This window comes from Hemiscyllium ocellatum, chromosome 17 (assembly GCF_020745735.1).
Source record: "Hemiscyllium ocellatum isolate sHemOce1 chromosome 17, sHemOce1.pat.X.cur, whole genome shotgun sequence".
NCBI lineage: Eukaryota > Metazoa > Chordata > Chondrichthyes > Orectolobiformes > Hemiscylliidae > Hemiscyllium > Hemiscyllium ocellatum.
In genome coordinates this window covers 54,049,684-54,193,862 of record NC_083417.1, presented here as the reverse complement: position 1 = coordinate 54,193,862, position 144,179 = coordinate 54,049,684, and the positions used below count along the sequence as shown (strand labels likewise).

Genomic DNA, 144,179 nt, shown 5'->3' with positions numbered 1-144,179 from the left:
TACTCTATCTACATGTGGCTCCACTTGTAAGGAAGTATGATGCTACACTTCAAGGTCTCTTTGTTCAGCAACACTCCCCATGACCTTATCATTAAGTGTATAAGTCCTGCCCTGATTTGCCTTTCCAAAATGCAGCACCTTGCATTTATCTAGATTAAACTTCATCTGCCACTCCTTAATCCATCTGATAACATCCCATTGTAATCTGAGGTAATCCTCTTCGCTTTCCACTGCACCTCCAATCTTTGTGTCATCTGCAAAATTACTAACTATACCTCCTATGTTCACATCCAAATCATTTACATAAATAACAAAAAGCAGTGGACCCAGCACCAATTCTTGTGATACACCGCTGGTCACAGGCCTCCAGTCTGAAAAACAACCCTTCACCACCACCCTCTGTCTTCTACCTTCAAGCTAGTTTTGTATCCAAATGGCTAGTTCTCCCTGGATTCCATACAATCTAACCTTGCTAAGCAGCCTACCACGAGAAACCTTGTTGAATGCCTTACTGAAGTTCATATAGATCACATCTACCACTCTGCCCTCATCTATCTTCTTTGTTAATTCTTCAAAAAACTCAATCAAGTTTGTGAGACATGATTTCCCACGCATAAAGTCATGCTGACTATCCCTAATCAGTCCTTGCTTTTCCAAATACATATACACCCTCTTCCTCAGCATTCCTTCCAACAACTTACCCACCATCAATGTCAGGCTCACCGGTCTATAGTTCCCTGGCTTTTCCTTACCACCTTTTGTAAATAGTGGCACCACATTTGCCAACCTCCAGTCTTTCAGCACCTCACCTGTTATTATCGATGTTACAAATATCCCAGTAAGGAGCCCAGCAATCACTTCCCTAGCTTCCCATAGATTTCTAGGGTACACCTGATCAGGTCCTGGAGATTTATCCACTTTTATGCAGCTTCAGATGCGTGGCACCTCCTCCTCTGTAATAAGGACATTTTTCAAGATGTTGTTATTTATTTCCCCACATTCTTTATTTTCTATATTCTTCTCCACAGTAAACGCCGATGCAAAATACTCATTTAGTATCTCCCCATCTCTTGCATTTCCAAACAGAGGTGGCCTTGCTGATCTTTAAGGGCCCTATTCCCTCCCTACTTCCCCGGTTAGGCCTCTTGCGTTGAAATAAATGCAGTTTAATTTATCAGTCCTACTTCATTCTCTACTTTGTTCCTGCTTGCCCTGTTTGACTTATTCCTTTTCCCATCTGTACTGGTCTCAGACTGATCTGTTTCCTCACTATCTCCATGGGTCTCACCCCCAGCTCCTTCACTAATTTAAATTCTTAATGTATTTGTAGAGTCCCTTGAACCTATTTGCCAATGCTATCTCATGTCTCCTTTTTGCCCTCCTGATTTCCTACTTATGTGTACTCCTACCATTTTTATATTCTTCTAAGGAATCACCCCATTTCTGCTGTCCATTTTTGACACATGCTTCCTTTTTTTTCTTGATCGAAACCTCAATTTCTCTAGTCATGCAGCATTCCCTAACAGGTATACACCGTGTCTAGACTCTCATTATCTAATGTTTGAAGGCTTCCCATTTTCCAGCCGTCCCTTTACTGCAAACGTCCGCCCCAATCAACTTTTGAAAGTTCTTGCTTAATACCACCAAAATTAGCCTTTCTCCAATTTAGAACTTCAACTTTTAGATACTTTCTGTCCTTTTCCATCATTATTTTAAAACGAATAGAATGATGGTCACTGGCTCCAAAGTGCTCCCCCACTGACACCTCAGTCACTTGCCCTGCCTTACTTTCCAAGAGTAGGTCAAGTTTTGCACCTTCTCTAATAGGTACATCCACATACTGAATTAGAAAATTTTCTGTACACACTTAACAAATTCCTCTCTATCAAACTCCTTAACACTATGGCAGTCCCCAGTTTATGTTTGGAAAGTTAAAATTCCCTACCATAACCTCCCTATAACTGAGATCTCCTTACAAATTTGTTTCTCAAATTTCCACTGACAATTGAGAGGTTCCAAAGTACAATGTCAATAAAGTGATCATTCCTTTCTTATTTCTCAGCTCCACCCAAATAACTTCCCTGGACATGATGTCAGGAATATCCTCTCTAAGTAAGCTGTAATGTTATCCCTCATCAAAAACACCATTCCCCCTCCTCTCTTGCTCACCTTTCTACCCTTCCTATAGCAATTATTTCCTGGGACACTAAGCTGCCAGTCCTGTCCAACCCTGAGCCACATCTCTATAATAGCTATTAGAAGTCCCAGTCTCACGTTCCTAACCATGCCTTGAATTCATCTGCCTTACCTGTTAGGCCTCTTGCATTGAAATAAATGTAGTTTCATTTATCCTACCTCATTCTCTACTTTATTCCTGCCTGCCCTGTTTGTTTGATTTACTCCTATTCCCATCTGTACCAGCCTCAGACTGATCTGTTTCCTCACTGTCATCTTGGGTCTCCCCACTGCTCCCTCACTAATTTAAATCCTCCTTAACAGCTCTAACAAGTCTCCCTGTCAGTATATTAGACCCCTTCCAGTGCAGATGCAATCTGTCTTTCTTATTGAGGTCACTACTACTACAGAAGACACTCCAATGATCCAAAAATGTGAACCCTTCTCCCTTGCACCAGCTCCTCAGCCATGCATTCATCTGCTCGATCCTCCTATCCTTACCTTCACTAGCTCATAGCACTGGGAGTATTCCAGATATTACTACCCTCGAGGACTTCCTTTTTAAATTGCTGCCTAACTTCTTATATTCTCTCCTCAGTATCTCATCCTTTTCACTTCCTATGTCTTTACTTCCAATGTATACAATGACCTCCTGCAGGTCTCTCTCCCCTGTGAGAATATTCTGTATCCTCTCCAAGATATCTTTGATCCTGGCTCCAGGGAGGCAACACACCATTCTAATGTCTTGTTGTCAGCCGTAGGATCGTCTGTCTGTGCCTCTATCGCAATCGATCGCTTGCAACCTGGCATTCCCCCTTGTTATAATAGAGCCAATCTCGGTACCAGAAACCTGGCTGTCAGTGATCCATTTCCCTGAGAATCCATCACCTGTTACAGTTTCCAAAACAGCAGATTCCTTTGAGAGGGGGATAGCCACAGGAGACTCCTGCGCCACCTGCCTCCCTCTCCTCCCTTTCATGGATATCAGCCATCTACCTAACTGTATCTGTGGTTTATCTCCCTCCCTGCAACTGCCATCCATCATACCTCCCAACTCCTGTAAACTCCTCATTGCATCTAACTGCTGCACCAATTGATTCATGTGATCCATTCGGATTCCCAACCACACACATTTTCTGCAGAAATAATCTTCAGTAACCTGGAAACTCTAATCCCTATTCTCCCACATTCAACAAGAAGAGCACATCACTCTGCTAAAGGCCATCTTTGCAGTTTAACAATCTACAGATCCAGAAAATAGCATAGTCTTACTGCTCTAAAAACACCACTCCACGTTAGCTTAGTACCTATGCTTTTATATTTTTAAAGTTTAATCAAGAGACAGATCTCAATAATAACATATAATCAAAAAAACCTACTCTACTCACTGTTGTGGATTTACAAAAGAAAACATGTAAGGTTAAACTTTAAAAAGCCACTGGCTTTCCTGCTGGGAGCTCCCACACACAAAGCCAGCTGTGAATTTCACCTGTTTGTTTATTATTTTTTGGACCAATTCCAATGTCCTAAGATACTTGAAAACTGACAGTGAAGGCAGCAGCTGTGTAGATCACTGCTGAGTCAGACAGCAGTGTAGGTTTCTTTCTCTATTTGAATCACTGCCATATGATCTCTACCTTTGTCTCTCTTCCTCCTTTTAAAAGTGTTGCTGTTTTGATCTTTTTCTCTCCCAAAGTTCCATAACAATGCAACAGCTTATTAAACAGTAATTAATGCTTCTAGAAGTTGAGGAAATCAGCTTCAACACTGAAAATACCTCAAAAAAGGAGCAGCTCTTACAGCTACAACCTTTTCCTGTCCTCTATCTTGGATTACACCAGCATCCTTTCTTTCAATTGTGTACCTATCTATCCATGTGCTTGAACTGCTAAGTGTTAATGCATATAAAACATAGAACATAGAAAGTTTCAGTGCAGTACAGGCCCTTCGGCCCTCGATGTTGCACCGACCTGTGAAATTAATCTGATGCCGATCTAACCTACACCTTTCCATTATTATTCACATGTAGGTCCAATGCCCATTTAAATGCCCTTAATGTCGGTGGGTCTACTACTGTTGCAGGCAGGCCATTCCACACCCCTACTACTCCCTGAGTAAAGAAACTACCCCGACATCTGTCCTAAATCTATCACCCCCTCAATTTAAAGCTATGCCCCTTGTGTTTGCCTTCACCATCCGAGGAAAAAGGTTCTCACTCTCAACCCTATCTAACCCACTGATAAGCTTTTATGTCTCAATTAAGTTACCTCTTAACCTTCTTCTCTCCAACAAAAACAGCCTCAGTTCCTTCAGGCTTTCCTCGTAAGACCTTCCCTCCATACCAGGCAACATCCTAGTAAATCTCCTCTGAACCCTTTCCAAACTTCCACACATCCCTCCTATAATGCAATGACCAGAACTGCACGCAATACCCCAGGTGCAGCCTTACCAGTGTCTTGTACAGCTGAAGCATGACCTCGTGGCTCCGAAACTCAATTCCCCCTACCAATAAATGCCAACACACCATATGCGTTCTTAACAACCCTATCAACCTGGGTGACAACTTTCAGGGATTTTTGCACCTTGACACTGAGGTCTCTCTGTTCATCTACACTGCCAAGAATTTTACCATTAGCCCAGTACTCTGCATTCCTGTTACTTCTTCTGAAGTGAACTACCTCACACTTTTCCACATTAAACTCCATTTGCCAATTCTCAGCCCATCTCTGCACCTTATCTATGTCCCTCTGTAACCCACAACATTCTTCAGCACTATCCACAACTCTGTCTACCATAGTGACATTTGCAAATTTACTAACCCATCCTTCCATGCCCACCTCCAGATCATTTATAAAAATGACAAATAGCAGTAGCCCCAAAACAGATCCTTGCAGCACACCACTGGTAAGTGAGCTCCAGGATGAACATTTCCCATTAACCACTACCCTCTGTCTTCTTTCAGCTAACCAATTTCTGACCCAAACCGCTAAATCACCTTCACTCCCGAAACTCTGTATTTTGTGCAATAGCCTATCGCGTGAAACCTTATCAAACACCGTACTGAAGTCCATATACACCACGTCAACCGCTTTACCTACAACCACCTATTTTGTCATCTTCTCAAAGAACTCAATAAGGTTAGTGAGGCACGACCTACCCTTCACAAAACCGTGTTGATTATCCCTAATCAAATCATTCCTTTCCAGATGATTATGAATCCTATCTCTTATAACCTTTTCCAAAATCTAACCCACAACCGAGGTAAAGCTCACTGGCCTATAATTACCAGGTTGTCCCGACTCCTCTTCATAAACAAGGGAACAACATTTGCTAGCCTCCAAATACATATTTTGTTAAGGCTGATATTAAAACATGCATAATATATACATGCGTTAAGATGGTACTACTGAAAAATGATTTTACAAATATACATTCAGAGGAAAATAACAGAGTCATGAAATAAAAGTCCAGAACTGCAACTGCAAATACTTATACATAAAGATAAGGCTGAAGCATTCACAGTAACCTTCAGCCAGAAGTGCCAAATGGATGATCCACCTCGGCCTCCTCCTGTGATCTCTTAGCATCACAGATGCCATTCTTTGGCTAATTCAATTCACTCCATGTTATATCAAGAAACAGTTGGAGGCATGAGATACTGAAAAGGTATTGGCCCTGACAACCTTTGGGCAAATAAAGTGATGGCTTGTGTTCCAGAATTTACTGGTCCGATAGCCAAGCATTGTCAGGTAGATGCCAATGTTACAATAACTGATTACAGTCTACTCTCAATCATTAGTAAAGTGATGGGAGGTGTCATCGACAATGCTATCAAGCAGCCCCTGCTCTGTAATAACCTACCCAGAGATGCCCAGTTTGGGTTCTGCCAGATCCAATCAGTTCCTGATTTCATTACAGCCTTAGTCCAAACATGGACAAAAGAGCTGGATTCCAGAGTGGAAGTCAGAGTGACAGCCCTTGACACCAAGGTTGATTCTACCCAGAGTGGCATCAAGGAGCCCTAGCAAAACTGGAATCAATGAGTATCGGGGACAAACTTTCCACTAGTCGAAGTCAAATCTGGTACATAGGAAAATGGTTTGGATTGTTGGAGGTCAGTCATCTCAGGTCCAAGGTACCAATACATGGGAACACCACCATGTGCGTGTTCCTATCCAAGACACTCACCATCCTGATTTGGAAATATATTGTTGTTCTTTCACTGTTGCTGGAATACCCTGGTATTATGGGCCAATGTGCTGCACATGGACTGTGATAATTCAAGAATGCAGCTCAGCACTACCTTCTCAAGAGCAATAGGGATAGGTAATAAATGCCCACATCCCAAAATAGATGCCCACATTCCAAAATAGCAAAGCTGTAAGATGCAATCAATTTACAAATATAATTGAATGAATTCAAAATATACCCTCTCCAATTTGGAAGGAAATGACCATTGCACTGCAAACTTCCCAAGCTAAACAAGCACATTTGAAAAGTGACTTACTTTCAAAGCACTTTGTGGTAATCATGAAAGGCACTATCATAAGGCAAGGTTTTCCTTCAGGTGGATCACACCAGTTCATGATGTTATTTCCTTGTAACTACAGTCTCATTCACCTGCCTCTCGATCAGTTTCCATCACTTTGCCCTGGCTATAAGCAACACCTACAAGTTTTCTTCTAACTCCTAAATTATCAATTGTATTGCTTTATTTTCATCATGACCAGCCTCAGCACTTGTTTCTTGTGTTCTCATGAACCATTCTTCTTTCCCAAATAATTATTATGACTGTAAAATCATATAAGAACTGTCATGTCATTGCCTTAGAAAACTTTAGGGGCCATATAGAATTAGACAGATCCTATGTTTAATTACCTCACTATTGTTTATTTTAAGTTCCAAAAAGTGCATTAATTGAATTAAAAATGACAGATGAGCACTCTATTTCATCACTGCACCCAACTTGCAGTTTTAAACATTTTTAGTTTAATGATTCTGTGGATCTCTATCACGTAACAACTGAATATAACAACATAAAGTCCCAGGGAGATAATTGTATCACATTGCTTGCCAGTGTTTAACACCAATGCATCTTGACACATTGGAGTGAAAATCCTCCAGTTATGAGCTATAGTTGCTCGCAGCTTAAGACCACTTGGCTCATTGTCCTCTCAGCTACAGATTAATGGTTGGAAATGTGTGGGAAAGGCGTTAAAATGGGGTCAATGTATGCAGAGAAAATCTATACAATAAAAGGCGCAAGGAAAGGCAGAGGAATTAGGGAAGAAATTCCAAAGCATTGGGCTTAGGTAACAGAAGAACAGTCACCAGTCTGGGACGAGGAGAAGGGAGTTCCACAAAGAGTAAAGTCAGAGAAATGGAGAGTCCAGGATTTGTAGGTTTGGATGAGACATGGAAGATTGCCAAGATAGGAGCATGAAGAGATTTAAACACAAGGAGAGTTTTTAAGTTTGAGGCAATGTAGGTCAGCAGAGACAGATGAATGGGGCTTGTTGTGCGATATGATGAGGGTGGCAGAATTTTGAATGAGTTGAGGTATATGGAGAGTGAAATATAGAAGGCTGATTGGGGGAACATTGAAATACTCAAACCTGGAGGTAAATGAAAAGCCATGGACAAGAGTTTCAGTAGCAGATGGACTGAAATAGGGATAGATATTTTGGAAGTGAGAAAGTGCATGATTTCAGGAGTCATGGCAATGTAATAGAAGCAAATTAAAATAACTATCTTGTGTTACACAGTGAGCTTATTTTTCAAACTGGAATCAAAAACTGTTTTCATCAAGGCAAGGCAATTAGTAAGTAAAGTATGGGTCTGTTTGGGTAGAAGAAATCCACCTTCATGTTTACCAGTTAATTGGGGAATTAATATTCCATATCAGTCACTGATATGGCTGACAGCTAAGCAAAAATTGTAAAAGGCAGCTTGCCTGAACAAACAGCAACCAAACCAGGAAGGTAAGCATGGGGGTCCCCTGGACTGTCTGTCTCACTATCATCACACTAACTACGGGTAAGTGACAGCTACAATAAAATGATTTGATCCTTCATGTTAAAATATTAACAAAGAGTTATTTTAATTAAAATACATTGAATAAAAAGACAGTTGAAGTGCTGCTGTCCAATTTGCTTTTCTTTATAACATTTTTTACAAGGCATATATGTTCAACTTCAAATAATTCTTAGCTTTCGCAACTTCAGTTGCATTTCATAGAAATGTAAGAGTGATTTTGATTTGAAGTATTCCCTGACTAAGTTTCTACTGAGTAACACTGCATTTTATAAACTCACAGGAAACTCAATATTGTTGATGCCCTCTTTAAGAATACAAGCACTGACATTCAGTTCTTTTATAAAGGAGAAATAAAAATATTTGCTGCCATTGGCAAAATGTATGTACTTTACAGTTGCTGCTGCTCCATCAGTCTATCCCAGCAAAAATTATGAATCCAGAATTGTTAATGGACAGTATGCTCAACCAGGATCCTGGCCATGGCAGGTTTCCCTGCAGGTAACATCAATTATATCATAACTTATACAGTAAAAGACCATCATTTGCAATGTTTTATTTCAATCTCTGATGTCCATGTACAGTAACATGAAATTATGATTTGCAACTTATCTACTTGATAGTGGCTTTCGAGTGACTTCTAAGAACAGTTGCTCACCTTCAAGTGCTGAAGAAAAGTTCAGCAAGTGGGCCATAAAACAGCATGTGCAGAGGCAGTGGGCTAAAACCCAGTCTCAGGTATATGTGTGGGATGATGAAAAGATGGGCTCATTTACGCTCTATGCATTTTGTTTGTAGTTATTTCCCCAGAATCATTGCTTGGTTGTGAAGTTGCTTTGTGTCTGAAAATGGGTCCGATTTCTCCCCTGTTGTATCTAAGCTCCAGAAAATGTTGGCAATACTCAGCAGGTCAAGCAGCAGCTGTGAAGAGAGAAATCATGTTTATGGTTCAGATGATGAAATGCCGTCAACATGAAACATTAACTTTGTTTCTCACTCCATGGATGTTGCCTGATCTACTGAGCATTTTCACCATTTTTTGGTTTTGTTTCCAGCATCTGCTCAATTCTGTATTTTTGTGCATTTAAATTCCTTTGATTTAATTGTTGCCTCAATAAACCTTTCCTAACAGGATTCTTATGGACAACATTTCTGTGGTGGCTCTCTAGTAAATCAAAACTGGGTTATCACTGCTGCCCACTGCAATTTTAAGTAAGTATTTGACACCAAGCCATTTGTATTTATGTTGCACAACTTGCAGGAGTGGCATGGTGGCTCGATGGTTAGCACTGCTGCCTCACAGCGCAGTGAGGCCTGGGTTCAATTCCAGTCTCGGGTGACTGTGTGGAGTTTGCATGTTTTCCCTGTGTCTGTGTGGGTTTCCTCTGTGTGCTCTGGTTTCATCCTGCAGATTAGTGGACTGACCCATAATGCTAAATTGCTCCATAATGTCCAGGGACGTACAGGCGAAGTGGATTAGCCATGAGAAAGGCAGGGTTACAGGGATAGGATAGGGATGTGGGTCTGGGTTGGATGTTCTTCAGAGGGTCGATGTGGACTTGATGGGCTGAATGGTTTGCTTCCACATTGTAGGGATTCTATGATGAAATGTAACAACATGGCAAATCCAATTCTGGGACTACATTGATCGATGCTTGACGTGCAGCACAGTTCACTTATGTAACCCCAATCTCCATTCAGCAGATTAATTTCTCAAATGGGGACTGGTGGTGGCGTATTGTGCTGGAGATCTACTCACCTCTTGGAACTAAATTTGATTTTGTCCAATGAAGTGCAGATAATGTTACTCCAATTAGATCTCAATGCACAGCCTAAAGCCATCTCTAAATTTACTCTAATTTGGGGTGGTTGTATTAGTACCGGGAAGGCCCATAATGGTGTCAAACATTGCAAATGTCGGTACAATAGGGAAGGCTGACAGGTAGAGAGTTTAAAGCATGTCTTTTGCAATGAGTTTCAATATCATTTCTAGTATATAACGACATCCAGAAAAGGTACAGGCAGTGAACCGCTGCCTGCATATTCTGTGAGGCATGAGTAATCCATAAAGAGCACTGCATTTCATCCAGCTCTGCATTAAGTCTGTGATAATTAGGTATCGTGACTAAGCAGAAGATGGGGGGCCAAACTCCACCATGCACATTGGTGATAGGTGGGAATATTGCATTCTGTCACTTGGACTCCCAATAAATAGAAAGTGGCACCTTGAGTAGGCAGCTCATCACCATGGCTGATATGTTTGACAGATATCAGTGGGCAATATCATTTCACTTCCCAACTTTTAATCTCTAAACTATTCCATTGCTTGGATATTTAAGTGAGAACAAGAGACAACATTTGTAATAACTAAACATTTAACAAAAAAAATTTGTAAGAACTAAAATGTCAAATGTTCATCACATATTAACATAAATTCATTTTTAACAGCCCTGGGTATCATCAAGTTGTACTTGGAGAGTTTGACATGTATTCCTCAGAAGAACAACTTCAAATTAAAAGTGTTTCCCAGGTATGTATCTGTTCATAGATTCCAATTTACAATGCTTTTGTATTGAATAAAGATGATTCTAAATGTAAATTGCCAATAATGACTTATTGTACTATATTTTCTTTGGAACATATTCAGTACCACAGAAAAAAGTACATCCCAAAAGATAGAATAGGGAACTTTGTAGTAATGGAATTGTATTAAATAAGTATAGATTTTGAAATAAATGTTCTTTATCTTTAAACCAAATACATTTCACATACTGTGGAGTTTTAAGAATTCCACTTTATTCCAGCATCAATGTTACTAAGATTTTAAGATTTTCTTTCAGTTTTCTCCACTTTTTCTTACCCAGATATGTTTTGGCTTAAAAGAAGAATCAGTCAATTCTTAATTTCAATCCCCAACTTTATATAGAAACAGTTCTAAAGTACAGTTTCTTAATGTATTTATTTATGTAACTAACCTGTATATTATCTCCATGGGATTCAGTGTTCAGCAAGTCATCAACACAGTGAAGCAATGAAAGGAGTGTGCAGCAAGTCAGAATCACAACAAAGGTAGTGCCTGATGAATCATGTAGGGGTTTAAACTAATTAGTTGAGAGAAGGGTTCAATTAAAGGGAAGCTTAAAAAATTTAGAAGAGACAGGAGCGCAGAGGTACTTGGTAGTGAAGAGGCGAATGATAATCAACGTGTGACAGGAATAGGTAGAAAATATATGTAGAAGAGTGCAGCAGAAATTAGAAGCACAGAGAGTAATAATGGTTGAAAGTTAAAGATTACCGCGTTTATCTGAGTGCACTCAGCATTTGTAATAAGATAGAAGACTTGACAGTTCAAATAAAAATAAATGAATTTGAGTTGATAGCTATTACAGAGATGTAGTTACAGGTGACCAAGACTGGGAACTCAATATTTCAGACTTTCAACATTCCAGCAGAATAGATAAAAAAAATGTGATGGGGTAGCTTTCTTAATAAAGGAAACATCTGCCATGAGGTGAGTAGTGATGTAGATGAAATAGAAAACGTTGTTGAACCAATTTGGGTATAAGTAAGGCATAGCCAGGGAAAGAAGTCATGGATGAGAGTTGTCTACAGGCTCTATAGTCTACACTGCATGGTAATGTATAAATTGGAAAATAATGGAGGCATGTACGAAGGGCACTACAATTGTTATGGGTGACTTTTATCTGCATATTGACTGTGCAAATCAGATGGGCAAGAGTGATGAGGAAGATAAATTTATAGAGTCAACAGCAATTGTTTCTTACAGCACAATTTCACATGAACAGGCTATTCCAGAACTATTAACATGCAAAGAGTTAGAATTAATAAGAGTTAATAATCCCTCATGGTTAGGGATCTTCTAAGGGGTAGTGATCACAACATAGCAGAATTTCAAATTCAATTTGAGGGAGAGCAATTTGGATCTCAAACCAGACTTCTGAACTTAAAGACAATTACAGTAGTAGGAAGAAAAAGTTGTCTAAAGTGGGTTGAGAAGGTTGACTAAGGGGAAAGTCAATGGATGAACAGTGGCAGACATATAAGCAGGTATTATATGATGCTCAGCACAAATTTATTCTGGTCAGAAGAAGGATTTAATGAGAAGGATGAACCACTGGTGGTAGACAAAGGCAGTCAAAGAGAGTATCCCATTCAAAAGCTAAGACATACAAAGTGATGAAAATTAATGGTAGGCCAAAGGATTGGATTTTTTAGTAACCAGCAATAGATGACTAAGAAGCTAATGAAATTATCAAAGGAAATTGGCAAGAAATATAAAAACAAACAGTAAGAGCTTCTACAAGAAGATATAAAGAAATTGAATAGCTAAAGTAAGAGTGGGACCCTTTGGAAGATTAAATGGGGAATTTATAACAGGGAACAGTGAACTGGCATATAATTTGAAACAATATTTTGCAATGGCCTTCATAGTGGTGAACACTATAATATTCTACAGATGACAAATAAGCATGGTGCTAATGAAAGGCAAGATTTGTATCAGTTCTCATCATGAGGAACAAAGTATTTGAGAAACTTATGGACTGAAAAGCAGTCAATCATTAAAACTTTATGGTGTACAGCCAAGGGCTTTGAAGCAAGTGGCTGCAGTCATAGTAAAGACAGTGGTCAAAATATTCCAGACCTAATAGTATTCCAGAAGAGTTCCAGTGAATTGAAAAACTGTTAATGTGACATCTGCATTCAAAATGAAAGGAGACTTAAAGCAGGAAACTATAGGCCAGTTAACTAAATATGTCATTGGGAAAATGCTAGAATCTATTATTAAGGAAGAAATAACAAGGCATTTTGAAAAGCTTAATGCAATCAAACACTGTCAACATGATTTTGTGAAAGAGAAATCACATTTGACAAACTTTCTAGAGTGCTATGAGGATATAGCAAGCAGAGTTGATGAAGGGGAACCAATAGATGCAATGTATTCGGATTTTCAGAACGCATTTGACAAGAGGCCACATATAAAGTAATTGCACAAGATGGGACTCATTGTATCAAACTAATGTATTAACATGGATTGAGGGTTGGTTAATACACAAAAGACAGAATAGGATTGATGGGTCATCGGCAGGTTGGGAAGACATTGGTGGCGTGCCATGAAGATTAGTTCTAGGGCCTCAATCATTTATTGTTTATATTAATGACTTGGTTGAGGGAACAAAATATAATGTATCCAAATTTGAAGATACAAAATTAGTTAAGAGTCATGTTATGATGAGGACCTAAGGAACCTACAAGAGGATATAGATAGGTTGAGTGAGTGAGTGAGGAAAAACTTGGCAGATGGTGCATAATATAGGAAAGAATGAGGCCATGCACTTTAATAGGAAAGATCAAAAGGCAGACCAGTATTTAAATGGAGACAGACTCGAAAAAAGTTCAATGCAGAGGAATCTTGGTGTTCGTGTGTATGGAAAGCAGAATTTTAGCTTACAGATATTGCAAGTAATGCAGATGACAAATGGAAAATTGGCCTTTATTGCTTATGGGTTGGAGTTTAAAAATATGGAAGCCTTGCTACAACAGTTCAGGGTGTTGGTGAGGCCACACCCCCCCATGTACTCAACGGTTTTGTTACCTTCATTTTATAGAAAGGTTATACTGGCTTTGGAGGCTGTTCGAACGAGATTCACGAAGCCGATTCCAATGATGAAGGTGTTGACTTATCAAGAGTGGCCAAACAATTTAGAAATTTATTAGGGTTTAGAATAATGTGGGGTGATCTTATTGAAATATACGAGATTCAGAAGAGTTTTGATAGGATAGATGTTGAGAAGGTGTTTCCGCTTGTGGGGGGAGTCTCAAACTAGAGAATTATTTACAGAATAAGTAGGCACTGATCTAAATATGAGGCACAAGGGAATTAGTGAATATCTGAAATTCTCCAGCCCATACAGTTATGGAGGATATGACTGAAAGTATTTAATTAGGAGGTGGATAGATTTTAGAAATATCAGGGAGTTGAAAGTTATGACGAGCTGGCATAAGAGGGGAGTTGAGATAAGCCATAAATGTATTGAATGTCAGGGAGGTTAGAGGGGCCAAGTGGCTGACTCCTGGTCCTATTTCTTTTGTTGTTATGTCCATCTCTGCAATCTTATACACAAAATATTATTGATGAAAAAGGCTGTTGGACCCAGTTGCAGAACAACACTAGACTCTGTTATGGCTACAATGATTTTTTTTTTTCTAAAGTGATTTCAGAGTGTTCTCTCCCACTCTGTTCCCACTCCTGGTGAGAGAAGGAAATTATCATTAACAACCTTAAAATGAGTTTTTATTGACTTAGCCCTTTTTCTTTACCCACTAACAGTTTATACAGTTCTTTATCTTTAAAGTTTTATCTATTTCTGCAAGGTCAGAAGTCACATGACACCAGGTTACAGTCCACCAGGTTTATCTGAAATCACAAACTTTCAGAGAGCTGCTGCCCCTTTGTCAGGTGAAGTGACTTCTGACTTGTCCACCCAGTCTGATAGCAGCACCTCCACATCATATACTTCTACAAGGCCACCTTTCAATGTTTTCTTTCCAGGCTGCAAAGCTCAAGTTCAATATTTTTTTCTCACCCCAGGATGTCTTTGTTGTTTTTCTCCATCTGTCTCCACCAATTCCTTGTAGTTGCGATAGGATGCAATGCTCAAGGTATGGTTTGACCGAAGCACCAGACCATGTGATCACCACATCTGTCACACTACCGACTTTGTCAATGATAGCTTTATGTTGGTCAGATACATTAGGTCTTGTAGATATGTTACCTTAGAATCACAGAACTATGGTTCAGGAGAAGACCATTCAACACATCATCTCTGCATAGGCTATACATCCCAAATTTCTTTCAACTTCATCCTGAGTTATTTTAACACTATTTATGAAAAATGTAGAATGAATAAGTGGCATTTCATATCATTGTCACAGGTCATAACCCATCCTTACTGGAACCCCTATAACATGAACTATGACTGCACTCTTCTCAGACTCTCTTCCCCAGCCAACATAAATTACTATGCCTCTCCAGTCAGACTTGTTGCTTCTAATGCTGACATTCCAGGAGGCACAATCTGTATTACTACTGGATGGGGAAGGACAGTACCTGGAGGCGGTAAGAATTTTCTAAAATACTTCACCAAAATAATTTTGAACAATCATCTTGTAATTCTTTATAATTAATCTTTGCTTCCCTCATTTGTTTCCTCCAAGCCATCTCTAGCAAGTTAATGCAAACTAATATTCCTATTATTGATTCACAAACCTGTCAACAGTACTGGGGGAATCAAATCACTGACATTATGATTTGTGCTGGTGCTTCTGGAAGCTCCTCTTGCCAGGTAAGTGCTGCCATGAAATTTTAGATTATGTTAAAGGTCTGGGTGGGCTTCAATATAAAATCTACAATACACTGACTCTGTGACTATAATTATATGACTTAAGGTTTTGAATAACACAGACTTAAGTCACTTTGATTATAGCAGTAAATTTAAATCAAATGAACTGCAGAAAATCTGCCAGATGGTCTTTCTTTCCATCATTTTATGCAATAAGACTTATGGGACTTTTTTTTTTGCATTTGTCATTTAGTTGGGTTATGGGACTAATAAGCTCAGTGAATTCCATAGCCAGCTTCTTCCATTGGCATCAATGGTTCTATTTTAAGTCATTTTCATCAGCTGAGATCTGAGTGAGGTTTTTAAGTCAGAATTTATGTGATATCCCACTCCAATAGTGAACTACTTATAAAATAATACACACACAAATTCCTCAAAATAGCCTTCACTTCAAGAGGGGCACTGTAGCATGACTGAAAATTCATGGTGATAGAATAACTCAACCTTGTTTTGTTCCTCTTTCTGACATAATATTTGGAGGTGCCAGCATGGACTGAGGTGTACAAAGTCAAAAATCACACAACACCAGGTTATAGACCTACAGGGTTATTTGGAAGCACTAGCTTTTGGAGCACTGCTCCTGACAACCGCCTGATGAAGGAGCAGCACTCCAAAAGCTAGTGCTTCCAAATAAACTTGTTGGACTATAAATTGGTGTTGTGTGATTTTTAACTTCCTGAAATAAAGTTACTTTGCCATTAACTGGAAGGTTTTTTGATTGCCAATGATTTAATCAATTATTGGTTAGTCTTTCATGGAATTCAATCTGTTGGAAAGAATCTAAACAATGAGGGGGGAAAAAACCCTCTACTGGATACAGCATGTTAGTTTAACCTTTCCATTAGGGATCTGAGACATTACCATAACTTTCAATAGGAATGTATTAATCCTTTTCCTTTTAAATTACATATAGGTTCGTGTCAGAAGGCTTTGTGGGGAAGACTGCTTGAATTTCATTTTATGGAATATTAAGGTTTTCTATTTTTTAAATTTCAGGGTGATTCTGGAGGACCTCTTGTTTGCTATGGAAATACCGGCTGGAACCTAGTTGGCATTGTTTCTTGGGGAACAGCAAACTGCAATATATACAGTCCTGCAGTTTATGCCCGTGTTTCCAAATTACGCTCATTTGTTGATCAATACATTTATTACTAGTGAGTGTGACCAACTTGGGACATACCAAATTAATAAACAATGAGCCTGCATTCAGTCTCCCTTTTCTTTCATTATTTCAGTTTACACTGAGTGACTGTACTAGCATCAATTCCAAACATTGAGCTGCTCTGATTGGAATCAGAACTTAGGAGCCAAAAACAAGTGAACACAAATTTCCTAACTTGCTACACTGAAACCTCAGGCATTAAGTCAATAGTCCAATAGTCGATACCAGAAAGACAGCAAGAATCTGTATTGCTAGATACTGGTTCAATCAGACACTTTTTTTTGATGAAGTGCAAAAATTGAAATTAAGCCCTCTATTTAGGTAGCAGTGTTAGTTGTTCTGTCTCAGAATGTGCAGTATAAATTTCCACTCATTCAAATAGACATCCAGGATTACCAGGATTTCAAGAACTCTGCCTCTAGATTGTTAGGAGCACAGATGGAGACTGACAGAGACCATTTTTTTTGCTGGATCTTTGAAAGAGTAACCAAGATAGTCTCGTTCCTTATTCTTTTCCAAAAACTCTGTATTCTTTTCCTTTTCGTGTATACTGTATATACTCGAATGATAGTCAAATTTTTGACTACTTTTTAATGTTAAATTTATGGGGTTGACTATTACATGGATATTATCTTAGAGTGACTGAAATTCATGCCCGTCAAAATTCATACTGTATCATTAGCAGAAGCCCAACTGATCTCTAAACGAATAAAAAAATCACAAAAAAACGAATAGTGGTAATTCTGAAAACCCGGAGCGGAATATAACTGCCAGCCGACCAGCAGCAGAGCAGAACAACCGACTGATTGGAAAGCTGGAGCGGGATGTGACAGCCGGCACGTAATTCATAAACATTGTTGATCTGTTATCTGTGAAGAACTAGGGTTGACTTTTACATGAGATATATGGAAAAATCTTGGTTATTTGGCCAAAAATAGGGGGTCGACTTTTACATAAGATTAGATTAGATTACTTACAGTGTGGAAACAGGCCCTTCGGCCCAACAAGTCCACACCGACCCGCCGAAGCGCAACCCACCCATACCCCTACATTTACCCCTTACCTAATACTACGGGCAATTTAGCATGGCCAATTCACCTGACCCGCACATCTTTGGATTGTGGGAGGAAACCGGAGCACCCGGAGGAAACCCACGCAGACACGGGGAGAATGTGCAAACTCCACACAGTCAGTTGCCTGAGTTGGGAATTGAACCCGGGTCTCAGGCACTGTGAGACAGCAGTGCTAACCACTGTGCCACCGTGCCGCCCACTAAGATCAACTATTACTCGAGTATATATGGTATATTCAACTTCCTTTGTAAGTTACTCCTGAATCTGCTTCCAACGCATCTCAGATGATAAAAATTTGTGCAGAAAATTCTCATCTTCCATAGTTCTTTTTGCTATTTAGTTAAAATCTGTGTTGTCTGCTTTCTGACCATCCAACCGCTAGAAACAGTCTTTCCCTCTGTACTAAAGCAAGACCTTCTTAATTTTGAACATCTCCATTTACAACAGGGGAAAGCAATGGGAGCCAACTTCAAGGCACCATGAGTGTGTCTGCTACAGTGATAGGGGATTCAATTGTAAGGGAAACAGACTAGTGCTTCTGTGGCCGCAAAAGAGGCTCTAGGATGATATGTTGCCTCCCTGGTGCCAGAGTCAGGAATGTCACAGGGCATTCTGAAGGAGGATATTAGATACAGATCATGGTACATATTAATACTAATGACACAGGTAGGAAAAGGAATAAGGTCCTGCAAGCAGATTTAGGCAGCTAGGAAGTAGATTAAAGAATAGGATCCAAAAGGTAGTAATCTCTGGATTATTTTTGGTGAGTATGGAAATGGGAGGTTAGTCCAGTAGCTGGAGAGATGATGCAGGAGGAAGAACTTTAGATTTCTGGGACAATGGGACTGTTTTGAGGCAATTTGTAGGACCTGTACAATGGACCAGAATACTTATGGGCATGTTTGTCCATGCTGTCGGGGCGAGTTTAAACCAAGTTGGCGGGGTGGGGGGGGGACAGTTGGTAGATGAACAGCCAAAATTACATAAGATAGCAAAGGCATCCAGAAGGCATAGATATTATCTGCCAATTAAGGAACAAGGAGTTTGGCATGTTTGGATGGTATCTATCTTTATGCAAGGAGTCTGGCAAACCAAGGGGATGAGTTGAGGGCACAAATTAAAACACGGCGGTATAATGTATTGCTGTTGTTGAGACATGGTTGAGAGAGTGGCAGGATTGGCACCTCAATATTTAAGGGTACAAGGCAAGAAAGAAAGGAGGTGAAAGAGGACAGGGATGTCACAATATTGATCAGTGAATCAATTACAGCAGTAAAGAGGAATGACATCTTAGAAGACTTTTCAAATGAAGCAATATGGGTAGAACTTAAAAACCTAAAACGAGAAATCATAATACTATTATAGGCCCCCAGCATATGAGAGGAACAGAAGAGCAGATGTGGAGACAAACTTCAGAGAAATGAATAAGTAACAGAGTTTTGAAAGTGGGAGATTTTAACTTGCCCAACATTAATGAGAGTAGTCATAGCATGAAAGATTTAGAGGGAATGAGATTCTTAAAACATATCTGGGAGAGTTTTTCAAGCCAGTGCTTAGAAGATCCTATCAGAGAGAGGAATTCTGAGGTAATGAAGCATGGCATGTGATTAAAGTATCAGCAGGGGACCATTTTGTTGACAGTGATTATAACTCCATTATATTCAAGGTTGTTATGGAATAGAACAAAAATGGGCCTGAAATCAAGGTTCTAAACTGAGGGAAGCTCAGGTATGTTTTAGCCACAGTGGACTGGGATCAAATACTTTCAGGTAAATCTGTGTCAGAGCAGCAGGATCCATTCAAGAAGGAAATACTGAGGGATGACCTTATAGAAATTTATAAAATCATGAGGGGTTTGGATGGGATGAATAGCCAAGGTCTTTCCCCCGGGGTGGGGAGAGTCCAAAACTAGAGGGCGTAGGTTTAAGGTGAGAGAGGAAATTTTTAAAAGGGACCTAAGCAACTTGTTCATGCAAAGGTTCATGAGTGTATGGAATGAGCTGTCAGAGGAAGTGATGGAGGTTAGTATAAATACAACATTTAAAAGGCATCTGGATAGGTACATGAAAAAGAAGGATTTAGGGAGATGTGGACCAAATGCTAGCAAATGTGACTAGATTAATTTAGATTATCTAATCAGCAAGGACAAATTGGACCAAAGGGTCTGTTTCTGTGCTATACAGCTCTATGATTCTATAGGGAGAGTACTGAGCTAGCATGTTCCAATCAAGATAAAGGGCAGAACCAACAAATCTAGCAAACCCTAGACCTCAAGGAATATATAGGATTCAATAAAGAGGAAAAGGGAGGCTTATGACAGATATCAAGAGCTCAAAACAGCAGAAGGTCGAAAAGGAGGACACAATGTGCAAGAGGGAACTTAAAAAGGAAATTAGGGGAGCAAAAAGAGAATGTGAAAGCATAATGACAGGTAAATGAAAGGAAAAATTCAAGTTATTTTATGTGTACATTAAGATAAAAGGATAACTAGTAAAAGAACAGAGCCCAGAAACAAACACAACGATAATTTCTGTCAGAGGATGCAGATAGAGTTCTAAATAAATAGTTGCTTCTGTGTCTAATACTGAGAAGAACAATATGGGTTTGGAATTAGGGAAAAGGACAGTGATAAAATTGAAGAAATCAGCATAGATAGAGAGGATATTCTGAATGGTCTAGCAGGTTTAAAAGTAGATACATATCTTGGGTCCAATGAAATGTATGTCACGCTGTTGAATGAGACAAGGGAGGAAATAGCTAGCAATAACTTTCAATTCCTCTCTGGCCACAGGAGAGGTACCAGCAGTCTGGAGAACAGCCAACGTAATACCACCATTCAAGAAGGAAGCAAGGCATAAACAAGGAAACCAAATGACAGTCAGGCTAAACTCAGTTGTGGGGAAACTATTGCAATTAATTCTGAGGGACCGAATTAATCTGCACTTGGAGCAGCAAGGATTAATCAAGACCAGTCAGCATTGACATGTTAAGAGAAAGACATATGTGATCAATTTGATTGAATTTTTTGAAGAAGTAATCAGATGCATAGATGAGGGCAATATAATTTAACGTAGCCTACTTGGATTTCATCAAGGCTTTTGATAAGGTCCTGTGTGGGAGACTGAGAGGGAAGGTCAGAACCCATAAATGGATAATTGGATCCAGAATTGACTGAGTGGCAAGGTAATGATCGAAGGTTATTTTTGTGACTGGAAGCCTGTATTCAGTACCATTCCACAGGGATCAGTATTGGGCCCTTGCTATTTGTGGTATGTATAAATGTTTTAGACTGAAGGGAGGAGGGTTAATAAGTAAGTTCGCAGATGATACCAAAATTGGTGGGGTGGTAAATACTGAGGAGGATAGCCTCAGATTACAGGAGGATATAGATGGGCTGGTCACTGACAAATGGATAAGTGTGAGATTACGCACTTGAGTAGTATGGGAAATACATGATAAACTAACCAGGGAGTCATGGAGGGAATGGCCTCTCTGGAACACCAGTAGAGGTGGGGAGGGAAATATATGCCTGGGAAGCACCGACAATCAGAGGGACCTTGGTGGTGGGGTCTGTTTGTAGGTGGCAGAAATGGTGGAGGATGATGTGATGTATACAGAGGTTGTCGGATGGAAGGTGAGGACCAGGAGATTCTGTCCTTGTTGCGATTGGAGGGGGGATTTTCAAGGGCAGAGGTGCTGGAAGTGAAGGAGATGCGCTGGAGGGCGTCATCACCACATGGGAGGGGACGCTGCAGTCTTTGAAGAAAGAGGCCATCTGGGATGTTTTATGGTGGAATTGCTCCTCCTGGGAGCAGATGTGGTGGAGGCAAAGGAATTGGGAATAAGGGATACCTTTTTTTAACAGGAGGCAGGATGGGAGGAGGTGCTATCCAGTAGCTGTGGTCGTCAGTGGGTTTGAAGTAGATGTCCGTGTTGAGTTGGTCACTGGAAATGGAGATGGAGAGGCCAGGAAGGGGAGGGAACTGTCTGAGATGGTCCAGGTGAACTTGAGGTCAGAGTGAAATGTGTTAGTGAAGTTGATGAACTGTTCAACCTCCTTGTGGGAGCAAGAGGTGGCGCCATACAGTCATTGATGTAGTGGAGGAAAAGGTGGAGAATAGTGCCAGTATAGCTGCGGAAGATGGACTGTTCCATGTACCCGAAGTAGAGGCAGAAATAGCTGGGGCCCATGCAGGTGCCTATAGCTACCCCTTTGGTCTGGAGGAAATGGGAGGATTTGAAGGAGAAATTGTTGAGGGTGAGGATCAGTTCAGCCAATTGAATGAATATGCCAGTGATGGGTACTAGTTGGGTCAGTGGGAGAGGGAAAAAACGGAGGGCTTGAAGGCCTTTGCCATGGTGAATGGACGTGTACAGTGATTGGATGTCCATGGTGAAGACAAGGCGCTGGGGGCCAGGGAAATGAAAGCCATGGAGGGTGTGGGTAGTGTCCTGGAATGTATGTGGGGAGATCCTGGACCAAGGGGGACAGGATGGTGTCAAGGTATGTGGAGATAGGTTTGACGGGGCATGAGCAGGCTGAGACGATGGGATGACTGGAGCAGTCAGGTTGTGAATTTTGGGTAGGAGGTAGAACCAAGCAGTGTGTGGTTCCAAACTATGAGGTTGGAGGCTGTTGGTGGGAGGTTCCCTGAGGTGATGAGGTTGTAGATCTCCCAGGTCTGGGAGATGATGGTTTGGTGATGGGAGGTGAGGTCATGGTCAAGGCGGCAGTAGGAGGACGTGTCTGCTAGTTGGTGCCTGACTCCAGTGGTATAGAGTTCGGTCCACCAAACTACTAATGCACCTTCTGTGACTGCTGGTTTGATGGTGAGGTTGTGGTTGGAGTGGAGGGAATGGTAGGTTGCACATTGTGAGGGTGAGAAGTTGGAGTAGGTGGGAGGGGTGGACAGGTTGAGGTGGTCAGTGTCACTGCAGCAGTTGGAAATGAAGAGATCAAGGGTGCGTAGCAGACCAGCACGGGTATCCAGGTGGATGGGATGTGTTGAAGGTGAGAGAAGGGATCCTCGGAGGGTGGGTGGGAGTCCTGATGGGAAAAGTAAGCATGGAGGTGAAGGTAGCAGAAGAAAAGTTCAATGTTGCAATGCGTGTTGAATGCATTGATTCGGGAGCATAGTGGGATGAAGGTGAGGCCTTTACTGAGGATCATTCATCCTCAGAGTGGGGGAGGTCTGAGGGGGATGGTAAAACATAGCAGGTCTGGGAGCTAGGACCTGATGTGAGGCTGGAGTTGGGATTGGGGTGGGGACTCTCTCTATAGTGGGTGTGGTTATGGGTTAGTGGATGATGTCACCAATGATAGTGACGCTCATCCTGGGGTTCGGGGTGGGGGGTGGTGCTGGGCCAAAGCAATGCCTTCATTGGCATCCACGGGGGGGGGGGGAAATGTGATGTAACACATGATGTCATCAGCGGTGAGTGACAATGTAACAGTTGCGATGTCCAAGGAAATCAACCCCAGTCTATACAATCGCTTATAATAACTAAAATTGTCCAGCCCAGGCAGCATCCTTGTTAATCTCCTCTGTACCCTCTCCAATGGAATCACATCCCTTGTACCATGTGGATTCCAGACTGCACACAATACTCAGCTGTGACTTAACAAACTTCTTACATAAGTTCAGTATAATCTTTGTGCTCTCAACCTTTATATCTCAGCTAATAAGGGCACGTATCCCACAGGCCATCTTAACCACTTTATCCACTTGTTCTGCTATTTTATGGGATGGTGAATGTGCACACCAAGGTCCCTCTGATTGTCGGTGCTTCCCAGGCATACATATATTTCCCTCCCCACCTCTATTGGTGTTCCAGAGAGGCCATTCCCTCCGTGACTCCCTGGTTAGGTCCATGCCCCCCCACCCCCTCCACCAACTCACCCTCCACTCCCAGCACTTTCCCCTGCCACTGTAAGAAGTGCAAAACCTGTGCCCACACCTCCCCCCTCACCTCCGTCCAAGGACCAAAGGATCTGTCCACATCCAACAGAGATGTATCTGTACTTCCACCCACCTCATGTACTGCGTCCATTGCTCTCTGTATGGTCTCCTCTGCATTGGGGAGACAGGACGCCAACTTGCAGAATGTTTCAGAGAACATCTCTGGAACACATGCACGAAACAACCCCACCACCCTGTGGCCGAACACTTTAACCCCCCCTCTCACTCCACCAAGGACATGCAAGTCCTGGGCCTCCTCCACTGCTAAACTCCAGTCACCCAACACCCAGAGGAAGATCGCCTCACCTTCCGCCTTGGCAGCCTCCAACACACGAGATCAATGTGGATTTCACCAGTTTCCTCATTCCTCCTCCTCCCACCTTATCGCAGATCCAATCTTACAACACAGCAGCACCCTCTTGAACAGTCCTACCTGTCCATCTTCCTTCCCACCTATCTGCTCCATCCTCCTCTCTGACCTATTACTATCAACCCCCCCGTCTTCATCTACCTATCACAATCCCAGCTACCTTCCCCCACCCCCCACCCCCCAACCCGACCCCCTCCCTTTTATCTCTCAGCCTCCTTGGGGCACCCCCTCATTGCTGCTGAAGAGCTTATGCTCCTCGGATGCTTTTCCAGCACCACACTCTTCGACTTTGATCTCCAGCATCGGCAGTCCTCACGTTCTCCTGGTTTTCCTTGGAGCAGATGAAACTGAGAAAGAATATAATTGAAATCTATAAAATGATGAGGGGCATGGACAGGGAATAGAGGAAGAAACGTTTCTTCTTGGTGAAGGGAAAAATGACCAGAGGCTTAGATTTAAGTTAAGCGTTGAGGTTTAGAGGGGATTTGAGGACATTTTCTTCCACCAAAAAAGTGGTGGGAACCCAGAATTCACTGCTTGAAAGAATGTAGGTACAGAAACTCTCACAACATTTAAGAAACATTTAGATGTATACTTGCAATGTCAAGGCATACAAAGCTATACGTCAAGTGCTAGAAAATGGGATTAGAATAGTTAGGTAGCTATAAACCTCTATGATTCTATGACTATGACTAAATCGCCCCTTGACCTTCACTATTCTAAGGAGAACAAACTCAGTCTCCCCACATAATGGAAGTATCTCATCTATCTATGGCTTTGTGATTTTCGTAAGATTTTTATATTTTTTTCTTCACCTGATTTCCACTGTTCTGATTAATGCAATAAGTAGATAATGTGGCAACTGTGGTACTGACATTTGCTTTTGCCAATGGTGAAAGCAAGCCAATGGCTTTCTGTAACTTGTATCTAATGGAGGAAAGAGGTGACGAAAGAACTGATGGCATATTTGACTGCACCAGAGGTATCTGTCTCCACCTTCATTGCATGTAGAGGCAGAAATGCAAGTACTTAATTTTGTCAGAGGATCAGTGTATGCAACAGCTCCTAGTCAAGATGGAAGCTGTGATAGGTCAATGATATAAATGTAGATAATACTAACCTGTGGTCTTTTGTGGACTATAGTTCTTTACATTACAGGGAAAACCTTTGCAGTGTTGACAAGAATTATTGTGTCTTACTTATTGGAGAGATTGCAGATAATGTCAAAATATTTATTGAATAGCACTGATTAATCCTCTTCTCTTTGTATTTTCTAGTGATTAAATCAACTCAAAAGCTTAGAACACTATTTAAAACTCTCAGTTTCTAATCAGCGGGTATCTCAAATCATGCTAACGTTGAAGAAGCCCCATTATTCATGTAATGCTATAAATAGTGCAGAAGGTATTGGATATAGAAGCTATAGAAGTATTAGAGCTATTCACAGGAAAACACAGTATATGTTGCATTCTTGGGCTAAATTTTGCATTCTATGGTGGTGTCAGGCTGAAAGTAAATAATTTGGAAAAAACAGATGATAAACCCTGAGCAGGAGGAGGTCAAAAGCAGATCACTGCAACCAAGGAATAATGCTACAGTCTCAGAATGAAATAAGGGGAATGACTTATATTTTTTAAGAAGTGATTTGCAGCAAGCACAGTTAATAGGCTACAAAATGGTGCAGAACAAATGTTTCATTAATCAGGATGTAGAAATAAGTAACAAGTAATTTGTATTTATTAGGTGCTTTTCCCAAGTTCAGTTTATCACAAACTTTAATCCTTCTATAGCTTTTATATCCAATACCTTCTGATTATAAACTGAGAGTTTTAAATAGTGTTCTAAGCTTCTGAGTTGATTTAATCACTTGCCAGTGACACTGTTAGATTCAAAGTCAAACCATTAGGATTTCACAGGTTATTCTGAAACTCAAAACATCTAAAAGTGTCATTACTCAGTCAGTCAGCAGATGGCAATCAAATTCCACTTTTCCTTTCCCACTTGAACAGCATCTTTTGCAAAAGTCAAGACATCCATGTTCCAAATAACATCATTATTCCTAATCACAGTTAATGTTTTTGAAAATCATTACGTAAAGGGTGATGCGTGTATGGAATGAGCTGCCAGAGGATGTGGTGGAGGCTGGTACAATTACAACATTTAAAAGGCATTTCGATGAGTATATGAATAGGAACAGTTTAGAGGGGTATAGGTCAAGTGCTGGCAAATGGGACTGGATTAACCTAGAATATCTGGTCGGCCTGTACAAGTTGGATCAAAGGATCTGTTTCCTTGCTGTACACCTCTATGACTCTAAAACCACGCATTATTTTAATCACCGTTATCAAGTCTTCTCTTAATGCAGACTACTCCCTGGGGAACTCCAGGTTGTTCAGTCTCACAATGTATTGCAGTCTCTCATTGCTGATAGCATCCCAGTAAATCTCTTTTACACCCTCTCAAAGGCTTTAACATCTTCCTATATTGAGGAACATGAAATTGAACACAGTCTCCTGCTTCACCAGTACTTTAGAAAGTTTTGACATAGTTTCCTTGTTGTTCTTCATTACTCTATTTAAAAAGCATATTAGATATTTGGCTTTATTAACATTTTCTCAACTTAATCTGCAACTTTAGAAGATTTATGCACATAAACTTGTAGATTTCTTGTTCCTTCACCCCATAAATTTGACCATTTAGCTAATACGGTTTCTTTTCATTTTTCTTAGCAAAATGTCTCACCACTCTTCATTATATTAAATGTCTCCTTCCATTTAATCTTCCCATTTCAATAATCTGCCTGTCCTCCTGATATCTGTTACTATCTACTTCACCATTAGCCACATTTCTGAACGTTGTATTTCCTGCAAAATTATGTTCTGTATACATAAGTCGAATTCATTAAGATGTCACAGAATAGGTGGTGATTGTATAATGCTGTCAATGGAACACCACCATATATTTTTCTCCAGTTTGAAAAATAACCATTCACTATGTTCTTACTTTTTGTCCCTTAACTAATTTTGTATCCACAGTGCCACTGTCTCTTTAATCTGATCAACCCCTCCCTTCCCTTCACAACCATTTTAAATTTAATGTGTTTATAAAAGACCCTAGTGCTCACTTTTATGTTAGCTATCTATTCCAATACTCTGTCCTTAATTGCTTTGTCTTTCAAAATCAGTACTTTCTATATTCAGCTTTCTATAGTACTCTGATTATTAGTGACCTATTGGAAGATTCAAGATAGACATCCATTGTTTACAATTTCACCCTTTAGTTTGGTTCAATTTTATCTTGATTGAATACAATACCTTAGAGTCAGCCAGCACTTAAGAAGTTATGAAGCTCAAAGCTGGGCAGTTCTGTAACTGGAACTTGAGGGATCACAAGTTAACCAGTTAACCATGCTATCTGTCTAATCACTTTACCACTGCAGAATGTTGCACATGAGAGGCTGGCCAGAAAACTAATGCCTAATGCAAATGCTTCTATTATCCTCATCTACAGGCAGAAACAGGGTTTTGTGCTACTCATTGCATGAAGGAGTAAGCTTTATATACATTCTTCATTAAATAATATTTCTGTCCATGAACCAGTCATGACATTTTGCACAGTCACTTCCTGAAATTGTCAGCACACAGTAAGTCATTAATGGGAAGATTGCATGGAATCCTATTGGGATCTAACAGCTCCATGTCAACATTTTTAACAAGTTGCATTTATATTGTGCCTTTAAGACAGTAGGATCCATAATTTGCTTACCACAAGCATTATCAAACAAAATTTGACACTAGGCACATAAGGAGATATTAGGGTTGATGAGATCAAAGTGCTAGATTTTAAAGAGCATCTTAAAAGGACGAAGAGGCAGCAAGGTAGATATTTATGTAAGCAATTCCAAAGCAAACAGCCCCATTGGCTTAAGATGGAATCAATTAAAATTGAGGATACGCAAGATTAGAATTAGAGTATGTTATCTCAGAGGATCATTGGACATGAGAAGGTTAGTTCTTGGGAGGATGTTTAAAATAAGTATGAGAACTTTAAAATGGAGGATTTACTTAACCTAGAGTCAATGTAAGCTGACAAGTTCAGGAGTGATATATAAATGAACATGTTGGAGGTTATGAAACAAGCAGAGTTTTGTATGAGCCTATTTATGAAGCGCAGAAAATGACTCATCATACACTAGAATAATCAAGCCTTGAATTAATCAAGGTACGAACAAGTGTTTCATCAGCAGATGAGCCAAGTTCAAGATAAGGTGGTGATAAGGAGGTAGAAATGAGTGGGCTCTGTAATGGTGCAGAGATGTTGTCTGAAACTCAGCAGAATCAAATGATACCAAGGTTACAAACCAGTTCATCTTCAGACAGCTGTTGGAGTGTGGATGGACTCCATGATTCAGCAAGAGAGTCCATGGCAGGGACCAAAGACAATGGTTTCAACATCTTAATATTTAATTGAGAGGAAATTTCTGTTCTACTGCTGGAAGGTAACAATTTAAAGACTGTGGAGGAATTCAGAGGGGTGATTGTAGAGTACAGCTAGGTATCACCAGCATCGAACTGGATCAGATGTTTTGGGATAATAATAGCAATGAAATAGGAGAAACCAAGTACAAAAACTTAAAGAAGCCAAGGTAACACTGCAATTGCAATATCAGGAACATAAGAACATAAAAAATAGGAGTAGGAGTAGGCCATCTGGCCTTTCAAGCTTGCTCCCTCATTCAATAAGATCATGACTGATCTTTTTGTGACCTCAGCCCCACTTGCCCACCTGTTCCTTTACCATTCAAAAACTTATCTTCGCTTTAAGAACATTCAATGAGGAAGCCTCAACTACTTTACTGGGCATGGATTTCCACAGATTCACAACCCTCTGGGTGAAGAAGTTCCTATTTTCTATTTTATCTTTTCTGTTCATAATTTTATATATTTCTATAAGATGCCCCCCTTATTTTACGAAATTCCAATAAAGATAATCCCAGTCTACTCAGTCTCTCCTCATAAGCCAACTTCCTCAACTCTGGATCAACCCAGGGAACCTCCTCTGAACTCCCTCGAATACCATTATATCCTCTCTCAAGAAAGGAGACCAAAGCTTCCCACAGTACTCCAAGTGTGGCCTCACCAGCAACCCCATATAGCTGCATTATAACCTCCCTGCTTTTAATCTCTATCTCTTTAGCAATGAAGGATAAAATTCCACTTGTCGAAATTCCCAACCTTGTGATTCATGCATAAGGACATCCAGGTCCCTCTGCACAGCAGCAAGCTGCAATTTTTTACCATTCAAATACTTGTCCTTTTTATTGTTATTCCTAGCAAAATTGATGCCTTCACATTTATTAACATCGTACTCCATCGACCAGACATTTGCCCACTCACTTAAACTATATCTTTTGGCAAAGTTTCATAGTCCTTTGCATACTTTGCTCTACCATCATCTTATTGACAACCACAAACTTCGACACACCACACATAGCCCCCAACTGCAAATCGTGTACATTGTGAATAATTGCAGTCCTAACACTGATCTGAGGCGTACCACTAGCCACTAATTACCAAACAGAAAAGCATTCATTTATCCCCACTCTTTGCTTCCTGTTAGTTAACTAATCCTCTATCCATGCTATTACATTCCCGTTAATGCCATTCATCTTTATCTTACAGTCTTTTGTGCGGTACCTTGTCAAATGCTTCTTGGAAGTTTAAAATACACCACCGACTAGATCTCCGTTGTGCATGATACTCATAATGCCTTCATAGAATTCCAGTGGTTAATCATGACCTGCTTTCAATGAACCATGCTGTGTCTGCCAAATGGGACAATTTCAATCTAGATGCCTTGCTATTTCTTCTTTGATAATAGATTCAAGCGTTTTCCCCATTACAGAAGTTAAACTAACAGATCTATAATTCCTCATCTTTTGTCTACCTCCTTTTTTTAAAACAGTGGTGTCACATTTGCCAATCTGCTGCCCCAAGTCCAGTGAATTTTGGAAAATTATCACAAATGCATTTGCTATTTCTCCCTCCATCTCATTTAGTACCCTGGGATGCATTCCCTCAGGGCCAGAAGACCTATCTATCTTTAGCCCCATTAGCTTGCCCAACACTACCTCTTTCATGATAATGATTGTTTCCAGGTCCTCATCTACCTTCATCTCCTTGTTAATTAACTGGCATGTTATTAGTGTCCTCCACTATGAAGACCGACACAAAATACCTGTTCAATGCCTCAGCCATTTCCCGATATCCCATAACTAAATGCCCCTTTTCATCCTGTTAAGGACCAATGCTTACCTTAGCCACTTTTTTGTTTTATATATTTATAGAAACTTTTGCTATCTGTCTTTATAATCTGAACCAGTTTACTCTCAATCTATCTTACTTTTCTTTATACCTTTTTTAAGAGAAGTCAGAGCAGAAAACTTTTCACTTGTGAATAAATACCTAAGAATGGAAACAGACAAATTTAGTCCTAACTTGCTCAACAATAGTGAAAAAGTTATTTTCTTGGGGGGACTTGGAATTTATACGAGGAAAAAGTGAGGTCTGCAGATGCTGGAGATCAGAGCTGAAAATGTGTTGCTGGAAAAGCGCAGCAGGTCAGGCAGCATCTAAGGAACGGGAAATTTGCTGTTTCGGGCATAAACCCTTCATCAGGAATGAGGAAAGTGTGTCCAGCAGGCTAAGATAAAAGGTAGGGAGGAGGGACTTGGGGGAGGGGCGATGGAGATGTGATAGGTGGAAGGAGGTCAAGGTGAGGGTGATAGGCCGGAGTGGGGTGGGGGCGGTGAGGTCAGGAAGAAGATTGCAGGTTAGGAGGGCGGTGCTGAGTTTGAGGGAATCGACTGAGACAAGGTGGGGGGGGGGGGAGGGAAATGAAACTGGAGAAATCTGAGTTCATCCCTTGTGGTTGGAGGGTTCCCAGGCGGAAGATGAGGCGCTCTTCCTCCAACCGTCCTGTTGTTATGTTCTGGCGATGAAGGAGTCCAAGAACCTGCATGTCCTTGGTGGAGTGGGAGGGGGAGTTAGTGTTGAGCCACGGGGTGGTTGGATTGGTTGGTCCGGGCGTCCCAGAGGTGTTCCCTGAAGCGTTCCACAGGTAGGTGGCCTGTCTCCCCAATATAGAGGAGGCCAAATTGGGTGCAGTGGATGCAATAGATGATGTGTGTGGAGTGCAGGTGAATTTGTGGCGGATATGGAAGGATCCCTTGGGCCTTGGAGAGAAGTAAGGGAGGAGGTGTGGGCGCAAGTTTTGCATTTCTTGCGGTTGCAGGAGAAGGTGCCGGGAGTGGAGGTTGGGTTGGTGGGGGGTGTGGACCTGACGAGGGAGTCACGGAGAGAGTGGTCTTTTTGGAATGCTGATAGGGGAGGGGAGGAAAATATATCCCTGGTGGTGGAGTCCGTTTGGAGGTGGCGGAAATGACGGCGGATGATACGCTGTATACGGTGGTTGGTGGGGTGGTAGGTGAGAACCAGAGGGGTTCTGTCCTGGTGGCGGTTGGAGGAGCGGGGCTCAAGGGCGGAGGAGCGAGAAGTGGAGGAGATGTGGTGGAGGGCATCGTCGATCACATCTGGGGGGAATCTCCGGTCCTTGAAGAAGGAGGCCATCTGGGCTGTACGGTATTGGAACTGGTCCTCCTGGGAGTAGATGCGGCGGAGACGAAGGAATTGGGAATATGGGACGGTGTTTTTACAGGGGGCAGGGTGGGAGGAGGTGAAGTCTAGGTAGCTGTGGGAGTCAGTCGGTTTATAGTAGATGTCTGTGTTGATTCGGTCGCCCGAGATAGAAATGGAAAGGTCTAGGAAGGGGAGGGAGGAGTCTGAGACGGTCCAGGTAAATTTGAGGTCGGGGTGGAAGGTGTTAGTAAAGTGGATGAACTGTTTAACCTCCTCGTGGGGGCACGAGGCAGCGCCAATACAGTCATCGATGTAGCGAAGGAAAAGGTGGGGGGTGGTGCCAGTGTAGTTGCGGAAGATGGACTGTTCCACATATCCTACGAAGCGACAGGCATAGCTGGGGCCCATGCGGGTGCCCACGGCAACTCCTTTAGTTTGGAGGAAGTGGTAGGATTGGAAAGAGAAGTTGTTCAGGGTGAGGACCAGTTCAGTCAGTCGAAGGAGGGTGTCGGTGGAAGGGTACTGGTTGGTACGGCGGGAAAGGAAGAAGCGGAGGGCTTTGAGTCCTTCGTGATGGGGGATGGAGGTGTACAGGGACTGGATGTCCATCGTGAAGATAAGGCGTTGGGGACCGGGGAAGCAAAAATCATGGAGGAGGTGGAGGGCGTGGGTGGTGTCCCGAACGTAGGTGGGGAGTTCTTGGACTAAGGGAGACAGAACCGCGTCGAGGTATGCGGAGGTGAGTTCGGTGGGGCAGGAGCAGGCTGAGATAATGGGTCGGCCGGGGCAGTCAGGTTTGTGGATTTTGGGCAGGAGGTAGAAACGGGCGGTGCAGGGTTGTGGGACTATGAGGTTGGAGGTGGTGGATGGGAGATCCCCTGAGGTGATGAGGTTATGGATGGTCCGCGACCTTGCCAAACCGGCAGACAAGGGAGGCACGGTAGTAGTTTGGCACACCAACCTTTATACCGCTGAGGCCAAATGCCAGCTCGCGGACACCTCCTCTTACTGCCCCCTTGACCATGACCCCACCTCCCACCACCTGACCATCATCTCCTAGACCATCCTGTAGACAACGAGGACATAAAATGCAGAGCCATTGGCCTTGATATCTCCTCCATAGCTTCCCAGAGAATCCCAGGATAAATGCCATCAGGCCCAGGGGACTTATCTATTTTCACCCTTTCCAGAATTTCCAACACCTCTTCCCTACATACCTCAAAGCCATCCATTCTAATTAATTGTGACTTAATGTTCACATCGGCAACAATGTCCAGTTCCTGAGTGAATAATGACGAAAAGTATTCATTCAGTGTCTCCCCAGTCTCTTCAGCCTCCACACGCAATTTCCCACTACTATCCTTGACTGGACCTATTCCTACCCTAGCCATTCTTTTATTCCTGACATACCTATAGAAAGCCTTTGGGTTTTCCCTAATCCTACCAACCAAGGAATTTTCATGTCCCCTCCTTGCTGCTCTTAGCTCTCTCTTTAGATCCTTCCTGGCTACCTTATAACTCTCAATCGCCCCAATTGAACCTTCACGCCTCATCTTTACATAGGCCGCCCTCTTCCCTTTAACAAGGGATTCCAATTCCTTATTAAATCACAGCTCTCTCACACGACCCTTTCCTCCCTGCCTGACAGGTACATACTTATCAGGGACTCTCAATAGTTGTTCCTTGAACAAGCTCCACAGATCGATTGCACCCTTCCCTTGAAGCCTACTTTTCCAAGCCACGCATCCTAAGTCATGCCTCACCGCATCATAATTTCCCTGCCCCAGCTATAACTCTTGCCCTGCAGTGCACACTTATCCCTCTCCATCACTAGAGTAAAAGTCACTGAATTGTGGTCATTGTCCCCAAAGTGCTCACCTACCTCCAATTCTAACACCTGGCCTGGTTTGTTACCCAGAACCAAATCCAGTATGACCTCACCTCTTGTTGGCCTGTCTACATATTGTGTCAGGAAACCTTCCTGCACACATTGAACAAACACCGACCCATCTAACATACTCGAGCTATAGCTTTCCCAGTCAATATCTGGAAAGTTAAAGTCCTCCATAACAACCAACCTATTACTTTCACTCTTCTCCTGAATCATCCTCACAATCCTTTCTTCTACGTCTGTAGGACTATTAGGAGGCCTGTAGAAAACTCCTAACAGGGTGACCTCACCTTTCCTATTTCTAAGCTCAGCCCAAACTACCTCAGATGGCGAGTCTTTATCCATCGTCCTTTCCACCGCAATGCCACACCTCCCCCTCTTTTACCCCCACCTCTGACCCTACTAAAACATTTAAACCCTGGAACCTGCAACAGTCAATCCTGTCCCTGTTATACCCATGTCTCCGTAATAGCCACAACTTCGAAATCCCAGGTACCAACCCACGCTGCAAGTTCACCTACCTCATTTCGTATACTTCTCGCATTGAAGTATACACACTTCAAGCTACTTTCTTGTTTACTACAAAATTGATGCCATGTTCCTAACCTCCCTACACTCCAGGTCCTGCACCCTAAAGCTACAGTCTAGGTTCCCATCCCCTGCAGAGTTAGTTTAAACTCCCCCCAAAGAGCACTAGCAAACCTCCCCCCAAGGATACTGGTGCCCTGAAAGTAATGTGATTGCAGAGTTTTAATTACAACTGGAGTGAGTATGAGAATATGTTGAAGGAACCTTTCATAAAGTGCAACTCTTGACAGAACAATACCCCTCTTTCTTGCTAGAGGCCTTCCACCTGCCCTCTGACTGCATTAAATTTAAACAAATATAGAAGAAATCTGGTCTACCATGTCCAAAGATAGGAAATAACTGCAAAACGTCATTAATATACACAAACTTGGCTCGCTGAACTTGAAGGTTTGTTTTCAGACATTTCATCACCATACTAAGTAATATCATCAGCGAGAGTCTCTGTGAAACGCTGGTGCTATGTCCCACCTCTCCATTTATAGGTCTTGGTTTCTTAAGGTGGGTGATGTCATCTCTGGTTCTTTTTGTTCCCCAAGGGGAGGTAGATAGGATCTAAAACAATGTGTTTATTGATGGAGTTCTGATTAGAATGCCATGCCTCTAAGAATTCTCATGCATGTCTTTGTTTCACCTGTCCTAGGATATGTGTGTTGCCCCAGTCAAAGTGGTGTCCTTTGTCTGTATGTATAGAAACTAGTGGATAGTAGGTTGTGTCTTTTGGCAGCTAGTCGGTGTTCATATATCCTGGTGGTAAGTTTCTTGCTCTAGGATACTCCCCTCGGACAGACGAAACAAAAACACGCACGAGAATTCTTAGAGGCATGGCATTCTAACCAGATCTCCATCAATAAACACATCGATTTAGATCCTATCTACCTCCCTTTGAAAAAAAGAAAAGGAAATGACATCACCCACCTTAAGAAATCAAGACCTTTAGGTAGAGAGGCAGAACATACCACCAGTGCTTCACCAGAGACCCTCACTGATGATGTTACCTAGTATGGTGACAATACATCTGAAAACAAACCTTCAAGTTCAGCGAACTAACTTATCATCAACCTGAGCTACAAATCTTCTCAAAAATCGCTAACAAACTTTATTCTGCCAAGATTTTAAGACAACTCCAATGAGCAATATCCCAAAGAGGAAAATAAAAGGAATTTATTACACAGTAAATTCCAGGATAAATGTACCAAAGAAAGGATAAAGTGAATGCAAACCTCATTTCAACATAATGCCATGGAGACAATTTTCATTACATACAATTAAACAAACTGAATACAGAAAATAAATAATTTCTATGAAATCGCTGACATTTGAGTTACAGATTAATGCTCAACAAGTGATCTACAAATGATAATTACACTTTTTTTTTGCTTAAACAACACTGTATGGTGAAACAGCAAAAGGCAATAAAACTGAATAGAAATAATTTTTAGAACAGCAAATTCAAAAACATTCTTGTGAAACAGTCAGAGTGTGAATTTGTCAATAGATCTTCCAGGGATGCAAGCCAGATTGGACACAATATTCCATACTACAATTTTATTAACATTTGGTCCCAGTGATAGACAAGGTTGCCTGTATTATTTGTATAATGTGAGAAAAAGATGGACCACTTTAAATTAATACTTTGTATACTGTATTTAATATGTACTAATGTGCTTTGGGGATCAAATTAGGTGCATTTGTGATACTACAAACATAGTAATCAAGATCATGAAGCACAGGCACTTTTCTGCAAATTGACTTGCTTTAGCATAATTGAAAGGCAATGATCATATCTCGTTTTATACTAGTACAGCACGAACTGTACATCCCCAACTTCATTGTGACCTGTCAAAGTTGCTACAACTGTCTACAGTACTTCGTGGGTGGCACAGTGGTTAGCACTGCTGCTGCACAGCACCAGAGACCCAGGTTCAATTCCTACCTCAGGCAACTGACTATGTGGAGTTTGCACATTTTCCCATTGTCTGTGTGGGTTTCCTCCGGGTGCTCCAGTTTCCTCTCACAGTCCAAAGATTGCATGTTAGGTGAATTGCCCATGCTAAATTGCCTGTAGTGTTAGGTGAAGGGGTAAAGGTAGGGGAAGGGGTCTGGGTGAGTGGACTTGTTGGGCCGAAGGGCCTGCTTCCACACTAAGTAATCTAATCTACTTATTTTACCATTATCATCCATGTTAGTCAGACCACAGGTGGAATGCTGTGAACAGTCTTGAACCCCTTATCTTAAGGAAGATACACTAGCACTGGAGGCTGGCCAGAAAATGTTCACTAAACTGATAACAGCTATGACAGGACTATTTTATAAAAAGAGGTTGAGTAAGTTGGGCAATGTACTTGTTGGAATATGGAAGAATGACAGGCAATTTTATTGAAACACTCAAGATTCTTATGTAACTTGACAGGGTGGATGTGGACAGCTTGTTTCCCCTTGTGGAAGGGTCTCGGACCCGAGGCCATAATCTGAGATTAAGGCTTTTATATTTGCGAAGAGAGAGGGAGGAATTTCTTCTCCCAAAAGATTGCAAATCTGTGGAACTCTTTACCAATAAGGACTTGGTCATTAAGCATATTTAAGACTTAGATAGACAGGTTTTTTTTAATTAGCAAGGGTATTGGGGGATATGGATAACTGGCAGAAAAGCAGAGTTGAAGATTATCAGATCAATCATGATTTTATTGAATGGAAGAGCATTGGCTGAATGGCAGACTTCTGCTCCTATGTCTTAAGATTTTATTTTAGGGAATGTCTTGGATCATTATTAAAGTTAAGGAAAACATGTACAGAATCAGTACAATATTGCAGCTTAACATTGGTCCAGATGAATCTGGTGCAAATAAAAATGCGCTATTGCTTCTAGAGGTTGGGAAGACCCGCAGGAATAAATTCTGACCTGATTCATTTATCTGAAAAGGTTTTTGAAATTCAACAAATTCAGAATTGACCAGACCTAGGGAAAAATCTTATCTTCCATTTTACATTCACATTTTATTCTTCAAGTAAGGCACATTGTTACATGGGGTGCATCATGAGGATTTTTAGTAAGGCACACTGGTTGGTGTAAGAAATTTTGATCCATATCTGCAAACTGTCACAATAACCGATTGTATTGTTCCAAATGTGGTTGCGCCTGAAGAATACACTTCAATCTTTATAACAGTAGAAAATGTTGATGTTGAGATCAACTGACAAATCAAGTATACTGCACGATATTAAAGCACTATGGCTCAAGTGTAATGATCCTACAATGGAGTTAACACCAATGTGCTGAACAACTGGCCAGCTTGAAAGATTCCATTGGAGTGTCGGAGGTATTCTAGAGGTTTATAAAATCATGAGGGGCATGGATAAGATAAATAGACAAAGTCTTTTCCCTGGGGTCAGGGAGCCCAGAACTAGAGGGCATAGGTTTACGTTGAGAGGGGAAAGATATAAAAGAGACCTAAGGGGCAACTTTTTCATGCAGAGAGTGGTACGTGCCTGGAATGAGCTGCCAGAGGAAGTGATGGAGGCTAGTACAATTGCAACATTTAAAAGTCATTTGGAGGGGTACAAGAATAGGAACGGTTTGAGGGATATGGGCTGGGTGCTGGCAGGTGGAGCTAGATTGGATTGGGATATCTGGTCGACATGGACAAGTTGGTCCGAAGGGTCTGTTTCCATGCTGTACATCTCTATGATTATGACTATGACTCTATAACAAAAGGGATAAAAGCCTAGCTAACATGGTGTGATCACAATTACTGGATTTATTGGCTGCATTAACCACACAAAAATTATTAACATACAATTATGAAATATAACTTTTTTGATCTGAAATTTATTAAGTTGGCATATGTAGAAGGTTACTGTAAATGCTGGCACACGTTTTTAAATCACATTTCCAGACAAGCAAATGAGTGAACTTATTAACAAGTTCAAAAATTGAGAAAGTTGAATTACTATTAAATTATGCAGAAACAAAAATCTCCAGCAATTAATAATTTTTTTTTTAAAAATCCCATCCATGCAGCATTTGCCTGGACATAAATTTACTTTGGTTAAAAAAGAAAGCTATGAGGATATGAATTAATTAGAGAAATTCCAACACTTTAAAGTCTTGTTCAACATTCATCTCATGAAAACTGAAAGCTTCTTGAATGATCTAGGAAAGATAAGTTATCCAAATGGTCCTATGTGCAATTCAGATAGAAAGACAGACACTGAATCAATAATATTATCTGCAAAAGATTTCACTTATGGAGCAATGGCACTTATCAATAAAGGTTAAAAAATAACAATTGCAAGGCCAGCTTCTCCAGTGGTATTATAAACACAAATATTCCAATGAAATTTATTAAGTGGCAGTCTCTTTGTATTACTGGCTCTTAATTCACAGCACCCGGAACATATATTTACATTGGGTACAATTAATCAGATTTGGATAAAAGCTATTTTTTAAAAACACAACATAAAAGGAACATTTTCATGAAACTTTCACCAATGTTCTTGTGCAGTTGAGCTAGAAAGCCAGAAACCACCCATGATCGTGACTTGTTCCAATAATAATAAAATATTTACATTTTAGGTTTGATTTATATTCACACATACCATGGAAGCAGAGGTTTCATAATTATACAAATCTCTGCTCAGAATTCTCAGCTATAACTTGATCAAATTTAGAAATTAACTGTCTGAGGAGATCACTTAACGGAAGATAACAAACTAAGGCTATGGCTGAAACCACAGTGACTAGTTTTCTTTCATTAATATAATGGTTCAGAATCACGTTTCGCCAATCCATATGGTGATAACACAAGGAAGGAGAAAGTAAATACAAATTGTCGGAAGACCACACTATTTAATGGCACAAATTAGACAACGATTTGAAACTGTGCATATTGAAAATTGCTTCTTGAAAAGCTTGCATTGCATCCAATGAGTTTAGATTTTTGTGATTGCCCACAGACTCATGAATTAATGTTATGGATTTTGAAATACACTGTCAGTGAAATACCAAAAACATTTACCAACATAATACTGATAGTGACATGATGACAATAAGAAATTTTGTGAATTTTAATCTTTGCTCCACTTAGCAAAGCTCAGTATAGGCACAACAATATAATGAAGGTATAATATCAGCTGCTTAACTCAATTATGTAATTGCATGAATCGATTCAGATAGAGGAACGTGATGGCCAGAGACAAATCCATTTATGCATCAATATTAAATGAAGCAGAATGTGTGCTCTAATTACTTGTGTTTAGGCTACACTACGAGAAACATTCTTCCTGATTCAAACTTACAAGTGCCTAAGCACACACCATCAAACTACACATAGTTTTATGATAATCCGCATTGATTATGGTACAGTGTATTGTTAGTATTGTCAGTTATTAGTCATTGAAGACTTGTCAATTCAAATGTTGATTATATAGAATCCTATTTATGGCATTTTTTATAAAGTGTAGAGCCGAAATGAAGATATTTTCTGCTGAGACTTTTTTTAAATGGATTTTTTGTGCATCTTGTCAAACTTCTTTGGTACCAAACAATTCTGTAAGTAGCTAGACTTTTCTGTTAACTAACAAGATTTTGAAGATACTGAAAATCCCAGACATTTAGTGTCTAAAGAAAAACAGGTTTCTAAAGTAAAGAAAAATCATGCAGCTGGTCATGTCAAAAACATCAAAATATGACCACTAATATATGAACTGCTTTTGCATGTCCACACTACTCCATCAAACTTCTTTAGGAAGGAGTATTTTCACTGTTATAATGTTCTTAGTTATCATTATCTTTGGAGAAAATAATTAACAAGATGAAGTACCAAACTTGTTGGAGTTGTTACTTACTGGTTATATTCAAGACTTACATTTCTCTTTACACATCACAGAGCTCGGTTTTCATTTGTCTGATTACAGGTGGGAGTTAAATTAAGGTCCTGATGGCCATGTTTCTTGCGATAATTAGCTTCACATTTTTTGTTTTAATGGGATATGGGTGGCAATGGCAAGGCCAGCATTTATTGCCCATCTCTAGATGTCCTTGAGAAGGTGATAGTATTCTTGAAACACTACAGCTATTTGGTTTAGGTAGACCTAAGGGCTGTTAGGGTGGGAGTCCAGGATTTTGACCCAATTTATAATCCAGTGTCTTCTAATAATAGTAATAAATTCCCTCTCACATTCTCCTCAAAAAAATACTGTGCCAGACATGACAAAACTAAGATTTATAAATGAATTATTTTTAATACATTTAAAAGGATCAACGCCATTTGAACATTTAATATTGACTTGATTATATAAATGGATAAATACCAGACAAAAAGCAAAAAGACACAAACATAAAATGTGAGCAAGTTATTGTCCAACAACGCACAAATACAAAATAGAAAGGGCCCATGTTACAAATATTTTTCTAAGGGACTTGAGCTGTTGAGTCAGCTTCAACTATCAGTATCACATGAAGACGACAGACCACAGGTAAAATGTGAAGGTAAATGAATGGAACTGCAGCTTAACATAGGTTGTTTTGACACGAAAGAGGAATGGCCTTTCTTTTCCTTTCGATATTTTCAATTATATTAATAAACCAAACATTCAAAACAAAGTACACAGTACTTTAACACAAAAAAGGTTTACTGTGGTACTTCACAGATAAATAATCAGACAAGAACTGATGCTAATGTTTCGTCAGGAATTGTTTTTTAAGGGATTCAAATCATAGAAATGTATGGTGCAGAAGGAGGCCATTCAGCCCATTAGGCCTGGTTGGCTCTTTGAAATAACTATCTAATTAGTTCAGACCCATTCTCTTTCCTTATAGCCTAGTTCGCTTATCCTTCTCAAATACATGTCTGTTTCATTTCTGAAAGTTCATGAATGTGATTCCTTACTTTCTCAGTTGGTGCATTCTTGATTTTCACAACACACCGCATGACTACAATTCTCATCTCCCATCCCATAAAGGAAGAGAGGGAGGAGAGGGAAGAAATTCCACAATATAGGGCGGCATGCTGGCTCAGTGGTTAGCACTGCTGCCTCACAGTACCAAGGTCCCAGGTTCGATTCCAGCCTCGAGTGACTGTTTGTGGAGTTTGCACATTCTCCCAGTGTCTGCGTGGGTTTCCTCCCTCGGTCCAAAGATGTGCAGGTTAGGTGAATTGGCAATGCTAAATTACCCATAGTGTTAGATGCATTAATCAGAGGGAAATGGGTCTGGGTGGGTTACTCTTCGGAAGGTTGGTGTGGACTGGTTGGGCCAAAGGACCTGTTTCCCCACTCTAGGGAATCTAATATGTAATGGAGCATTATGCACTAAGTGCCTGCTGGAGGAATCTCAATTTTGGGTGAGACTGTGAGGGACATTTAGAGGGACAAAAGAGATAACATTCGCTGCGAAGAGCAAGATCAAGGAGGACAAATTCGAGAATAATTTTACATAAGGGATATTAGAAAACTGTGGTTTAGCCGAGATATGGTGAAACATGAACAGGATCTAGTCTGGGGATACTAAAATTAGTATAAATCTGCATAACGTGCTATTTTACTGGTCAGAGACAAGTGCCTTATCAACCTATAGCACAATGCAAATTAATATAGAATTAGACACAAATGATCTCTCTTCAAAACAGCCATGCTTTCAGGACAGACACAGGTCCACGCCAACAGTTCCATCCTCCGGTATGTTGGCCCTAATTGCCTTAGGAAGGCAAGGACTAACCTAGTCACAGAATGACAGATTGAACAGCAAGTCACCCATGGTTGATGCTGAGCACATACATTCATATAAAAGAATGAAATCCAGCAACCACTCACCTGTTTATTCACCCACCCAGCCTGGATGTCATGGAGATCTGCAGGTAGCTTTGTTAACATTGAGGTTCTCATTCAGATGCATTTGGTACAACAGCATCATACCACAATGTTTACAATGTTTATTAGAATGCCTTAATTAACTAAACAGGGCAATCTCACCCCTTTCATCACAAGCTCTGCAGTTTTTGGCACACTAAATTAAGGATATGACCACAAACTAAGCACATGGTCACTTACTTGGCCTTGCATATCAAAAGGGTTAACAAAAGGGTTGCCTTTGGTAACTCCGCACTGCAGAGGCAGCGTTGCCTGCACGTTTACAATGTCTAAGATGTTACTATAACTGTTATTTCAGGCAGCTGTTAGCAGAAGATGGCACAGATCAAACTCAGCTGAAAAATACTACACCATTATCTGGTAACTGCAAACAGTGCTATTTACTCTTCTTTATTGAGGGTCAAGCAAGAGGAAATGGAGTGATGGTTTGAAGTGGATGCAAACAAGAGACAATGAGTGAGATGAGGGTTCTGCTTAACAGCAGACATGATAATGCAAGTGCAAACTAGTACGGTCAGGAATTAGAATGGATCAAATTTTGAGAAAGCATAAATAAAGCTATGGTCTGTAGCAGTTTTGATTTTGTTCATTTTTAGGCTATAATGGCTAATTAAAACAATTTAGATCTGTTGCACAAATTATCTTCGCTCGCAACTGAAAGGAAACTCGGCCTTTTCAGTGTGGGTTACAATGGAAGTTGTGCAAATGTAAGAACGGTTAAAAAGTAGAAAACATACACGTTTGAGAAAGGTTGCTTTTGTATGTATTCCTGATGCACCTATATCAAACTTAGGACATTTCAGTGGGAGATTAAGTATATATTATGCACATTTATTGAGTCAGAAATGTTCATTTATGGCCTTGAATTTATGAAAATCAGTAAAGTTATTTTTTGCAAATGGAACCAACTTTATCAAGTTAAGGTATTGAAAACAATGTGTATGGACAAGACAGATCACAATTATCAGCACCAGCTTATAAAACTGAACTTGTGAAATAAAACTAAGACTCAACATTTCATGCCCTTTTAGTCCAATTTCAGATATGCCGATCTGTTTTTACTCCTGTAAATGATCCTTTTATGTACAGTAGTCATTTTATCATACATATTTAGCAAATCTAATTAGAAAAAGTCTCTGGCTCAATATTTTCCACTAATTTTGAATGTTGGTCAATATTTTCTTCTGAGAGTAGCAAATAAACTTGTGGTAAAATTTGAAAATTAATTTTAAATTTTCAGAGCTTTAAATTGGCAAAAAGTGGTTTGTGTAAACTCTCTTGAATCCACAATGGTCAACCTGTTATTGAGAGTTACATGAATACGAAAGTGCAGAGTGGAAGGCAACATAGTATAAGATGCTGAGTTCTTTTCAACCCTCGTACTGCTGTTGATACCGTAAATTAAGCTCTCGTAGTTCTCGCTCTCGTACTCTCCGTGACTTGTTAGATTTTGTTGATCTACTGGATCTTGTGGACTGGGCCGATTTGGTACTTTGGCATCGAGATGAAGCTCTCTTCAAAAGGTTCTGAGAGATAGAACGATGCAAGTTCTTCATGGAGGAGGAGGCTGCCATGCTGACGACCCAAGGGTGCTTCAAGGCTTGGCCCACTGTTAGTCTTTCATTGGGATCCACAGTAAGCAGTCGGTCTATAAAATCCTTGGCTAGATTTGATACACTGGGCCATGGCTATAAGCAACATAAATAAAAAAAAAAATCATTACAACTGCAGAAAAAGTCTGACAAACTAGTAGAACATTTCATCTTGAATACTATAATGGCAAAACATGCTGACACACCAATTATCTACAGCTTTTGAAACTTTTAAGTTTCATTTTATCATTTTGTTGTGCCAAAATATTTTTTAAGCTAATAGCAGTGGGTGCAGTTTGATTCTTTAAGTATTTTACCATATGAAAGTCTAAGAGTACACAATGTTAATGACAGTTCATTTGAGTTCAAGATAATAATGCCTCTACATAATTGGCACTTGGGGCATTAGTTTATTTATGGACAGCTCATCAGCACGGCTAACATCAGAAAGATTCTGGTCCAAACTTTTGCTACTCTGGGATAACTTTCAAAACTCACTATTGAGTTTAGATGAGGGCCAAAGTCATTGCCTGGGCTTTAAATTGTGCAGCTGTCTGGTGGAGCCCCAATTCTTTATAACTTGAACTAAAAGGTCAATTGAAAAGCTTTGTGCCAACTTTTCAATATTAATTCCTTCTCCAAGATGAGAACCTACACATTGTGCAAATATAGTACCAGGACACAGTTCAGGATTTCAAGCAATATAGTGTAGAAAACACCATACTTGACCAACATAGGAAACGGCCTGCCGTTTCTGATATCTATGCGATATACACAGAAACATATGTGTAACACTTTGTTTGACAATGAAATGTTGGATTTTCAATCATTTGAATTAATGAGGCAAAACATACACCATTCACACTTCCTTTTCTCCAGTTCTGCAAACTCAGCACATGCCAATAATTTTGTCAAAGAACACATTTTTGATCCTACCAAGTTAAAATAGTGAGCTAGTTATAAAGTATATTTTCACAATTAATTGATACTGGGGTCAAAATTTAAGATAGGAAGATTGAGATGAGAGAAAATGAAAACAACAAAAAGTATCACATGTGCTCGAGTTTATCTGGTATTACTGCCTCTAAGCATAACCAATAATCATTTAGCTACACAAAATCTTTAATAAGTTTCACAAAACAGACAATGCTGGAAAAGTTCAACAGGACTGGCAGCATGTGCAAAGAGAAATCAAAGTTAATGTTTCAGGTCCGGTGACCCTACCTTTAGTACATTTCACTCAGGTGAAATATGTGAACATTTCCTTTGCAACAAGATGGTTTGACTATAATGAGATGAACAATGTTCATAGTTGCTGCAATAGTTGTTGTTTGGTTGTACAAAATTTGAGCATTCCTGAAAAACAACAGCCATTTTGTCCCAGTTTTTTTTTTGTCTTACACTTACAAAAATACTAATTCAAGGGAAACATATTTACTGCATGAGAGTGCTGATTGATTGGCAAGTGGGCTTTGGTAGAGGTGATGCCATAGAGAATGCAACCATTGATGTTGATTGACAGTTAACTACCAGGTCTTATTCACATTTTAAACCCGGTCAGCTTGACTCTGACGACTCAGGACAAAACCCTCACTAATGAACAGTGAATAGATTTCACTTATTTTATTGAGTTGAAACAAATGTAGAAAACAGTAAATGTTCTGATGATGTTCCCTAGCCAGGGAACGAAACGTTTGCAGCAAAAACTTCCAGCTCAGCGAACAGAACCACAACAGTAAATGTTCTTTCTGTCTGCATTGAACAAAGCCTTGCGTATTGCCAAAAGTTTGGAACAGAACCTTTCCGATGTTAGCCTTAGTGAGGAGTGTCCATAAGTAAACTATTGTCACTTCCAGTACACACAAGTGCATCACACTGAGGTAAAGCTGACTATTATTGTTGGGCATACTTGAGGTTTTAATTTCATAGAATTAAAGGATAGGACAGCAGAGGCCATTCAGCCCATTGCATTGGTTCTTTCTGAGAGCAATCCTGTTAGTCCCACTTAGGGCGTTTCCCATTTATTGCAATTTTTTTCTTCAAGTATTATCTAACTCCCTTTTGATGGCTTGGGTTGAATCTGTAACCAACATCCTATCAAGGATTTTGTTTTGGAATATCAAACTAGATCAACTTACTTTTTGCAATGTAACCTCACAAACAGTGCATTTGTTTGCACCACCATTTTACATAAAATGTCCCAGTATGAAAACATTGTTTTTGGAGGTGATGTATTCAAAATCAGCCACATTGCTTAAATTTTACACAGCATGCTATAGCCCTCACCGCTAGAGACAGTGCAAACAAATTACGGGGAAGATTAAAATGGTCACATAGCTAGAATGCATTCCACATTAGAGCAATTCAGCAAAACCACTGGACTGGTCACTAAGAATAAAGCCAAAAATAATGTCTACTAATATTGAACTGGCAAAGGCTACAACAACGGATGAATGGGCACCACACAACAATCAACAGACAGGAGTGTTGCCTCCCAGTTGGGGAACACTTCAGTGGTCCAGGACATTCAGTCTCGGACCTTCGGGTGACAATCCTCCAAGGTGGACTTTGGGACAGGCAGCAGCGAAAAGTGGCCGAGCAGAGGCTGATAGCTAAATTCGGTACCCATAGGGAGGGCCTCAACCGGGACCTTGGGTTCGTGTCACATTACAGGTGACCACCATTGCACCACACACACACACACACACACACACACACACACACACACACACACATACACTTTCTCACACTCACAACCCCCAACCCAGACAAACACACACAGACAGACAAAGACCCACATGCACACATATTTTGTGGGGTGAATTTGTACTTGCAGGGTTACGTTGTACTTCGCTCAAAAACTGCATGCTTTCATGTAGAACTCTGAGCTCAGAAACTGCATGAATTCATGTAAAAGTCTGTTATCTCACATTTTAGATTAGAATCAATCTAAACATCATGGCATAGACAGAGAACACAGGGGACCAACACCTTCAACATATTGTCTAGTTATCACCATTGTTAACAGCAAACCTGAGAATGCAACTTTTTAAAAAAAGGTTTTGTGATTTACACATGAAAGAAGTGAAACTATCACTGTATTCTAACAGATGAAAGGCTTAACAGACAATCAATCAATTTTTCAATGTATAATTTCAGTTACATCGCACTGTAAATTTTTGCTATAAATTCTGTGTTAGGATTGAGCCCTCCACTATCACCTGATGAAGGAGCGATGCTCTGAAAGCTAGCGTGCTTCCAATGAAACCTGTTGGACTATAACCTGGTGTTGTGTGATTGTTAACTGTGTACACCCCAGTCCAATACCGGCATCTCCAAATATTGAACTCAATATCCTAAACCATCTGTAAAACAATAAACTACAAATAGCTTGTGTCCCTGTGGATTTTCCATTTCTAGATAAATAATTATTGAAAAGGACTAGAGGGCATCAGTTTCAGGTCAGAGTAAAAGGGAACCTAAGAGGGAACCTTTTCTTTTACACAGAGGGTGGTACACATATGGCATGAGCTGCCAGCAGAATTTGTTGAGATGGGTACATTAACAACATTTAAAAGGAATTTGGACAAATACATGAATAGAAAGGGTTTAGAAGGATATGGGCCAAGTGCAGGGAAATAGGGTCAGCGTGGGTGGGCATTTTGGGCCAAAGGGCCTGTCTCTGAGCTGTAGGCCTCCATGACTCTATAATTATCAGTAAAAGATTTCATGAAATCTGTTGCAGTAATTGTGAAGTACATTTCCACATTTAGTATAGTGAGACCCTACTTGAAACAAATTGCTAATAATTAGTGTACATGACACAGATTAAAATTTAGGTCTGACAATGCATTTGGGGAAAAAAAATGTTAGTATGGTAATTGTGCTAGACAACTAAGTCTTTAGTCTCAACTAAACTGTTGCACAGGTTATTTTTCATTCAAATTATCAGCATTTATTAAAGCTACACGGTTAATTTCAGGGGCCGACACGGTGGCTCAGCAGTTAGTACTGCTGCTTCACAGTGCCATGGACCCAGGTTCGATTCCAGCCTTGGGCGACTGTCTGTGTGGAGTTTCTCCCCGTGTCTCGGGTGCTGTGGTTGGTACAAAGAAGTGCAGGTTAGGTGAACTAACCATGTTAAATTGCCCATAGTGTTCAGGGATGTGTAGGTTAGGTGCATTAGTCAGGGGAAGGGAAAGGGTCTGGGTGGGTTACTCTGCGGAGGATAGGTGTGGACTTGTTGAGCCAAATGGCCTGTTTCCACACTGTAGGGATTTGATGATTCTATGATTGTGATAGGATTTGTTGAGAACAGTTAGTTAGTGGTTAGTTAGCTATGCATCACTATGAACGCATAGCTTTAAAGGTTTTAAAGGGTGATGCTAACATCATCCCTTAAAAATTGATTCGCTCGATAATTATGTTCGTAAAAGGCACAATATATCATAATAAGCAAATGAAGTGTTGTAAGCCAGCTATTCTCAAATATTTCCCATTCTGAACCAATTTTGGTGTTTCAAAATTGCCATTATTTCAGACCTAAGGGACTGAAGTGTATGGAAGTCACCAAGTCATTCAGGCCTCAAGAATTAGTTAGGTCACACCCACTACCAAAAAAGGTGTGACAATTTAAAGAGGTCATACAGCTTTTAGCTATTGCCGCCACAGAACTTGCAACCCTAACGTTTCAGCTCACAACTCCTTTAGCAATCCTGTCCGTTGCTAGGCCTGATTACTTCTAAAGTAGTCGTCCAAACTTTGTGCATTTTCATGGTTTGTGCAATATTTAGGAGTCTAGATAATGAATTTGGAAATAACCACACTGTCTTTTGTCAGAATGGGAAAGAGGTTTAAATTTTTGGAAGCATCCAGTGGATTGTTTCCTTACGAAGCGTATCCAGGGAAGCTCTTCTTGAACAACAGAAACAGTCCTTCCTTGATACAAAATCTTTACATCACAGTTAGCAATGCACACAAGACAGCCCCTAGCCATCTCTCCACAGTCACATGCTACTCAAGACACACCTGACCATCTCCAGAATCAATATAATGTAAATCATCCTTTATGGTCAAATCTGTTGCAAATTGCTTTTTTCTGTAACTATAAGAGGAATAGTCAAATTCCAACTGTAATGTTCTTATTGATTTCTGAATAGGAGATGAAAACATAAATTGTAGGAGATGACAATGTAAATTGCTCTGAATGGCAAGGAAATGGCCATGTAAACTTCCTCTATTGAATATAAGTTTGTTATTAATTTTATAGCAACTTGAACTAAGCTTTCTACTTTAGTACTGAGTGAATGTCCAGATAAGTGGGGTATGGATGCTAGGGCAGTTGCTTGCTCCTCCTGCAGAATGTGGCAGGTGGGAGACATGGCACACGTCTCCGCTGGCTACATCTGTGGGAAGTGCACCCAACTCCAGATCCTTGAAAACCGTGTTAGGGAATTGGAGCTGGAACTGGATGAACTACGGATCATTCGGGAGGCTGAGGGGGTAATTGAGAGGAGTTACCGGGAGTTGGTCACTCCTAAGGCTCAGGACAAGGATAAATGGGTTACAGTTATGGGGAGGAAAGGGGACGGACAGACAGTGCAGAGATCCCCTGTGGACATTCCCTTCAGCAGTAAGTATACCGTTTTGGCTACTGCTGCGGGGGGAAGGAATGACCTACCAGAGGAAAGAATAGCAGTCAGTTCTCTGGCACTGAGCTTGAGTCAGGATCGGGATTCCCAGAAGGTATGTTGCCTCTCTGGTGCCAGGGTCTGGGACATCTCTGATAGAGTGTATAAGGTTCTAAAAGGGGAGAGCGAACAGCCAGAAATCGTGTTACATATTGGCACCAATGATATAGCCAGGAAAAGGATTGAGGATATAAAAAGTAACTTCAGGGGGTTAGGATGGAAGCTGCAAAGCAGGACGAACAGTAATGTTCTCTAGTTTACTACCGGTGCCACAAGATAGCAAGGTGAGGAATAGGGAGCAGGTACAGCTTAACACGTGGCTGCGCAGCTGGTGTAGGAAGGAGGGCTTCAGATATGTAGATAATTGGGATGCCTTCTGGGGAAGGTGGGACCTGTGCAAGAAGGACGGGCTGCATCAGAACTGGAAGGGGACCAATGTCCTGGGTGGAAGGTTTGCTCAAGTGGTTCAGAAGGGTTTGAACTAGTATGGCGGGGGGGTGGAACCTGAGCTGTATACCGGAGGTGAGAGTTAATGCAGATGAGGCAATAGCAAGAGTAGACCAGCTAGTGGGAAGGATTTTCCTGGGAAGGAACCAAGGGATCAGTTAAAGTGTATTTGCTTTAACGCAAGGAGTATCAGGAATAAACTTACAGCATGGATCTGTACCTGGTGCTATGATGTTGTGGCCATAACAGAGACATGGGTTTCTCAGGGGCAGGAATGGTTGCTGAATGTTCCGGGATTTAGAGCATTTAAAAAGAATAGGGAGGGAGGAAAAAGAGGAGGTGGTGTAGCACTATTAATCAGAGAGGGTATTCACAGCTACAGAAGCTTCCATTGTCAAGGAAGATCTGCCTACCAAGTCAGTATGGGTGGAAATTAGGAACAGCAAGGGAGCAGTCACCTTGTTAGGGGTTTACTACAGGCCCCCCAATAGCAGCAGGGAGATGGAAGAAAAAATAGGTCGACAGATTTTGGAAAAGTGTGGACGTAGTAGGGTTGTTGTAATGGGTGACTTTAACTTTCCCAATATTGATTGGAACCTCCTTCGAGCAGAAGATTTGAATGGAGCTGTTTTTGTAAGGTGTGTTCAGGAGGGTTTTCTAACTCAGTACGTTGACAGGCCAATGAGGGGAGAGGCCATTCTAGACTTGGTGCTCAGAAACGAGCCAGGCTAGCTATCAGATCTGGTGATAGTGACCACAACTGCCTCACATTCTACATAGCTATGGAGAAGGAGAGGATTAGGCAAAATGGGAGGATATTTAATTGAAGAGGAAATTATGATATGATTAGGCATGAGTTAGGAAGCATGGACTGGGAGCAATTGTTCTATGGTAAAGGCACTATAGACATGTGGATACTGTTTAAGGAACAGTTGTTGCGAGTGATGAATAAATATATCCCTCTGAGACAGGCAAGAAGGGGTAAGATAAAGGAACCTTGGATGACGAGAGTGGTGGAGCTTCTCGTCAAAAGGAAGAAGGTAGCTTACATAAGATGGATAAAGCTAGGGTCAAGCTCAGATTAGATTACTTACAGTGTGGAAACAGGCCCTTCGGCCCAACAAGTCCATACCAACCCACCGAAGCGCAACCCACCCATACCCCTACATTTACCTCTTACCTAACACTATGGGCAATTTATCATGGCCCATTCACCTGACCCGCACATCTTTGGACTGTGCGAGGTAACCGGAGCACCCGGAGGAAACCCATGCAGACACGGGGAGAATGTGCAAACTCCACACAGTCAGTCGCCTGAGGCGGGAAATGAACCCGGGTCTCTGGCGCTGTGAGGCAGCAGTACTAACCACTGTGCCACCGTGCCACCCACAGCTCCTTCCTCAGCTCGAGAGGAAGGAGCTCAAAAATGGTCTGAGGAGAGCCAGGAGGGGGCACAAGAAAGGCTTGGCAGAACGGATTAGGGAGAACACAACTGCATTTTACACTTGTGAGGAATAAGAGAATGGTCAAAAAAAGAGTAGGGCCGATCAGGGATTGCATAGGGAACTTGTGTATGGAGTCTGAGGAGGTAAAGGAAGCCCTAAATGAGGTTTTTGCTTCTGTCTTTATGAAAGAAACAAACTTTGTAGTGAATGAAACCTTTGAAGAGCAGGTGTGCATGCTGGAATGGATAGAGATAGAGGAAGCTGATGTGCTGAAAATTTTGTCAAACATTAAGATTGACAAGTCGCCAGGCCTGGACCAGATTTGTCCTCAGCTGCTTTGGGAAGCGAGAAATGTGATTGCTAACTTCTTTACTTTTAAAATGAAATTACATTTTTATAGCTGCATTTGTAACAAGGGTTCAGTGATTTTTGATCAATGTCAAACTTTTCAGTTCTACCATAATATCTTATATATGATTGCTTGTATTTTCTCTCCCCTTACACTTAGCTGAACGATCCACCAACTCAACAATGATGCACATAACAAAATTCATTCCATTCATGAATGGGAAAAATTAGAGGGAACAGTGCTCCTGACTATGGGATAAATATTGGACTTGGCATGAGCAGATTCATTCATTCTTCAAAGTTTGCCATGGATTGTCAATCTCAGCTGCCTACTCATACAAATGTAAGTTGATTGCTCCGTCCGAAAGACACAACCTCAAAGTGTAAGATAATTTCAAAACTGCAATTAGTTTAAATCTAGATTGTGCGCTCAATTCCTGGAGCAAACTTTTATTCCACAATCTAACTCAGCATTGTGATTGCCATCACTGAACCCTTTCAGGTGAATGTTAAAAAACCCCATTAGATTACACGAAAACTTAGCAGAAAGGTTGTTCCAGTATCATTATAAACATTCATGTTTCAAACAAATTAACTGAATCCCACTTATGTCATTGCTATTTATTGGACTTGCTCCATAATGTATCCAGCATTAAGACTGAATATTGCTGCGTTGTGTGTCCGGAAAACTTAGGAGCAAGCCACTTGAGCCTGCTCTGCCATTCATTAAAATCATGCCTGATCTAATTATTCCACATTCCCATCAATTGTCAATAGCCTTAAATCAAGAAGCAAATCAAGATCAACTTTATTAAGAATCCACATTAGAGTGGTGCAGGAAAAGCACAGCAGGTCAGGCAGCTTCCGAGGAGCAGGAAAATTGACATTTCAGGCAGGCGCCCTTCATCAGAAATGAGAGTGAAAGCCTCGTGGGTAGAGAGATAAAATTTTATCTCTCTACCCACGAGGCTTTCACCCTCATTTCTGATGAAGCACGTCTGCCTGAAATGTCAATTTTCCTGCTCCTCGGAAGCTGCCTGACCTGCTGTGCTTTTCCTGCACCACTCTAATCTTGACTCTAATCTCCAGCATCTGCAATCCTCACTTTCACCTTTATTAAGAGTCCACCTGCCATTGCCTTAAAAATATTAAAGACTCTTTCCCAAAAGGCAGGTGAAAGGAAATTCCAAAGACTTGCAATGCTCAGAAAAAAAACAGTACTCAACTGGATCAAGTGGACAATCCCTCTTTTATTAGGAGAAAGTAGGACTGTGGATGCTGGAGAGTCGGAGTTGAAAAGTGTGGCGTTGGAAAAGCACAGCAGGTCGGACACCATCAGAGAGCATAAGCCCATGCTCGAAATGTCGACTCGCATGCTCCTCTATGCTCCTCAATTATATTTATTATACTCAGCTATTACCAATGAACTACAATCTATTTCCAAAATCTATTATCATTTGAGTAAGATTGCAGTGATAATTCTGAGGAACTCTGATTATCAGTACATGTTCCATTCCTGTTTTTAATATTTAAAAAAACAAAATTAGAAAACGGGTACTGAAAATAGCCAGATGAGAACATGATTTGCAAATTGGTGCTACAAAATGAAAATGTTTTTAGCTTATTGGGGTGACTATTGAATAGGAACAGGAGTATTAATGGGTCAAAACTTTGAGGTCAGATTCATTGCCTCCTATTTATCACCAGATTCTTTCTTTCTTATTTTCCATTTATGTGGTGGCACTGAAATTACTGTAATTACTTATAGTTTGGAGCAATGCTGAATATTATATGGAGACTGCCTACTTTCATTTTGTAGTAGTTGTGGATTTGTCTGACATTAATTAACAACTTTGGGAAAGAAATTACTGTATTGAAGTTCTTGTGTTCTTTCCCTCCATTTCCTAAAGAGTTCTGTAAAGATTTCTCCATTGTCCCACTATGTCCAATTTATTATGGATTGTTACAAAACAATCAAATGAAATATGTGAATCTGAGAAAGAGGAAGGTGCTATTATGAAATGGAAAAATTGTAAGGAAAGCTAAAAGATTAACGAATAGGAAAGTTGCCTATAGAATTTCTTTTAAATATTTTTGACCTTTTCAGAGTGAGATATTCTAAGATAACTTGAAATAGAACCGTAGAATGCTGTGAAAAGATAAGGCCTTTCATTTTTCACTTCATTATTCTTCAAGTGCTGAAAAGAAACGCTTTTTAAACCTAGATAGGGAATAAAGGCCAGTGATTGTCAGACTGTGTAGTTTGACAAAGGGGTGCTTATTACTGTTTCAGTATGTTAGGTGACTATCAGTTCCTTTCGCTTTCTGTATACATGACTAGGAATAAGAAAGACCTGCTCCAATAGTCTCAACTATCAAAAGTTATCTTGGATAGTTTATAAATGCTGTCCACTGCAAATGGAACTCTTTTGTCAAAATGAAATGTATGACAAGCATTCTTTAATAACAAATATCTAGGAACCTCTATCTCTTTAGGAGACTATTGTCTTGCCTTCCATTATCCACTTTCCCACAGTCTAGCTTCAGTTATCCTCCTTATTCAGCATTGCTCCAAATTATAATTACAGTAATTCCAGTGCCACCACATAAATGGAAAACGAGAAAGAAAGAATCAGGTGATAAATAGGAGGCAATGAACTCTGACCTCAAAGTTCTGACCCATTAATACTCCTGTTCCTATTCAATAGTCACCCCAGTAAGCTAAAGACATTTTCATTTTGTAGCACCAATTTGCAAATCATGTTCTCATCTGGCTATTTTCAGTCCCTGTTTTCTAACTTTGTTCTTTTAAAAAAGATTTTTAATTATTAAAAACAGGAATGGAACATGTAGCGATAACCAAAGTTCCCTAGAAATATCACTGCAATCTTACTCAAATGATAATAGATTTTGGAAATAGATTGTAGTTCTTGGTAACAGTTCAGTATAATAAATATAACTAAGGGATTTGAAAAGTGTGGCGCTGGAAAAACACAGCAGGTCAGGCAGCATCAAGGAGCACGTGAATCGACGTTTCAGGCAAGGGCTTATGCTTGAAATGTCGACTCTCCTGCTCCTCTGATGGTGTCTGACCTGCTGTGCTTTTCTGGCGCCACACTTTTCAACTCTGACTCCCCAGCATCTGCAGTCCTACTTTCTCCTAATAAAAGAGAGATTGTCCATTTGAGACAGTTGAGTACTTTTTTTTCTGAGCATCGCAAGTCTTTGGAATTTCCTTTCAACTGCCTTTTGGGAAAGAATCTTTAATATTTTTAAGGCAATGGACTCTTAATAAAGTTGATCTTGATTTGCTTCTTGATTCAGGCTATTGAGGACAGATAAGATTGTTCTGAATTGCCATCAGTTTCATTATTTTTGTATAGCAAGGTATTCAGTAACTTCAATTATAATTATTTTCTACAATTACAACCAAATTTAAGATTTAAAATGTAGCCATCCAATCAGGACTGCATTATGAAGATACCATACCGAGTAAATCGTATTATTTATAGCTTTGAAAATATTTGTCATAGAGCTTATAAACTAAATTACACCTGCAATACAAAATCTAACAACATACTTGCAATATCTAGATCTCTGAAATGAACATGTAATATAGGAATCTGAACGATGTGGCAGCTTGGCTTAATGCAATTTCCTTTCATTTTATAAGAGTGATGTTGAATTCAGCTCAGAGCGATTAAAATGTTTCTCTTTAACAATTAAAGGCTCTCATGAGAATTTAAAACCAGATTGTATGGTAGGTGGAGGAGAGGTGGGGCACTGTTTGAAACCAGAGATTTCTCTACCTCTCTAGCTCATCGGTTACCTTGTGGAAAGTATATACCTGCTATGTACTCCTGAGCCCAGGTCTATGAGTTCCATGACAGTGGAACGAGATTACTATAATGCAACATCTAATGAATGTGCTATGGTGATACAAAAGTTGGAAATCAGCAAGGCATGGGAAGGTAAATTAAGGCAACCACGAATTGGTTTCGGAATCAGGAGGAGGAGGACTCATAACTAATAAGAACATTTTGAGGAAAGCAAGCTCATGAGGCAACTACAGTCCTTGGCATCTCCTGAGGAAAGAGAACCTAGAACTACTGGTGACATGGAAATTTGGGGTAGCAGAGCAAGAGAAAGTGAAAGGAGAAAATACACTGGGTTTAAGAACAGAACAGATAAAAGATTTGAGAATACCACCAACATGTTGGTGGGTATGAAGGGACATGAATGTTAAGTTGTACTGTTTATTGATATTGTAAAACATGCCACCTGAAGAAAAAAAAATGGTTAGTGTAAATAACGGTTCCTCCAAAATCAAAGAAAATTAACTAAATGTCAAATAGAAATCAAGTAGTCTTTAATTTTCAAATTATGTACAGCACATAGTATATAATGTTACAGCTTAATACTAAACATTTTGCACATGCATTTCTTTATTCCATACTTGCAGTTTGCTTGCCTCTGAGCCTGGAATGCAGTATCCTTTTAAACCCCGGTTCCATCTCATTCGCAGCACTGCCCCACCCCACCCCAACTGCACCCAACCCTCTTCCTGGTATTTCCAGGAGCTAAATTTACCACAATTCTGAAAATGGCTGTGACCATGCTCCTAATCCTCTGCTGATTTTAACCCAGCTGTTTCGAGGCACATGTGTCTCAATCTGTTGTGATTTGCAATTTGTCTACACTTCATGAAAACAACTGATTTGCTATTTGGCATTTCTTCACAGTTAGAAATTTAGAGTCCAGAACTCTATAGACTGGTCAAATATCTCAAGACATCACAGTATCTCACTCCTCTCTCTCGCTCAGATACACGGAACACACACATCTCAGACAGTGCATACTATTTAAATTCCTTTCACATGCCATCGTTTGATATAAACAAAGGATAACTAAATTGTTAAATCTTACAATTGTAATGGGAAGACTTCAGAAATGAGATGTCCAGAGACAGTATATTCCTGTTCAGGTGAAAGGAAAGGCTGGCAAATGTAAGGAATGCTGGACGACTAAAGAAATTGAGGGTTTGGTTAAGAAAAACAAGGAAGCATATGTCAGGTATAGACAAGATAGACTGTAGAATCCTTAGAAGAGTATAAAGGCAGTAGGAGTATACCTAAGAGGGAAATCAGGAGGGCAAAAAGGGGACATGAGATCGCTTTGGCAAATAGAGTTAAGGAGAGTCCAAAGGGCTTTTTTTACAACTACATTAAGGACGAAAGAGTAACTAAAGAGAATAGGGCCTCACAGAGATCAGCAAGGCGGTCTTTGTGTGGAGCTACAGGAGATGGGGAAGATACTAAATGAGTATTTTGCATCAGTGTTTTCAGTGGAAAAAGACATGAAAAATATAGAATGTAGGGAAATAGATGGTGACATCTTCAGAAATGCTCATACTACAGAGGAGGAAGTGCTGGATGCATAAAAGTGGATAAATCCCCAGGACCTGATCAGGTGTACCCTAGAATTCTGTGAGAAGCAAGGGAAGTGATTGTTGGGCTCACTGCTGAGATATTTGTATCATCGATAGTCACAGACGAGGTGCCGGAAGACTGGAAATTGGTTAAAGTGGTACCAATGTTTAAGAAAGGTGGTAAGGACTATAGAACAGTGAGCCTGACATCAGTGGTAAGCAAGTCAGTGGAGGGAATACTGAGGGACAGAATGCACATGTATTTGGAAAGGCAAGGACTGATTAGGGGTAGTCAACATGGCTGTGTGTGTGGGAAATCATGTCTCACAAACTTGATTGTTACTTCTGCAAAAAACTCAAAGAGGATTGATGAGGGCAGAGTGATGGATGTGATCTATATGGACTTCAGTAAGGCGCTTGACAACGTTCCCCATTGGAGACTGGTTAGCAAGGTTAGATCTTATGGAATACAGTGAGAACTAGCATTTGGATACAGAACTGACTCAAAGGTAGAAGACAGAGGGTGGTGGTGAAGGGTTGTTTTTCAGACTGGAAGTCTGTGACCACAAGGATTGGTGCTGGGTCCACTACTTTTCATCATTTATATAAATGATTTTGTTGTGATCATAAGAGGTATAGTCAGTAAATTTGCAGATGACACCAAAATTGGAGGTGTAGTGGACAGTGAAGGTTACCTCGGATTACAATGGGATCTTGATCAGAAGAGCCAATGGGCTGAGAAGTGACAGATGGAGTTTAATTTAGATAAATGTGAGATGCTGCATTTTGGGAAAGCAAATCTTAGCAGGACTTATATACTTAATGGTAAGGTCCTAGGGAGTGATGCTGAACAAAGAGACCTTGGAGTACAGGTTCATAGCGCCTTGAAAATAGAGTCGCAGGTAGATAGGATAGACAAAGCGGCATTTGGTATGCTTTCTTTTACTGGTCAGCGTATTAAAGTACAGTAGTTGGGAGGTCATGTTCGGGCTGTACAGGATATTGATTAGGTCACTTGAAATATCACGTGCAATTCTGATCTCCGATGTTGTGAAACATGAAAGGATTCAGAAAAGATTTACAAGGATGTTGCCAAGGTTGGAGAATTTGAGCTATAGGGAGAGGTTGAACAGGCTGGGGCTGTTTTCCCAGGAGCGTCGGAGGCTGAGGGGTGACCTTATAGGGGTTTACGAAATCATGAAGAGCATGGGTAGGATAAATAGACAAAGTCTTTTTGTTGATGTGGGGGAGTGCGAAACTAAGGGCATATGTTTTGGGTGAGAGGGAAAAGATATAAAAGAGACCTAAGGGGGCAACCTTTTCATGCAGAGGATGGTACGTGTGGGGAATGAGCTGCCAGAGGAAGTAGTGGAAGCTACTACAAGTGCAACATTTAAAAGACATTTGGATGGGTATATGAATAGGAAGGGTTTGGAGGGATATGGGCTGGGCGCTGGCAGGTGGACTAGATTGGGCTAGGATATTTGGTCAGCATGGATGAGTTGGACCGAAGAGTCTGCTTCCGTGCTGTACATCTCTATGACTCTATCATAACGTGTCCAGCTTTAAAAAGGGGGAGAATGGTAAATCTATTGTAGATCAGTCAGTGTAACATCAGTGGTGGGAAAGCTTTTAGAAACCGTAATGTGATAGAAAATGAACAGGCACTTGGCAATTACAAGCTAATAAAGAAGAACCAGCATGGATTTAACAAAAAAAAAATCAGGTTTGACCAATTTGAATTTTAAATAAAGTGAGAGAAAGTGATAGATGAAGTGCATGTTGTGTATAGGGCTTCCCAAAAAGTGTTTGGCAAGTATTCAGCTGAATGGCAAAATTGAAGCTATAACAACAAGGATACAAAAGTGGCCAGGAAAAAGAAAATACCTGAGGTGAATGGCTCTTTGGAGTTCAGTCAATACCAAGACTGCTGTTGTTATTGATATACACTGATAAAATGATCAGCGTTAATAACCTCAACATACAGAATCTTTTAACAATGAGCCCGAAGCCAATAAACAGAAAACAGCACTACTAATGATGAGGTTACACCATCATTTTTCTTGGGAAAACTTTCATAACCCACTTGTAATTAATGCCATTGACACATATGTCAACCGGTCATTCATTTGGCAGAGGATTACGCGTAAAATCAAAACTGTCAAGATTTAAAATAAAAATGCAATCTCGAACAAGTTTACATGTTTTGGCAGCGCTCTTCTGTTATCTGTTCTATAATTTATTTTCTCTCAGGGAAGTCCCCTTCAAAATTGGTTCAAATTAAAACGTATGGAATATAACAAGTCACCTTCAGCGGACAGAATATATTAACTGAGACTAATTTGACCTTTAGGAACAATGACTGGTCAAAGGATCAATTTGATTCGCAAGTCTTTTAATCATCTGGCTTGAATTATTACCCTAGCAACTCTACACACTATTTGGCAGGGAATTTATGGGCAGTTAGTAATACTGTGCAGCTGTTCATCTCTCCTGTCATGACTTTTATGAGTCCACCCAATATTTTAATCTATTTCTCTGGATCTGCAACTTGGCACCTAAGGAACTCCATTTAATTATTATTTTTCAGTAACTAATTGTTGTCCATTTGTGATTAAAAGATGACCTTCAAGCAGCTGATGCTTCAACTTGCTGCAGGATAGAACATGTACACATTGCAATTTTTTTTCCCTTTACATGCAACTCCCTTCAAGGACTTTTTATATAAGTTGTGTACTATAGCTGTGAATAAAAATGTCAGAATACAAATCAGTCACTGTTCCAAAAAGTCTGAATAATCTCAGGTTATATATATATATGAATAATATATCCCAGCTAGAAAAGGTAACTTGTTATATAACAGTGTACATGTTGATTTGAATTCATTTTGATAGGGACTTGGAGGGAAAGATGCATAGAATACTTTTATTTTAAATTTTGAAGATTTGATTACCATCAGGAGGATAAAGTAAATTCAAACTGACCATACCCATTTCCCTTTACTTGATGACTATTTGGGTTTTAATTTTGAAATTTACTCCCAGACTCTCCCAATCTTCATGATAACTTTTGGGGTTTGATGGCTTTTAGAAAATCTCTGCCTAACCTGTTTCATCTCTACCACAAGGAGAAGAACCCTTGCTTCTCTGTTCCAAATAACTAATGCCCCTCAACTCCATTCTCGTAAATCCCATCTGCATCCCCTTCAAGACTTCTCTTGCTATGTTATTTATCTCATTACTGTTTACAGGATGTTAATGTGCAATAACGAGCTGCTGCTGTACGTCATGCGTATTTCATTGGCTACAAATTCATTTGGATGTCTTTAGGATGCGAAAAGTGTTGATTAAATCCAAACCATTTCCTTCTTTGTGTTGCTGAACAGTGGTAAAACTAACACAGATAGTTAGCTCCCTGAAAACAAAGTCAAAGTTTGATGAGGCACAGAAAAATATGGCAACATCACATTGCACATAGTACTTAATAATTTCTGTTATGCAATTGATAATGACCAGAAACACGACATTGATTTCTTTTACATTTTCACTTTTAGTTAGGAAAACTATGTGGGATTAGATGGTGTCAAACTGTAATTTATCTCTATGGTACCATTAATTCACTGGTCTTAAAAATATCTTTAAAAAAAGATTCAAAACTAATTACACATTTTTAAAAAAAAATCAAAATTTGGTATTAAAAACAGTCAATAACCTTAGGATTATTATGCAATTTCACAGCTTTCCTTTACTAAATTCAGGACTGAATTGCAAGATGAGGCCAAGTACACATTGGGGAAAAAAGATTTAGATTTTTCTAATTCTATTCACTTAAATGGAATTAAGTGCATAATAATCCATCATTATATCAGGGCACAAATTACACCGCAGAATGCAAAATCTCAGTTCATAAACAAAACTGGCTTAATTAGGAATTGTCAGGCATTTCAACTTTGCAACTTCAATGATATCAATTCTGGCAGAGATTCAGTGCACGTCAATAATTCATGTGAAGATACAAAGCAGGACTTTCCAAAGTGACGGTCATGACTGCAGAGCCGAAATTTTGAGGTTGTGAGCTCTGAAGCAACATTGGCGATTAAATAGCCCTGACCGAGTTATAGCAGCTATGCTCCATTCTAGTAGACAGGCCCCCACTCTCCCGGTCATCATCCACTTCACAGTTCTGAGTGGTGGCCCACAACTTTCTAGCCTTGAACTGGAGTCACATTAAGAAAATGTTTTGGAAGGACTGATCTAAGGATGGCATTATCCTGGAGAACTAGTGGTTAAATGTTTAAATAAAACTGGACAACCCCAAATCATCCCTGTTCGTTTGCTGTTTTACAGCTCTCACTTTGAAATTGGCTTTTTCCTTCAGTCAGGGTCAGATAATTCTGATGTAATATTGAGTTAATTACATTAAATAAAAGGGAAAGAATTACTCAGATCATTATTTCCAACAACGTGGCACACACATTCTGAAAAAAGTGATTTATATTTTCATTATACACAGATGTCAACAAGTTTTCACTTGTCAATTGATGCTAACCCAAGATTAATTGGTTCAAATTGTGTTTTAAAACATTTTTAGATCATATATTTGAGGTAAAAATTTTCCAATGATCAAGAATAGAATTCTATGAAACTGTAGAGGAACAGTTTTACAGTCAAATACAAAATAAACTGTAGTCAACACTTTGTAATTCTACTGGTACTGCAAACAGATCCTTTACAACGACATGTGTAGCACAAATTAAACAGTCTATGCATCCACAATTTACAGGCATTAAACAGACAAGGGGTGACAGCCAAATAACTGATGAGCATGTGAATAAGTAAGTAATGTTAATCACTTTGTGTGGCTTATTTTTCTAAATCATTGGTCCCTGATGCATATTATAAGTGGACAACAGATGGTAATTTTAATATTGAGTTAAAACTAATTAAAATTTTACACCATTGACTTAAACACAATTTACTAGAAGAAATTTAGGCCAAAAGTGCGGGCAGACATCGTGGAGCCAGCTCAAAATTATAAAAATATTTTTATGAAGTAACTGAAAAAGAAACAAAAAAAGTGAAGACTGATTTGCTAAGAAAAATGTTTCATCGAATTATGTTTACGTTTTGCAATACCTTGTGTGAGGAACTAACAGGGAGATCATTAGGCAGAAAAGAAGGTTTACGTTTTCCCCAACCCCTCCAAACATTAAGGCATTGAGGAATGACATGGGATCAAAGAGCTTGTGTGTGGGGCAGCGGTCCTACTGTATCTCATCCACAAAACATTCGTCATGTCTACTTAGATAGTATGCAATGACTCAGAGAACCACACAATTTGTTCAGTAATGGGCAGGACAAAAGACTACCAAACCCCATTCCATCCAAGCCAGGCAAGCACATTATTAAAACCAAGAAGCCAGATGAGTAATCCAAACCAAAGAAACATAGTATTTAACAGCGCAGCAGGAAGTTATTCAGTCATTATACCTGAACTACTTCCACAAACCAAAGACCCACTCTGCCTGATTCTTCCATTTCCCATAAATGTTTTTTATTTTTCGAATGTTTCTCTTTTAGAAGCCAGTATGGATTCTAGTAAGAGAATTGGTCTGACAGGGTTGTTTCATGTCTCAACAAAATTTTTGCATTAAAAAATCCCCTTCATCTCCCTCTTGCATTTGATTTTACATTTCTGAAAGGCTGTTCACAATAGGTAAGAGTACTGACTGTACTCTACCAGCTTGCTTGTAAAACTCAATACATGCTCGTAAAACTCAGAATGTGGACTTTTGTGGCGGAGTGGTAGAGTCTCTACCTCTGTGCCAGGAGGTCAGCCTTCAGGTCCCATATGCTCGAAAGGTGTGTAACAACATCATTGAATAAGTTTATTTGAAAATATTTACAATGAATAGTGCAGAAGCTCTTGTGATGGTATGGTAATGTCCCTTCAGCTGATCCAGAAGGTCATAGGTCATGTCATATTTGTTCCAGTGATGTTTCATAACACATCTAAAAAATGTGAATTTAAAAATTCATATAATTTGCCTTAAATTATAGATTTAAAATATTGATAATTCCTGTATGACAGTTTTGTTGCACTGTGACATGCCCCTATCTCTAGGCCAGAAGGTCTGGGTTCAGGTTCCACCTGCCCCAGAGAAACATTACAAGATGTCTGAACAGGTTGATTAAGTATCTATAATATGCTGCCATTAACTAACAAGCAATTTGAGATCATTAGTCAGGTTTGAGGTTTAGTTTGTATATGTTTGCTAGAAGCTACATATATTCATATACAGGGACCTGGCCTCTGCGTGGGAATGAAATATGCCCAGAAACTGCACCTTTTTTGAATTAAAGAAGGGTACGATAATTCCTTTTGCATTCACCATTGTAATGCCTTGACTAATTCGAGGCTACTTGCCAACCAACCAACATTCTTTCTCATACACTATAAAATTCTCGCATCTGGATAGGTACATGAATAGGAAGTGTTTAGAGACATATGGGTTAAATGCTGGCAAATGAGACCAGATCAGTTTAGGATATCTGGTCAGTGCAGATGAGTTGGACCAAAGGGTCAGTTTCCATGCTATATAACTCTATGACTCATTGAAATTTGACATTCTTGCATCTGTCCTGGTGAGCAAATAATGAAAAACTTTGACAGCATATCATAGAGATGTACAGCACGGAAACTGACCCTTCGGTCCAAGCCGTCCATGCCGACCAGATATCCCAACCCAATCTCGTCCCACTTGCCAGCACCCGGCCCATATCCCACCAAACCCTTCCTATTCATATACCCATCCAAATGCCTCTTAAATGTTGCAATTGTCCCAGCCTCCACCACTTCCTCTGGCAGTTCATTCCATACAGGTACCACCCTCTGCATGAAAAGGTTGCCCCTTAAGTCTCTTTTATATCTTTCCCCTCTCACCCTAAACCTATGCCCTCTAGTTCTGGACTCCCCAAACCCAGGGAAAAGACTTTGCCTATTTATCCTATCCATGCCCCTCATAATTTTGTAAACCTCTATAAGGTCACCCCTCAGTCTCCGACGCTCCAGGAAAAACAGCCACAGCCTGTTCAGCCTCTCCCTATAGCTCAAATCCTCCAACCCTGGCAACATCCTTGTAAATCTTTTCTGAACCCTTTCAAGTTTCACAACATCGTTCCGATAGAAAGGAGACCGGAATTGCACGCAATATTCCAACAGTGGCCTAACCAATGTCCTGTACTGCCGCAACATGACCTCCCAACTCCTGTACTCAATACTCTGACCAATAAAGGAAAGCATACCAAACACCTTCTTCAGTATCCTATCTACCTGCGACTCTACTTTCAAGGAGCTATGAACCTGCACTCCCAAGGTCTCTTTGTTCAGCAACACTCCCTAGGACCTTACCATTAAGTGTACAAGTCCTGCTAAGATTTGCTTTCCCAAAATGCAGCACCTCGCATTTATGAATTAAACTCCATCTGCCACTTCACAGCCCATTGGCCCATCTGGTCCAGATCCTGTTGTAATCTGAGGTAACCCTCTTTGCAGTCCACTACACCTCCAATTTTGGTGTCATTTGCAAACTTACTAACTGTACCTCTTCTGCTCGCATCCAAATCATTTATGTAAATGACAAAAATAGAGGACCCAGCACCGACCCTTGTCGCACTCCACTGGTCACAGGCCTCCAGTCTGAAAAACCCTCCACCTTTGAGCCAGTTCGGTACCCAAATGGCTAATTCTCCCTGTATTCCACGAGATCTAACCTTGCTAATCAGTCTCCCATGGGGAACCTTGTCGAATGCCTTACTCAAGTCCATATAGATCACATCTCCTGCTCTGCCCTCATCAATCTTCTTTGTTACTTCTTCAAAAAACTCAATCAAGTTTGAGAGACATGATTTCCCACGCATAAAGCCATGCTGACTATCCCTAATCAGTCCTTGCCTTTCCAAATACATGTACATCTTGTCCCTCAGGATTCCCTCCAACAACTTGCCCACCACTGAGGTCAGGCTCACCGGTCTATAGTTCCCTGGCTTGTCTTTACCGCCCTTCTTAAAGAGTGGCACCACGTTTGCCAACCTCCAGTCTTCCAGCACCTCACCTGTGACTATCGATAATACAAATATCTCAGAAGAGGCCCAGCAATCACTTCTCTAGCTTCCCACAGTTTTCGGATACACCTGATCAGGTCCTGGGGATTTATCCACCTTTAACCATTTCAAGACATCCAGCACTTCCTTCTCTGTAAAATGGACATTTTGCAAGAGGTCACCATTTCCCTACAGTCTATGTCTTCCATATCCTTTTCCACAGTAAATACTGATGCAAAATATTCATTTAGTATCGCCCCATTTTCTGTGGCTCCACACAAAGGCCGCCTTGCTGATCTTTGAGGGACCCTATTCTCTTCTCTAGTTACCCTTTTGTCTTTAATATATTTGTTAAAAACCCTTTGGATTCTCCTTAATTCTATTTGCCAAAGCTATCTCATGTTCCGTTTTCGCCCTCCTGATTTCCCTCTTAAGTATACTCCTACTTTCTTTATACTCTTCTAAGGATTCACTTGATCTATCCTGTCTATACCTGACATATGCTTCCTTCTTTTTCTTACCAAACCCTCAATTTCTTTAGTCATCCAGCATTCCCTATACCTACCAGCCTGTTTTTCCCAGCAATTTTCAGGTTCTGCACTACTATGATGATCAAATGTATTCCTTGTTACAACTAGCTGATCGATTAAATTCTTGTTACATATGTAAACATAATTTTGAAAATTTAAGTTCCCTTACTATATTCTAATGAAGAGTGTGCTTTTCTCTTCCATTTTTCTTGACAACTAAAGTATCTTATATCTTAGATAACCTTTGAGAACATTTTCTGTGTTTGTCCACAGCCTTGGCCTTTCTGATGTAAATTTAGGTAGTATTCTAAATCCAACCAAACTTGTGATTTATATTCCACATTACTTTTGTACTCAACATTCTCCTTTATAAAAATCATCCTAATCAAGCAGTTATTGTTCCTCTTCCTAACTGACTAGACTCTATACCTTTACGTCCACAAATTTTGATATTTTGCTCCCATTACTAAATTCCAGGTCATGAGTGTACATAAAGAGGTTTAGAAAGCCATTTCTACGCAGTTCAAAAAGAAAAATTGGACAAACCTACTATCACTGACCAAAACAACAGAGCAAGGGTGGTAATCTCAGTGTAGTTTACCTTGCAAAGTTATCTTCAAAAACCTAGGCACCTCCATCATTTATGGGTATGCCCTGTCCTCGGAGCAGGATAGATCATCCAGAGGGTAAAGGCAAAATGAAATACAGTGAAAAATAGATTTTGCCTTGGTTATAGCTTTCTTCAGTTCGCGCTTCATTTTACAATTTAAAATACCTGATTAAGTCTTATAGTTTCACATATAAAAGAGGAAAAGTAATTTGATCAGTCTCTATTACCTACCTTCAACTGAAGTAATTCTGAACACCAACTGGTGGAAAACAAGGGTACAGAGGTAGTCTTGACTGGGTTGGAGGGAGACTTCTAATGTCAATGACTAAAAACACTCAGTGTGACCATTATTGACCAACATGCCTGGGTTTTGATAGATAAAACCATCAGACTATACTTCCCATCAAGACGTGAGAAATCCAACATAAGGAAATAACTAACTCTACCTTGTTCTGTCCAACTTATCACTTGCAGATATATAATTCCTGCAGGAGAGTTTTGTTGCACAGTGACATGTCCCTATTATTGAACTGATAATTGCACAAAACTTGTGCAGAGAAAACATTTTTCACCAGAAAGGCTTCCTTAAATGTTTAGTTTGCCAAAACAATCAAACTAAGGTCAAATCTTGACACCCACAGCTGGATACTACTGATATACTGTCAATGACAACAATAAGAATGTAGCTGACTGGGGACTCGGCAATCAAGGTCCCTTTCTCAGCTAACAAATTCCATATCCAAGAATGTTTTAAATATTCTGCTCAAATCTCTATTATATGTTCTATAACATGCCTCAAAAATCTAGAATACAGCCTTTTCTACTTTTGAATGCCATTTTTAATTTTTACTTCCTTTATAGTTAATCTCTAATTGCTAGACTTTGTCCTCTTGTGCCCCTCCATTTCCACTATTACACTCTTGCATAAAAAAATTAGGCAAAATACTATATCACTATTCTTGCCATTTTTTCTGACAAACAAGATTTCTTTTTTCAATTCTAATCTGCATTTTTAAAAATACCATTATCATTCACTTTTAACAAAAATCTACTATTTCCTGTCATGTCACCTTCCAGTCTTTCATCAAATTGCCTTTTAGCTTGTTTATCCTTGCTGCTTTCACTTTTTGCCTACAAACAGAGCAGTAAACAAAAAGTCCATTAAATTTTAAAACAGTATGAAGCATTTGTTAAACAAAAAAATCCCTTTGTGTCTTTGGAGTTTAATCAAGTATGCCCGACTTACTACTGCTTTCAAGTGCTCTAGTGAAAGATATAGAATTTAAGAAACACAGGTACGCAGTGAATTTTACATTGGTTTTTGCTTTGAATTCATTATGGAGTGTCAAATTCTAGGATTAGGCATTAATTGAGTGGAACTATCCTTAAACATATTCAAATTTACCATCCCGAATTATCAATAAACTTTGTTACACTCTCTGTTCCTGCACCTACTGCAGAAGTTATTTATTAACAGAATATTAAGGTCAGAGCACTGAAAATACCAGAGAAGGAGTTCCCAGGAGGGCACCAAAGCATTCTTAGGAACTGATCTTAAAATACACAGTCAAGCTCTAAAGGATTTCCATTTTCAAAGTCAATTACAATATTTTGCATTCATATTGCACCTTTAATATATTGAAGTGTCCCAAGACACACTTCACTGAAATATCAAACAGAAGTTAATATAAAACTATTTAAGGAGATACTCAGACAGATAAAGGAAAGCGAGGCAGAGAGGTTTAGTCTTGGCTACTAAAGGCACAATTGCTAATGGTGGAGCAATTAAAATCAGGATGCTCAAGAGGCCAGAATTGGTGCAGCACAGATATCTTAGAGGGTTGAGTCTAGAGAAAGGTATAGAGCTAGGGAGAGTTGAGGCAATGGAAGGAGAAAAAAAATATGATGAGAATTTGCTTAACCGCGTTCTTCAGAAGACTCTTCAATTCTGAACAAGTCATACTGGACTCAAAATGTTAACTCTGCTTTTTTCTTCACCAATGCTGCCAGGTCTGCTGCATTTCTCCTACATTTCCTGTCTTTATTTCATATTTTCAGCATCCACATTCTTTTCTCTTTTTATTATTATATATCTGAAGAAACCACTTGTGAAGAATGGGCATAAAATTGACATAGCTTTGTTAGATACATGTTTTCAAATTCATCTATGCCTTAACCCCCATCTCTGCAATCACCTCTAGCTCAACAACCCTTTGAAGTATCTGTATTCCCCTAATTCTGGATTCTTAAGCATTCCCAATTCTTATTGCTTGGCGACTGATTGACATGAATTCAGCCTCAACTTCTAGAATTCTCTTTCTAAACCTCTGCAACTCTCTAGCTCAATTCCTCCTTTGATATGTTTTCTGAAACCTCCTTCTTTGATCAGGCTTTTAGTCATCACCCTGATATCTTTTTGTGTGGCTCTGAATCACATTCCATGCCATATATAACATTTTTGCAAAGCACTCTGGAAAATCTGTTTATGTTAAAGATACAATATAAGATAGAGGTTGCTCGTGTTCCTGCATAGGAATGTCCTGCTACACATCATATTAAAAGACATAGTTGTATCATAGGAACCAGAAGCTAACCTTCATATTCAAAACTTGTTCCCATAATATCTGAAGGGATAGATTATAGCAATTGGCTGTGTGGGGAATGCATATAATCAGATGAACGAAAAGTCTACACACATAATCAACCTCTATAGGTTTTGTGTTTTCCACATATGCAGTATTATACCAAATCAATAGGAATTTATAAATCAGAGCTGGGTCACAAATTAACATTCTAAATCATAATTCTGTTTTATCCAAACTATTTTAGAAATACACTGGTCTATACGTTGTGGCACTATGATCCCAAAATATTGGGCACCCATTAGAAGACTATTAGCAGTGGCTCTATGGGATCTAATAAAAATATATCCTCAAAGATGAAAGACCCTTATATAATCAACCATCATTGTCAATAATCAAATCCAGAAATTGAATATCTTCAAGTTCAAGTATTTGACCCATTTAAGGCGAAAGTGAGGACTGCAGATGCTGGAGATCAGAGCTGAAAATGTGTTGCTGGAAAAACGCAGCAGGTCAGGCAGCATCCAAGGAGCAGGAGAATCGACATTTTGGGCATGAGTTCTCATTCCTGAAGAAGGGCTCATGCCCGAAACGTCGATTCTCCTGCTCCTTGGATGCCGCTTGACCTGCTGCGCTTTTCCAACAACACATTTTGACCCATCTAAGTGTGGAATACTGCCATAATGGCTGAGTCTGAAGTCCAGCAAGCAATAATGATCTACCGGTATAACCATTGGCTCTTTCTGGATACATCATTTTGATGTCAGAAGACCTTGAAAAATACAGTTTTTCCTACAGAAAACTCCACCCAGAGACAGTACAAGCTGTTTTCTTAAGAAAAAGCATAAAGAATCTATGATCAAAACAGGAGGCAAACCTGCTGGCAAAGCAGCTGCTGAAAATACTTGCTACCATTTCTATCCGAACTGTCTCATGAAGATGAACTGTGATGTGACAGTATTTCCTGCTTTGTTATTTATCAGAATTAAATGCTAAGAGAAAACTATATTTGAATAAAAGTTTCCTCTCTTGACAAAGTGGCAGCTGACTACAGTACTATTGGCTGAACAGACACACATTGGTTTGTTCTGTGCTGGAATTAGAAGTGATATAGAGCTATTTCTCGTATTCTTAATTGCAATTATCTGATATGAAACATATTTCCCAAAAAGCCCATGCATCTCTTGCAACTAATTCTCTCGGAGATTCGCTTGTTACAAGACAAACAATGCCATTGCGTCTGCTTGTGACCATGCCATTTGGTTGTTTATCATCAGGAAAGCAAGACTACACAGCTGATGTAAGGAATATAATCCTCACAGGGATGGCAAGTCAGGAAAGAAAATTTATGCAACTGGTCTCTCCCTTTCAATATGAAGGTGGACTGAGAAAATCAGGGGGGAATATCTATAAGATGTATTTTGGGAGCAGCTTGTGGTATAGCCATGAGGGAACAGGCATTTCTGGATTTACTGATGTGTCACAAGGCAGATTTGATAAGGGAGCTTAAGGCGAAGGAACCCCTAGCAGGAAATGACCACGGTATGATAAATTCACCCTGCAGTTTGAGGGAGAGAAGCTGGAATCAGATGCAATGGCATTATAACTGCGTAAAGAAACTACAAAGATGAGTGAGGAGATAGACAGATTGACTTCGGATGGAGACGAAGCCTAGCAAGAAAGACAGTAGAAGCAGCAATGGCAGGAACTTCTGGAATAATTCAGGAGGCACAGCAGAAATTCATCTTAAGGAAAAAGAACCATATTAAACTGATGATGAGGCAACCGTAGGGAAGTCAGGGACAGCACAGATGTAAAAGGAAAGGCATTTGATATGGTGAAGATTAGTGGGAAGCCTGAGGATTGGGAAATGTTTAAAATCCAGCAGAGGGAAAGTAAAAAAGCAATGGTGTGGGGGGCGGCGGGAGAAAGATGCTATACAGGTTAAATTCGCTAGTAATAAAAAAGACTGCAAGAGTTTTTAAGCTATATAAAATGTACAAGAGAGGCAAGAGTGGACATTGGACAGCTGGAAAACAAGGCTGGAGAAGTAATAATGGGAGCAGATGAATTTTAATGCAGAGAAACGTGATAATGCATTTTGGTGGAAGAAACATGGAGACACAATACAGGTTCAGTGGTACAACTTTGAGGGGGATACAGGAGCAAAGGGATTTTGAGGTTCAAGTGCATAATTCTCTGAATGAGGAATTTTTGATACTATGAAAGATTAGAGAAATTGGGCTTATTCTCCTTGGAGCAGAGAAAACTAAGAGGTGACCTTACTGAAGTGTTCAAAATTATGAACAATTTTGACAGGGTAAAGAAGGACATTCTGTTTCCACTAGTTGTCATATCATTAACTACTGATCACAAATTCAAGTCTGTCAGCAAGCTAGCTTGGAGTGAAATGAGGAGAAATCTCTTTGCTCAGACAGGTGTTAGGATTTGGAATGCACTGCTTGGGGGTGCAGTGGAGGCAGATTCCACAGGAGGTTTCAAAAGAGAACTGGATTTACCTTTGAAAGTGTAAATTTAGAGGGCTATGGGGATAGGGCTGGACAATGAGACTAGCTCAGTAGCTCTTTTGGGAACCTGTACAGACATAGAAGGTTTAATGGCCTCTTTCTCTACAGTAAAATTCTATAATTCTACATGGCAGAGAAACTAAAGAGGTACTTTGCATCAGTCTTCATGGTGGAAGGTAACAGTATCATACCAAGGTCAGGGACAGAGGTGAGTGTCGTGACCACCACTAAGGAGGTTCTGGGAAGCTGAAAGATCTGAAGATGTATGAATTACCAGGATTAGGGTCTGAAAGAGATAGCAGAGGACGTTGTGGAGGCATTGGTGGTGGTCTTTCAGGAATCATTGGAGTCAGAAAGAGTCCTAGTGGACCGGAAAATGGCAAATGTAACACTCCCGTTTAAGGAGGGAAGGAGGCAGAAGATGGGAAATTATAGGCCAGTTAGCCTGACCTCGGCAGCTGGTAAGATTTTGGAGTTCATTATTGAGAATGAGATTGCAGAGTACATGATAAAAAAAAGGGCTGAGTCAGCACAGCTTCAGCAAGGGGAGGTCATGCTTGAGGAGGTAGCAAGCAAATTAGATAAAGGAGTAAAAACATGATCATCATCAAGATGGTAGCTGGTGACTAACTAACTGCAGCAAGGGTCAGTTTTGGGACCACAACTATTCATGTTATACATTAACGATCTGAACGAAGGAACTGAGGGTATTGTTGCTAAGATTGCAGATGAAACTAAGATGGGTGGAAGGTCAGATAGTGTTGAGGAGGTGGGAAGTCTGCACAAGAATTAGACAGGCTAGGGCAGTGGGCAAAGAATGGCAAACAGAATACAATGTGGGAAAATGCGAGTTTGCACTTTGGTAGGAAGAACAGAGGTGTGTACGATTTTCTAAATGGGGAAAGGTTTCAGAAATCTGAAACATAAAAAGGACGTGGGAGTCTCTTAAAATTAATATGAAAGTTCAGTTGGCCGTTAGGGAGCCGATATCTAGGGAAGGATATGCTGACCTTGGAGGGGATCCAGAGGAGGTTCACAAGAATGATCCCAGGAATTGCCTGGTCTTATCATATGAGGAGCGGTTGAGGATTCTAAGTCTGTACTCAATAGAGCTTTGAAAAATAAGGGGGTTGCTCATTGAAACTTGCTGAATACTGAGAGGCACAGAAAGACTAGACGTGGAGATGATGTTTTTAACTTGTCGGTGAGAATAGGACCCGTGAGCACAGCCTCAGAATGAAGGGATAGCACTTCAGAATTGAGATGAGGAATTTCGTCAGCCAGAAGGTGGTGAGTCGAAGGAACTCTGGTTGCCCAGTTATAGGAAGGATATTATCAAGGCAGGGAGGATTCAAAAGGGATTTACCAGGATGTTGCCAGTATGGAAGGTTTGAGTTATAAAGAAAGGCTGACAGGCAGGGACGTTTTCACTGGTGCATGAGATTGAGCGGCGACCTAGTACAAGTTCATTAAATAATGACAGGTATAGTTAGAGTTGATGGCAGTCATCTTTTCCCCAAGATGGAGAATTTCAAGACTGGGGGCACTTTATGAAGCTGAGGAGAGAGATATTTAAAAAAGGCATAAGAGGCACATTTTTTTATACACAGGGTGGTTCACATGTGGAATGAACTCCCCCCTGAGGAAGTGATGGAAGTTTAAAAGACACTTGGACAGATACATTAATAGGAAAGGTTTGGAGAGATGTGGGCTAGCAGCAGGCAAGTGAGACTAGTTTAGTTGGGATTATGTTCATCATGGAGGAGTTGGACCAAAGGGTCTGTTTCTGTGCTGTATGACTCTATGAGTGCCTTTAGGACAGAGGTTCTTGTTGAGTAAGGGAATCAAGGGTCATGGCGAGAAGGTAGGAGAATGGGGCTGAGAAACATAGCAGCCATGCTCAAATGATGAAGGAGCCTCAACAGGGCCAAATGGCCTAATTCTGCTCAGACAAATGGTCTTGTGGTCTAAAGTGCTGAAAGAGGTAGGTGAGAATAAGGAATAAAAGAAAATCAAGATAGAGAGAAACAGGATTATGGAATCAAATTCCCTTCATTCCTGAGATATATGAAGAAAAAGGCTCTCCAAACATTGCAGAGCATGTCTTTTAACTATAAGTTTCCCCAATGCTTGAGGAATAGTTGATTACCAAATTATATGTTGCATCTACTTCAAAGAGTATAGATTTTACCAGACTAGTGTTGGGAAAATCATTTTTGGAATATCTTGCTTCACAGTAACAAACACAACGTTCCTAATCATTTCAGGAAGCTGATTTGTGAGTTCTTCTAAATACATTTATTGCTTTTAAAACAAATTTCAGAAACTGTCGAATCGATAGTGTTGTGGATAACTACACTGGAGACAGGACTGAGAGATCTCAGCGCATTTGCTTCATCTATTTGAAGAAAAGGTTAGGAACTAAAATAAAAGAAGGAATAATTAAACTGAAATACAACAGACAGACCCACAAAAATAGCACAAGAGGTTAGTGCTAAACGAATTAAATGAAACACTTACACGAAGAAAGCATTAGTCTCTAATTGCGCTCAAGGTGCATGTACAAGCAGTGCATACACAGAAGTTACCACAAGCAACAAGACAACAAATAGGAAGATTTCAACTTTCATAATAATGCATTGCAGATCAGTAACTTTCTGTAGGGAAATTCCACTATCTCACAAGATACCAGAGCTCACTGGTCACACTGTAATTTTCAATAAACCTGGATCAATAATTTCAGGTGGCTATGACAAATGATACAGAGCAAGTTGATTCTTTATCAGTTAGCTGGATAACTGGCTTCCAATGCAGTAAGGCCAGTGTGGGTTCAATTCCCTCACCGACTAAGGTTACCATAAAGGACTCTCCCTCTCAATCTCTCTCCTGGTCTGAGGTGTGCCGACCCTCAGGTTAAACCACCACCAGTAGTCTCTCTCCTTAATGAGCTCGCAGCCAGACGGTCTGGTTAGACTAATTGTCTAACCTGTAATTGTCACAGTCAATACAGTGTTTCCAGTAATAATATCACAGCAATGCATCATTTTGTATTTCCTCCCAAATGCAAGAAAGTTTTCCATAATTCAAACTAATAGAACCCTCCAAACTACTAACTCTGGAACACTATTAGAAAGCGAATAAGCAGTTCCATTTATTGAACTGGCAACATTGGCAGGCTTTTGCAAGCGTTTAAAAACCACCAACCTTTTACACCTGTTAGCAATAACTTGATGCATTAGAAATATGTGGCTAATCTACAAATCTTATTGCTCTTGACATGAACATTTACTGCAATCTACATTTCCAGATGGAAAAGGGCTGTTACCAAGTTTGTCACACATGGCAATGTTACTGTTAATTTGTATATATTGTTTTAGATTTCTCCAATGACATCATTGCTGGGCTTCACAAATTTTAAAACTCAACTGCACAGAGCTCTGCTTGCTCATTGTCCCATCCTGCCAACCACCACAACCATTATGTCTTAATTATTCAACTGCAACAGAAGATAACTCAGCAGCCTCCTGCACTATTCCTCCTTTCAGTCTTCCAAACTATCTCCATTCCCACATTTCTTTCCCACCTTTCTCAACACATTTGGGCCTGTCAACATTAGAACCATTTGGAAACAGAAAAATCTCTCAAATCAACAACTAACTATTCATTTATTGTTGTTTGAGACAGATTAGTCAGCTAGTTTAATGCCCTGTTATACTTTCACAACAAATCAAAACAGTAGTTAAGATGGCATACAATCCAGAGCCAGAGTCCAATCTTTCCAAATTCCACAGTATTTTAAGTTCCTAAGTAATGTGAATTTATAAAGCACCTTTAAAATAGCAAAATGTTGCAAGTCACTCTGCAGCAGCCATGATGAGAATGCAAAGATCACATTGCAGAGCACTTAGATTATACAAGTATATTTTATTGAACATTTTGTAATTCCAAATTTTATACGCTCTAACTTTTAGTGTCAAACTTTGACAAAAGGTTTAAAATATCCAACAGCAAACATTTGTGCTGATAAATGCATGGAAAGAATCATAGAATGATTTCAGTGCAAAAGGAGGCCATTTAGCCCTTCGTGTCTGTGCTGACTCTTTGAAGGAGCAATTTGCTTAACATCATCCTCCTATCTTTTCTCCATTGCCTGACAAATTGTTATGTTTCAGCGCGTTAGTCCCATTCTCATTTGAAAGCTGCAATTGAATCTGCCTCCACCACATTCGCAGGCAATACATTCCAGATGCTAACCACTCACTGCTTAAAAATATTTGTTCACATGAACACCATTGGCAAAAAAAGAAATCCCCTTAAATTTGCATTCTGGTTCCCAATCTGTCCAACAATTGGAACAGTTTTTCCCAAAGCCCTCATGATTTTGAATGGTTCAATCATTCCCCATTCAATATTTCTTGGTGAATACAGTTCCAACTTTCTACATGACTGATTCAGGTGATGAGGAACTCCATTCTTGAGAATCCTTTGTGCAGTTCAACTTTGAACAAAATATTTGTCTCATAATCAACCGCTTCAAAACAAGAAATTGTAAAAAAAATGAGACTTACTGGCATTAGTTTATTGAGAATTTGTTAACTATATTACTGCTAAATTCAAACCCACAGTGCTAAATTTCACTTTCTAAACCCAGCCTTAACAGTTTCTGCCTATTGAAGTCCAAGATTTCAATAACAACATGCTTATCAGGGCCCCTTGAAGTTGTTTGTGAAGGCTTTATTTATTTAAGGAAATTGGTGACTTGTCTTCACATGGAATCATTCCTACAGCATAGCAACATACCCAGGAAACTATCTACAGCAGAGGCACCAAGGCTCGCTCTTTGCAGTTGCTAAAAAGGTTTCCCTTAGGACCATGTTCCATATTTTTTTTAAATCTATACAGGTAATCTGCACTTAGTCACTGACAATGACTAAATGACTTGAGTGGCTCATTTGTACAAGCTTCAATACTTTCCATCCTAAATGTACTGTGGATGTACAGACTGGCCAAGGACTACAGCAGTTCAAAAAGGCAGTTCACCAACAGCTTCACAAGGGCAATAAAGGATTGTGCAATAAATGCTGACCCAGCCAGAGATGCCCATGTTTTGTAAATGAATAATGAGAGAAAAAAAAAGCTCTTATTCTATATTGCCCTCAATAACATGGTTGGAATCAGATGCGCATTGCAGAAATCAGCAAACATATTGCAATCAAAGAACACTGTAAATCCTTCTAGAGTGTAAGAGTACTACTAATAACTGACAGATGATGAGGAAATTTTTGATATAAATGTTATGAAAGTTAAAAACTGAAGCTACAACCGAAATATACTTACAATTTTGTCTTCACCCTGAAATGTAAAACTTGATTCTACATGAAGAGCAGAACCAGAGTGTAGGTTAAAAAAATGCGTAAGATTACAGAAATCCTCACACCTCAACCATAATCAGCATATGTCCAATCTTCTAGACAGTCTCCAGTAATACCATTTACAGTAAAGGTTAGCTTGATAACAATGTTAAGTAATTAACATATAGCTCAAAGTAAAATTAAAGAAGGCAGAAGTCCTTACAATGTTTAACAATCATTTGTATAAACATCTTTTTCCAGACACAAGTTATGCACTGTGGATGATAAGGTAATCTACTTCTGTTTCTTTCCTTACCCATATCATGAGGTGAAAGGGTCAAGAAAGTTCCCACTGATACAGGGGTACAAATCTCAAAAATAAAATTCATACTGCACTAATCTATGATTTCAAAATGTATACAGCATAAGAATAAAAAGGATAACAAAAGTATATTATACCAAGATTTTGGCTGGGGAGCCAAAACCTGAAACATGCATAGAAAAAATAATCTAGTTATAAGTTTTACAGATTAATTTCTGCATTAATATAAGGAATGTATTTGGGAATCTGTATACAAAGAATTGTCAAACACTTGAGAAAGCTATACCTTCAGAACTTGATCAAAGGAACTTTATTTAACCAGTTGAGACAGACATATTGTGCTCTGACACAAACTATGCATCAGCTTTAGTGCTTAAACTGCTAAACATGATAGATCACCACAAATTTAGAACTGCACACAACTTCTTTGGCATTCATATAAAACAATGCACAGGCATGCAGCGGACGGGGCCAAGAGGGGGAAATGCCATATTGACAGCAGTGATAAAAATAACATTCCATTAAGGTAAGACGACAAATCCAAATAGCTTGTTTCTTTATTTAGAAAAAAAAATTAAATAACAACAGAAAATTTAATAATTCAGTTGATGGTAATAGGTTGCATTTTAAATTCTTCACTCCAATGGAGAAAGGAAAGAACATAGAAGATACAGTGAAAGAAGCAAAAAGCTTAACGGTTTTGAGGTCTTTTAAAGAATTACATCAGTTGGAGTAAGAGACACTATGGTTATTTTAGTAAACTCCAGAGAATATACAGACTCAGTCACTTCAACCTCTTCTCATAGGACTGTCCCACCATCCCAAGAATCAGTCTGCTGCACTCTCTGTGGCAGGTATATCCTTCCTCAAGTAAGGGGACCAAAACTGCAGATTGTGCCCCTATAGCCCTTTTGCAACAAAGGCCAAGTTGTCGCTTGCCTTCAATGCTTGCTTTCAATAACTTGGGGACAAAGTTACCTTGACCCCTCTGGACAATGATACAACCCCTCACTCTTTCAGAAAGTGAATAACCACACACTTGTCTGCACTACAGCCCATCTTCCATGCACTTGTGCATTCTTTCAGGCTGTCTAAATCTCCTTGAAGCCTCTTTGCATCCTCCTCGCAACTCATACCTAGTTTTATATCATCTGAAAACGCAAATATTATAATGGTCCCCACATCCTAATAATGGATATATATTTTGAACAGTTGGGAGCCGAGCACTGCTGCTTGTGGCACCCCACTGGTCATAGCATGTCAACCTGAGAATGACACATTTATTCCTACTACTTTCTGCCTTTTAACCAATCTTTAATCCATGTTTGCATATCACCCCCAAACTAATTTGGTTTAATTTTGCTTCAATATCCTTCTGTGTAGTTTATTAAAAGCCTTCCGAAAATCCAAATACAACACTTCAACTGGTTACCCCCTTATTGATTCCGTTAGTCCTCAAAACAACCCATCAAGTGTGTCAAACATGATTTTCCCTTCATGATTCAACGCGGATTCTACCTAATCATAGTTATTTTTCAATATCCAGTAATCTCATCCCTTTTAAAAGATTTTTCTCTCACTACAGATTTCAGCCTCATAGATTTGTAGTTTCCCGGTTTTTTTCTCTCCCTTCCCCTCCAATCTTCTCAATTCCAGGCACTGCTGCAGAATCAATAAAATTTTGGAAGGTAATCATTAATGCATCCACCACCTCTGTAGCTTTTTTCACTTTTTGATTCCTGGGGATTTATTAACACCCAGTAAAAAAAAAGTAATAGTATTAGAAAAATTAATGGGATTAATACTGTTGCTTCTTTCAGTTCAACACTCTCACTGGACCCTTGGGTCTTAATTATTTCATGGAAATTTCTGGTTCTTCCTCGGAGAAGACAGAGGCAATACTTAATTAGCTTTTGTCTCATTTCTCTATCTGCTATAATAAATTCATATCAATCCATTTTTGTCTCTAGGTATTTCACATTCATATTCTATTCTTTTTATCAATTTCTTGGCCTTCCTTATCCAAATGCTAACATTTTCCCACCATCAGACTTAAACCTTCTTTTGGCAACTTTACAAGCCTCATTTGATCTAATATTATCTTTAACTTCCCTTGTTAATCATGGCTCTCTCATGTTGCCTGATGAGTATTTTTGCTTTATCGGAAGGATAGTCGTAATCATAGAGATGTACAGCATGGAAACAGACCCTTCGGTCCAACCCGTCCATGCTGACCAGATATCCCAATCCAATCTAGTCCCACCTGCCAGCACCCGGCCCATATCCTACCAAACCTTTCCTATTCATATACCCATCCAAATGCCTCTTAAATGTTGCAATTGTACCAGCCTCCACCACTTCCTCTGGCAGGTCATTCCATACACTTACCACCCTCTGTGTGAAATGGTTGCCCCTTAGGTCTCTTTTATATCTTTCCCCTCTCACCTTAAACCTATGCCCTCAAGTTCTGGACTCCCCGACCCCAGGGAAAAGACTTTGCCTATTTATGCCCCTCATAATTTTGTAAACCGTTATAAGGTCACCCCTCAGCCTCTGACGCTCCAGGGAAAACAGCCACAGCCTGTTCAGCCTCTCCCAATAGCTCAAATCCTCCAACCCTGGCAACATCCTTGTAAATCTTTTCTGAACCTTTTCAAGTTTCACAACATCTTTCCAATAGGAAAGAGACCAGAATTGCACGCAATATTCCAACAGTGGCCTAACCAATGTTCTTTAAATACTAGCCTTTGCCCAGCAACCATCAAACGCATTCTTCCAATCCACCCAGTCAATTTCTTCTTCATACTTTCACAATTGCCAGTGATTGGATTTGAGACCTTAGTTTCAGATTTATATCCTTTTCAAATTTAAAGAAAAAATTCCATCACACTATGATTACAATTGCCAAAAACCTATTTTATAATAAGATTATCAATTATCCCTTTCTCATTGGATAATACTAAAATAGCCTGTGCCCAGCTGGTTCCTCACCATATTGATCCAGAAAGCTACCTTGAACACATTCCAAGAATTCTTCCCCCATAGCATTGGGTAAATCTAATAAGTACCAATTGAAACATAAATTTGAACCCTATGATTACTGCATCCTCCTTGTTCAAGGCCCCTCTAATTTCCTGATTTATACTGTGTCCTACATTAGTACTACGGTAATTCACTCCCACAATGTTATCTGCCCCTTGCTACTCTTAACTCTACCCAAAACACACTACTGTTTTTCAAATTGGAGAGTCAGGCAGAATAAAGGAGCCCAAGCAATCACTGTCCTTTAGGATAATGATGGACTGTAGGACTGTTTGAGCAGTGGATATTAAATATAAAAAATAACGTGGATACAAGTATCTCAGGAGAAAGCTGTCAAACTACGATTCTTAATTTTTCTTCCATTAAAGATTGTAATCAGTACAACTCTCTTCCCAGAGAGGGGACATTGAATATTTTTATGAGTGAGATAGATATATTCTTCACTCACAAACGAGTCAAAAGGAATTGGGGGTAGAGAGGAAAGTTAAATAACAATCAGATCAGCTATGATCATATCAAATGGCAGAGACGGTTAGAAGGTTTGAATGGTCTACATCAGTGAATACCTTTGGTGACCAAGATCCAAAAGAACTTGAATAGCTCAAACTAGATTCCAGATGGAATTTTTGTTCCTGGTTCAGGACAATTTCCAGCTCTACTGAACCAACACAGGAGAAAGTGCACAAAAGCTAGAGATATTGTTCTAGGGTAGCATGGTTCCCTAGGTGTCTGACCAGCCCACCCTAAAACAAATGCAGAGTGTGTCGGATGTAGGAATTGGCTGTGCACAAGGTCCTCACTAAGGTAATGTAGCCAAACTTTTAAATGAATAAAGCATAATATTTTGTTACAATCTTCATCCTCACATCAATCCTCCTTTGCCTGAATGACACACAGACTCCACAGGCCCATCCATCCCATCTCATGTCCTCCATTCCAACATTCCTCCGTTGCAACCAATACCCAGTCACCCGGTAAGCCCAGTCCAACCTGTGTCCTTCATACGCCACATGCATATTCCTTTTACAAATTTTAGCCTCCACTCTAACTTGTGTCTCTCCATTCACTCTCTCTGACCATTCAGCCCTCTATATCAAGTTATGATTTTGATCAGCCCTTTTACCAACCATATTCTCCATGGCAACCAATGCCTATTGCCCAAGCCATTGCCCTTATAGCCTTGATGACTTATACTATCCTTTGTCGTTATCACTTAGCATGGCAATTCGTCCAGTATTCACTTCAGAAGGACATGCAAGTATCTGTTATGAATGAGATTTTAAAAACTAAAGTCTATAAAAACATTTACTACATTTAACTCGCTTCAACTACATAATCCCTTACAACAACAACATTCCATTCAACTGCGCAATCCCTTATAACAAGAAACATTGGGATTCCAAGTCCCACATCAAAAAATCTGAAAGCACTTGAAACTGTCAATTAAACTGAAATGTCTGGCACCCAACTGCGAAAATTAACAATTGTGAAACCATCAGGATTAGGAAGAATGAGACAGCAAACAATTCTTTTGGAAACGTTACTTGAGTCATATTTTCAAAGGCTTACAGGGCTGGAGTTTAAAATGTTTTGATACTAAATTGTACCCTTTGGAAGTTACTTTTGTTCAGTCCTTTTGAAACTTACCTTTGACAGTCGCTTTTGACGAGTTCTTTGAGAGTTCCAATGAGCTTGACAGTTAATATGCTTATCCATTTTCTTATACTATACACAATCATGCTTACTTTTAATATTTCCAAAGGAAACCTCACCCTCCCAAAGGTGTCCCCAGATGATATCCGAGGAAGGGTCACTCAATCAGAAATTCAATTCAATCTCCAGAAAAGTGTGCAATCACTCAAGTACTAGACATGTTGTGACATTACCTTCAAGTTTTAAATATTTATGACTGTTAAAAAACATAGATTGCTTCCTTGATTAACAATGTAATTTCAAAATGAAATTCATTAAACAAATGCAATTTGACTCATACATATTATACTTGAAGAGTTAGTTCAATGTGCACCAGCTAAAAGATGCACCGCAGCAACACTAACATTTCTTTGGCAGCATCTTCCAAACCTGTGACTTCTACTTCCCAGGAGATAAAGAGCCACAAGTGTTTAGAAACAACATCACCCACAAATTTCCCTGCAAGTCACACAACATCCTGATTCAGAACTTTATAACATTGTCATTGTTGGCAGATAATGATCCTAGAACTCTCAGTATAACACCATTAGAAGTGTACGATTAGAAGGACTGGAGTGGTTCATCACCTTCTTAAGGGCAATAAATATTGGCCTTGCCAGTGGTATCCACATCTCATGAGCCAATGTTTCCTTTCTCCTTCATAAGCTTAACTTGGTATCCCTCAAATGCATCTATGATGTAAATGGTGAGATTTAAACAAGCATAATTCTTAACGTTATTTGATGAGTGCTCAGATTTTTCTGGTTTGACAGTTATTTTCCGGAGGGTTATCTGTATGTCAGCAGTTAATAATTAGCTTGCACGCATTTCTGTCAGCATAGTGACTTTCTTTAATAACGTTTTGAAACCTGGCTTCAAATTGAATGGGTTTTGTGCACTGTTAATGGATTTTTGTTCATTTAGATTGCTTTGCGACCCAGCATTATAAATAATGGGGCCTCAAGATTTGTTGGAGAGTTCTAGAAATTGTTTTCTTAAGGCATATGCCTACTGCTGAGAGAGAAAGACATGTAGTTTCACTTTGATACTGCAGAACAGAAGTGTAAAGTCCTTGGAAAAGGATGGCTACGTAGAAACGTGCTCCTGAGAAGGAAAAGCTTTAAAGCAAACAAGGTTACTTTAAAATGAAGAGCAAAACATTAATTCCAAGTTAGAAGTGTTGAGATAAAACCCTGAAGATGTTATTTAAAGTAGCGTCCATTTAAGCAGTGCAAGGTAGCTTCAGGAAGAAGCTACCAGCAATTCTAGTCTGAAACCGATCAAGGCATTAGATTGGGGATTCCATCTCAAAAAAAACACTATTCTATCAAGTCTAGGATCTGACTTTTCCAGTAACAAAAAAATGGGGTTCATAACATTTACCATTCACTTCAACTGCTTCCTGTGATAGAAAGTTCCATATTTTTGTCAGTCTCTCGGTTAAAAGTTTCCTTAGAAATCCCTACTTGAAATTTTGGTGTCTATCTTCTTTGATGGTCCTTGGATTTGCTCTTCTCCACAATTAAAGTCACTATCAAAGCTCATTGGAATTTTAACGACCCTCAGGATAAAACCCTCAGCCTTCTCTTTTCAAGGGTTTGTATTCGTCCCATGTGGGTATACGCTTGGGGTTTAGTATCATTTAGTATCACCCAATTAATTTGTTACTTGTATGTCAATTCTGTCTTCTTGCAATATGTTGCACTGTTCCTCTCAGGAGTGACTATCCAGCTCTCAGCACTCACTGCCACCACCCAGTGCCATTTGTCTAACTGTCTAGCCAACTGAGCTAGCTGAACCCTCAGTTATCACTTACACCTTTATGTGGATGGAGATGCGCTATTGATGACGCATCTGACTACCAATCCCTCCTGCCCAGCACTATTCCAGGGATCACTCTACAAGTGAGTTGAATCCAGTTGAAAGCCTTTGCAAGCCCATGACCAAAGGAGCACCAACTGACCAGACGATCTGTAAACAAAATGGGTGCCCCATGCGTAGCCAGTAAAATTACAATCTCTTCAAGAAATGCCCACTAATTATTGATTTATCAATAATTGCTTCAATCATCCATGGTTTCCAGGCACATTCCTCTTACCTCTGCACTGAGCCTGTGGGAATTGTAAAAGCAAACACAACACATGGGGGAGCCAGCATAACGCTACATTTTTTTCCTAAATTTCCTGACCATAACTACCACCTCCAAGGAGCTAGAAAAGTTCTGCCACAAGTAGTTTAATTGTGATTCACATTCAAAATATTAAAAGAGTAGTGAATCCCAAACGTCTTTCTCTATCTTCACGAAAGTGGATAGGTAATCTTTGTGCAGAAATAAACTTTGCTCAATGTCTTGCTCTCAATGTTGGATTCATGGTACATTATTATGCTTCTATTTTTTATCACAGAAGAAATTTTCTAAGATCATTACTATAGCTTGCTGTGGACTGCAATAATCACCAAGAGATCACGATACCAGACAGATAAGAAACACAAAGGCTTCGTTACAATATTGAAATTATTCAATAAAATGCTGATATAATCGTGCATTTAATTTCCTGATAATTTTCTTCTTTCTAAAACTTTACAGAATGCATTGTTTTCATGTCACTTACCTCCCCTGAGTAACTGTATTTACCCTTCAATATCTGTCTATATAATCGGGTACGATTATCATCTTCAAAGGGCATAGTTCCACTTAACAAAATGTAGGACACCACACCCAATGCCCACATGTCAACAGAATTTGTGTAAGGCTTCCTCACAAGAATTTCTGGAGCAATATATTCTGGGGTGCCACAGGTGGTCTTCATAAGACAGTCATCACCTTTCTTTCGAGTGCTTGCTAATCCAAAGTCTGTGATCATAATTTTGGAATCAGCACCTGGGTGATAGTACAGCAAATTTTCTGGTTTCAGATCTCTATGTGTAATGCCTAGGATATGCAAATATTTAACTCCCTCAAGAACCATTTGAAGCACTCTAGTAGCATCTCTTTCAGTAAAGGAGCCTTTGGCTATGATCCTGTCAAAGAGTTCACCTCCAGTTGCTAATTCCATCACCATATAAACTCTCTCTTGTGTCTCAAATACTTCAATGAGCTGTATAACATTGGCATGTCTCACTCTCCTGAGGACGTTGAGTTCAGATTCACACACTTCTCTTCCTTCCTTGTACTTTGTCTCAATCAGTTTTATTGCATAAGGTTGTTTAGTGCTCTTGTGCTCCACTCTGACCACTCTACTAAAACTCCCACGACCAATCAGTGCCTTGATGTCATATTTTGCAGTCACTCTGGGGTCAAACTTTGCACGGTATTTGGCCACTTTATTTCTTCTAGGATCATTCTGCTGGTCCCAGTGTCCAGTTTGCTGGTACACATTAGTCTGATGAGGTGGTGGCTGGCCTGTCTTACCTCCACTCTTGATGGCGTCATATTTAATAAAGTGCTTGTACTTATCATGGTGTTGGCCAGTATACGGTTCCACAGTTTTAACTAGATCCAAATGAATGTTTTTAGGGGGCTCAGGCAGCACTTTGCTTGTCCCACAGCCCATCACTTTTTGTTGTTAGTGAGCCAGGAAGGCATCTTCTCTGTTCATTGTTCCCTTTCTTTTCATCCACTTATACAGTTTCCCTTTCTCTGCCAAAAGAGAAAACAAAACACAAATTTCAAACCACTTCTAATAGAGAATCATTCAGTTTTTATAGAAAGAGAGCATTCAGCACTCCACACTAGTCATCAAACATCAATTTATTCTAATATTATTTTCTGCATCTGACCCAGAGTCTTGTACTATGGTAATTGAAGTTCTCAACTAAATAGTATGACACAATGGCTCAGTGGTTAGCATGGCTACCACCCGGCACTAGCGACTCAGGTTCAATTCCAGCCTCGGACAACTATCTGTGTGGAGTTTGCATATTCTCCCTGTGTCTTTGTGGGTTTTTGCTGGATGCTCTGGTTTCCACCAATAGTCCAAAGATGTGCAAGCTAGGTGGCTTAGCAAGGCTAAATTACCCATACTGCTCAGGGATGCATAGATTAAGTGTATTGGCTATAGGAAATGCAAGGTTACAGGGATAGTGTAGTGGGATGCTCTTTAGAGGTTTGGTATGGACTTGTTGGGCTGAATGGCCTGTTTCCACATTGTGGAGATTTTATTACTTGAATGTCTCAACTGCTCTCTCCTCTCCCACCTTTTTAGGCACTGAGTTCCAGATACAATCTTCTGGGTGATTTTTTCCCCTCACATTCCCTCTAAACCTCCTCTTTTCCTTAAAACTATGGCCCTAGTTATGACCCCTCCAAGGGGAAAAGTTTCTCCATATCTACCCTGTCTATGCCCTTCAGAACTGTGTACACCAGATCAGATCCATCTCACCTGTCTCAGCCTTTTCAGCTCTAAGGAAAGCAACACCAGCCTATCTAGTCTCTCTTCTTAGATGAAGTCGCTTCAGCTTGGTCAACACCTTAGTGAATCTCTTCTGTACCATCCAGTGCAATCACATCTTTACAACTGTGTACCAGTTACAGTTGTGGATTAGAGGTGCTGGAAGAGCACAGCAATTTCACTGCACTTTGGATGCTGCCTGAACTGCTGTGCTCTTCCAGCACCACTAATCCAGATCTGGTTTCCAGCATCTGCAGTGATTGTTTTTACTTCAGTTACAGTTGTGGCCTAACTCACGTTATATACAGCTCCATCATGATATTTATGTTTTTATACTCAATATAATAAAGGCAAATATCCCATGTACCTCTTGACCACATAATCTACCTGTCCTATTGCCTTCAAAGATTTTCGAATATGCACAGTGAGATATTTGATCGATCCTTTGTACTGCCTACAGTCTTATCCACTTGTACCCCCTTGCCAATATCATACTTTGCATGATATTTCGCCACTTGATTTCTGCTAGGAATATTCTGCTGGTCCCAGTCCCAATGAAGAATCCAATACTTGCTGCTGACAAGTCAGAAAGAACATCCTCCAAAGCGATTGCAACAAGAATCGGCTTTCACTTCATGAAGAGATTGGCAATTGTGAAATACGGTGTTTAAAAGCTGAAAAGGTGAATCATTTCGATGTGCAGTCAAAAAAGGCAGAGAGGCGGTGGACCTGAAAAACTGATCAAACTTTCGCACCCCAGCCACAGCTAACGCTCTGGAAGATGAATCCTGTAGCCCGGGCGGACCCTTCCCCAGAGTGTGATCCCGCCACAGCCCTCACCTGACTCGGCTCAGAAGCTCTTTTCCAGCAGGCCCTGCTGCACTCCTGATCGCGCTCATGCCAGCCTGAGAGACTGGGCCGCGGTAAAGCAGCTACAGCCTCACAGCTGCACGCACTCCAAATCCCAGCATCCTCCTGAACTCTCCCTGATCTCACGCACACGCCGGCGCGCGATGACGTCACTTCCGCGCGGCCACCGGCCGGCGCTTCAGGGGGTCGTCATAGCAACGTCAATCACTCGGCCTGCCTCCTCTCTGGACATTTACCTTCATATTCCATTCATGGGAATGCGAGCAGCACGGACAAGGCCAGCCAGTATTTAATACCTTTCAGAAATCGAACTGCTGCAGTCTTTGAGGGCTATCTTCACAGCGCTGTCCGGGAGCGAGTTGTAAGATTTTAGCCTCAGTGACAGTGAAGGGATGGTGATGTTGATCAAAGTCAGGATGCTGTGTGCCTTGGAGGGAAACATGTGTGTTGTTCCCAAGGGTCCGTCGCTCTTGTTCCTACGGTTGGGGTCAAAACGTATGGTGCTGGAAAAGCACAGCCGGTCAGGCAGCATCCGAGGAGGAGAGTCGACGTTTCGAGCATAAGCTCTTCATCAGGAATATGCATTTTCAGCAGCACACTTTTTGACCTTGACCTCCCGCATCTGCAGTCTTCACTTTTTCCCCTACAGTTGGTGCAGATCGAGGTTTTGGAGAATGCTGTTGAAGGTCTAAGTTGACACAATGCATCTTGTGGGTGTTGCACATAGTTGCCACTGGGCAATTAATAACATTGGTGGAATAATTAAAATCACAGATGCTCAAAGTTAAAAATCACACAATACCAGGTTATAGTCCAACGGGGTTTATTTGGAAGCAGTAGCTTTCTGAGTGCTGCTCCTTCATCAGGTGGTTGTGGAGCAGAAGACACAGAATTAAGTAAAAGTTTGCAATTTGATGTAACTGAAATTATATATTGAAAAAGACATTTAGAACGAACATGTTGGTTTCAGTTATTTCATCTAGCTATTTGGATACAGAACTGATTCAAAGGTAGAAGACAGAGGGTGGTGGTGGAGGGTTGTGTTTCAGACTGGAGCCCTGTAACCAGTGGAGTGCCAGAAAAATTGGTGCTGGGTCCACTATGTTTCATTATTTATATAAATAATTTGGATGTGAGCATAAGAGATATAGTTAGTACGTTTGCAGATGACACCAAAATTGTAGAGGTTTATAAAATCATGTGAGGCATGGATAGGATAAATAGACAGTCTTTTCCCTGGAGTGGGGGAATCCAGCACTAGAGGGTATCGGTTTAGGATGAGAGGGGAAAGATGTAAAAGAGACCTAAAAAGCAACATTTTCACGCAGAAGGTGGTACGTGTGCAGAATGAGCTGCCAGAGGAGGTGGTGGAGGCTAGTACAATTGGAACATTTAAAAGGCATCTGGATAGGTATATGAATAGGAAGAGTTTAGAGGGACATGGGCCAGGTGCTGGCAGGTCGGACTAGATTGGGTTGGGATATCTGATCAGCATGGATGAGTTGGACCGAAGGGACTGTTTCCATGATGTGCATCTCTATGATTCTATATGTAAATCGCAGAACATTTACAAGTTATATTCTCAAGTGAATTTAACAACTGGCGTCATGTCGGCCCAGATAATGCATTTAAGGTGTGAGCATCCCTGTGTGAGACAGTCTGACCTTTGTGGCACAGACAGATTCTAATCTAAAAAATGGATTTACAGAATCTTACATTGGTTCATGCAGTCTTTGAGCAAAGTAAAATGTAATTCTGCAAGTACAAATTCACCCCACAAACGAATATGTGTGTGTGTGGTGGTGGGGAGTTATGAGTGTCTGTGAGAGAGTTTGTGTAATGTGTGTGAGTGTGAGTGTAAAGGGGCCAACACCAGCATCTCCAAATCATGGGTGCTCAAGGAATGCTCGGAGGGGTGGGGACAGGGTAGCACAACAATACCTGGAAATTAAAGTACTGGTCATATTGGATCACTGTTCCGAGGTTTACAAGACAAGTGGGACCAGTACGCATCATTCACATGTTTTTACTGCTCTTTGCTTTCTCTTCTGAGGGGTCAGATATTGCAGAAATTTATGGGTTAGAGGACACTACAGACATCAGCTATTGAGTCATTGCACGGTGGCACAGTGGTTAGCACTGCTGCCTCACAGTGCCAGAGATCTGGGTTCAATTCTCACCTCAGACAACTGAATGTGTGGAGTTTGCACATTCTCTCCATGTCTGTGTGGGTTTCCTCTGGGTGCTGCGGTTTCCTCCCACAGTCCAAAAATGTGCAGGTTAGGTGAATTGGCCATTCTAAATTGCCCGTAGCATTAGGTGAAGGGGTAAATGTAGGGGAATGGGTCTGTGTGGGTTGTGATTCGGCAGGTCGGTGTGGACTTGTTGGGCCGAAGGGCCTGTTTCAACACTGTAAAGTAATCTAATCTTAACCATGAGACAATGTAAGTAAAGGGACACAAGATGACAGGTGAATGGAATTGAGTGCAAGTTAGGACAGAATCTTTGGAAAATACATTGTGGAAAACCAGCCAGGAAGTTGGTATTGGAACAGTTAAGTCCACAGGTAACAAAAACTTAAATGATGGTTTCAGCAACAGATAAGTTGAGGCAGGGTTTGAGTTGGGTAATGTTATAATCGTAGAAATAGGTGGTCTTAGTGAAGGTGCAGATATGTGCTTTGAAACCCACCTTAGTGTCAAATGTGACACCAATGTTGTAAGTTAAAAATCAGATACCAGGTTATAGTCCAACAGGTTTATTTGGAAGTACAAGCATTCGGAGTGCTGCTTCTTCATCAGGTAGCTAGTGGGGCAGGATCATTGCACACAGATTTATAGTAAAAGATGAAAGTGTCATACAACTGGTGCAATGTATTGAACAAACCTAGATTGTTGTTAAATCTTTAATCACATAGAATGGATTGCAGGTTTCAATTCATTAATATGTAAAGCCAAGAACTTCTTTCAAGTCACATTCCCGAGATAATTTAAGGTTTTATAAAAAAAGGTGACATCTCAGCACAGACAACACATTAAAGGTGTGAGGTTAGAGTCTGTTTGTATTTCAACCTTGAGTCAGACTGGTGCCAGTTCCAAAGTAGGAATTTATAGTATGCCACATGGATTGACTGCCTACAATTTGTGTGCTTTTTGAACAAAATAGAATATATGTGCAAATACAAATCTGCAAATAAACTTGTTGGACTATAACCCAGTATTGTGTGATTTTTAACATTGTTCACCCCAATCCAACACCAGCACCTCCACGCCATTGCTGGAAACAGTGTAATTCAGAGTTTCTAGTGAGAGGAATGCCATTGGTAAGCTAGACAGTGAAGTTTATGGTGGGGTCTGAAAATAATATGGTCCCCTCCATATTCAATTGGGAAACATTTCTGTTCATCCAATCCTAAATAGTGGACAAGCAGTCTGAAAACTAAAGATAATGGAGGGACTGTGAGTAGACATTGTTGGAAATATCTATCATCAGGGAAAATTTGAAAATAGATGCAATATTTTCGGATTATGTTGCCGAGGAGCGGCGTGTAGATGAGACTGGGGAAAGCAACAAGGATAGGTCCTTAGTGCACATGAGAAAAACACATTTTGAAAGTGGGAAAAGAAGGAACAGGTGATTCTCTGGCAATGACTAGATAGATAAAAGTGGAATCAGAAGAACTGTTGAGGCACAGTGGTAATATCCCTACCTCTGAATAAGGAGGTCTGTGTTCAATTCCCACCTGCTCCAGTGTTGTGTAATAACGTCTCTAAACAGACTGATTTTGAAAAAAATTGTATCAGGTGACTACAGTTTCAGCCAGCTGAATGAAGTATAGGTGCATTGATAGAAAATTATGTAATCATTCTGATAATAGTTTTATAATAGTACTGTTACTAGATATAGGAACAAGTAATAGCTGTGGGAATATGGGTTCAAATCGCATTGTGGCAACTTAGAGTCATAGAGATGTACAGCATAGAAACAGACCCTTTGGTCCAACCCGTCCATGCCAACCAGATATCCCAACCCAATCTAGTCCCACTTGCCAGCACCCTGCCCATAACCCTTCAAACCCTTCCTATTCGTATAACCATCCAAATGCCTATTAAATGTTGCAATTGTACCAGCCTCCACCACTTCCTCTAGCAGCTCATTCCATACACATACCACCCTCTGCGTGAAAAAGTTGCCCCTTAGGTCTCTTTTATACCTTTCCCCTCTCACCCTAAACCTATGCCCTCTAGTTCTGGACTTTCCCACCCCAGGGAAAAGACTTTGTCTATTTATGTCCCTCATGATTTTATAAATCTCTATAAGGTCAACCCTCAGCCTTCGACATTCCACGGGAAACAGCCCCAGCCTATTCAACCTCTCCCTATAGCTCAAATCCTCCAATCCTAGCAACATCCTTGTAAATCTTTTCTGAACCCTTTCAAGTTACACATCTTTCCGACAGGATAGAAACCAGAATTGCATGCAATATTCCAACAGTGGCCTAACCAATGTCCTGTACAGCCGCAACATGACCTCCCAACTTCTGTACTCAATACTCTGACCAATAAAGGAATGCATACCAAACGCCGCCTTCACTATCCTATCTACCTTCGACTCCACTTTCAAGGAGCTATGAACCTGCACTCCAAGGTCTCTTTGTTCAGCAACACTCCCTAGGACCTTGCCATTAAGTGTATAAGTCTTGCGAAGATTTGCTTTCCCAAAATGCAGCACCTTACATTTATCTAAATTAGCCCATTGGCCCATCTGATCAAGATCCCATTGTAATCTGAGGTAACCTCCTTCGCTGTCCACTACACTTCCTTTTGGTGTCATCAGCAAACTTAATGACTATACTCTTATGCCCACATACAAATCATTCATATAAATGATGACAAGGAGTGGATGCAGCACCGATCCTTGTGGCATTCCACTGATCACAGGGCTCCAGTCTGAAAAGCAACCCTCCACCACCACCCTCTGTCTTCTACCTTTGAGCCAGTTCTGTATCCAAATGGCAAGTTCTCCCTGTATTCCACGAGATCTAATCTTGCTCACCAATCTCCCATAGGGAGCCTTGTCAAATGCCTTACTGAAGCCCAGAATTCACATCAACCGCTCTGCTCTCAACAATCCTCTTTGTTACTTCTTCAAAAAACTCAAATCAAGTTTGTGAGACATGATTTCCCATGCATAAAGCCATGTTGACTATTCCTAATCAGTTCTTGCCTTTCCAAATACATGTACATCCTGTCCCTCAGGATTCCCTCCAACAACGTACCCACCACCGACGTCAGGCTCACTGGTCTATAGTTCCCTGACTTGTCCTTATCACCCTTCTTAAACAGTGGCATCACGTTTGCCAACCTCCAGTCTTCAGTCACCTGTGACTATCGATGATACAAATATCTCAGTAAGAGGCCCAGCAATCATTTCCCTAGTTTCCCACAGAGTGCTAGGATACACCTGATCAGGTCCTGGGGATTTATCCACTTTTATGCATTGCAAGACATCCAGCACTTCCTCCTCTGTAATATGGACATTTTGCAAGATGTCACTATCTATTTCCCTACATTCTATATCTTCTATCTCCTTATCTACAGTCAATACTGATGCAAAATTCTCGTTTAGTATCTCTCCCATCTCCTGCGGCTCCACACAAAGTCCACCTTGCTGATCTTTGTGGGGCCCTATTCTCTCCATAGTCACACTTTTGTCCTTAATGTATTTGCAAAAACTTTAACTCTACTTGCCAAAGCTATCTCATGTCCCCTTTTTGCCCTCCTGATTTCTCTCTTAAGTATACTCCTACTGCCTTTATACTCTTCTAAGGATTCACTCGATCTATCCTGTATATACCTGACATATGCTTCCTTCTTTTTCTTAATCAAACCCTCAATTTCTTTAGTCATCCAGCATTCCCTATTCCTACCAGCCTTTCCTTTCACCTCATATACTTTCTCTGGACTCTCGTTATCTCATTTCTGAAGGCTTTCCATTTTCCAGTCATCCCTTTACCTGCGAACATCTGTGCCCAATCAGCTTTTGAAAGTTCTTGCCTAATACCGTCAAACTTGGCCTTTCTCCAATTTAGAACTTCAACTTTTAGATCTGGTTTATCCTTTTCCATCACTATTTTAAAACTAATAGAATTATGGTCGCTGGCCCCAAAGTGCTCCCCCACTGGCACCTCAGTCACCAATTAACAACTGATCTGGCATCAATTGCTGTGTATGGCTCCTAAACTCTACAACCCTTTGAGTGTAGAAGTGCCTTCTAACATGTCTCCTGAACAGTCCGGCCCCAATTTTACGACCATGTACCTTAGCTCTAGAATCTCCAACTTCTGGAAATAGTTTATCTTTATCTACCCTGTCTTTTTCTGTTAATATCTTGAAGGAGGGAAATACACAATGGCTATTAAGAGAAAGTTGTACAATCTCTGTAGTATCTTGAAGAGGACTCTATCCTTCTATTTATGGTATACTTCCTAATCTACTTAGCTTTCTCCTTCAATTGCTCCTGTATTATCAGTCTCATACACATCTTTTATTCCTTTGATTATATATCCCTTTTGTTTTCTCCCACATGTATCATTTCATCTGGTTAACCATCTCCTGCTTACCACCTTCGCACTTCAAAGATCATTTTATGTCTTTTCTTGTGTTTGTGGTAGTTACATGTTTTCCTTTTCTCTTGATCTGTCCTTTGTAAATACACTTACTTAAGGACACACAAATAAGGAAGAGTAGGCCCCTGAGATCACAGCTGATCTGATAGTGACTTCAACACTGGCTTTCTGCCTACTCCAGTACCCTTTCACACCTTTAGTCAAGAACCATCTAACACTGTCTTGAAAATATTTATTGATCCTGCCTATAACACATTTTGGACAGAGAGCTCTACAGACTCACAACCCTTTGAAAAAAACAAATTCTTCTCTTCATCAATAATATTTCACTTCCGAGAAAGAATTTATACCTGAAATAGCAACAGGTTAATGTTTCCTTAACAGATGCTGTCTGACCTACAGAGTGTTTCCGACATTTCTCAGAGACGGTGTAAGGCTGATCAGATTAATGAACTCGTGCTGTGTTGTGATATTTGTCATATTAATTATGTATAGGCTTACCATTGTGCATAAAGGAGCTGCCAATTACATATTCTAGAGTCACTTGCCTTATTTATTCTCCTTTCCAGATGGATGTCTTCGATGGGCCATTATCTGTTTCTAATGATGTCAATCGAAATGTATCTGCTTCTATTTATTGTTCCGTTCTCAAGATTCTGTTATTTTTATTTTTTCTGTCTCCATTAATCTTAACAACCATTCTCTCTTACTCCTTAAGTGTTTCTGGACTTCTCTAAAGCCTCTTAACTTTATCCTTTTCTACTGAATTCCAGCAACTGCTGGTTCTTCCTGTGGTCTCCTGCCACATAACTTCATCAACATATGTCCTGGATGACACCAAGTGCGACATTCCCCAGGCTCTTGAATGACTAGTCAATGTACTTTATATGTTTTTTTGACCCTTTAGTAGGTAGCTAGTGAATGCACCATAAGACCACTCCTTTATTCTCCTGACCTTTGATGAACTAATCAATGCCAGTTGCTACCCTAGTCCATGAAAACAGTGTCCTGCATAAGTTGCTTTTCTTCTCTCCAGGCTCCTGAACATCTGATCAGTTTGTGATTAGAAAATAAACTGACTGAAGCTTATTGATAGTCAATCTATCAGCTTGGTATCAGAATCAATAAATTCAGTGACCATGCGCACAGTACTCAGCCTAAGGGATCAAGTGGAATTCTCGGACTCTACAAAGTATTTTTGGAAGCCCTGAATTGCATTCCACAGAAGATTTCTATTTATAGCAATTCCACCAATCTTGAACTCTTAGATATTCATTCATTTTCTGGGTAAATACATGAATCAATGAGTCATGAATTGTTTTTAATAGGAATATGATTTAAATATTCACTAAACAAATTAGTTGCCTAACTTCTTATTTGAAACTTGCCAGATTTGCTAAACATGTGCGACAGTTCCATCCACATTGTCAATGTTAGCCATTTTCTTTCAGACTGAATTTTTGAAAGTAACAGGCAGATTATCTTTTCAAAAGTAATATGTTGCTTTCAGTAACATGTGGTAGGAACTCCCAGTGGCTAACCTGGGCTACTCAGATAAATTAAATGTCAAATCTCTGAATTTTAAAACAACCTTTTCAGCAGCTCTGTAAAGCTCCCAGTGCTATTCAACAAATCTTAAGGATCAAAAGAACTTCACGGTTTATAATGTTACACTCCACAGACAATTCCGCAATAAATACGCTGTGTTTTACAACTAAATCTCAAATCTGCCTCCTTCCAGTGAATCCTTTTATTTGTTTGACTTGTTATTCCTTGTCCAATTACATTCTTGTTGCAAATTCATCTCATTAACTGAAAATACATTGTTTAACCATTGATGCTGGCAATTCTTCTGAATCAAATTGAAGTTTTTTTAAAAAAAAATCAATGCAACTAGCTGACACAGAACAATGTAGCTTGTAAATGTTGTATTCTCAGCAGGTATGAGTTTTACCAGAAAGAGGTACTTGGGGAATGGAGCATAATGATTCAAGGTGAACAAGACAAGGATTCTTTTTTAATGGAATAATGAAAGATGTAATATTTTGCTGAACAAAATATATTTTTATCAAAAAAATCTGCATTTATTAGCAACATCAACATGAGAAAACCATTTGATTGTGTTCATTTGGGATCAGTATGATTTAGTGCAGAGAATATGATTCAGATAAATCACCACATCTTGTTACTGATTACATATCAGTGAAGTTGATAGATAAACTCTGAGAGTGCCATAAATTGTGTTACTATGGTTATGGTGGAAGATATATATAACATACAATAAATGTAAGATGGCAGTGGAGTAGGGCTTCTGAGCCTGAGGCTTGCCTGCTCCATCTTTTCATCTCTTTTCTTGTTTTATTCTCTCTTTTCTCGTTTTTGTTCCCTTCTATTTTCTTTTACTTACCTCTTGGTGAGGAGCTTCGTTGTGGCAACGGCATTGGTGGCAGCAAGTAGGCCAGCAGCATGGACTTGTGGCAGTGGCATCGGAGACACTTTGGATTCCCAGTGGCTTCTGCATCATCAATGCATGGCTGCTGTGAAGGTGAGTTTAGGTTCACAGTGGGATCTGCTTCCAGCACAGATATATGGAGGTGGCAGCAAAGACAGGTTTGGGTCGTTATGAAACCTGGCAGCATCATCAGCAGCTGCATCAGCGAGGTGGGCCCGAAGTCGACTCATGGCAGCTATGAAATCAAGTTTGGTCTGGTTTGGTAACCAGCAGCATCAGTGGTGTCTGCATGGGCGAGGTCCTAGCAAGGACTTACAGTGGTGAGGGTATCGGTGGAGGCAAGACATTACCAAAAGAGTGGCAACGTCTGTTCTAGCGTCAGCAGTGCAGTGAAGGGGACCTGTGCCTGACCACCAGGCCCATGACCCATGACAGAGCACTTAACAAGAAGGACTGTAAAGTTAGACACTTTCTTTATTTCTTCATTTTTCTTGCCTTTATATTCTGTGTTAGTTTAGTTTTGTAAGTTTAACAATGACATGAAAGGTGGTGACATGATACAACACTTTTCACTGTATTTTGAAACCAGGTACACGTGACAATAAATAAATCAAATAAATGTAAATATTTACTAGTTAACGTGACTCTCAATTACAAAAATAACTTGTATTTATGTAGTAAAAACGTCCCAAGGCATTTCACAGGAGTGATACTAAATAAAATTTGACACCATGCCATAAAAAAAATACTAGGACAAAAGATACGAGGGCAGATGGTTAAAAGCTTAGTCAAAGTAATAGGATTTAAGGTGGAAAGTGGTAGAAAGATAGCAAGCCAGCAATGTTTAAGGAGGTAATCCCAGAGTTTTAGAGCTAGGTAGCTGAAGACTGGTGGTGCAGTTAAAATGGGAAATTCAGAAGCGATAAGAATTAGTGAAGGGCAAAAGAGTTGAAGTTTGTAGGGCGGAAGAGATACAAGTTGTATACAGTATTGGGCTGAAAGAGTAAGTACTGATGACTGCCACAAGCACTATCCAGTATGATGATATAATACGGATTTGTGAGTGAAACAATTTAGGATTTGAAAGGAGTGAGATCCCCTCCCACACTAAGGCAGAGTTTGCAGTAGTATTCTATTAACTAAGCACAGAAATATTTAGACACTCCTTGATAAAATTTCTTTAGCCTTCACCTTCTTTTGCCTCGTCTGCATCTTCATTCCCCTTCCCTTCCTTCTGTTACTTGCCTCATCCCTTATTTCTTGACCCTTTCTCGTTTGCTCCATTTACTTCCCTCCCCTCAATTGGTGTTGATGTAACATAAAACATTACAATGCAGTACAGGCCCTTCGGCCCTCATTGTTGCGCTGGCCAGTGAAACTGATCTGAAGCCCATTTAACCTTTACTATTCCATTATCATCCATATATTTATCCAATGACCATTCAAAAGCTGTTAACACCAAACCAACAACTTTATTATTTGTATCTGTGAGATAAATTTTCAGACTTCCCACCAAGCAGAATTGGGGCAATAGCACCTCAAAAATAGTGGCCATTAACTAACAATCTGTTGTTGCTATTATTGGAGATTATGACAATCAAGGTGGCTAGCATCAGAGAAAATACCTTCAAGACGTATGTTGGATGACAACTTCATACACTGTGCTTCCAAAATGTATAAAGTAACTTCATCATGTTCAGAGATTGCATGCCATTAGAGAGACAAAGAGAAAGATGTTGGAAAAAGCTACATTTGCTGATACCGAGAAGCATGCATAGTGGCAACAACATCTCTGAAATAGATTGACATAAAGATTAATAAAAACCTAACAAATATTTAAAAATTTTTTAAAAAGTGTGTGTGAAAAAAAAGAAACTTCAATAAAGTAGGTTGTTTTTCATTTTCAAGTATTGGCTTTATATTGTACTTGCATGTTAAAAATTCAGAGGTGAGGATACGCAGTCAAAATTTATCATCAAATAACTGGTGTCAGCAGACCTCTCATTGGGAAAACAGTGAGCACAGGGCCAGTGGCGCAATGGATAACACATCTGACTACAGATCAAGCGAATGTTGGTTCAACTCCGACCTTGCTCAGGAGCAACACAAGCTTTTGAGGAGGTCATTAGGGCCGATTGCCTGCCCCTCTTCTGTGGTTATGTCAGAGGCCAGGTGTCCCTGGAGAAGGAGCACATGGTGTCCACCAACACCCTGGAGATTTTCAGAGAAAAATGGGCCTCGCAGGGAATGGAGTATATGATTTTCCCCTCCAACACTATTTTGATTTAATCCCTGCCCTCCCCTTCACTGTTTGATTACGCAGCATTGCCCTTTAAGAAGGGCACTGCTTGTCACTGGCCACTCTGGTGTTTCCTTTCTTCATGGTGGTGGATATAAATAAAGATTTACACACTTGTTGTTCTTCACTGTATCCGACACCTGTGACATGGGTGCTGGGGAAAAATAAGCACTAGCTGTTAGACGGTAGTGTGGGGGAAAGTTTTAAAAATGAACAAAAAAGAAGACAAAATTAAAACAAACTTAAAACAGACAACTGTGGATACTGGAGTTCTGAAACAAAAACAGAAATTGCTGGAGAAACTCAGCAGATCTGGCAGCATCAGCAGAGAGAAAAACAGGGTTGTGATTTTGTCCAGTAATCCTTCGCTCAGAACACTTTCTCCGGTACATTCTGTTTTTGATTAAATCAAACTACTTTCATTCCGATCAGATCGAGACATGGAAAGAAAGACACAGCCTATCTATGTTTTACTAAGCTAAGCAAATTGAGATCAAAATACCAGATGTGAAGACTTCTCAATTGGACAGTTGGACAGATCTGCTAAAAACCAGATTATTTCAAGGTAGCCTAGATTACTACCCAGCAAAAAGAATTAGTTGTTATGAATCTAGACCAGACAAGAGATGGTTCCAGCAGAAATCAACATTTACAATATAGTGACAGCAGTGGGATAAAACTGTGAACTAGTGTACAGATTTTAATCGGACAGAGCTAGCATGAAAAACATTCAGCTAAATGTAAATCATAGCCATCAAGGGGAAGAAACAGGCAAAAGATTCCAGACAGAAAACTTTGAGTGTATTTTTAAATATTCAGCAGCTTAGAAGCACAAGTGGGCGGCACGGTGGCACAGTGGTTAGCACTGCTGCCTCACAGCGCCACAGATCCGGGTTCATTTCCCGCCTCAGGCGACTGACTGTGTGGAGTTTGCACGTTCTCCCCGTGGGTTTCCTCCAGGTGCTCCGGTTTCCTCCCACATTCCAAAGATGTGCAGCTCAGGTGAATTGGCCATACTAAATTGCCCGTAGTGTTAGGTAAGGGGCAAATGTAAGGGTAGGGGTATGGGTGGGTTTCGCTTCGGCGGATCAGTGTGGACTTGTTGGGCCGAAGGGCCTGTTTCCACACTGTAAGTAATCTAATCTAATCTAATCAAAGTATTATCAGTTTCTGTGGAAAAAGCAGCATCAGTCAAAAGTTGAAAGAACTATTGCAATACTAAGTCTGTTTGTAAAAGCTTAAATCAAGTAGAATCAGTGAAAATTATTGAAAAAGATGGTAAAGAGCAATCACAACCTCACCAAAGCTGCAAGTGGAAAAGTCAGTCATAATTTTGGAGCAATATCAAGCACAATATGAGTTAAGTCCCTTAGCGGAATGTTGAAACAGCTTGTATTTAAAAGGAAAATTCTAAAAGGAAAAGCAGCCCCATTCCTGATGAAGGGCTCTTGCCCAAAACAACGATTCTCCTGCTCCTCAGATGCTGCCTGACCTGCTGTGCTTTTCTAGCACCACACTCTCGACTCTGATCTGAGCAACTGCAGTCCTCACTTTCTCGAAAGGAAAATTCTCGGCTAACAAACTAAAATAAGCTTAAAATGTGATACTAAGCAAATGAACACTGTGATCATTGCTTAAAATATCACAAAAAGTTGCAAGAAAAATATTTGTGAAAGAAAGACACTTGAAGAAAATTGGAAAAATAGCAGCATAAACTGACTAATCAGATTCGCAAAACTGAAGGCAGAGGAAAAATGATTTAAAAGTAAAAATCCACTTCTTGACCTTGTAGCCTCTCGTACTCAACATTGACTTCCATAACTTTAGAGCCTGAATACATCCTTCCATATTTTTTAAACCGATTCCATTCCTGGTTCTCTCATGCATCGCTTTCAGCACTGCATTTTCACCCATTCCTAGTCCCATTATCACAATACATGGATTGCTTTCAGCACAGCTACCCATTCTCTCCTATTCTAAGCCATGATTGTCACTTATTCAGCTACTCTTCTATTTGGTTTACTATCAATAATCCCATGTCTGCCTACCCCTTTCATATCTTTCTCTATCCGGGCTTCATCTCCACCTATCCACTCACCTCCCACCTCCCCGGCAACCTTAACCAGAAATGCCACTTTTTCCTAGCTGCTATCAGTCCTACTGAAAAGTCATTGGACTCAAAACAATAACTCCCATTTTTTCCCATAGGTTCTGCAATTTCTGCTTTTGTTACTTAAAAAAAGTAAGCAACAGATACTTTTTGACAATATTGTAAAAGCACTTGATAATTATTTTACATTAAGTACCAATCACACAATGAAGGGAGCAAGGTTTAATCAAAGAATACAACTTCTAGATAAATTGACATCTTTATTGTTAATATTTGTTGACATTTTTATACATTGTCAGAATTTTGTGATTATGGTGATTTTCAAACAGAAGTAATTCAAGACCGAATTGTTATCAGAATTTATAATACATCTCTTTCAGATATGTTACAATCAAAATCTCTATCTGGAAACAGCCAATCAGATAGTGGTAGAAGCTGAAATTTGAAAACAGCATAAGACAGTAATAGAAATAAAGCAAACCTAGCTCAAGAAGCTCCAGACTTTGTCAATTCTCTAAGGTTAAAAAATACAAAATACCACATGATCAACCATTATGAACTTCCATTAAACCCTTTAATGTGAAAAGTTTCTGTTCTAGATGTGGTGTTAAAAAAAATAGAAACGGAAGCAATATCCAGCTTTATTATGCCAATGCAGTTTTTGTAAGGAAATGAGACATTTCAGGGAATGTGCAAAAGTCAAAACAACCATTCAATCACAGAATAAAGAATGCTAAGGTGCATAAAAATTAATAACATGCAACAAACATCTTCGGAAGGAAGGCAAAAGTGAGTACTGCACATGCTAGGGATTAGTGTCAAGAATGTGGTGCTGGAAAAGCACAGCAGGTCAGGCAACATCCAAGGAACACGAAAATCAATGTTTCGGGCAAAAGCTCTTCATCAGGAATGAGGCTCCCAGCATGAAGGGCTTTTGCCTGAAACGTCAATTTTCCTGTTCTTTGAAAGGAAACCCAGAAAACAAAGGCACATCTTCATGAGAACACACATTATTATCTGTGATATCAGCAGGCTAAACTAATACCAGCAAGCAGGATTGGTGGCAGTAAATGTACCCAAGCTATCCCAGATGGTTTCAGCAGAAAGGAATATTTACAATAATGAGCTCTATGGCTGCTCCGACCATTATCAGGTGAACAAGAATTATACTATGAGGAGAGACTTAACAATTTGTGATTGTATTCCCTGAACTTAGAAGTTAAGGGGTGATATGATTAAAGTTTTTAAGAACTTAAAAGGAACAGATAAGTCAATAATGAGAAATTGTATTTGCCAGCTGATGGGTCTCCAGGAAGGATTTCTAAACCACAATGGGGATGAACATGGAGATGGTAAGCTTAACAATTCAGACCACCAACCAGCATACTTATTTGCCAGCACCATCCCAACCCATTCAGGCCACTTTTTAAACAGGTGGGATGGGAAGAAGAAAAAAATGGCAAGTGAGAAACAGGAAGAGAATGGTTCAGCCAAAGAGGATACCTAAGTCAGGTTATTTTCAATTCAGTCTAAGTGAGCCACTATGTATCTCTATTTCCCAAGAACCCTACTTCCTCCAGCCTGGAGATCAGTTAGGCAATTTGCTGTATCTGTTGCCCATGTCCTTCTAGATAGAAGTGGTTGTGAGTTTGGAAGGGCAGTGTATCTTGTAGATAGTATGCACTGCTGCTACTGAGTGCTGGAGGGATTGGGTGCTTGTGGATGTGGTGTCAATCAAGCAGACTGCTTTGTCCTGAATGGTGTCATGCTTCTTGAGTGTTGTTCAAGCTGCACCCATCCAGGTAGGTGGGTGTATTGCATCACCCTCCTGAGTTGTGCCTTATCTCAGAGAATAGCAGAAGAAGGGCTTATGCCCGAAACGTCGATTCTTCTGCTCCTTTGATGCTGCCTGACCTGCTGTGCTTTTCCAGCAACACATTTTTCAGTTCTATATATCACAGAATATCAGCCCTTGTGTATATCTACCTTGGCATATCCTATTGGAGATACCTTGTAAGTTCTGACCACAACTTGGCGCAATTGTAATTTCCAGTGACATGTGCAGATGGAATTCTTTTATTTCTTGTGTAAAGCATTCAGTCCTTTGTCATGATTTTTCATTAAAGATTTTGCCTTCACAATTCCCAAATGGAAAGCTTGATTCTGCCTCTAATGCCACAATGTGACCACAGGGTGGCTCTGCACCAGCATTGCTCACAAATAGGGTTGATAATTTTCTTAACTAAAGTAACCTTTCAAAAATATTAATAACATAACATTTTAAAGTTGTTCTTTATGTTGTTCAATAGTCTCCTAAATGCATTGCCAATTAAAAAGAATTCCCTTAGGCAACAGAAGGTTTTGGTCCCCAGCATATGCCCTCACCAAAGGTTTAGTAACATTGCACTTCAGAGTACATCCTTGAGGGAAACAATCCTGGCCTCTCCTCAAATATATAATCCTGAACCCTTAGTGTACAAATGCACACACCCCCATCGTGCCCCAATACAAATCGCTGGCAATCACTCACTAACTAGTATGAGTGTCCACCTAGGAAATTCCATTTCTCTGGTAATAGGTTCTGTGGATTCTTCTATGGCTGAGGATCCCAGTCTTAGAGCCTAATCTTCAACCACAAACTTGGCAGGAGTTTCCAGGAAATTGAATTAGTCCTGGCATTCCTTTACAAACCGAATGTCTCTCAGTATCAGTCTCCCCCCCCCTCCCCACCCCACTGGAGTAGAATCCTGTCTCTCAGCACTCCTCTCCAGGTCCACCACATTGAGAAACAATTCTTGGCTCTTAGTATAGCTCCTCTTCAACCAAAACTGAGTCATGTGCCAAACCACTGATCAATTCCTGCAACCATAGAGTTATAGAGACGTACAGCATACAGCACTGAAACATACCCTTCAGTCCAACTCGTCCATGCCGACCAGATTTGCCAGCAATTTGCCCATTTCCCTCTAAACCCTTTCTATCCATGTACCCATCCAGGTACCTTTTGAATGTTGTAATTGTACCAGCTGCCACCACTTCCTCTGGCAGCTCATTCCACACATGCACCATCCTCTGCATGAAAAGTTTTCCTTTTAAATCTTTCTCCACTCACCTTAAAACTATGTCGTCCAGTTTTGGACTCCCCCACTTCAGGAAAAATACCTTGTCTATTTACACTACCCATAGCCCTCATTGTTTTGTAAACCCCTAAAAGGTCACCCCTCAGCCAACACTCTAGGTAAAATAGCCCCAGCCTCTCTCTACAGCTCAAATTTGCCAATCCTGGCAATCTCTTTGTAAATCTTTTCTGAAACTTTTCAAGTTTCACAACATCCTTCCTATCGGAGGAAAACCAAAATTGCAACAGTATGCCAACAATGGCCTAACCAATGTCCTGTACAGCCGCAACATGACCTCCCAACTCCTATACTCAATGCACTGACCAATAAAAGAAAGTACTACATATGCCTTCTTCATTATCCTATCTATATGCGGCTTCACTTTCAAGGAACTATGAACCTGCACTCCAAGGTCTCTTTGTTCAGCAACACTCCCCAGGACCTTCCCATTAAGTGTCTAAGTCCTGCTCTGATTTGCCTATTCAAAATGCAGCACCTCGCATTTATCTAAATTAAACTCCATCTAACATTCCTCAGCCCATCTGATCAAGATCCCATTGTACTCTGAGGTAACCTTCTTCGCTGTCCACCTCACCTCCAATTTTGGTGTCATCTGCAAACTTACTAACTATACCTCTTATGCTCACAACAAAATCATTTATATAAATGATTAAAAGTAGAGGACCCAGCACCGATCCTTGTGGCACTCCACTGGTCACAGGCCTCCAGTCTGAAAAACAATCCTCCACCATCACCCTCTGTCTTCTACCTTTGAGCCAGTTCTGTATCCAAATGGCTCATTCTCCCTGTATTACATGACATCAAACCTTGCTAACCAGTCTCCCATGGGGAACCTTGTTGAACACCATATTGAAGTCCAGATAGATCATGTCTACTGCTCTGCCCTCATTAATCCTCTTTGTTATTTCTTCGATGTGCCTTTATTCACACTGCTCATTACAAAATAACTCTATTAAATTTGTGAAACATGATATACCTTGACAAATCCAGGTTGGCACTGCATGATAATTTCATAATTTAATTATTAAATGTCCTCCAAATATCTCCTTAATGATTAATTCAACCATTTTCACTATGTCAGATGTTAGACTGACTGGGCTACAGTTTTCTCATCATATCTCCTTCCTTTCCTGAACAGAATTGTTACATTTATGGTTTTCTAATCCATTAGAATATAGGAATTTTTGAAACGTTACAAGAAATAGATCCACAATTTTTGAAGCCACTTTATAAAGACAATAGGACAAAGGATTTCAGGTCCAAGAAATATGATCATCTATAGGGGCAGCATGGTGGCTCAGTGGTTAGCACTGCTGCCTCACAGTGCCAGGGACCTGCGTTCGAGTCCCACCTCAGGAGCTTCAACTGCCTGTAGTTGTGGAGAATGCAGCTTTTCCTGCTGCTACTGAATCTTCTGTCCCTGTTACTATGGCTACAGAACTGGAGCAAGCTGCAACTTCTCCTTGGAGGTTCAAGCAACTTCTGAATATGTCATAGAAAAGTTCTCACAAGCAATAAGGTGGGTTTGCCATTAGATAAAATTGAATCTGATTTTTTTTTTGCTCATTACTAAATCTAATATGATGATCCCACTTGTTATTTCTGGGACTGCCACTTTTAATTCTGTCTAAGTGAATAGGTTTTGGATGATTTGAAATCTGTCCCTTTCCTCAGAGAAATATCTCAGACACATTCAAGTAGTTTTCTACTTTTGGATGGCAAGTTCGCTTATCTCAATCTTAAACTAAAATCCATGTTAATTCCTCTCTGCAAGATACATGTTTGTCTAATCACAGCATTTACACACATTATTACTTCACAAGGAACCTATAAACAATTCCTACAATAGTCTTGAACACTTCTCTATTTCTTGATTCTTCATAAAGTCTCTACTCCCTATTTACTTTCCATAAAATTTTCTCTTAGAATCGAGGTGATTTCATTAAAGATCACTCCTTCCCCATTACTATTTTTGTAGATCTACAGCGTAACAATGTTTAGTTCCTAGTCTTGATCATCTTGCAGCCATGACTTTATAAGCAGACTTAGCAGAACTGTATGACTAACCAAAGCGAGGGTGAGTGCAGATTATTGTTTGAAATACAGGGTGGTACTAGCTCAAGCAATCTTATGGAAAGCCTATATTTTTGTAACAACTTGAAACACATCACATGTCATTAGGTGAAATAACCGCCCAGAGGTTGGAATCCTGTCAACAAGTCATCTTTTATTTACTTGTGCACAGTACACTGGCTGTAGCCAAGCCATGACTTTATAATAGCTAATATGTCACAGACACCAGGTTGATCTTGCTGTCAATAATTCATTCTGTTTGTTCCCTTTAGTCCATGATTTTGTGCAAAGAACTCTTGCTTGGGCTGCACACCCTATCTTATCCTTCTTCTCTAATTTTTTATTCACATATTTAGCAATTCTCACTCTTGGTTTAATTACTTTATACCTTTTAGTTTTCCACTTACCTGAAATGTCTAAAATGCAACTACTGATCTAGAAGGGGGACGAAACATCGCAAACTAACTTCCCAGCTCGGTGAACACACCCAAACAACTGCAACCAGCACCCAAGCTACAAATGTTTACACAAACACTAACCATCATTCTCCCCTCTTCCTTCATTTTGTTTTAATTATTATCAGGATTGTAATTCTATGGAATTCACTAGCCCAAAGTGCGAAGGATGCTGGGACATTTAGTAAATTTAAGAAGGAGTTAGACATTTTTAATTGGTAACGGGTTGAAAGGTTATTGGAAGAAGGCAGGATATTAGGGGTGAGTAGCATATTAGCCATGATCGAATGGCGGGCAGACTCGGTGGGCTGACTGGCCTAATTCTGCTCATATATGTTATGAATCTTATGAGTGTATCTTATGAAATGACCACACTTACCACCTGAGCCCTCATCACCTCCACCCCTATTTCCCAAAACGTACTGGTCCTTGTGATTGACATATGTATCTTATATATGAATTACTAAAACCAGAAGGGATAATACACACAAGGCTACAGTAGTAGAGAATGCTATTCATGACTTTTCTTGAGGCCATTCTGTGTGAGGGATGAAATTCAATTGGATCAATTTGAAGGTAGTTACGAAAGAGATGGACATTCATGGATGAGCATCAACATGTTTGAGAACTGCAAAAGGGGCATGAAATAGAAGTGAAAATGTGGGCCACAATAAAAGAAAGCAAAATACATTTCAAACAGAGACCAGAAAGTTTGTATGTTGCTATAAGTTGTTACTGATATACAGCACAGTGTAATGAGGGAGTGAGATCACCGCAGGGATTCAGTGTAGACCACAAGGCAGATATGAGATTTGTGGAGTAGAAGAGACAGTTCGAAAGATAACAACATTGCAGTTTCATAACAATGTCTGTTGGTAATAATGGGCAGATCACAGAATGTACTCACAAAATCTGCAGAGAGATTCAATGATTCCAGCATTAACACAAGAAAGAATAAGCAAATATTAACACAAAGATGAAAATATTTTGTGAAAATTATTCAAAGAACTAAGAAAAGTAATGTTTAGATTAGACTTACAGTGTGGAAACAGGCCCTTCGGCCCAACAAGTCCACACCGACCCGCCGAAGCGCAACCCACCCATATGTTATGGGCAGATCGTTGCTTTGTACGCCAGCTGGGTACAATGAATTATGTCATTACTTTACAATTTAAATTTTCCTTCATTAGTAATTCTGCTGCTCAGTTCCCATTATCAGGCATCAGCTGTAGACTGACGTGGGGGGTGGGGGGGAGGGAGTGGGGGGGGGGGGTGGGTGGAGGGGTGGTGGGGGGGAACCGGAGAAGAATGAACGCCCATCTGCACCAAGAATCCTCCCGATGCTGATCATCAGGTATCTGCAAGAAAGCTGATAAAGACAAGGAGAACTGAAAACCCATAAATATTCCTTGATGCCCAAATTCAGATATCTGAAATCTCTCTTGCTTCCTTTTAAGGTTTATCTGGCATGTTGCTGATGCAAAATGCTATTCATTGTTTCCCTCATGCCTTTTCTTATTTTCTAATGTTGCATGTCCTTCGGTCTTCCTCACCAGCTCTAGTGATCATTCCATATCTGTAAGTTGTTATCTACTTGGGTCGAGCAGGGATGCCTGAAGCCAAATGAAACTAGGGAACAGGTGATGGTTATATGTTAATTGAGAGATAATTGAGGGGTGAGAAAATGACTGTGTATACAGGGAATAATTAATCAGTGGGATGGAGTTGACAGTGCCTGAGTTGGAGTAAAACTGACTAGAAAAGCATATGCTTGAAATCTGTCTATTCAATATGTAACCTGTGGTGTTTAACATTTTATAATCCTTTCTCCTACGTACCAAATGTACCTTTGATTCCTCCTCCTAATGTCCCTGTGATGCTGAGTCTATCTTCCATTCAAATTATTTTATTCTCGAACTTCACAGCGTCTTTAGAAGTGGTTTGAGAGAGATTAATGTACTCATGGTGCAAATTGACTATTCATTGGACTCATGGCAGCAGCATTGCAAGTATCTTTGAGAGCTAGTTATGTGCCTACTGCACATTAATGTCACTAACTCAACAATGAGCCCTGTCTAAGTAAACAATTATGAAGGCTTATGCCATAACCTTTAACAAACAAACCACTACAATGCTGATGAATACAGTGTCATTTATTCATGAATCTAACGCTCTCATAAACAAATGATTCATCCAGATCAGGTGAACAAAATGGTTTCACAGAGACAAACTTAGAGGGAAAAAGAATGCCAATTTTTCATATCATAGTTTATGTATGAGAGAAATAAGGCAACTGAATCATGCTAAGTAGCTATATAAAGTTTCAAACTATAATTAGTGCAATAATTTTGCAAGGTAAAGTAAAAGTCCCACTGTAAAGTCTTACAAAGTACTAGCATGGGTTGTAGAATCTGTTCTACTAAAGCCTACTCTTCAACTCACATTCCTGCTTAATAATAGGTTGCATATGGCTTTCCTTTTGCATCTTTTTATAATACTGTACAAGTTGGATAGGCATTGATGCCAATATAGTGTCTTAGAACTTAAAGAAATTTTAGGAAGAGGAAGCAAAAATGTTTAGCAGTATAGAAAACAGTAAGAGCTGACCTTTCTGATGCTGATATTGAAGTGCTGTCATTGTCAGAGAAGGAGTAGAGAAGCCGTCGCATCCCCCAAAATAGGACACAAGGTTGTGAATGGAATATCCATTATCTTTCAATAGATCTTGAGTATTGACCAATTCAACTCTGTCTTATATTTAACTTCCTATGCATATGGATAAACCCTATGAAGCAACTGAAATCGTGTCAGATGGTGCCATTTTGAGGTCACAGGTGAAGATGTACAAGGCCATGTAATCACTACCGCGTGTTTCTTTTACATTTGTCTCAGAGTAAAAAGTGAATTTCTGGAGATGTAATTAAGAATGAATTTAATTCTAAGTTTATCCCATCTTGACTGATACAAGCAAATCCAGATTAACATGGCTTTCAGGCAAACCTGGATAATATATTTTAATCAACTAGCCTATCTCGTACTCCAATCTCACTGCACGGACTGCAAAACTGCATGTGGTTGAATAAAATTTTCCTGAAGATATTTTAAATAGGTTGAAGTTGGAGTATGCAGTGAGAATCTTAAATTAAAGTTAGTATACAAGTAGAAAAAGATCCTAACCATGTCAATAAATAACCATGTCAATAAATTCTTAGACTATCAATTGAGATGAGCTGCCCTTTAACATATAGTCATGATACAGGGCCTCTTCACTATCAAAAATGGTGAACAGGCCCAGAAAATAGAAGTCCCAACCTCAAACACAGCATGTCCCAATCTCATGGGGAAGGGAATGGAGGTTTTGTTTCATGCATGTGCACTACCTGGAAGCTGCTGGCCATTTAAATCTGTAACTGCCTCCCCTCAGACTTTGGCAGCCTAAGGATGTGAACTGCCAAGTGTAGAACTGGTAACAGTTGGTCTGAGTTTTGTACAATTTCTTTGGAGAGCAAAGGTATCCCTTTGGAGAGGTGAAATACCTCTTTGAATGTCGTCTCTGAATACCTTTTGGTGAGCTGCCATTTGGGAGAGGTAAGGTGCCCTTTGCAATCATTAATAGGCATTATGGCATTATGCTGCAAGACTGATTTCAGAACATCCCTGTGGCTCAAGAACATTCAGTTTGGGCTCTGCAAGGAACACTCAGCTCCTGAGGTCATTCTGGTCTTGGCTAAAGCATGGATAAAACAGCTAAATTACAGAGGGGAGGTGAGAGTGACAGCAATAACATTTGACATCGAGACTGCACTTCTCCAAGTACGAAGTCTGGAGTCACATATAAGACAGACCAGGTAAGGATGGAAGTTCCCTTTCATAAAAGGCATTAGTGAGTCAGGTGGATTTTTCTGACATTTGACAATGGTTTCATGATCATCACGAGACTCTTAATTCCAGATTTCTATTGAATTCAAATTTTACCATCTGCCACGTTAGGATTTGCACCCATGTCCCCAGAACATTACTTGGGTGTCTGGCTAACTGTGCAGTAATAATACCACCAGATCATCACCTCCTCAGTCACATTATCCCTAGTGGTGGAGGGAGTGAATGTAGAAGTAGTTGAAGGGGTGCGTATCAAGTGGGCTGCTTCATACTGAATGATATTAAGCTTGTTGAGAATCTTAAACAAAAATACAGGTAAGGGGAGAGTATTTCATCACACTCCCAACTTATCCCAACTTATCTAACCAGATGGTGGACTGGATTGGGGAAATAGAAAGTTAGTTACTTGCCTCAGAATTCATAGGTATTAACTGCTCATGTAGTCCTAGGACGGCTGATGCAGTTCAGTTTCAGCTCTTTGGTAAACACCACTCCCCCTTCAAAAAAAGATATTCTATAGTATGGTATTTTGTGAGAGTAATGTCATTGACTATCAAGGAAAGTTGGTTAGATTGTCTCTTATTGGAGATAGTCATTGTCTGGTACATGTGTACTGTGAATGTTATCTTCTTACATCGTTCAACAGGGTCATTGCAGGAAAAAGTTTCTCCTGGAGGGGCTGTTCTAGTGGCACGGGACATTATATAAGAATAAAAAGCAAGCTATTTAGGAATGAGATGATGGGGAATTTCTTCTCTGATGGTAGCACCCCAGAGACGGTGGATCTGGCTGGACCACACAAAGCACTATTGGTTCCTGCAGTCATCTGCTTAAACTGCTCACTCTTTGAGGATTATGCAAATATAACCCCTGGCTTCTAAACAAAATAAATGGGAGCAACTCAGTATAATCAGTTGAGCCTGCTCCACCATTCAGTATGATCATTACTGACCTTAGATTTCAGCTCCGCGTTCCCATCTACTCCTCATATCTACTGAATCCCCAAAATCTGTCTATTGCACCCTTTAACGTTATTCAGCAATGGAGTAACTACAAGCTAGATGAATTCTAGCCAGGTGGTGAGCTACAAAGTATGACATAGATTTGTTTCCTCGTCCGTGGATTGAATCACAAAATATGTCACTGCAGATCCTTGTCTCAAAAACGTTAACTCCTACCATCTGTTCTAATAATCTTTCAATAAAATCAATAACCAATGAGATTAAGAAGTTAGCACTATTGTTAACATGTTATTATATCTTAAAACAGAAAATTAAAATAACATTTCCTGGGGTTGATAACGCAGTCCCTTTTAATACTCTCCTGAGCAGTCCACAATACTTGATACTCTCAAGCGGTCACCCATCCAAGTACTAAATGTTGTGCATTTGTGAGCGTATGGTGAACTATCACTTTAAAAGTGATATTGCATGATGTAATGATGACATCATTGACTATTTTGGGGAGGAAACAGCTGAGTCTAAACATACTGCCTGTAGAGTAAATATCTGCATAATACAGTTCCTGCTGCTAACATTTTGGACTCCTGGTTCTTCTTGGAATTTTACAAGAGAAGAAAACTGGTGGTGAGGATAAAAACTGCTTTGAGGTCCACAGGGTCAATACACTCAGAGGTGCTCATATAAAAAGGAGAAAATAAATCAAAAAATGTCATTACTCCACCAGAAGCATGTATCGTCATTGAAGTAAAAAAAACAGAATTCACTACTGTGACAATGCTGTCACTTTAAAAAGGTTATTTTGTCCTTGATTCTTTTCAAGTGAGTTCGTAAAGGTAGAGGTGCAGAAATGTCATGGCAAAATGGCAGGGGAGTTGTCAGTTCTCCCAGTTCAGATTTTTTTCTGGCTTGCCTTAGTTGTAACAGTGAGAAGCTGCTGCAGTGTGGAAAGGTTGCAGGCTTCAGCAGATGGTTCCGGACTGGCTTTCTCTCTGAAATTTCTTTGGAAGTTGTTTCCTCCTGCCTGCAAGAACTTGAGTTTGAATTTACCTTTTGCCAAGGGCTGTGTTTATATGTTGCAGGAATTGAAACAGCTCCTTAGTTAAGTTGTGGTATGGAGTCAGTCCTGATGAAGGGCTTATACCCAAAACATTCATTTTCCTGCTCCTCAGCTGCTGCTGGACCTGCTGTACTTTTCCAGTGCCATACTTTTTGGCACTGACTCTACAGCATTTGTAGTCCTCATTTTCTCCTGAGTTCTCAAATAGTTAAGTTATTCTAAATACTGTTTTCTTTTCTTCATGTTTCAACTGTAGTGTTTGAATTGATTCTATTTTGCTTAAAGTCAAGGTTAGCAGGGTTAGATCTCATGGGATACAGGGAGAACTAACCATTTGGATACAGAACTGGCTCAAAGGTAGAAGGCAGAGGGTGATGGTGGAGGGTTGTTTTTCAGACTGCAGGCCTGTGACCAGTGGAGTGCCACAAGATCAGTGCTGGGACCACTACTTTTTGTCATTTATATAAATGATTTGGATGTGAGCATAAGAGGTAAAGTTAGTAAATTTGCAGATGACACCAAAATTGGAGGTGTAGTGGACAAAGAAGACGGTTACCTCAGATTACAACAGGATCTTGATCAGATAGGCCAATGGGCTAAGAAGTGGTAGATGGTGTTTAATTTAGATAAATGAGAGGTGCTGCATTTTGGGAAAGTAAATCTTAGCAGGACTTATACACTTCATGGTAAGGTCCTAGGGAGTGTTGCTGAACAAAGAGACCTTGGAATCAGGTTAATAGCACCTTGAAAGTGGAGTCACAGGTAAATAGGAAGAAGGTGTTTGGTAAGCTTTCCTTTATTGGCCAGAGTATTGAGTACAGGAGCTCAGAGTTCATGGTTCATGTTGCGGCTGTACGTGACATTGGTTGAGCCACTTTTGGAATATTGCATGCAATTCTGGTCTCCTTCCTATCGGAAAGATGTTGTGAAACTTGAAAGGGTTCAGAAAAGATTTACAAGGATGTTTCCACTGTTGGAGGATTTGAGCTATAGGGAGAAGTTGAATAGACTGGGGCTGTTTTCCCTGGAGTGTTGGAGGCTGAGGAGTGACCTTATAGCTGTTTATAAAATCAAGAGGGGCATGGACAGGATAAATAGACAAAGTCTCTTCTCTAGGGTGGTGGAATCCAGAACTAGAGGGCATAGGTTTAGGGTGAGAGGGGAAATATATAAAAGAGACCTAAGGGACAACCTTTTGATGCAGAGGGTGGTACGTGTATGGAATGAGCTGCCAGAAGAAGTGGTGGAGGCTGGTACAATTGCAACATTTAAGAGGCATCTGGATGGATATATGAATAGGAAGGGTTTGGAGAGATATAGGTCGGGTGCTGGAGCTAGATTGGGACATTTGGTCAGCATGAACAAGCTGGCCTGAAGGGTCTGCTTCCTCACAGTACATCTCCAAACCTGTATGACTCTATGAGTGTTTTGACCAGTTACATTACACCTGGATTATCCACTTCATATTTGCAATGAGAAACTTAGGGTCTGAGCTACCTTCTTACTATATTTTGAGGAGGTCTGGCCTGGTGGAAGAGGTGAATAGAGCAGAAGAAGCTCATTACATGCTGCACTCTGAAGGAACACTGTGAGTAATGACTTCCCTACATGGAGGAAAATCTTTTTGAGCTACGAGTGCAGACTTGGAAAGAAACAGGCAGCCTCAAGAATACTTTGTTTTAAAGAGGAAGAAGCAAGATAGTGCTAAGGCTTTCATGGTGCACTACGGTGCAGAGCCTTCCAACAAAAGGCAGGACATTTTGATGCCAATGGATCATATGACGAAAACATAGAGAGCTAGAACTCCTACACAGAAAGATTCCATTGTTTTATTCAGACTAGCAAAGTTGAAGCAGACATAGTCACCCCTACTTTCTTAAGTATTATGGGGGGGAATCTCCTAACCTCCTGAAGAGTATGGTACAGCCAGAGATGTCAGGTTCCAAAACTTGTGAAGGAATAGTGGAAGTTTTACAGAGCTATTTTTCACCAAAGTTGTTGGTGATTGCTGAGAAATGTTGCTTCCACAAACGCAATCAGCATATGGTGTGTCTATCTCCCAGTTCATAGCAATTTTAAAGAGGTTTGCAGAATTCTTAACTGATGCTATCAGAGACAGACTGGTATGTTTAAGATGTGAAGCAATCTATAAGAACTATACAATTAGACAGGAAAAGAGACTTAACGAAAACACTGGAAATAGCAATGTCAATGGAACTAGCAGCCAATGAAGCGCAACAGCTAAGCTTTAGCATGAGAGTTCACAAAACAAGAATTGAGCACCAACACAGACTCAAAACTACCATCAATGTGGAAAAGTGTGTCATGCAACAGCATATTGTTGGTATAAATAAACTGTGTACTGAAATTACAGCTAAAAAGGGCACATTAAACAGGCATATTAGAGGAAGAAACATGAACAATATACTGCAAAAGGTCAAAAATTGAAGAGTCAAAAGAAAATCTCCTCAGTACAAAAATGGCATAAGAAAGGCCCAGATTCTCAGTCTCTACAGAAGCTGTTATTAAACATATTGGCCATGGCTGGTGATGCCAACTGATATTGGGTCACTCTCTTACTGAATGGCAAATTGTTCAGCATAGAAGTGGATACCACAGTGGTTTCATTGAAAGCTGAAAGCATGTGTCACAACATACTGCAACCATTAAAAATTGTATGAAGAATGTACACAAGCAAAATGGTATCTTTTAAAGGGTTGTATCAATGTGAACAATAGAATTGCACCCTCCAGCGTAAGGTCAGAGGTGGGATGTTCTCTGATATTGCACAATGTTGAGCATCATGCGCAACTCCTCAGATACTGAAGCAATCCGTGGTCAAATACAACAAGGCCTGGACAGAATCCAGGTTCAGGGTGACAAGTGACAAGTAACATTCACACCACACAGACACCAGGTAATGACCATCTTCAATTTGTGATCATCTAACCACTACCCCTTGACATTCAATGGCATTACTGTCATTGAAATCTCCACCATCAATATCCTGGGAGTTACCATTGACCAGAAACTGACTAGACTCACTACATAAATACAGTGGCTACAAGAGCAAGTCAAAAGCTAGGAGACCAACTCTGAAGACCCCAAATGCTGCCCACCATGTACAGTACAAACAAAAAAATGCATCATGAGATTCGACTTTCAACTACTTAAAACTGGATGCAAGCTCAAGTCTGAGAGTTGAAAAGTTGATATACTATTTCACTAATCTTTAGTTTCTCACCTAATTATGTTCCAAAAATAAGTCAGCAGAAGGTCCAAGAACACTTCATACAAGGATGCTGATACTCACAGTTTGAGCCATCTTTAAGGACAATGGAGGTAGGAAGATAGAGGAGACAGGAAGAAAATAATAGACTATAACAAGAAGCAACAGCCTGAATTTTCTATTATGAATGTTAAATCAAAACGAATATTGATAAATTTACGTCTAACTTATTACAGATCATTAACGTAGTTACAAGTGTAGTTTTGGATGAGTGACTGTAAGACTTACTTTTTCATTTAATACAGTTGTAGCAGATCTTCAACCCTAATTCCACCATCTTGCACAATCTTCCTATTCTTCAATTCCTTTAGTATTCAAAAGTCTAGCCACCTCAGCATTGAATATATTCAGTGTCTGAGCATCCAGGGCTCATTGGAATAAAGAATTCCAAAAATATCACAAACTTGAGTGCTCATTCTTTTTCCTCATCCCAGTCCTAAGTGGACATTCCCTTACTCTAAAAGAGGAAGTGCATTAGTGTTGAAAGGTAAAAGTAATTGTAGGTAAAATATAAATAGAGAAGAACAACTAAAATGAAGCGTTTAAAAAAAACCCTCAAATTCTAAAAGGCTTTTTTTTAGATATAAAAGACATCGAAATCCATCAATAGTTTATTTTTCCCCAGGCTTAAAGGACAGAGATTGGAGAAGTGTTGGGAAAGGGGATGGAAAGCCAAGATATATGCAAGTGAAAGAACTGTCCAGTGCACTGTACCCAGTTCAATGGCTGCCAAAGTGCCATCTTCATTGATCAATATTGCAGCACACAAGGAGGGATAGCAAAATTCAAGTAACGGTTGAACATGAGAAGCAATGGATATCTCAGCCCATTACTGTCTCTGACAACAGATGTCCTTGCAACCGACAAATATTTATACAAATATTTATGTTGGAGAGACTGTTAGGTCTGAAGGTTGATAAGTCTCCGGGGCCTGATGGTCTACATCCCAGGGTACTGAAGGAGGTGGCTCGGGAAATAGTGGATGCATTGGTGATTATTTTCCAGAGTTCGATATATTCGGGGTCGGTTCCTGAGGATTGGAGGGTGGCTAATGTTATACCACTTTTTAAGAAAGGTGGGAGAGAGAAAGCAGGAAATTATAGACCAGTTAGTCTGACCTCAGTGGTGGGAAAGATGCTGTTGTCTATTATAAAGGATGAAATTATGGCACATCTGTATAGTAGTAACAGGATAGGACAGTGTCAGTGTGGATTTATGAGGGGTAAATCATGCTTGACTAATCTTCTTGAAGTTTTTGAGGATGTAACTCTGAAGATGGACGAGGGAGATTCAGTAGATGTAGTGTACCTGGACTTTCAGAAAGCTTTTGATAAAGTCCCACACAGGAGGTTAGTGAGTAAAATTAGGGCGCATGGTATTAGGGGCAAAGTACTAGATTGGATTGAAAATTGGTTGGCTGATGGGAAACAAAGGATAGTGATAAACGGCTCCATTTCGGAATGGCAGGCAGTGACCAGTGGGGTACCGCAGGGATCCGTGCTGGGATCGCAGCATTTTGCAATATATGTTAATGATATAGAAGATGGTATCAGCAATAACATTAGCAAATTTGTTGATGATACAAAGCTGGGTGGCATGGTGAAATGTGATGAGGATGTTAGGAGATTACAGGGTGACCTGGACAAGTTAGGTGAGTGGGCAGATGCATGGCAGATGCAGTTTAATGTGGATAAATGTATGGTTATCCACTTTGGTGGCAAGAACAGGAAGGCAGATTACTACCTCAATGGAATTAATTTAGGTAAAGGGGCAATACAGAGAGATCTGAGTGTTCTTGTACACCAGTCAATGAAGGCAAGCATGCAGGTAGTGAAGAAGGCTAATAGCATGCTGGCCTTCATAACAAGAGGAATTGAATATAGAAACAAAGACGTGCTTCTGCAGCTGTACAGGGCCCTGGTGAGACCACACCTGGAGTACTGTGTGCAGTTCTGGTCTCCAAATTTGAGGAAAGACATTCTGGCTATTGAGGGAGTGCAGCATAGGTTCACAAGGTCAATTCCTGGAATGGCGGGATTACCTTACACTGAAAGACTGAAGAGACTGGGCTTGTATACCCCTTGAGTTTAGAAGACTGAGAGGGGATGTGATTGAGACATATAAAATTATGAAAGGATCAGACACTCTGACAGCAGGAAACATGTTTCCACTGATGGGTGAGTGCCGAACCAGAGGACACAGCTTAAAAATACGGGGTAGACCATTTAGGACAGAGATGAGGAGAAACTTCTTCACCCAGAGAGTGGCGGCTGTGTGAAATGCTCTGCCCCAGAGGGCAGTGGAGGCCCAGTCTCTGGATTCATTTAAGAAAGAGTTGGATAGAGCTCTCAAAAGAATCAAGGGTTATGGAGATAAGGCAGGAAAAGGATACTAATTAGGAATGATCAGCCATGATCATATTGAATGGCGGTGCAGGCTCGAAGGGCTGAATGGCCTATTCCTGCACCTATTGTCTATTGTCTATTGTCTATTCTGTTCCTCTGATTACCTGTATACTGAGAAAGTATTCTTCATTGTCTATGCCAGGTTGATGAACCAGGATCTGCAGAAACACTCAGCAGTCATCTTGATAAATTAGGACAACATGGGCATCGTTGGCCTTCTAGCAGCCTGGTACACTTTCATTCGTTCAGAGCTCCTAAAGAATGACATACTGTGATTGGGGTATTTACTGGATACATCCAAGTGGTAAGGTTGTTCTGGCATTCACTTTCTTATTGATAGAATTTGAGGTCTGCTATCCCAGCTTCCTTTGAAAAGGAGGGCCTCCATCAGGACTAATTCTCATACAGAGCCATGTACATTCACTGTTGCCTGTGGTTGAAAATGTATAGATAATAGCTGGAAGTCACTAAATACTTACAATGCAGCCTCACCTGCCTGGCATCACCCCTTAGGGTCACCTGTAGCAAATTCAGATATTCATTTCAAATGCACATTCTTTACATCTATCATTCTGATGGCAGAATATCAAGGAATAGCAAGCAGGATTAACACAGTAGGAAATGAACCACTAAATGATAGCAGTTGACTTAAACGCTGCTGGTATTACACATTAAAAATTACACAGTGGCACAACTCAAAAACTATGACTGTTTTTATGTATTGAAAGGACCTTTGGATTTCTACACATGAAAGAAAACATTTAGATTATACAATTAGCTCAACTTTGTTGTACCCCTGAGAATATCATAACTTGACATGTGATCCAACTCCACCTTACTATCAAGTATTTACAAATAGTATGCTAGTCTTCATGGGACCTACTGCATACACCTTAGTAATATTTAATGAGGGAAAGAGTTACTTCACTTCATGCAATCCCAGGAGGTCCAGCCTCTGACAGCAGTTACTCATTATCCCTGTGAATGCACTTTGTGTTTTTTGTCTCACAACCCATAGTCACTGCTATAATTTACATTGATGGGAAGCTAAACCTGGACCTTAATTCTCAACACATGACCCCATGAGAAATTTATTTTCTTGTTGAGATTTATTTCCTTTGGAGATGGACCAATGGACAATCCCAGAGCAGGCAGGTCATGGAGTTCAAACCATTTTCATGCGCTCAGCTGAGAATAGGTTATACTATTCCTAGCAATATTCAATTAAATTGTAATTTGAGGTCAGATTAATCTATTAAACTAGAGAGCATCTTCTTGATTAAACAACTCACAATACACATTTAACCAAACACCATTAACAATAAAAACACAGAAATTTATTAGCGATAATGTCTTTCTGTCTTTCAATGCTCCTGTTTTTATCCTTTTTGACTCATTGCTTTCTCTGATTTGCTTCTTCTTTAATCCCTCGTGTGCGTGGAAATGTGAAAAAATGTAGCAAAAGTATTATTTGTTCTGTCTGCCATAGATTGACACAGGACAACAATTGCTGGAGCTCACCATCTCCTAATGAAATCAGATGAATTAATACAGGTAGCTGTTCACTTATATATTATCTTTTGGATTTGTGCCACTGAATGAGATGACATCCTGAGAATAGCCACATTACGGATAAGAGATTATAATAGTCCCTGACCTTAATACATCTGAATCCAATAAAAACTCACTACTTATGATAAAACTCCACTTAAATCATGAACATGCAGCTGTCCATATTTTTGAAATGAGCTGTTTAATGTTATTAGAAAGCCATGAACACACTTTGTTTGAAAAGGATTACAATTAGTAAGCATTGAAATTGCAAGGTGACAAAAGACTACGGTCTATCTAATTTACTAACCTGCTATTGTACTTTGGTTGGGTCTAGGTGAGGAATTGGTAAAGATTCTAGGCATCCTTTTTGTTGTCAATCATTATCTTTTATTTGAACATGATAAGTACTCTATACAGGATATGACATCAACTCTTTCTCAAGAATTATCTCCTATCACTTAATCTTACATCATTCCCAATGATGATATAAACTATCTCATTTACATATTCACATTAACCATTGACAATACATTCCCCAAGTATCTGACTCTACCCATTGCCTACTCTTTATTATTTACTTCTCCTTATCCTACATCTCCCTGTAAGTCTCCAACTTCAACTCTGAATAACACAGATTACAGCTGTAGTGGTTTTGCCAGTCTGCATGATCCTGTTTTCAGCTATAGGAGGAGGTTGAGAATTCAAGTTCTCTGCACTTTCTCTCAAGCTCAGTCAAGTAGAATAAGAGTCATCAGGTAATACCAGTTCATGATATATAGGTCTCATAAGGAATCGGCGAACCCCATCAAAGTTTCCCTCGTTATAGAAATTAGTGTACATCTGTTACTTTTCCATATCCTTTTTTTTGCTTCCTGAAGATAGAAACACACAGATGCAGTGTTTTCTTAAGAAACAGGCCTTGACGACTTTGATAATGAATCCAGACTACTCTCTGGCCTGGAGATTTTGGAATTTTTGTACTTGTGTATAGTGATTATTGTAAATCTGCATTTGATTAAAACAGTTCTCATCTTCTTTCTCCCCCATCTCGTTCAAATCTGCTGCTACAAGACATGGCATCGGTATATGAGGAAGAATAGAAAGTTGAGTCTTCAACCTCCTTTTTAAAAAAGGCCCATTCAGAGCCTGCCATTCTGGAGTGGGGTATAACGATAGATTTGCAGTGCCAGCTTAATGTCATCATTGCTTTTTTTTAATAAAGCTTTTACCATCTGAATTCTACTATCAGCCTCACTGCTAGTGTGCAGACATCTCAATGACCTATTCATGTGGACAAATCTTTCAGGAAATCATTCAAGTATTCCTTCATTAGCAAATTGTGGGCCATTGTCCAAGATAGTAATACCAAAAATCATATGTAGTGCAAATTTCTTTCAATGATACAATAACAGTTTCAGAGATGTGGCCATATAGATGTTTTATCTCTACTCACCTTGAGCCATTATCAAAAATGTCTTCCCTGTGAGCTCAAAAAGATCCATTCTGAGTTATTCCTACAGCCTGGATAGAAATACCATGAATAGTTAAATATATTCCTGCTGACAGGATACATGATGCAGTTTGATATTATTTCTACTAATGATATGGAGGCCCCTGGTGAGCAGAGAGATCTCAGTGTCCAGGTACATAACTCCTTGAAAGTTGCCACCCAGGTTGATAGGATTCTTAAGAACGCATACAGTGTGTTGGCTTTTATTAGTAAATAGATTGAATTTCAGAGCCATGAGATCATGCTGCAGCTGTACAAAACTGGTGCAGCCACGTTTGGAGTATTGCATATAGTTCTGGTCACTGCATTATAGGAAGGATGTCGAATCTTGGAAAAGGGTTTAGCAGAAATTTATTGCTTCGTATGGAGGGAAGGTCTCACAAGGAAAGACTGAGGGACTTAAGGCTGTTTAGAGGTAATTTAATTGAAACATATGAGATAATCATATGGTTAGATAGTTTGGATAGTGAGAACCTTTCTCCACGGATGGCGATGGCTAACACGAGCGGATATAGCTTTAAATTGAGGGGTGGTAGGATGTCAGAGGTAGTTTCTTTACTCAGAGAGTAGTAGGGGTGTGGATCGCACTGCCTGCAACAATAGTAGATGCGCCAACTTTAAGGGCGTTTAAATGGTCATTGGATAGTCATATGGATGAATGGAATAGTGTAAGTTAGATGGGCTTCAGATTGGTCCCACAGGTCAGTAAAAATCGAGGGGTGAAGGGCCTGTACTGCATTGTAACGTTCTATGTTCTATGTTCTAACCTCTGAAGCCTCTCAGGTCTGAGGACTCTAGGTATGACCAGTCTCTCATCATAAATCAACACCATCTGCTTTTTCTCTGCCTAAATCTGCAATATATTGATATCCTATTGTATCCTTTGATAACCTTCCTCACTATCTGCAACTCTGCCAATTTTGATGTCATCCACAAGCTTACTAATTAGACCACCTACATTTCCCTCTAGTTACTGATCTCCAGTCTGAAAAGCACCCTTCCATCTCTACTCTCTGTCCTCTATGACCAAGCCAGTTTTGTATCTATCTAAACAGTTCACCCTGGATCCCATGAGATTCTACCTTCTGTACCCGCCTGCCATGACGTACCTTATCAAGTGCCTGACTAAGGTCCATGTAGACAACATCCACTGCCCTTCGCTCATCAATCATTCTTGTCACCTCCCCAAAAGACTCAGTCATTCAGCACCAGAAAGAACTGAAAGCTCCAGTTTTCTGTTTAACTATATTGGTGTTAAACTTTTATACCAATATGGTTATTGTTCATGTGTACAGTCAGATGTTCATAGTTTTTTCAATCCAAAATGCATTCACTGTGTACATTTGGATCAAGTTAAATCTCACATTCCTGTGAAGTAATCACTATCTGGATTTCACTAATCCATCAATATTAAGGGAGATGTAAGATTCTAATTTTACGAGCACATAAAAAAGGTCATAGTTATTCGTTACTTGTGGTCATACAAATGTGCAGCCACGTGTTCAGAGGCATGTGCATGCACAAAGCCCGCCACATAGCAAACAGGAACAGAAGTCCTGATCTACTTTTCCCATCCTGAGCTCAATACCATTGAAGTAAATTAAACTTCTCAGACTGTTCATTGTCAGAGGTCAACTAGCATAATGCAAGCTAGAACTGAAACCTGCACTTGCCTTTAGCTATTACAGCATCAGAGATTAATCTCCTTAATCCTCACTTATTATATGTTTGCATCTATCCTATATGTTTAAATCTAATATATATTCATATATTTTAAAAGAATAAATAATGACAAATATGCTGCTCTATTGATGAACCTAACTTTTCCTGATCCTATGGCAAGGCCACAATCATCAAGCACAGAATTGGCTCGAAGGTAGAAGACAGAGGGTGGTGGTGGAGGGTTGTTTTTCAGACTGGAGGCCTGTGACCAGTGGAGTGCCACAGGATCGGTGCTGGGTCCACTACTTGTTGTCATTTACATAAATGATTTGGATGTGAGCATAAGAGGTATAGTTAGTAAGTTTGCAGATAACCCCAAAATTGGAGGTGTTGCAGACAGTGATGAAGGTTACCTCAGATTACAAAGAATCTTGATCAGATAGGCCAATGGGCTGAGGAATGGCAGATGGAGTTTAATTTAGATAAATGCGAGGTGCTGCATTTTGGGAAAAACAAATCTTAGCAGGACCTAATGGAAAGGTCCTAGAGAGTGTCGATAAACAAAGAGACCTCGGAGTATAAGTTCATAGCTCCTTGAAAGTAGAGTCACAGGTAGATAGGGTAGTGAAGAAGGCATTTGGTATGATTTCCTTTATTGGTCAGAGTATTGAGTACAGGAGTTGGGAGGTCATGTTGCAGCTGTACAGGACTTTGGTCAGGCCACTTTTGGAATATTGCGTGCAATTCTGGTCTCCTTCCTATCAGAAAGATGTTGTGAAACTTGGAAGGGTTCAGAAAAGATTTACAAGAATGTTGCCAGGCTTGGAGGACTTGAGCTATAGGGAGATGTGAATAGGCTGGGGCTGTTTTCCCTGGAGCGTCAAAGGCTGAGAGTTGACCTTATAGAGGTTTATCAAATCATGAGGGGCATGGATATGATAAATAGATAAAGTCGTTTCCCTGGGGTGGGGGAGTCCGAAACTAGAGGGCATAGTTTTAAGGTGAGAGGTGAAAGATAAAGAAGAGACATAAGGGGCAACATTTCCACGCAGAGGATGGTGCGCGTATGGAATGAGCTGCCAGAAGAACTGGTGGAGGCTGGTACAATTGCACCATTTAAAAGGCATCTGGATGGGTTTACCAAAGATTTTCTAGTGCAGTCAAAATGATGGCACATGGAGAAACACTTCAAATGTCACAATTAATCAATATATAAAAATTGGCAGTCTTGCATTTTTAAATGGGGTAGTCTCACATCTGGAATTAGAGACCATCATCTTACTTATGAATTTTACTATGCCAAACTAAGAGTCTGGTTGGTCTGGTTTTCACAATGTAATTGATTAGTTAACATCAATACTGCAAATTTAATTCAAGCCAATATTTTATTAATTAAATGTAATTCAGAACAAATAAATTAAACCTAAATACCATATGCCTACACATTGTACAATGAATACATTATCTTTTTTTCTTCACTTGATCTTCCAAACAGCAGCAAAATACTGAACCAAATTTAAGAAAAATTCAGAAAACTTTACCAGCCAATGATGGGAACATTGGTGGGGCAGACAGAAAAATGTTCCCCTCCCTGGAGGAGGCAAGTGCCGTGAAAGGCAAATAATACGGCTGGTTAGCACTGCAAGACTTGACCTCTCCCACCACCTCAGCAATCAAGTTTTGGTTGGGAAGGTTAATGGGCAAGCGTCCTGACTTGCCATTTACCTTAAAAGGTCAATCAATGGTCTAAGTGCCTCAGCCTTTCTTCCTAGCAGGAGAGACGTGTCTGCCTTCCCGACACATTCATACTTATTAATAGTGCTGTTCTTGGCTGTACAGAGTAGACCTCCTGCAGTACTGTCCAGCTCCCAGGGGCTGCCAGTCCTGGGGCTGGTGTAATTGTGAAGGGTTGGGTAAGACCTCCATATCGCGGTGATAGGGACCAATCACCACTAAAGATGCCCATTCCACCACTCCCCTCCTCCACTACCATGTACAAAGTGCACTAAATCCAGTCCATGGCATTGGGGCAGATTCCTGACATTACTCTGTTAAACAATTTTTCAAAATGTGAGTCAGTGGTTAATGGATTGACCACAAGTAATTTAAAAAGGCTGTTAAACAGCCATTTGACTGAAATTTCAAGGGTGTTTTGATTTTGTGAAGTGTGTATGGATTTCTTTCCACCGGAGACTCTCCATTGAGATTAATGTGTTAGCTCAATGGTAGAGAGAAGTGGTGGGCATTGCTTGCAGCTTTCTGCTGAGGTAGGCAGGTTATGTGGTGATGATCCACAAGCTTATCATATTGTAGCCTTGCAGAAGAGAAGTGCAAACTTTGAGTGTTAATGGAAGAGTGTCTGTCAAAAGGTGTCAGCTATTGTCAGGGCAAGGCTCTTGAGAGTTTCAGTGCAATGGAGGCTTCCTTTGGCAATGGTTTCAGAGTTTGAATCCTCCAGCAAGGAGATAGCACAGAGATGAGCTTGCTGCCATGTGGATTGGCAGTCCAGTCTTCAGAGGAGCTCCAGTAAGTTCAGGGAGCCATTAAGCCATTACTCCAGCAAGTCATAGGGTGAATGGGGGTAAGAGGGGAACTTCCTGGTTGCAGAAGACACTATCCAATTGGAAAGGTGCATCTTCAAAAATTTCAAGATATCTAAGCATCAATGTCTGTGAAAACTGTCTCTCTTCAGAGGTGAGAAGGTGCCGGTGTTAGACTGAGGTGATCAAAGTAAAAAATCACATCACACCAGGTTATAGTCCAACGGGTTTATTTGGACATACTAGCTTTCGGAGCACTGCACCTTCTTCAGGTAGCTACCTGACAAAGGAGCAGCACTCCAAAAGTTAGTACTTCCAAATAAACCTGATTTAGAGATACCGGTGTTGGACTGGGGTGTACCAAGTTAAAAATCACACAACACCAGCTTATAGTCTAATCTGTTTGATTATAACCTGGTGCTGTGTGATTTTTAACCAAATAAATGTGTTGGACTATAACCTGGTGTTGTATGATTTTTAACTCTCTCCAGAGAGGTATTGTTGGAGCTGTGCAGAAAGCTTGAGCATAGGTTGTGGTGTGAGACATGACAGACAGGAAATACCTGTAGCATTAAATATGATGGTAATGGCGAACATTTTTTGTCTGTGGTTCATTCTGAAGATCAGTGCTACCATGGTTCCTTCTTTCTTTCCACCACTACTTTTTCTGAATAACTTTTAGCCAAGAATATTATGTTCACAAGTGTTTTCTTCTCAGAGGTAGATCTCCGTTACTGCCACAATATCATAGATCCATGCGCCAAATTATGCTTACAGCTTGTAAACCTTAATTTATTACCCTTTGTTTATTTACACACAGACATTTGTGTCAGCTGTGGCTCAGTAGGTAGCATCCTTGTCTCTGAGTCAGTGGGTCACAGGTTCAAGTGCCATTGCAGGCACTTGAGCACTAAGTCCACCCAACATGTTGGATGCCAGTATTGAGGGGATGTTGTACTGTTGTGGGTGGCACAGTGATTAGCACTGCTGCCTCACAGCGCCAGAGACTCGGGTTCAATTCCCCACTCAGGCGACTGACTGTGTGGAGTTTGCACATTCTCCCCGTGTCTGCGTGGGTTTCCTCTGGGTGCTCCGGTTTCCTCCCACAGTCCAAAGATGTGCAGGTTAGGTGAATTGGCCATGCTAAATTGCTCGTAGTGTTAGGTAAAGGGGTAAATGTAGGGGAATGGGTGGGTTGCGCTTCGGCGGGTCGGTGTGGACTTGTTGGGCCGAAGGGCCTGTTTCCACACTGTAAGTCTAATCTAATCTAATCTAATAGAGTCTGATCTCACTGACTGCTTTGCATTTGCTCCCATCTGATCTCTCCTGAACATTACTATGCTCGATGTGAATCTATTGTGAGCTACAGAACCTCAAGCTATACTATTAATTAGAGTAAAATAGTTTAATAAATGTTTGATATTTTCTAATGATAATTCCATAAATTTAGGCATGATTGAAACTAACAACTTTAATGTAATTTGAAATGTAACATTATACAAAATGCCACAAGTGCACTTCCTCCAATGATAGCATGTTCTGCACTAATACATTGAGACATTCAGTAACCAGTGAAGAAAGGACATTCGCCAGAATATTTTGGGAACTTAAATGTTTTTAAAATTATGCTGAAATGATTAACCATTTAGTACAGCAACAAAAACATTGACACAGTAATATCAAAACTATTTTATTTGACAATTCATGAAAGAACACATCCCAACGTTTTTACAAAGATAATTATTGACATATATAGTCACTGTTAATTATATTTGAATATACAGTAGCTCTGTGGTTTGCTTTTTTTCTGCCTTTAAATGGATAAATGATAATTTCCACTCTTGGACATGGGCATCACTGGCTGGCCAGCATTTATTGTCCGTTCTTATTTCCCCTCAAGAACCTGGTGCTGAGCTGCCTTCTTGAACTGCTGCAGTTTATGTGCTGTACATTGCCCTAAGAGAGGGAACTCCAGGATTTTGACCCAGTTACGCTAAAGGAATGCCTATATATTTGTCAGTCAGCATGGTGAGTAGTTTGGAGGAGAAATTACAGGAGGTGGTGTTCCCATGTACCTGCTGCCCTTGTCCTTCTAGATAGAAATGGTCATGGGTTTGGAAGCTGCTGTCTTTGGTGAATTTCTGCTTTGCATCTTGTAGATAGCACAGACTGCTGCTACTAAAGGACAGTGGCAGAGGGAATGGATGTTTTTGGAGGTTGTATCAATCAAGTGGGCTGCTGTGTCTTGGATGGTGTCAAGCTCCTTGAGTGTTATTATTCTTCAAAGAACCTTTCTTTCGGAAAATAACCAGATGACTGTTTTACATCATTATAAAGCAAGGTGATCTGATTAAAAAACCAGATTGTAAAAGTGATTATGTTATTGGGGAGCTATATGTTATCATCTAATATGGTCTGGAGAGATGCCTAAGACTGGATGGAATAAGGAAACAGATGATGGATGTATTAAGTAAGGATTAATTGGGTGTGAATCCATTGTGTATATACCATAAGCTTGGAGAAAGACTTTTGTGGTGCAGTGGTGTAAGGATCTAAAATCTGGATTTAGGCTGTTGTCAAGAGCAACCATTTAATATATGCTTCTACTAACTAGAAAATGGCTTCTTAGTGCTAGTAACATAAAATAATATAACAATTGGCTTCTAGGAGCAATGGTATCTAACTCTGATTAAAACTGCATTCCTGAACTAATTGAAAGAGATTAGCAAACAATGCCCTGTTCATAGTATGAATTAACTAAGTAAGATATGACATTATTAAAGTATTGACCTTGGAAACCAGGTGTCCCAGAGATAAAGATGCATAAAACAAATCAGTTCCCAGGAAATATCATTGGTTTAATTTTATGTCTATTTGTCATTTTATTTCATTTTATTTGATTAATTTTGCAATTAAGGCTGTTCTGTTTGTTAAGAGACTGATAAAAGTTGCATGTGTTTAAGCTGAAGTACAGCAACTGTTCCAGAGGACACAGAGGTGCTTAACCCCTGTGTTGCTGGATAACCTATGCCCGGTATCGTAATAAATTGTTGAATCAGCCTGAGCTGCTAGCGTTTATTTGACTGATCGTGGAACTGAGAGGCCCGTCCCGTGGGGGTCCAGATTTACAGTCGTATCCCTACCTCTGAGCTCAGAGGCCAGGATTCAAATCCCACCTACTCTAGAGGTGTTAATAACATATCCGAGCAAGTTAATCAAAAATATGAATAGGGGACTGAGAATCAGGAGGTGAATTTTTTTTAAGAATGTAGTTATTAGAAATACATATTTCACTAAATTGTGGGTTTGGACTCTGTTCAAAAACATTTATCTTTTTGTATGTAACACTATAAACCAGGTTAATAGATCTTTGGTGGGAAAGGACCACACTTCTGGTGAAATATGATAAATAGCATGGAAAAATCAAATACAGGTTTTCATTTGTCAAAACATTTACCCAGCAATAATATTGATACCAAATAGTATATGTTTTCTCAGAAAAAAATATTTTATCTCTTGCATAATGCATGTGCACACAAACTAACAAGGAACATAACAGTGGATGATAAAAACCTTTTCAAGAATATGAATTGAGGTCTCAGCAACTAAAGGTCAATTTTCGGAAGTGTCATGGTGGGTTTCTCTCCATAAGTCCAGTGACCCATCTCACACTTGTCCACTGTTCACCTCGTTAGACATACACCACTTCCCTATGCTCACCAGTGGCAGAAATATTTACTATTGCCCTGATTCTTGCCATTCCTACTGTTGCATTCAGCATCTTCCCTCATTGCTCTAAGCTTCCTGCTCACTTACACCACCATTCCTCCAGCTGCATTGTCTCACTCTTTCAAAGAAACCCAAGGAAATTTTGATGAAATTGAATTCAAAGCAAGAGAAAACCTGTCAAATGTTGACTACGTGTGTGAATAAGTGTAAATGAATGAAATAAAAGGTCATGTTGATGATGTGCCTAATGCAGATGAAACACTTTCTCCAGGGGACAGGTTTTGAGGGAAATCCTTTGATCCTATGTTGGATGCATTCAAACCAACTTGCAGAAAAGATCAATCACACAGGAAAAGCGGCAAATGACTGTTTTGGTTTTCATTTGATTTAGATGCCTTGGAATAAACAACTTTTTGAAGTTGTGAAATTTTTGATGATGTTGAAGAAGTAAAGCACTTCCAAGCCTAATTCATTGAAAATTATTTGCCTAACGGACATCTGTATCATAAGAACATAAAAAAAAGGAGCAGGAGTAGGTCATCTGGCCCTTAGAGCCTGCTCCGTTATTCAATAGGATCATGGCTGGTACTTTTGTGGCCTCAGCTCCACTTACTGCCCTCTCACCATAACCCTTAATTCCTTTACTGTTTAAGAATCTTATCAATCTTAGCTTTAAAAGTCACCATCCATGATACAATTCAGTTGGCTTTCCCTAATGAGAAACTACTTTACAGCTCTCTTTTAGTATAATGGTAACTGCTTGGAAAAATATCAAGATTGAATTGTGGTCAATGGCACTGCAAGAAAAACTGTTTCATTAAACAATTTTCATATATGCTAATTAAGTAATCATAAAGTATATTTATTCAAAAGCACTTCAAAATGCAACTTGGCTTATTTCAAGATATATATTTTAATTAAATTACAAGTTCACCTATAAGTACATGGAAATCATATGTTTGTATGTTACTATTTTTATTGTCCTACCTATTTGAATACTAAGCCTTTATTTTGGAAATGTCATTAGGCATCTTACACTTAGAGCCTCAGCATGTCATAATCTGGCCCGGTTTTGGGATGTTTCCACAGGCATTGATAATGGTCCAGCACCTAATCCTATTGGCTCTTATTAATGCATAAGAATGAGCAATATATATTTGGAAAGTTAGTTGACCACAACACCTGACATTGTCCTCACCTAACCTAACACTCACATATGTATATTTTAAGCAGGATTCAACTGCAAGCAATCAGGATTGAGATCACAGCCCAATATTCATCTTCCCGACATTGAGACAAGTCATAAAATCACTTAACGCCGTTTTGCTTGATGTCAGCTAACTCAGCACTGGCTTAGGATGCACTGATATGTGTCGTTGGACTGAGTACTTCATCATTTAGATTTGATTTTGTTTGTTGTTGCTTTTATATAATAATTCTGTTGTCATGCTAAAAGATTTTTCTGGATATTTCACTATGCAAGTCTTTTGTGAAAAGTCATTGATAGGACCCCCGTTGCTTGTAATATATATAAATGATTTGGAAGAGAATGTAGGTGGCATGATTAATAAGTTAGTGGAAGACATAAAGACTGGGGGAACTGCAGACAGTGAGGAGAATTGCCAGAGGATACCGAAGGATATAGTTAGGCTGGAGATTTGGGCAAAGAAATGGCAGATGGAGTTTAATCCAGACAAATGTGAGGTGATGCATTTTGGAAGATCTAATGCAAGAGGGAAGTATATAGTCTGTAGCAGAATCCTTAGTAGCATCAACATACAGAGGGATCTAGATGTACAGGTCCACAGTTCCCTGGAAGTGGCAACATATGTGGATAGGATAGCCTTCGTCAGTCAGGGCATAGGATATAAAAATTGGCATACATTGTTTTAGATTAGATTACATACAGTGTGGAAACAGGCCCTTCGGCCCAACAAGTCCACACTGACCCGCCATACCCCTACATATACCCCTTACCTAACACTACGGGCAATTTAGCATGGCCAATTCACCTGACCTGCACCTCTTTGGACCGTGGGAGGAAACCGGAGCACCTGGAGGAAACCCACGCAGACATGGGGGAGAATGTGCAAACTCCACACAGTCAGTCGCCTGAGGCAGGAATTGAACCCAGGTCCCTGGCGCTGTGAGGCAGCAGTGCTAACCACTGTGCCACCATGCCGCCACGGTGTTGCAGCTGTATAGAATTTTAATGAGGCCACATTTGGAATAATGTGTACAGTTCTGGTCACCACACTACCAGAAAGATATGTAGGCTTTGGAGAGAGTACAGAAATGATTTATTAGGATGTTGCCTGGTTTGGAGGGTATTAGCTATGAGGAGCAATTGGACAAACTTGGGTTTTTAGCTTAGAAAGACATCTTGCATTGCACAGTCTTAGTGGGCCAAAGGGTATGTTCCTGTGCTGGACTGTTCTTTGTTCACTCGGAGTGGTGCAGAAATCCAGATAAACCCTTAAAAGGTTTTTCCAAATATACTTGGCAACATGGCCTCCTCTTTGTTTCTGTATTGATGCAATTGTTTACTACCCATTAATATTGCCTCCATATTTTTGGTTGTGTGTGACTTGATTGTCGCACTGTGCAGCATGTTTTGGATTGTTATATGGCACACATTCCCGTGCAGCTTGAGGGGAAAATGCTGCCTGTATTTCATATATAGCTTTTTTATCCTTTATGATTGGTGCTTTTCAATTAACTACTGTTAATTGATACCTGCTGCCTGAATCCTAGCACTCTTTAATTCCCATTCATTCATCAGCCTGTATTGACTGACATTTATTAGTAACTCCTCAATTTTTAAAGTATCATATAGCTTTTAAATTCCTCCATGGCCTTTGTAATCCAGCCCCACAAAGCTCCAAGCCATTTGCACTCCTTCAATTCCGGCCTCTTGAGCAAACCTGATTTTAATGGCTGCAATACTTAGGCATAACTTCAGTTGTCAACACCCTAAATCACCCTAAAGGTGCAAAACCCTCCATCTTTCTCTCCTCTTACAAGAGGATCCCTAAAACCTAAGTCTTTGACTAAGCTTTGGTCACCTGTGCTTATGTGACATCATGTCAATGTTGGTTTGAAAACATCTCTATGAACCAGGTAGAGGTTGCACTGCCTAGGTAGTATATAAATATTTTTCCTGATTGGTACATTCCCTGTATCTGTTTCTGATGATTTCTTGCTTGCTAACAATGTGTGACTTCAGAAAACCCCATGAAAGTGTGGGACATAATTTGCAAAAGATTGCATACCTTTTGAAATTAGTTTTGTATGCTTCTAAATTAGGGGTAGACTGTTCCCTGTCTATTGCACTAAAGTCATGAGACCATGAAATCTATTACTGTTGTCCTGTAAACTGAGACTGCTGGCATCATGGTTCTGGATCACAGTCCTCAAAGCGACATGCATCAATCTATCTACTGGTTATTGTTCAGGAATACAGTTTAGCAGCAGCTTCATACATTTCCATTTAGGACTCTGATCCTTTGTGAAGTTTCTTTTGTAATACATTGAAATTCTCTCACCATTATTAACTATATCTGCTGTCAAACATTTAATTCATTTGGAAACTTATAGTTCAATGAGAAACATATTTGACTCAATTCATTCCTTATATTCTGGTTTGTTTCTTAATAGTCGTAAGGATTTGAATTGATTTTTCTCTCAGAGTCTTCCATTGCCACCTGCAGTCTCAACACATTAATATTTCACATCCATCAGCTGTCTTGTTTCCACGGGTGCCTTTACACACATTTGCAGAGAGAAACCAGCTAATATTATTCTGCTGAGATAAACAGCGCCTGAAACCATTCATCTCCATTCTGATCTGGGTCACTAAACACTGTAATTCATTTTTATAAACCCTGCCATCTATAATAATAAACTATGTTGTGCTAATTATTCATGAGGCAATGATGCTAAGGTTTCACAGTGTGGGTCAGGCATGGTTGATCTGCATTGTATGTTTTTGAAATACCTTATATTAAGCTGCAGTGATTGGACATTGACACCTGGCATTATGGCATTCTTATAAATATCCACAAACTCACTATGAAAAGTTGCATCCATCAGTAATTTGCATGAACGAGAGCGCATACTAGTGGCCTTAGTTGCCACAATACATACCAGCTTTTTGATTGCTATTAAAAAATCACAAAATAAAATGGTAAACATGTAACAACAAATGTGTACTGGTTAATCTACAGTTAAAGATCTCTGTGTCAGTTTGAGTACTCCCCATACAGACAGAATATTGTGTCCATAGAGAATACTGCACCACTACTGGTGATGTCAGTTGCTGAAGCTCTAAGCTCTGGAATTTCCTTGCTTAACCTCTCCAGATTGCTCCCCTTCTGTCATTCTTTCAGACATTCTGTAAAAGCTCCTTCTTTGGACAAGCTTTTGATTCCACAGATGGGAGAAAATGGTCAAAAGCAGAAAGTTGCCTCACAAAAGGCACTGAGATGTTTTTAACAGTGCTTCTAAACTTCTGATGGAGTGTACAGATAAATATTCTTTCCTTATTACAATTCCTTTCTGAGTCTGAGGGTGTAAAATTAATCTTTTCTCACAGCTTGAAAACTTCTATAAAAGTACTTTTGGTTTGGAAACTCTACAGGCAAGAGAGACTTCTGCTAAGGTGACTGGTTCCTCTATACAGACTGAAAAACTCTTTTCTCCTTCTAAAAGGAAAATTTCCTCTTCTGAACTGTACTCTGAGCTCTCTGCTCTGAAGTCAAAACAAATTTCCTTAATGTGTTTACATTGCCTTTCATAAACCTAACAGTATAAATCTCTTTTTAATGACAACATTGACCTTCACTGGAACACTTCTATTGTGTAGACTCAGGACAGAATGTTAGCATGGAAGCAAGACGGTTTATTGAAATTGCAAGCAACTGGAATGACAGGGTCATTCCTACAGATGGAGCAGAGATGTTCCACTAGGCAGTCATCCAGTATGCATCTCACCAATGTAAAGGAGACTGCATTGTGAGTAGTGAATACAACAGACTAGATTGAAACAAGTACAAGTAAAATACTGCTTCAACTTGAAGGCATATTTGGGGTCTTGGACAGTGAGGAGTGAGGTGTTGAATTGTTAAGTGTTACACCTTGTGCATGGGAAGGTTCCACTGAGGTTCAAGGAAGTGTTAAAAGTGATGGAGGAGTGGACCAAAATGTGACACAGGGAATGGTCCCTGCAGATTGCTGTCAGTAGACAGAATATTTCTCAGGCCATTCTTTGTATTTGCAATATTAGAGCAAGAGCATGAAAGTCGTTTTTATAATGGTACTTGAAGTTATAGGCGTGTTAAGGATGGTAGCCCAACTATTCTACCCTCCCAAGTCAATCAAAGCTTGGCAATGGCATCATTGAGGAGACTACTGCTGAGGTTGCAAGGAGAAATAAAGACCACCTTCATGTTAAGGTCTTAATGATCCGAAGGGTCAACCCTCCAGAGAATGGTGTTGAAGCCATTGATGGCTATAGACCATCCAGCAAGGAAGGCCTCACTTTCCCCAGGAAGCCACTGAGTGGTCACTTTTTTGTTCATTGCAGGCTGACCATATGGTGGGGGGGCCATTACAACACTGGTAAAGTGACGACAGCGAGACATTAAATAGTCACAGTTAAGGATCTTAATTGACATGCATCAGGTGGTCAAGCCAAGCAGTTCCCACCTTTCAGAATATCCCGTGACAGTCCAATGTCAGGCTTCCCTTCCAATGCCTTCCATTGTCATTTTACCAGTACATCTCTAGAGGGCTGTAAAATCCTTGTCAATGAACACCCACGAAATTGGCAGTGGGAAAGCTGTACTGGAAATCAGCATTGTTACACAGAAAACCAGTATTACTTATCTTTCAGGTAGACATTAAACTAAGGCTGTATTTGTCTTCTTTAGTGGCCAAGAGGGATTCCTTGGCATTATTTTGTAGAATAGCCAGTGGGATCCGTCCAACAACCTAACTATTAATTATTCTCAACTAAAACTAATAAAATAGATTATTTGATTGTTTTCAGCTTACTTTTTGTGGAAGGTTTCTGTGCTCAAATTAGTAGCAGTGTTTCCTCCATTACAATTGTGACAACAGTTCAAAAATACTTTCTTGTATATGGCATACTTTGGCATGTCTGCCGTGGTATAAACTGCTGTATGATGCCGGTCTGTGCTTTTCCTTTTCCCTGGAATTTCTTAGGGGCAAGAAATCACTCACCTGCTACTAGAGTTATGTAAAAATAAGATAGCATTAAGCCAATTCTCTACCACTGTTCCCAGATACTTAGTGTGGCTTTCCTCTCTGAGTTGAAAAATGTGTTGCTGGAAAATCACAGCAGGTCTGATCTCCAGCATCTGCAGTCCTCACTTTCCCTGTCCTCTCTGAGTACCTCAATAGCAGCTTCAAAGTATTTTAAAGGGGCAGAGCACATTTTGCAACTTGCTATACCCATTTCTCTCCCAGGACAATTACTCAAACAGCAAATACAAGGTGTTCAAAAATCATTGAATATTCTCCCCAACTATAAATGCTCACAACACAATAATATATACTTAATAATTTCACATTAAGGTACAAGGGGAGTTCAGTGCTGGAAATCTATACACAAAGACTAGCAATCCATGATACCACATATTCCATTCTAGGACTAAAAAACTGGTAGCTGTTAGAAAAGAGAGAAAACTGAGGAAGAAGATTTTTTAAAAACTAGTCTTTACAACAACAATGAATATACAGACTCTGAAAGAGGCTATTATTTGTACCAATCCCAACATTTGCACATTTTTTATGATCTCTTAACATGACAACACAAAAAGGAAATCATAATGGACTAGAGAGTTGAGGGCAGGATATTTGCTAAGTGGAATCAAAGGAAAAAAAATTAAAAACATGGCAGACTTTCAATTACTACAAAAGACAACAATCATGAGTACTTACATAATTTAATTTATTCTAAAAATGTAACAAATATCATATGTCCGCAGAGTAGATACAAGTTAAAATGTCAAATATGCAAGAGGATATTAACTAAAAGTAATGACAACACATGCTACTCAATAATACAATTGTCATTAATTATACCTAGTTAGTTTTTCAGTACTTCAGACGTTTCCAAAAAATTGCTTTTTATTTTATAATTTGTTCTGAGGTCTTTTATTCATAACAAATTATTTTTGCATTGCAAATATATTCAATGGGAAAATATTTCTTATTACCTGAATGCATGTGGGCATTATATAGCCAAAAAAAATTACATTTATACAAAATGCTAGAATCTGAATCCAAAGTGCTTAACATGACAGCACTGTATTTCATCATGTCAGGTTCTTACACTAGACATCAGGATTTCCTTTATTTTGTTGATCTCTGAATGTTCCTGAGTGAGTTTAAGAACACACACATAAAAGACATTATCATAGACACATTATTATAGTGTTTACCTTTAATTGCTGATAAAGCTAATTTGTCTGCCCCCTGTCTCTTGGGACATGTGAACCTCAGCTATGATTCTCACCTCGGTCGTCTTGCCTCTTTCAGATATTCCCTTAGAACCAGAAACTAAATATAGGTGCAATTTGGCTTTGTGCAGTCAGATTTAAATCAATCTCCCACCTATCTATCCCCTCTCTACCATTAAAAATACATATGAAAATGCAACATTTTGATATGTGTTTCAATTTCACTTACGCGATATGCAGTGTTCAGCAAATAGATAAATTCCCTCTCTGTGTAATCTGACACATTGTCCTCTTTAATTCCTACTGCAGTCAACAATAACATTGATTCTTTCTATGTTAAAGTTGGCTATCAATTTTCTTTTCATTTTTTTCCTTGGAGTTGATGATAGTACAATGAAGAATGATTGAGATCGTGCTGACAGTATTTCCTGTTCTGGAACTATCCAATCCCAGCAGTGCAGATTAAGAAGGCTTTTGACTCATTTGTCATGTCAGTGCAAATGATTTTTTTTCATTGGCACCTTTCCTCACACTAATGTTAAAAAAAAGCCATAAAAGTGTGCAGAATATCATCAGGTCTGAGCTGCAGAGTAAGAATTTCCTGGTTTCAAATGAGCCTGGAGAAGTGATTCCACAATCCCTTACAGGCAGGGAGTCAACTGTGTTTATTAGCAACATAGCTAAGATAATCAGGGTTATGATGCTACTGGCTATAAAATACTTTGAATGAATAGACTTTCCTTAAGAGATTCTGGGAACACCACTGCAATTTAATCCATTGCAGATATTTTTTTAAATGAAAATGAAATATTACAATACAGAATATCCATAGAATAAACTACCAATTCCTCTTGTAACCAGTTCCAAATAGGGCTTGCTCTTTTTTTCCATTTTCTTGCATTAAATACATTTCAAAATGAACGCTGTTCAATTTGGCCTATTTTCTGCCATGTGGACTACATTAGTTGCTTTCTGGACGATGTTGAGCTCTTGCTGCTGATTGATAAAGCACAACTAAAATGGTTTATTAACTGGCTGATTTCATTGTTAATTTTTACCTGTTGTTAAGCCTAGGTAGGTGCGTTCAAAGCATTCATCTGGTTAAATGGAACAGGAGGTGATGAGGGCAAAGAAATTAAAAGCTCAGAGAAATTCTAAATTCCTGTTCAGAAGCAATCTGTGTAACAGCACAAATGTACTTCATATGGTCACTTGTTAATAAGCTTTCTGCTGTAATCAGTTCACAGCTAAAAAGAAACATCAGCTTTGTCATTCATTTTGCTGTCACATGAGCAAAGAAAATAGATTTGCAATAAGGCTGCAGCTTTTAATCAGACTTTTACCAAAATATCCTGTGCACTTTTAACATTTCTTTGGATACTGTCAGAAACATAGTAAGTGTGATGGCATATTATTAATAAATAAATACTTTTTTGTAACATATTACTCATAACATATGCTGAAAAACATGTGAAACCCATCATTCACAAATTGGGCTATCTGTTAGAGGCCATGTACAGAAGAGGTACAGCAGTATTTTTTTTTCCCAGTTGCACAGGAATTCTTATAGTATTACAGAATGCTAAATGTTAGTAATGGGCTCAATGCTGAAGGAAAGTTCTGTACACTAAATGGAAATTGTTAGGATTAATAATACCTATCTTTCACACAGTTGCACTTCAAATTCACTGTTCACTGCTGCAGGAACTGACCAAAATGGTTGAGGATAATTTGTTAAGGACATGGTCTTGATAAGTCATGTCTGCCATGCTCTCCAGCCTCGGTTCTGGATGAGCAGTAAATTATAAGTGTTTGTAGAAACAATCCCATTTTAATGAAAACTGCTATTTCACTCTTTCATAAGGTGCATAAAAAAATTTGTGAAACTTTTCTAAAACGTAATGTGCAAGATGCAAACTACTCCAGAAGAGCCTGTACAGGGCATTATATTTCCCAAAACCACACTGGCATCAAACAAAAAAAAATGAAGTCCATTAATTGCCTTCATCAATTCTGCCATGTCTTTTTTTAAGCGTGATCATGAAGTCCCCACTAATGATTTTAGGCAGTTTGGAACCATTAGTTTAATTTACCTTGTTACTGTATGTTATTATGTTCTTTCAAGGCATATTTTTAAATTGCATGAAAATGACATTACAATTAAGAATGATCAGCAATGTGTGAAGTTGATGTTTGCAGTGACATCTCCACAACCACTCTACTTACTGATATAAATCATATTAACATTAATATTTAAATAACTAGCATCTATTATTTAAACCACCAATGAACATGTGGTATAAACAGAAAGTATGATGAGGAGCTGTGGGATGCCAATTATATAAATCCCACTTGAAAACTCAGTAAGATTTCACTATAAAAGCTCCCAATTTCTCACTTGCAAGGTCAATTCAGTGCGTTTTTAAAATATGAATAAGAGCATATAATTCCCCATCTTGTCTAATTTTGCTCATTTGCTTTCATGTGTTTTTTTCACCATTCTGCAAATATTCTTGCCTCCTTTACCATTGTCCTAAAAGTATTAACTCCTTGCCATGCTGCAGTCCCACTGGTGTTTGCAAGCATTTTTCTCTAGCAGTAACTAAATTCAATATGTGAACACAGACAGTGAACATTGATAAGTTTTCACCGCACAAAGAGTTAACTAGTAGCATGGTTGTAATGCCATTGGACTAGCAATTCAAAATTCCAGGTCAATGTTCTGGGAGAAATGGGTTCAAATTCCACCATGACAGATGATGAGATTTGAATTTAATGAAGGCTTTGTCTGCTGCTACTACTCATACTAATATACTTCAAAACATGCACATTTAATTGATGCAGCCATGCAGAATAGGGGAGAGGAATGCAGGGAACTGGAGAGGGACAGAGGGCCTCCCTTTCTCTCAATTATCATTCCTCTGTGTTCTCATACACAAATTCCAGCCCATCTCCACACTATACTCTGTTTCAAGATCATGTTCTCTGCACGCAAGCAGTACAACCTTTGCTTATGGTATGATGACATAGGATCTGGAACTATGCACATGCAGGTTTTCAGATGGACATGCATGCACAATTGCTTGCAGTCGTAGGTATCAGTAGACACTGCCTTCTGGAACAAGGAACTGGCCTAATAATGATCATATAACAATTGTACAAATTCATCTGGTTCACTAATGTCCTTTGGGGAAAGAAATCTACCATTTTTACTTGGTCTGGCATTCATGTGACTCCAGACCCACAACAATGTGGTTGACATAATTGCCCTCTGGGCAATTACGGATGGACAATAAATGCTGACCTGACCAGCAACGCTCTCATCCCATGAACTAATTAATAAAAATGATAGCCAACACCATAGCTGTTCTTTCAATAACCCATACCCCACCTCTCCTTGCCATCCTCACTACCGCAAGGGGTGACCACTTCAAGCAGGATCACTGGATACCAAGCAGAAGTAGGATTCCAGACTGAAATATCTCCCCAAACTAAAGTCAATTATATGATCATTAGTGTTGCAACAGCTGAGACTAACTCTTTACAGATTCAGGGCAGAAATGGAGGAGTAGGTGTGGGTTGAGGTGGAAAGGGAAGGCAGCAGCAGAGGAGTGGACATAAGGTGGGGGAAGACAGATGAGGCTCTGAGGTGTGAAGTTTGTAATCTTGGAATTTTCCAGGTGAAGTCTGGCTTGAATTGGGCTACAGCAGCCTGACCAATGGCACAAGCTCTGATCCCACAATAAATTCCATTGCCAACATCCCTGCATTACAAACAATCTCCAGGCATTGAAAGGTTGCCCACCCACCGGGCAGTAGTAAGCTGCTGCGGGAGTCAAAAGCTGCTAAATGTTGGGTATCTTAATTGTTTTAATTGCAGAAATATCAAGGAAATAAAATGTCTGGCTAGTCTATCGGAGAGTTTTGTGCTCCTGGTTTCATAGATCCTGCAGTGGAATTATTGTTGGAAGAAATGAAGCCAAGGAGGGAAACCCTTATGCAGTGGGGGCAGTGGACTCCCGAGAGCCAATGCATTAAGTTCCATCATCTGCAACTTAGAGTCCAAATAAAGAAGGAAGTAGCTTAAAGATTTTGTCAGGTTAGATAGAAGAGCCAGAGATATTTTCTCCTAGCATGCAATGCACTAAACTAGTCAATCACTTCCAAAGACTCCCTGTTTTACTTGCTTACCATCGCTTGCTTATCTTCCCGCCAACCCCACCCCCTTCCCATTTATCTCTCGGCCCCAACCCCCAGCCTCATTCCTGATGAAGGGCTTATGCCTGAAATGTCGATTCTCCTGCTCCTTAAATGCTGCTTGACTAGTTGTGCTTTACCAGCACTACACTCTCGACTCTGAGCTCCAACATCTGCAGTCCTCACTCTCTCCTTACTTATCATCAATGCCCACGAAACAGTTTGGTGTATTTAACATCCTTGGCTTTCACTGAGAAGTGTTTATTCAATCAGATTCTAACATCCATTTTCTCTTTCATTAAATGTAACATATAATTTCCATACCATCAACCTTCGTTTAATATATCCATGATCTCCCAGTATGGACTACGTGCTGACAATTGGGATTTACCACATATCATGTTAATGAAAGGTCCTTCTCACTTTTGACATTCTTTTCCAAAAACAGAACAGCCCATAACAAGCATTAAAGAGCTTTGGAAACTTCAAACTGTTGGCCTTCAAGATCTACCGATCCTGTTTCTCATTATCTCACTGATGCAGACTTTTTCGCTTCACAGTAGCTCTCTCCATTCTTTTTCCTCCTTTATCATTGTCCCTCTCTTTGCTACTCCAGTTCAGCTTCTGTTATTTTGCATTATGATGCAGAAATCAGTAAATTGGCAAATTGGAACAATGTGCTCCAACATTAAGTTGATGCCCCATTCTCTAATATTGTCAGTAGGGTAGAAGAATAAAATAAAATAATTTTTCAAGTAATTAATTATTTAAGTAATTAATTAAGCATTTTGATAACTGTATCAGTGTCATGTTAACTCTGACAATGAGCCAAAGAAGAAAAGTTGTGACATGTTAACAAAAACATAGTCTGAGAGGTGCTTGTGTAGAAATGTCTTGTGGAAAAACCATGAGTTGCAGAGGCAAAGGGAGAAAATTGCAAAACTTAAGAGCTGGATAGTAGAATGAAAGATCTATAATCAACTGAAACAATTTACTACTTTTCCTTGGTTCAGGTTTTGCTTCCCCACTTCCCTTCCTTTCCTCAATCTCTCTGACTCCATTACTGGGGTTGACAATCTATAAATGTTCACTATAAGCTCACCACTGACTTCCACAGCTAACCCAACTACACTTCTTCAATATCCTATTTCCTGTAAAGACTCCATTGCACACTCCCAGTTTCTCCTTCAAAATTGGACCTGATGATGTAATCTTTCACCACAGCACCTCTAATATGATTTCCTTTCTCCTCAATCCTGGATTTCCTCCTACAGTGACTCAACCACATACAACCCATTTCCTACATGTCTGCACTCATCGCTTCAGCTCCGTCCCAGAGATTCCCCTTGTCTTCATTTTCCATACCATCAACCTTCACATTCAAAGGATCACCCTTGACGATCTTCCAAGCTTACAGTTGCCTGCCATTTAATTCACTATCTCGCTGTCATGCTGACATCGGTCCACTGCTGTTTTCCAGTGGAGTTCAGCATGACCAAAAGACATTACCTCAACTGGACATCCTACAGACTCAAGATTGAGTTCAACAATTACAGACTATGAACCATATCCCCCATTTTGTCATGTGCTAGTTGGAATTTTGTTTTTGATGTTTTTGTTTTCGGATGTTTTCTGAGCTGTTCATTATTCTTCCATTTACACTTGCACTGAACAAATACTTTGCATCTTGCCACCGCCAATATCTTTTGTCGCATGGCATCTTTGTCATTTACTTTCTCCTGCCCTCTAACCTATTACCATTAGACCATTACTCCCTTCCCATGGCATAGAATCTATCACATTTCTACCCTCCTTCAGTTCTGATGAAGAATGATGTTTGACATGAAACATAACTCTATTTCTCTCTCCAAAGAGCTGCTTAACCTGCAGAGAATTTCAGGCACTTTCTTTTTATTTCAGGTATTACATTTGGGCAATACTAGTCAGCTCAATGCCCACTGCGAAGGTAGCAGCCTGAGAGTTATGGATATACTGCCAAATGAGCAATAATAACCTTTTCAACATATTTGTAAGTGACAGAAATAATTCCAGTTTGAAAAGCATGCATAAGTGCAGGCCCTTTCTTAGTTAGATGCATATCAAATTTGTTTCCCTATTTTGTTGACACAATCTGGACAAGGGTTACCAGACACATATAGTAAACATTTATTGCTTGGAAGGTAGCTCTATTTTATTAATGTTTCTGCATTTATCCAGGAGACTCTTTTTACTGAAAATCTCTGTTGATATACGTGTTGGCCTGAGTGACCCATGTATGAAAGAAAGTAAAAGCAGAGTGAGGGATATATACACATCTCTACTAACTTTTTAAAATCTTTGTATTCCTACATACTAATTACACAAGAACATTATTAGAAAATCAACACCACAAAAACAGATGATCTGGTTATTATTACTTTGCTGTTTGTGGGAGCTTGCTATGCATAAATTAGCTGCTGTGGTGACCTTAATTACAACAATGAACAAATTTCAAAATTACTTTATTAGCCGTCATGCTTTTTAGAACATCCTTTGGCTGCAAAAGGCACTATATAAAGCCTTTATTAATATTCATACTTATGTGATATGTTGTTATTCTGTCAGGATATCCCTACCTCACAGCACCACAGGTACTGGAGCATATTGGGAAGATAATCCACCTTCAGCTTCTCAAGAACAACCAGGATAGGACAAAAAATGTTGGCCTTTTCAGCAATGCCCACATCCTGAGAATGAATTTAAAAAGAACATTCTACATGACACAGGGTTAAATAAATGTTTCCTCCATCATCCCTCTGTCCCTGTCCATCACATCACAGAGCAATATTATTATTATACTCAATGTAATGTAAAAGAAAAGGATTAGATTTAGTTGATTTCTAGCTATTTAAAAGAAAAGAAAAAAGTAACAGTGTGACGATATTGTTAAATAAAATGGGTATGTTTTGAGAAAATTCAGACATGCCCACAGATGCAAAACATCACATATCCTGGATAGTTGCTCGGGCTGTTACAGCTCAAATGCCAGAAGTGCAAGTTGTACTTCTTTCAATCACCTGATTTCTGCTATTGCTAGACAGAACAGGTGCACAATGTATCAGGAGATATAGAAAGAGACACTGCAAGTGATTTTGTGCCTTGCCAAATAACGTTTATAGGGAGCAATCAAATTGGAGAAGTTGGTGATTTAATAGGACTGCAACTCAATGTTCTCTGCCCTTTGAATAAATTCACTCAGTCCTGTACTGAAGTGTCAGCCTAGATTGTGATCATAAATCCTATAATGAGAGGTGAGAGCATAACCAACTGAATCAAGATGGCATAAGCTGGAATGCATGAGTGAAAAGTCAATTTTTACTATATAGATATTGACATCTGGGACTAGATTGGGTTGGGATATCTGGTCGGCATGGACGGGTTGGACTGAAGGGTCTGTTTCCATGCTGTACATCTCTATGACTCCATGACTCTTATCTCCAAACTACTTTTTTCGTTCAATTCCTATACTGCATGTAATTTGCTTGCAAGGCACACAGTCACATCAAACAATTCCTATACTGTTATTATTTCTGTATATTCCCATTACATTAACTTGTTTTAGTTTCATA

At 39.8% G+C, this 144,179-nt stretch overlaps 2 protein-coding genes across 2 annotated transcripts; one reads left to right on the top strand and one right to left on the bottom strand.

Annotated features, from left to right (window-relative positions):
* The first annotated feature begins 8,592 nt into the window (after positions 1–8,592).
* On the top strand, positions 8,593–17,635 carry LOC132824079 (chymotrypsin-like protease CTRL-1). Its single transcript, XM_060838348.1, has 7 exons — positions 8,593–8,709; positions 9,341–9,420; positions 10,657–10,738; positions 15,163–15,346; positions 15,445–15,572; positions 16,626–16,783; positions 17,527–17,635. The coding sequence occupies exons 1-7, from the start codon at positions 8,593–8,595 to the stop codon at positions 17,633–17,635; spliced, it is 858 nt and encodes a 285-aa protein (XP_060694331.1).
* Positions 17,636–40,525: 22,890 nt separating this feature from the next.
* On the bottom strand, positions 40,526–87,240 carry pskh1 (protein serine kinase H1). Its single transcript, XM_060838178.1, has 3 exons — positions 87,117–87,240; positions 84,498–85,525; positions 40,526–43,864 (listed from the first exon to the last, which is right to left on the bottom strand). The coding sequence occupies exons 2-3, from the start codon at positions 85,437–85,439 to the stop codon at positions 43,547–43,549; spliced, it is 1,260 nt and encodes a 419-aa protein (XP_060694161.1). The 5' UTR covers positions 85,440–85,525; positions 87,117–87,240; the 3' UTR covers positions 40,526–43,546.
* Positions 87,241–144,179: the final 56,939 nt, after the last annotated feature.

Bases quoted from the DNA above. Each gene is read 5' to 3' on its own strand.
- LOC132824079 (XM_060838348.1), top strand. From the start codon at position 8,593: ATGTACTTTACAGTTGCTGCTGCTCCATCAGTCTATCCCAGCAAAAAT. The intron at 10,739-15,162 runs GTATGTATCTGT...TCATTGTCACAG, and splicing joins AAATTAAAAGTGTTTCCCAG to GTCATAACCCATCCTTACTG. The intron at 15,347-15,444 runs GTAAGAATTTTC...GTTTCCTCCAAG, and splicing joins AAGGACAGTACCTGGAGGCG to CCATCTCTAGCAAGTTAATG.
- pskh1 (XM_060838178.1), bottom strand. From the start codon at position 85,439: ATGGGCTGTGGGACAAGCAAAGTGCTGCCTGAGCCCCCTAAAAACATT. The intron at 43,865-84,497 runs GTAAGTGACATG...TGTTGCTTATAG, and splicing joins AATACAGTTACTCAGGGGAG to CCATGGCCCAGTGTATCAAA.